The 114,018-nt window shown below is 44.7% G+C and overlaps 1 protein-coding gene across 1 annotated transcript; it reads left to right on the forward strand.

The window, feature by feature from the left end:
• The first annotated feature begins 39,341 nt into the window (after positions 1–39,341).
• On the forward strand, positions 39,342–101,565 carry LOC115462390 (chemokine-like protein TAFA-1). Its single transcript, XM_030192398.1, has 5 exons — positions 39,342–39,393; positions 42,911–43,065; positions 93,071–93,211; positions 96,498–96,622; positions 100,509–101,565. Exons 2-5 carry the CDS (start codon positions 42,921–42,923, stop codon positions 100,524–100,526), a joined length of 429 nt encoding a protein of 142 aa, XP_030048258.1. The 5' UTR covers positions 39,342–39,393; positions 42,911–42,920; the 3' UTR covers positions 100,527–101,565.
• Positions 101,566–114,018: the final 12,453 nt, after the last annotated feature.

Below are 114,018 nucleotides of genomic sequence, written 5' to 3' on the forward strand. Positions count from 1 at the left end.
AATTTTTATTTCCTTATTTCCATCTTCCAAAATTCTAGATGGCAGATATACAGATCAGTAGGACCCAAAGCAGTCCAAAACAAGTAAAATCAGAAACAACATGGACCAATGTGAGAAAGAGGAACCTGAAATTATAGTTATGTAATGCAAGGTTCCACATTAGGAGTCACCGACCGGGAAAAGGGATCTAGGTGTCATCGTGGATGATACGTTGAAACCCTCTGCTCAGTGTGCGGTGGCGCTAAGAAAGCAATAGAATGTTAAGTATTATTAGGAAAGGAATGGAAAACAAAAATGAGGATGTTATAACGCCTTTGCATCGCTCTATGGTGCGACCACACCATGAATATTGTGTTCAATTCTGGTCACCGCATCTCAAAAAAGATATAGTGGAATTAGAAAAGGTACAGAGAAGGGCAACAAAAATGATAAAGGGGATGGGATGACTTCCCCATGAGGAAAGGCTAAAGCAGCAAGGGCTTTTCAGCTTGCAGAAAAGACGGCTGAGAGAGATATAATAGAGGAGTGGAACGGGTAGACGTGAATCGCTTATTTACTCTTTCCAAAAATACTAGGACTAAGGGGCACACAATAAAGCTACAAAGTGGTTAGGGTGGTGGACTTTGGTCCTGAGGAACTGAGTTCAATTCCCCCTTCAGACACAGGCAGCTCCTTGTGACTCTGCACAAGTCACTTAACCCTCCATTGCCCCATATAAGCCACATTGAGCCTGCCATGAGTGGGAAAGCATGGGGTACAAATGTAACAAAAAAATGGACTTGAGGAAAATCCATTACAATAAGCAGCATAAAATGTACTGTTTTGGGATCTTGCCAGGTACTTGTGACCTGGATTTGCCACTGTTGGAAACAGGATGCTGGGCTTGATGGACCTTCGCTCTGTCCCAGTATGGCAATACTTATGTACTTATGCCTAATTGTGCAACCACCCTTAGGTTCACCTTTGGATTTGAAAAGTAATACCATGTACATACTGTATAAGGTCTGGATAAACAAATTAAGACCATAGTAATATAGTAGATGACAGCTGATAAGACCTGTGTGATCCTCCAGTCAAAGATTTAAGCAAATGCCCCAAATATGTAATACTTGGTAGCAATAATGAAATAGTGATGGAATATTCACATAGCAGGCAATCAACAGATTTACTTTCTAGTGAAAATAATTAACTTTTTATGAATGTGACAGCTAATAGTGTGTTTCTTGCATTTAAATCCAAACAGACCAAGGAAGCAGTACATGCAAATCTCTCTCATAAATATTTATTGTGGATATCCTGAAAACCTGACTGGCTGGGGTGCCTCCAGGACCAGGTTTGGGAATCACTGCCCTAAGGAGAGAGTTCCCTTCCCATCTATTCCAGAGCCGCAGTTTGCAATAGGCTTTGTATGTAACTTAGAGCGGCCTAATCAAACGGCGCCGGCGAAATCGATCGCCGACGAACTATTTTGGTGGCGCCGCAACAGCTGGCCAGAACCGTATTATCGAAAAAGATGGCCGGCCAACTTTTGTTTCAATAATACAGTTGGGGCCGGCCAAATGGCACAGATTGCCGGGTTTGAGATGGCCGACTTTGTTTTTCAGCGATAATGGAAACTGGAACCGGCCATCTCAAACCTGGCCAAATCCAAGGCATTTGGCCGTGGGAGGGGCCAGCATTCGTAGTGCACTGGTACTTCTGGATGTTTAGATCTTGCTGATCAGTTATGTTATGACTTACTTGTTCAGGAGTGCTGTATTTTGTGATACTGTTTTGAGAAATGTTCAAGAAAGACTTCATACAAATGAAAAAAGTCCCTGCCGTGCATTTTCCCTTAATAGCCGTCTTTCTCTTGATGGCCGTCTTTCTCTCCAAAAGTGCACTTCTCTTAATGGCCGTCTTTCTCCCTGAACAGGGAAATCAAAAGTTTTTGCACACTGCTTTTTTTTTGCAGTAACAGTGGGATTTGAACCAGCCACTTCTGCATTACAAGACCACTAATGTAACCACTTGGCCACAGCTCTACTTGCTTTTGATTATACCCCTCCAGGTCTCTCTCAGCCACTCACAGACAGCTTAACGCGCTGTGATTGGCTGAGAGAGACCTGAAGGGGTATACCCAAGTAAGTGGAGCTGTGGCCAAGTGGTTACATCATGGCTCTTGTAATGCAGAGATGGCTGGTTCAAATCCCACTCTTATTACTAAAAAAAACTGTGAGCAAAAACTGTTTTGATTTCCCTGTTTGGGGAGAAAGCTGGCCATTAAGAGAAGTGCACTTTCGGAGAGAAAGACGGCCATCAAGGGAAAATGAACGGCAGGGACTTTTTTCATTTGTATGAAGTCTTTCTTGAGCATTTCTCAAAACAGTATCACAAAATACAGCACTCCAGAACAAGTAAGTCATAACATAACTGATCAGCAAGATCCTTTTTTTTTTTACGAGCTGGCCGACTGGCTTCCCCTCCTAGGAAGGAAATGTTTTAAAGTTTTATTTTGGGTGGGAGGGGGTTGGTGACCACTGGAGGAGTATGGGGAGGTCATCCCCGATTCCTTCCGGTGGTCATCTGGTCAGTTTGGGCATCTTTTTGAGACTTGGTCGTGAAAATAAATAGACCAAGTAAAACCGGCCAAATGCTCGTCATCGCCGGTTTTCTTTTTTCCATTATCAGCTGAAGCCGGCCATCTCGTAAGCACGCCCACATCCCGCCTTCACTACCCTGCCGACACGCCCCCTTGAAGTTTAGCCGCCTCCGCGACGGAATGCCGGCGAGTGTATCCAAAAATCGGCTTTCGATTATACTGATTTGGCTGGTTTTAGGAAATGGCCGCCATCTCCCGATTTGTGTCGGAAGATGGCCGGCTATCACTTTCGAAAATAAGCTGGATAGTAACATAGTAAATGACGGCAGATAAAGGACTGAATGGTCCATCCTGTCTGCCCAACAAGATAAACTCATTTTACATGGTATGTGATACTTTATATGTATACCCGAGTTTGATTTGTCCCTGCCTTTCTCAGGGCACAGACCGTAAAAGCACTGTTCCTGTACTCAAAGTTTTGAAGCTAACTTCGAAGCCCCTTAAAATTTATACTCCAGCCCATCCATATCTATGTGTCTGATAAAGGGCATCAAAGCATCTCCTAGACTCCTACATTGAATTCAAATTTAAACATATGCTGTACTTTCCCACACTACTGCCTTTGAATCTGTAAATGCAAGGCCTTTCTATGCCCTCTTGCTTTTATTTTTTTACTATTGTTGCGATTTGGGGGACAAATAATCCTCATTTAACCTATTTGAAATATAATTTCATAAAGCATTTGCTGTGTGAGGCAGGGGCATAGCCAGCCCTCCAATTTTGAGGAAGGGCCAGATGTGGACTGAGGGGGCAACGTATCCCCCACCCCCACGTTAAAAATAATGCCTTTGCTGGTAGGGATATCGAAGCCAGCAATGTAAACACTGCAGTGGGTACTAAAATATCAGTGCACCTACTGGAAAAGTAAACAAACCTAATAACTACAGATTGATCCTACACAGACATTCTATGCTAAAAGAATACCTGATCTGTTTCACACATGCAGAACCTCACCAAGTCTACGTAGACAAAAATTAAATTGAACTCCCAAGAAGCCAGACACTGCACACAATGCAGCAACTAGATAAAGAGAAGCGTTGATTTTTTTGTTCTGTGCAAAATATAAAGAGAGCAGGTGTAAATTTCAAAAAATGGGCATATTCTAATCAAATTTCAAATTAAAGAAACAAAAATAAAACATAACAAAAACAAACAGAAAATAAGGTACTACCTTTTTATTAGATTAACTTAATAGTATAGTAACACTATCCTTTCTTGAGGAAGGAGGTTTTGGCCTCTGAAAGCTAGTCAAAAATGTTTTGAAGTTATTCCAATAAAAAGGTTTCACTATTTTCTATTTTTTAAATTTTTTTATTACCCTCAAGAGTAGATTAACACAGCTACCACACTACTTTATTCTAAATTAAAAATACAATTATTTTTCTCCTTTTGTTGTCTGGCCATTTGGTTTTTCTAATTGTGGTTGGTCCAAGTCCTTGATTTCTGCTTTCCTGTCTTCTCTTAACTCTCTTAATAGGGATTCCTGGCCTTTTGTCATTTTTCAATGTCGTTCAGTCTTCTTCACCTTCTCCACTAAATCCATTTGCAGCATTGATCTTTTCCTTTCAGTTTTCTTCCATTTATTTTTCTGCCTCTCAGTACAGATTTCATTTATTCTTACTATCCAATCTTCAATTTCCCTTTTTTAATACATCTACAACTTTCCATCTCTTTCCCTCACTCAGCTTTCCTATTCCCCTTCCTCTTCCTTTTATTTCACAGTCGTTCACTATCCTCTCCCCCTTCCACTCAGCATCTCCCTTCTTCTCTCTACCCCATTTCCATCCAGTGTCTCTTCTCTCCCCTCCACATCCACCCTCAGCATCTTGTCCCCTTCCATCCTGCATCTGCTTTCTCTTTCTACTCTCTTCCATCCAGAATTTCTTCTCTCTTCCATCCAGCATCCCTATCTCCCTTCCAATTCAAATGGTCTCTCTTCCTTCCATTCAGCATCTCCCCTCTCTATCTTTGCCTCTTCTATCCAAAATATGCCTCCTCTTTCTACCCCTTCTGTTCAGCATTTTTCCTCTCTATCCAGTATCTTGCCTTCTCCACCCCCTTTCCATGCAGCATTTCCCCTCCCTACTCCCCATTCCATCCAGTAGCTTCCTCCTATCGCTCTTTCCACCCTTTCCCTCCAGCATCATTCCTTTTGTCTCCACACTTTCCAACTAGTTCTTCCCCCTCTCCCTCTTGCCTCTTCCAGCCAGTGTCTCTCCTTTTCCAGTTAGCATGTATCCGTTCTTCCCTCTTACATCCAACATCTCCCCTCCCTCCCTCCCCTATCCATGCAGCATCTTCCCCTCTCCAGCCAGTGTTTCCCTCTGTTTCTACCCCCTTCCAGCCAGCATTTACATTCAGTATGTTCTCTCTTTCCACAGTTTCCAGTCAGCGATTCTTCTTTTTTTTTCTTCTTTCCAGTCTCAATCTCTCTCTCTCTATTTTCTAGTAACTTGAAGGTGGCTGTGGCTCCATACCTGGGCAGTGGATGCAGTCTCCAAGGCACAGCTCAGTAAATTGCCCTTTCAAAGATGCCTTCTCTTTGGGAAACATTTGGAGAAGCTGGTGAAGGATCCGGGCAAAGTGATGCCTCAGCAGTTGGCAGAGGACCGCCCGTGGTGTCAGCTCATCTTGGGCCTGGAAAGTCATAGCTTTGAGATGGGGGGGGGGAGATTTTGTCAGCATAGGAGGCTGGGCATTGGCGCCTCTGCCACCAAGAGCATTAAGGGGCAGTCCATTTCCAGGTGTGAGAAGTTCCAAGGACTCTGGGCCTTCCCCTGGGACTGTGTACTTCAGGTGTGTCTTTGTCATTGGGTAGAGAACTAGTTGCTAGCTGTCTCAGCAGCTCACTTAGCAGGCTCAAAGAACACGTAGGCAGTTTTTTCAACCATAACTCCTTGGATTCAAGGGAGTAGGAGCTGGGTCCAGAACGGTTCAGTCTCCTTGTGGACCATTGGGGTTCCCTTGTTGCAATCTGATGGCTTCAAGGTAGAATGCAAAATGTGAGCTGTCTTTCAGCCACAAAAGGGAGGCTGGAATAGATGAGCTGGTACAGTTGGCCTGCAACCCATATATTTATATATGGACTCCCAATCCCCCTTTGGCCTGTGATCAGAGGGCGGCAAGGCATCCCTTGATGGTGATTTCAGTGGCACCGCATTGGCCGTGACACCCATGGTACACAGACCTCCAGCACCTCCTGGAGGGTCCCACTCTTCCTTTGCCAAGGAACTCAGGAACCCTCTGGCTGGATCCCATCTTCATGGAGGATCCAACTCTCTCCTCGCTTATGGCTTGGCAAGTGAGAGAGGCCACGCAAGGGGGAGGCAGAATCCAAGGTCTCCATAGCATACTGGTTTAAATTGGCCATTAAGGTAGCCTACATTGTGATGCACAAGTTTGTTCTAGTGGTGCTGCAAGCTTGCTCAACCCAGGCAACATCTTGGGCGAAAGCTCAGGCCATTCCACCAGGAGATATCTGCCAAGTGGTAACCTGGTCATTGCTACATTCCTTTGTAAAGCATTGTAAGCTAAACATCTGGTCAAACAGGATGCAGCCAGGTAATCATTCAGGGGTCCTTGTCTTTCCCCTACCATTAAGGGACTGCTCGTACATCCCTTTGGTGCAGACTGGTCTAGTGGGACAGTAAGGAAGGTGAAATGAATTCATACCTGTTAATTTCCTTTCCTTGAATACTACTGAATCAGTCTGGGCCCTGCCCTGTTCTGCAGAGGTTTTCCCCATGAAGTAAGTTTTTTTCGTCTGGATCCTATTGTAACCCTGTAGGTTTAGAATAACCCTATTAAAAATAAAAAAAAGTTTTTCGTGTAGTTGTTGTGGGGTAGGGATTGCAAGCAACAGAGAGCTGTTTCAGCGCAGGCATGCATATGTCTGCTGGTTGCCCTTGTAACCAGCGCAAAACATTCTAAAAGCTGCTGTTACTGTACCTGGTGGTTGGGTGGACAGCGCTGTGAAGGAAAGGTGTGTGCCTGTGTGTTGATTGAGAAAAGTACGTTCTAAGTAAAGGCTTGTCTGTGGAAGCAGAGAATTGAGTGATTTAGTTAAAATTTTGAAGCCTGCGGTGTTTTGGCTTCAAGCTGCATGTGTTTGTGCTGTGAGAAATGAGTCAGGTGTGAGGTAATGGGTACATTTGTCATACAGTAGAGACATGTTAACAGTAAAGAAGAGTTTTGTGTGAAGAGCTGAGTTGATTCTCTGAAGGGTTACAGACGGTAAAAGTTTAAGGGCCCTGTTTACTAAGCAGCATTATAGGCGTATTAACATTTTTAACGTGTGTTAACCATGTATGTGCCTACAATATTCCTATAGGCGCTTACATGGTTAGCGCACACGCTAAGTGTAGGCGCACTAAAAACACTAACGCACCTTAGTAAACAGGGTGCTTAGTGCCAGGTGAGTGGATGGATAACTGGGGTTGGTTGGGTAGGCAGGGTCCCTAATTATTCCATTTATTTTTGGGGAAAGACAGATAGGAAAAGTAACTGTATCTTTTTTTTTAAATGTCATTTACACAGGCCTAGTCAGAGTTTAGGATTAATTTAGGTATCAGAAGTTCAGTCCTGTGGCGTCAAAGATTTTTGAAGCCGGCCAACGTATCCTGCTATAAAGAACTGGACTGGGACTAAATAATGAGGTATTTGGGCCAGTAGAGAGAGGAGAAAAATGCGGGGGGGGGGGGGGGGGGGGGAACGACGACACATATTTACCTGTTTGAGATCCTGCATCCAAGATTCTTTATGTTCTGAAAGATAGAAGGGACAACAAAGAGTCAAGCGCTTGATGAGAGCTAAATTAGCCAAATAAATGAAAATGAAGGATATAAAAATATAATTTTTAAACTGTATGTACTTATCTGAAAGTTATGATGAGGTCTAATGGTCTTGAACCCTGTAATAAGAAAAATAGAAATACAATTCCTTTTGACAATTTGAAATGATTCAGCAATTTAAACTTTAATTATATATGAGAGCAATAAATGTTACCTATTTAAGGGCCCTGTTTACTAAGGCATGCTAGCATTTTTAGCATGTGCTAATGCCAGAGATACCCATATATTCCTATGGGTGTCTCTAGTATTAGCATGCACTAAAAATGTTAGCGTGCCTACAGCGTGGCTTAGTAAACAGGGCCCTTAATATTTAATTCCCTGGTGGGTGTCAAATTTGTCCAGTTACCCTTACCCCCTTTGGTCACGACTCTTTAACATCAGTTGCTGTTGAATGATGTAATACCAGAAGCTGCCACCAGGGGGGTGGGGGGGGGGGGTTACACTATACTGCTTGGTAAAGCAATACTAAAGAATTCCAGCAGACACCTGCTCTGCTGGAAAAGTTCAGATTCTCTATCTCCATCTGCTGAGCAGGAATGGACACAGCCATCGGTGTGGATTAGGCTAGTAAAATTCAAGGAAAGGAAACTAACAGGTATGAATAAATTTCACCATTCATTTTATTTAGAGTTCTAAGGGTTTGGTTTACTAAAGCACTTTTTCTCCCCTCATTTTGTGACAATGGTTAGGCCTTAAATCTCTCTCTGATTTGCCTTGTTGACCTGCTCTTAAATTTGCTGCTGTTGAGTTCTTTGCAGGCAGTGAAATACACTGGTTCAATAAAAAGATAAGAATTTCCCAAGAATGTTACTGTATAAGAGCTTTTCAGGCATCATGGTTGATTTCCTAGGTGCCAATATTTCATCTTTGCTCATAAAAAGCAGCTGAATTCAGTTTTATCTTAATATCTTTTAAGTTCTTTGCCATTTCTAATTTTCACAACAGGTTTCTCAAGAATTCCTGAGTGCGCGTTGTTTCCAACAGTAAGTGATATCAAGATGAATTGTTGGTTAGAAATGCCAAGGTGTCGGTGGAAGGCACTAAATTGAGGAAACAATGCTTACTTTGGTTCACAACATCTTTCTCCATCAGCATACTGGGAAGTTCCACTAGAAGAAGGAAGGGACCTATTCCATTGGAACATTGAGAATTCCAGACATAGTTGTTTCCAGCACACACAACCCCCCCCCCACCCCCCTCACTCCCGCACCCACCTACACGTGCACTTACACTCACCAGAGAGCTGCAATGAGGAATACCTCTTTGAGGCAGGAAAGAACCTGACTTTTTCCTGCCTGCTGCCGCTGCTCTGGGCCAATACTACCACTTCTTATAAATGCCCACCGAGACTTCTTGCGGCAGCATCACAAGATTACCACTTGAAGTCTCAGTGGCCATTTTGAAGAGGTGGAGCACCGGCCAGAGAGCAGCGACAGTGGGCAGGAAAGATAGGGTTCTTTCCTGTCCCCAAAGAGGCCACTAGACCATCAGGGAGTGTTAAGGTACACCCCGGGAGGGCTCACTGAGGCTCGGTGAAGCCAGCCAGCCAGATCCTGCACAGCTGGGGAATTCTGTGTGAATTCTGCACTGCCCAAAATATAGAACAGGAAAAGTTCTCTACGATGACGAATCACAGAAGGCAAAAGTAGAGACTAATAGACGATTCACCACTGGAGACGTGAGTCCAACAGTCTTTATTATATCAAAGATAACGACCCGACACAGGCCGTATTTCGACGCTAAAAAAGCGTCTGCATCAGGGGTCAATAAATACACCAAGTAGTGAATGCAAAACGAGGAGTCCTACTTGTATGTGTGTTGTCAACTCACTAAACACATAGCACTAAACAGAAAATGCTGGACACAAACTAATGACTTTTGCTCTGATAGTTTGTGTCCAGCATTTTCTGTTTAGTGCTATGTGTTTAGTGAGTTGACAACACACATACAAGTAGGACTCCTCGTTTTGCATTCACTACTTGGTGTATTTATTGACCCCTGATGCAGACACTTTTTTAGCGTCGAAACACGGCCTGTGTCGGGTCGTTATTTTTGATATAATAAAGACTGTTGGACTCACGTCTCCAATGGTGAATCGTCTATTAGTCTCTACTTTTGCCTTCTGTGAATTCTGCACTGCACACTCACACAGAATTCCAACAGGAGTAATAAATATACAAGATAGAAATGTGCATGCAATGAGTCTCCATCAAAGGCAAATCTATCTCATGCATATTCAGTGTGGTAATCCTGAAAACCCAATTGGCTAGGTGTTCCTCCAGGAGAGGGTTTAGAAGCACTGCTAGGCAATTTCAAAATAAAGTAGCATTTCCCATTTGTGTAAATGGACCATGGGACCCTTTACAACATGCTCATGAAGTAAACCCAAAACACAATGTAAACTAATTGGAAAGGGCCACGGAAGCACTTAATTTAGAATGAGAAGTCCTTTTCATGCAACATGTCTTCAACATTTAGCAAATATAAAAGTGCTATTTCAGCGTTTATCTAGACAAGCTATAATGGCCGGCTTAAAATCATAAGCCAAACATTTAAAAGGAAGCTGAATTGGTATTTAAAAATCATTTGTTTAAAAATCATGTGTTTTTGCTATCTGAATTTAATACTCATTGTCCTTCTTTTCTAGGATGCCCTATGGAACATTGTGATGGGCTAGGACAGATATCCTTGGAATTTTAACCCCCCCCCCCCCCCCCAAAAAAAAAAAAAAAATAAAAACAATCCTGTTGGCCTTTCTCAGATGAGCGCATCCCTTGGGAGGTGTGGACCATCAAGGTCAATGTGGTAACCTTGGCCAGTGAGCAAGAGCAGCAGCTATGCTGGGAAAAGGTGGGGGAGAAACTTGGTGATTAGAACAATGTGGAAGTGATGAATAAGCAAAACTACTGTTTCACAAACCCTCTTGATTTCAATTGTTCTTCCTATTACAAAGCCTTCAATGTAAAAACCTTCTCTTCCAGTGCTGCAACTGTTAGTACAGGTTGAGCCTCTCTTCAGCTTTTTTAACCTGGACAAAAATATCTCTGAAAGCTACTGTTTTTTGCAGTTTTTCTCTCACATTATTGCCTGGAGGAACATGGCAGTTATTTAATGCCATCTCTCTGAACCTGTGTTGCTCAGATTCCAGTCCCGCTGTAGATAACTGGGTTGTTGTTCTCTCTTCAGAGCTGAATAAAACTGAGGTAATTGCCTGGCTCTGGCTAGACTGTTGTGGGCTTTGGCATGGCAGATCTGTGTTGGGAACCCCTGTCCAGCAGAGCCATTTGGGTGTGCTATAAGAGCAGTGTGCTCAGGTCTATGGAGAGAGGGAAGTCTGCTGTAAGTTAACTGGGGCTGAGGGTGTATCTCAGAGAAGATACTCCTCCAGCACAGCCCACTACAAGAAAAAAAGGGAGTAAAGACAAAAACAAGTCAATAAATGATGACCATTATAATTGGGTGCTTTCTCGTGTATTCCATATGTAAAGTAATTTGCACATATGATGATGAATTGTTAGTGTTGCTTAAACAAGAGAACAGCAACTGTATCCAGAGACATCAAGCATTTTGTACTGCTTGTCTCAGGAATAGTGGATTTTTCCCTACGTCCATTTAATAACATTCTATGGCATTTTCCTTCAGGAAGCCATCCAAACCTTTCTTAAACTATCCCAAAGGTTAAGACTTGCCACCAGGGGTGGCCCTCAGGGCCTCTGAGGGGGGGGGGGGCAAGATCCCCCAGGCCTGGCCTCCAAGGGGGGCCCCCGCACCAGCAAGGCTTCCGGAGGCAGGCAGAAGGTTCTGCTCCCTTGATCTGTCTCTCTCCTGATCCTGTGTGTCGGGATTCTGGTGACTGCATTAATACAATAAGCTGGGTCCCAGCACATAGCAGCAGAAGAGTGACAAATCAAGGAAGGAGTAGATGCAGGAAGGTAAAGAGTGGGGGGCAACGGGGGACAACCTGAATGGAGGGGGCAGGGGCAGCCTGAGTGGAGGGATGGAGGCAGGGGTGCCTGTGGTCTGAGTGGGGGGGGGGGGGTGGCAAATGTGGCAGCCCTGTCCCAGGCTTGGCTCTGTCTCTTGGCAGTCCTGGTGGCCCTATAATGAGGCCAACCAAAGCGGCAGGCTCAGGTGGCACTGTACAGGGAGTGGCACTATACAGGGAGCCAGCCAGCCTAACTGCTAGTTAGATATCTCTGCTGCACTTCTCCTGCATCTTATATTTCCTTCTATTCCATGCCCACACCCGTGCCCACGCCCCCCCCCCCCAAGGCCAGCATCTTCCCCATTTGTTCCTTAACTTCCTTTCCCCCCCGAGTCTTTTAATTTGTTCCAAAAGTTGCCAGGTGGCAGCAGCAATTCACACATGCTGCCCTACCACTGGCCCGCCCTCTCTGATGTAACTTCCTGTTTGTGCTGGGGCAGGCTGCAGTAGAGAGAATATGTCGGGCTGGCGCTAGGTCAGCATGTGTGAATCACTACCTCTGCCCAACAATGTTTGGAACAAATTAAAGGTAGAATCGGGGAAAGGGGGTTGAGGAACAAAGGGGAGAGATGTTGCCCTGCTGGGTGGGGAAAGTGAGTGTGAGTGATGGTGGGGTGAAAGGGAGAGAGGTTGGACTCGGGGCAGGGAGTGGGGAAAGGAAGAGATATTAGAGAGGGAAGGAGAGAAAGATGGACTTGAGGGGGGGGGGAGGGAGAGATGTTAGATTTGTGGGAGGGAGTGGGAGAAGGATAGGGAGGGGTGGGACGGAAGAGGGAGAGGGGAGAGATGAACTTGGGGGAGGGCAGAGGGGGTTGGAGAGGGACGGAGAGATGGGTAGAATGGAAAAAGAAAGAGAGAGAAAGAGATGGGGAGGGTAGAGGGGGCCAAAGGGGGAAAGGAAGATATGGATTCAGGGGGAGGATGGAAGGGGCAAAATGGAAAAAGGGAGAAATAGGGAGTGCGAAGGGGGCAAAATAGGGAGAGGGAGAAATGGACTTGGGCAGGGGGCCAAATAGGGAAGAGGAAGAGATAGACTCAGGGCAGGGGGCAAAATGGAGAGGAGAGATGGACTTGGGGCAGAGGTAAAAATGGGGAGAGGGAGAGATGGACAGGGCAGAGGGCAAAATGAGGAGAGGAAAAGATGGATAGGGCATGGGTCAGAGGGAAAGATGGACTCAGGGAGAGCAGAGGAGGGGAAGAAGAGATAAACAGGGAAAGGCAGAGGGGAGATGGACTTGGGGGCAGAAGGGGGGGAAAGAGAGAGAATGTCAGATAGGGGACAGAAGGAAGGGAAAGAGATGTCAGGGTGGAAGGAAGGGAAGGAGAGATGTCAACCCAGGGGGCAGAAGGGAGGGGGGATGTCATCAGGGTGGAAGGGAGAGATGTCAGACTTGGAGAGGGGAGGCAGGTGGGAGGGAGGGAGCAAGATATGATGAACAGACTGCAGGAGCATGCTTGGCCTATTATCTGGCCAGAAACCAGTAGGCAGAGCTTGTCACCCTATCAATTATATTGTTTTGGATGTACCAAGATGGCGGCAGTTACAATGGGGAGAATGAAAACCTCCTTGGGTGCACCGGTTTCAACTTTGTGATGTCATGCTGTCTCCTGTTCATCTAACCTCCTTGGGATGGAGATGCTAGGAATGGTAGATCCATGTGGGAGAGGCCATGGTAGGGTTGTCAAGGAGATGAGTGAAAGGAAGACAGTGAGTACAGAGGATAGAAGTGTGGTAATGGATAACAGTTGAAATTTAATAGGGAATAGGAGGATGGGAAATGTGAGAGATAGGGGATGAGAGAAGGAGATAGAAAGTTGATAAGTTAATGAAAAGTGAAAAGAAATAGAGCAAGAGGGTGAAATGTGAGTAGACAAGCAGAAAAGGAAAAAAATGGAGGAGAGAAGTTAAAAAGAAAGATCAATATGTTAGAGACAGGTGTAATGAGGGAATGTAACAAGACAGGAGGAGAGAGGAGAAATAACAAATGGGCAGTGGCCACTAGAAACAGATTTATCAGAAGACAGAAAAGCAGAAAAGAGAAACTGGAACCAATATGATGGAAAAATAAAAGGCCCAGACAAACAAAGGTAGAAAAAAATGTTTTATTTTGAATTTATTAACTGAAATATGTTAGCTTTGGGAAATGTGCATCAGAGATGTTTATATATTGTGTTCAGTACAAAAGAAAATGTATTTGTTTATGTTTCTCTAGTATCGCAGTATATGCTGAGCTTAACTTCTTGGGGTTCCCAGTTCAATTTTTGTCTTCATATTTCTATCTCTATTTTGGGATCCCTTGTTCTGTATTTGGTGAGGGTCTGTCTGTGTTTTGTGTGTGACTGAGATGTGATATTTGTGTACATATGGTTTCTGTGTTGAGATCTGTAGCAGTCCCACTTGTTCTGTTTTACTGGTACAGATGTTTTGGTGTTTTAGGGTCTAATGTAATATTTGTAGTGCTGCCTATTCATAGGTTGCTCCTGGAGGAATGCTGTGCCACTGCGCAATGCAGAATTTGTGCAGAATTCTGTAATTGCCTTGCAGAATTCTGTACAGGGAACAGAAGGGAACAAAATATTTGTCATGTTTCTGATCCCCCTTCTCCTTGTGGCACACACCCACAGACTGCTCATAAAAATCCTCCTCCCCTTCCAGGTCATTTGGCATAAGAAAGAAACAAGCACCTGCACATCAGACCACGTCCTCCTCCTCCTCTGCTGGCCTGGGCTCAACTGCTATACAGAATCTGGCATGGTTAAAATAAGCAGTGGGCCCAGGCTAGCAGAGGAGGAGGAGGAAGAGAACTGATGTGCAGCAGCTTATTTCTTCCTTGCAGCCACTTATTTCTTCTTTATGCTACATTATCTATGAGGAAAACATGGTAATGCAGAGGCAAGGACAAAAAGAATACAGAGAGAGGTAGGGGTTGGGGCTAAGGGGAGAGAAAGAACTAGGAGGCAGAAAAAGCTGGAGGAAGGGAAGAGAAGGGGTTTGATCTAAATCAGGGTGGGGAGGGTGGAACCTGAAACTAAGCTGGCATGAGAGAGAATTGGGCAGGGTAGAACCTGGAGGGTGATATTACTCGTGAGAGAAGAAGCTGGGGAAGTGGTTAGGCCTTATCATTTGGAGAAATTCTGCACAAAAAATTTACAAAGATGCAGAATTTTAAAATAGTGTGCACAGAATTTCCAACATTTTTGTGTGGAATTTTTCATTTTGCGCCAAATTTCCCCAGGAGTAATAGGAAGAGTTCTCGCTGTTTGAATCATAGCATTAGTGCTACTGTTGTATAACATGTTTGCAAAATGTATGTTGAGTAGATTTTCTTTAGGTTTTGAATTTCACAATGTGCCTGGTAGAGAGATTTATGTTACTACTAGTAAAAAAGGCCCGTTTCTGTTTTAAAGGAAACGGGCGCTAGCAAGGTTTTCCTCGGAGTGTGTATGTTTGAGAGAGAGAGTGTGTGTGAGAGTGACTGTGTGAGAGAGAGTGAATGTGCGAGTGTGTGTGTGTGTGTGAGACAGAGAGAGAGTGAGACTGGGTGCGCGTGTGTGTGTGAGAATGAGAGTTTGTGCCAGGGTCCCCCCTCCCTCCCAGTTCTTGGGTCATCGTCCATCTCCGGGTCTGTCTACCAGTTGCAGGGGGGTCCCCCCTCCCTTCCTTCCTCCCTTTTTCCCAGTTGCAGGGTCCTCCCTTTTTCCCAGTTGCAGGGTCCCCCCTCCCTCCCTCCCAGTTGCAGGGTCTATCTGTCTCCCCCTCCTTTTGTCCTCCACATTTAGAAGGCACTGTCTATCCAGTTGAAACAGCTTTAGACTTGTTTCAGATGGAACAACAATTTAAAAACGACAATGTGAAGCAGCAGCTCCTAGGTTTGCTTGTTTTGAGTGTATACCAATGACGGCTGCATAGGGGAGTAGAAACAGAGATTAACCGATGAGCTTCCTTGCTTACCGTAGACTTGCTTTGCTGACTTTCACTCCCTTCTATTAAACGTCCTGCAACATCTCATAGGTTTGTTTGCTTGGTTTTGAGTGAACGGGGATGACGGCTGCGCTGGAGTCGGTCCCGCTGCTCTCCCCCCTCTTCCAAGTCAGCACTGGTCCCTGACCCCCACCCTGAGCCCTCACCCGCCTCCTCCACATTGGACACTCACCGGAGCCGCTCGTTCAGACTGTCGGAGAGGATGAAGAGGAGGGCGGCGGTGGTTTTTTGAGGGCAGTTAGTGTGCGCGGGTGGTTCGGGAGGTTGGTAGCCAGTCTCGAGTGATTCCTAGGGTCGCTGTTTGCTGCTGGCTCGGTCGCAGTTTGTTGCTGGGCGTTGGGCTGCTGACTTCCTACTCCTTCCCACTGCCTGGGTCGCTGTTTGCTGCTGGCTGGGGTGCGGTTTGTTGCTGGGCTTCGGGCTAGTGACTTCACCCGAAGCGCAGCCAATCAGTGGCACTTCGTTGGATTCGATGATGACGTCAGTGTTATCTACTGCACTTAGCAGACCACCTCCTAGGGACCCACGGTTCCAGGCAGCGTCAGAATGTTGGAGGTGAGAATTATTATATAGGATTGCTCTGATGACATGAGAATCAGAATTATATTGTGACTTCCATAGAGAAATATCCTAGTTTTGATCTGCACTTGTTGAGGGGAGGTTGGACTTTTGTGGATTCAGAGTACGTTTACATTTAACTCATAAGAACTGCTATATTGTGTCAGACCAAAGGTCCCAGAGGATCAAATATGCAGTGTGTCACATGTACAAGCATCACCGATCTAGTGTGCTCTAACTGAAAAAAGGTTGAGAATCATTGTCCTAGAGTCTCTGCAGCATTTAGAAAGCAAAACATGCAGATCCAAGTTTATACCCCGGATGCACCACTTGAAAATCTTAATCATAGTGGTAGTGAATGTCACTCTTTGGGATGAACAACCACTCAAAAGTGGAGGAACACTCAATCCCTACGAGCGTCGTCAAAGAAAGTCCAGAGAGTAAGGTAGGCTGGCTCTTCCAAAGAAAACCAAGGGAGATGCTTGCTCAAAGATGGGGTCTTTATTGAAAATCATAAAACAACTCAAATGACTTGACACAATTCAGTGCTCAAGCGCCTGCCTCAGGAGTCTTATAGTATAGATTGTACAGTGGTGATTCCAAAGTCAAATTCTACCAATACAGATAAAGTTGTCCTTTCAAGCTCGTCTCTTTCTTCTGTCTCTCCGTTTCAGTTTAAATTCAGGTAACGTCTAATAGCTCTAAACAATCTTCTATCCCATGTCTTCTTCAGAGCGGAAGATCGCAAGCTGCCCCTCCCCCTCCACAGCACTGAAATTCAAATAACAGAGAACGCTCACACATATAATACAGGGGTTCTCGACCTAATCCTGGGAACACACACAGCCAGTCAGGCTTTCAGAATATCCACAATGAATATGCATGAGATACATTTGCCTGTGCCGCCTCTGTTGTTTGCAAAACTCTCTCATTCATATTCATTGTGGATATTCAGAAAATCTGACTGGTTGGGTGTGTCCCAAGGTCTGGGTTGAAAACCCCTACTCTGACCTGATGACCTTTTACCATCTGTTGACCCTTCCATATACCCCTTATTTGTTGTTTTGATGGGGAGATTGATGGATTGTCTATGGTATAATTAACTCCAGTTCTGTGGAGTAATGAGTATATTAGGTGGTGCTACAGTCTTTACAGCCCTTTATAGTCTCGATGAAAAAGCCCTTTCTTCATACCTTTGATCAGGCCATTGGATGCCTGGATCTGAGCTGCTAATCATTTCTCTGTGGCTTCTGAAGTTGTGAACAGCAGATTTTCACACAATGCTGCATTTGGAGATGTACTGTTGGGTCATTGGAAGAAAGAAGTGCTGTCCATCTTTTTGAAATGGGGTTTGCGACTACAGATCTACCAATTTTAGGGGGGTTATTAGTTCACAAGACTCCAATTCTGATAGGGGTACCATGCTGCTAGCAACACAGATTTCCTTTTAGGGTCAGGACCTTTGGCAACACAGTGGGTTCAACTCAAAGGAAATGCATAAAAAGATAAGAGATGCATATTGAGGATGGCTGATTACGTGGCCTGAATGCTATGCAGAGGATTGAGACTGCACAATTAGACAACAGAACTGCCCTCTATATATACCGGTAATGCTCTTCTTGTATTTATATGTATGACATCTGTTTTAGTGGTGGGTTGGGGTTTTTTTTTAGCATGACAGAATGTTGAGTATTATTAGAAAAGGGATGGAAAACAAACATGAGGATGTTATAATGCCGTTATATCGCTCCATGGTGTGACTGCACCTGGAGTATTGTGTTCAGTTCTGGTCGCCTCATCTCAAAAAAGATATAAATGAATTGGAGAAGGTGCAGAGAAGGGCGACAAAAATGATAAAAGGGATGGGACGACTACCCTATGAGGAGAGGTTAAGACGGCTAGGACTCTTTAGCCTGGAGAAAAGGCGGCTGAGGGGTGATATGATAGAGGTTTACAAGATAATGAGTGGGGTAGAGCGGACAGATGTGAAGCATTTGTTTACACTTTCTAACAATAATAGAACCAGGGGACACAAGATGAAATTAGAATGTGGTAGGTTTAAAACGAATCGGAGAAAGTTTTTCTTTACTCAGCGCATAGTTAGACTCTGAAACTCATTGCCGGAGAAGGTAGTGATGGCAGCTGGCCTTGCTGCATTTAAAGGGGGTCTGGATAGATTCATGAAGGAAAAGTCCATTGATCTTTATTAAATTTTGGGTTTTTGCCAGGTTCTTGGGGCCTGGATTGGCCACTGTCAGAGACGGACTGCTGGGCTTGATGGACCTTGGGTCTTTTCCCAGCGTGGCGGTGCTTATGTGCTAATTATATTTGAAAGTGATATGAAATAGAACTGTATCAGGTACCAGCATAAAGTTCTTTTTAAAATTAACATGGGCATTAAATATACACTTTTTTTTGGATATTTCATACAGGCTCTCTGTTGTGAAATTAACCTCCAAAGTATGCGTATTAGCAGGGCAGGATTAAAGCAATGCAGTGGCGTTCCTACCCTCGATGACACCCGGGGCGGATCGGCGATGCGCCCCCCCCCCCGGGTGCAGCGCCCCTCCCCCACAAAATGACACCTCCCCCCCCCCCGGCGAAATGACACCCCCCCAGGTGCACGCTGCTGGGGGAGGGGTGCCGCAGCGCGTGCCTGTGGGCTCCGAGTTCACTACGCTAACTTCACTGGTTCACTGCAGCTCCCTCTGCCCTGGAACAGGAAGTAACCTGTTCCGGGGCAGAGGGAGGGAGCTGCAGCAAACCAGCGAAGTTAGCGTAGCAAACTCGGAGCCCACAGGCACGCGCCACAGGACCCCCCAGCGACGTGCACCCGGGGCAGACCGCCCCCACCGTCCCCCCCTTGGTACGCCACTGAAGCAATGTTTCCTGTCAGTCCTGCAGTACTCTTTTGCCAGTCAGGTTTTTAAGATATCCGCAATGAATGTGCAGGAAAGAAATTTGTATATAATGGAGGCAGTGTGCAAACCAATTTCATGCATATTCTTTGTGGATATCCTAAAAAACTGACTGTCAAGGGGGTACTCCAGGACTAACTAGGAAACACTGGCATAGATAAAAGTATAAGCCTAGGATTGAAGTGTTAATAGGTCACCTCTCAGCTATTCTAATTCAATGACTTCTGAGACAGAGTTTTACCCTGGTAAGTCAGATAGAATGGGGGGGGGGGGGGGGGGGGGGAGACCAGAGCCACCACTGCTCGCAGAGGTCTGTCTATCCTCCCCACCCTCTGTGTATTGTCTTCACCTTGGTAGAAAGAGGCAGCAAACAATGCTTCTTACCTGCTGCTTCCTCCTCTGTCAGTTTCCCTTTGCAGTCAGAATCACAATGGAGTTTTAACATTTGTATATATAGTAATGGGGTGCATAACACTTGTTTACTTGGGGACCACCTGTGTGTTAGAAAGATCCCTTAAAACTGCCCTCACTGACTGGGAACAACTCATAGCTCGGATCCATACTGCTCCCAGGATTTCAGGGCTTCCCCAAGAGACTGGCGTTCTCTCTTTAGTCATTTCATTGCTCAGTCTCTTTTCTCCTTTCACTATAGCTGCTCGCACACAGTTCTGTCAACACCAACTTCAGTCTGACACACTTCCTCTACCCGATCCTGGAGGCACACCTCCCTAATCAGGTTTTCAGGATATCCATGTTGAATATGTATGAGATAATTTGCATACAGTGGACTTCCTGAGCTCTTACGCCAAGCCCCCTCCCTACCCATCTTCAAATCCTTGCTCAAAGCCCACCTCTTCAATGTTGCTTTCAGCACCTAACCTTTATACCTTTCAGGAAATCTAGACTGCCCCTATTTGACTGACTGTACATTTGTCCTTTAGATTGTATGCTCCTTTGAGCAGGGACTGTCCTTCTATGTTAAATTGTACAGCGCTGCATAACCCTAGTAGCGCTTTAGAAATGTCAAGTAGTAGTAGTAGTACTGGATGCCTCTTGTATGAAAATGTTTCTCATGCATATTCACTGTGGGTATCTTGACAACCTGACTGGCTGGGTGTGTCTCAAGGACTGGTTTTAGAGCATGTCATCAAAACTGTAAGAGTCCCTGGTTGTAGGACTCAAAATGGGAAGGGAGATCACTATATTCTAAGCCATACAGTATAGCATAGATACATACTACTGAAACATTTTGGATAAGTAAACAGATTTAACAATGTTGTATTGTACAGTTTTGTTTTAGTGTGTTTATTTGTGTCCTTTGAAAGCTCTAAAGCAGGGGTGAGCAACCTCAGTTCTAGAGGGCCACAACCCAGTCAGGTTTTCAAGATTTCCTCAATGAATATGCATGAGATCTATTTACATGCACTGTCTTCATTGTATGCAAATAGGTCTCATACATATTCATTGGGGAAAACCTGACTAGCTTGCAGCTCTCGGTGACTCGGTGACCAAAGTTGTCTACCCCTGCTCTAAAGCTTAAGAATATTTACTTGAAACCAAAGCAGGATTACTTTTTCCAATAGGTCCCTCACATCTTTCAACTTTCTTACTGCTGGGTCACTGGAAGATCATTGGAGCTGAGTTGTATCACCATATTTATGGGCTATGAAAGATGAGTAGCATTTTCTCAGTCACACAAAGACCAACAGTAGCTCACAAGAGCAGCGCCAGGGCTGTCACAAGATGAACCACTGTTTGGGGTGCTGGGCCTAGGAGCAGTGGCGTAGCCACAGGTGGGCTTGGGTGGGCCAAGGCCCACCCATTTATGGCTCAGGCCCACCCAAAAGTAGCACATGTTTAGTGGTAACTGGTGGGAATCCCAAGCTCCGCCAGCTGAATTTTTCCCCCTGATGGTAACAAAAACGCTACTCTCCACGACACCGGCACCTGCGCATGCTCAGTTTTCAGTGCATTCCTGCTGCCAAGGTGGAAAGAAGAGTTTTCCCACCAGCTGAGATTTTTTTTTTTTTTTGGAGGGGGAGAGAACACTTGGTGCCCACCCAATTCTTTCCTATGCCCACCCAAAATCTGTTGTCTGGCTTCGCCCCTGCCTAGGAGGTGCCACTGTGCTTTCTCAAGGGGTAGAGCACTTGAGCATTTACACAACCACTGGAAAGTGGCTGCAGAGGGAGACCCTGGTGGTTAATGAGACCACTTGGCAGGGGTGGGATGGGGTTAGCCTTCCACACATCCAGTCACTCCCACCATTAATTCTGCTTCTGGATTGCCCAGGGTTTTGGTAGTCCTGGCAACAGTCGAAGTTGGCCCTTCATAGAAGTTGGTCCAGGATCCGACAAGAGGGGGACAATGCATTAGTTCTAGTCCTGGTGCAAGAGGTAATGGCGGTGGGGCCGTCAGACAATTGTGATCACGGTGCAATAAAATTTGTCATCACTGGGACAAAGACACTAAAAAATCTATTGCTGTAGCACTTCATTTTCTAAAAGAAGACAATGATAAAATGAGGGATTAGTTAGAAACAACCAAATAGGGGAGCTGAGAGTTACCCCAAAAAGGATACACAAAGTGCAACTCTATAATCTAGGCCAATGGTTCCCAAACCTGGTCCTGGAAGCACCCCAGCCAGCCAGGTTTTCAGGATATCCACAATGAATATGCATGACACTCTATTACCACAACTATAACATCTTACAAAATCTTTATTCCATACTACAAAATCTTTCATTAAAATCTTATAAAACCACGTGATAGTGTTGTTCCCCACACCTGTTAAACATATATCATCAATACACATATCACCATTTACAAGAAAAAACAACTCACACCTTTCCACTCAACGAAGAATCATGATCAAAAGCCCCGCGCTGTTCCAAACAGCGCTCTAAAAATAGCACTGGAACAGCACAGGGCTTTACCGCATCGATGATCAGAGATAATGCATGCAAATTTAAGCAGTGCAATTATCTCTGATCATGGGGTAGAAGTGCGGGCGAATTGTGCCTGAGCATGCACTCAGCACAATCCTTCCGCACTTGTTTGACAGGTCGGGGCTGTCAAAAGCCCAAACCTGTCAAACCCTCATGATCAACAGGGCTGGAGGTCCATGGGACCACCAGGCCATGTCTACCCCTGCCCCGAGCAACGGGGGCTGGAGGTCCAGCGGACCTCTGGTACCCCCAACGATCCCACCCCCCCAGGTTCAGGGAGGGCTGGAGATCCGGTGGGTCTCCAGCCCCCCCAAACCCCCAGAAAATAGTCCAGCAATGTTCTAGTGGCCAAACCCTCTCCCACCCAGCGAGCGACAGTGTGGGGGGGGGGGGCTGGAGGTCCCTTACATGGACTGTAGCCCCGCCCAGCGCATCCCAGGATGCAATGGGCAGGGCTGGGCACCGCCATTTTGTGGCGACGTCAACACAAGGAAGAGGATGGAGGCAGGCTGCGTCCCTCCTCCAACTAAAGGTAGGGGGGCCGGGAGGGGATTGTCCTTTACGCTGGACCACCAGGGACTGGTTGGACAATGCTGGGGGGGAGTTGGGGTGGGCTGGAGGTCCGCCGGACTTCCAGCCCCCCCCCCCCCCCGTTGCTCGCTGGGTGGGAGGGTGGGAGAGGGTTTGGCCACTAGAGCACTGCAGGACCATTTTCTGGGGGTTTTGGAGGGCTGGAGACCCACCAGATCTACAGCCCTCCATGAACCTTGGGGGGGGGATAGTCGAGTGGGACCGGAGGTCCACCGGACCTCCAGCCCCCTGTTGGCAGGTGGCAGGTTTGCTTTGGGGGGGAACGGGGGCCTGCCAGCATGCACCTGCATGCTGGACAGGGCTCACCATTCCTCCCCAATGATCGGCAAACCCTACTGGCGTAGGGTTTGCCGCAGCCAGCAACCCAAATTTTGGCGCGCTGGCTGCTGATCATTGGGGAGGAATACCTAATGTCCTGTTTAGCATGCATTTGCATGCTATTTGCGCAAAGAGCCCTCGAGCGCGTTGTTTCATGCGCTCGAGGGCTCGAATCATGGGACGGTAGCAAACGCCGGTGCTAGTATGGCGCTAACAGCCACTAGCGCCGGCGTTTGCTTTTGATCACCTGGGCCTTAGTACTTATCTTGACAGTCCTGCAACAGATGATTTAAAAACCTGTGTGTTGCTCCGCATTAAACTGACACGATGCAACCATTAAGGGTCCAACAAATACTCCACAATTGATGTGTGCCTCCACTGCATACAAATCTATCTCATGAATATTCATTGTGGGTACCCTCAAAACCTAATTGGCTGGGGTGCCTCCATGACCAGGTTTGGGAACCGCTGATCTAGGTGCCCAAATGTCTAGATATTAGCACTTAGGTGCATATCAGTGTGCATGTACCCATGAAACTGCCAGCAGGGCGGTGCCTAAGAGCTATTCTGCATATACCTGCTTAAGTGTGTGGCATTTATGTGCAAGGACAGGGATCCCGCTTACACACAGAACTTACTGACTACTGTAAAGGCAATGTTTCCCAAGACCGATCCTGGAGTACCCCTTGCCAGTAGATTTTCAGGATATCCACAATGAATATGCATGAACTTGTTTTGCATATACTGCTTCCATTATATGAATATCTCTTCATGCATTCATTGTGGATATCCTGAAAACCTGACTGGCAAGGGGTACTCGAGGACCGGACTTGGGATGTGCATCCCTTCTACAATCAGGCATTTGAACTTAAACCCCCCTTCATACACAAATTTGGAAACAACTTTGGTGGTAATTTTGGGGGGAAAGTTTGAGGAGGTCCTTTGCTCAGGTAAAGAGTTTCACAACTGTAAGATAAGTGTATTTAGGGCAGGATGTGTAAGTTTGCCCCGATAGGGGTTGTTATGGGAAATGGCTGATATGGCTCTTTATCATTTAACAGGGATTGTCGGAGACAATGGCCAGGTGTTATATCGGTACTAAAATCAGTACATTTTGATGTTAAGGGGAAATTTAACAATTTAACAATGCCCATTCTGTTAGAAATAAAACTGTTATTTATGATTTGATTTTGGAAAGAAAATATGATATTTTCTGTATCACTGTATCCTGGCTTTTAAAACAATGTTGCCAGAAAGATTATGGGTGGGAATGGGCCTATATGTCATATAAAAGGGGAGGAGGAGTGAAAATTTTTTATAGGAAAACTTTGGTGTTTAAGTTGGTTCTCAATGAGTCATCTGACTTTGCTGAGATTTTGATTATGGAGAACAAAGATCTTACTCTTTGTCTTTTGTATTGCCCTCCAGGGAAATTACTATCTGATTGCCCCTCTTTTTTAGAACTTATATCATCATTGTCTGAAGATTTTAATAAGGTTTGTATTTTGGGAGATTTTAATATGCCTTTTGATGAATCATTTTATTGCCCCAGCAACCAGAGCCAGTATGGGTTAATATTTTGATTATTTAAACAAGCGGGGGGGGGGGGGGGGGGGGGGGGGGTGACACATCAAGTAGGTCATATGTTGCATTTAGTGTTTTTTTTCTCACTAGTCTCCACTCCAGTGATTCAAGATTTACATTGGTCGGATCATTACCTGATCACTGTTGAATTTTATTTCAGTAGTGGCTCCTATGCTCAGCGTAAAGAGCAATCAGTAGTAATGATTAGACCTAAGTTTGAGCTGGCAGTCCTAAAAAATCTTTGGCATCAGAAATTAGTTTTTACAGATGACGTGGAACAAGTTGATATGATAGATAAATGGACAAACTCATTGATTGAGTCCTATAACGCCCCAGAAAACTGTTTTACTTAAAAAACCTATAGAAGTGAGTTGAGAGAAGTGTGTTGAGGAGTTTGAATAGCTGAACGTGCTTGGAGGAAATCCCAGGAACGTGCTTGGAGGAAATCTCAGGATGTTGAGGAATATGATTTGTATGTATTAAAGCTGGCTGAATATAAAGCATTAAGTTAGGCACGCCCCAGTCCCGCCTTCGCTACACCTCCGACAAGCCCCCAGGAAATTTGGTCGTCCCACCAACGGGAAGCAGTTGGGGACACCCAAAATCGGCTTTCGATTTTGCCGATTTGGGCGAACCTGAGAGAAGGACGCCCATCTCCCAATTTGTGTCGAAAGATGGGCTCCCTTCTCTTTCGAAAATAAGCCTGATGGTGTGTCAATTCTCTTTTCTAAAAATATTCAGGTCACTCTCTTAAATAGTAAGGCTGACACTCAAGGAAGATGGTTAATTGCTCATATAGAAATTTCTTCTCAACCATTATTATGGTTGTGAATGTTTATGCACCTAACTCTGACTCTCCTGAATTTTTCACGTCTCTTTTTCATTCCATTTCTTCTTTTGAAGTGATGCCTATTTGTATTTCTGGTGATTTCAATCTCCCTTTAGATGTTTGGCTAGATAAACACTCTTCAGCACCTAAGATTGAATCTAAAGCTAATTTGACTTTAAGATCATTGGCTTCACAATTCAATCTCATAGACCCCTGGAGAATTGGTCATCCAGATGCCAAGGAATACACTTTTCACTCATTACCAGATAACAGTTTTTCATGTATAGATTATTTTTTACTATCTGCCACTTTATTACCTCAAGCTATGGAAACCTCCATCCATACTAGAGTTATTTCAGATCATTCTCCTATATCCCTCTCTCTTACCTCCATGATCCCTGCCCCACCAAAAGTCCCTGTATGGAGACTCAATACCAAAATTCTCTTTGATGATACAGTTAAATCTCAATTAGAGAATTTCATTACAGAATTTTTTCAATTCAACCCACAATGTTCGATATCTCTCCTTAAATTATGGGAAGCCTTTAAGACAACTCTTAGAGGGGAGCTGATTTCAATATCTGCTTACAAGAGGAAAGAGCAAAGTGCTCTTATCCAAAATATTGAATCTCAGATCAAAGATTGTGAACAAAAACATCTCCTCTCTCCTGATAGCACTGGCGTAGCAAGGGGGGGGGGCGAGAGGGGCGGTCCGCCCCAGGTGTGAACTCAAGGGGGGTGCTTCTTGCCAGCTCCCCCCCCCCGGGTGCACCACGATGACACCCCCTCCAGACCCAGTGCCAACCCTGAACTCCGTCTAAGCTCCCACACCCTACCTTTAAAAAAGCTCAGAAACCGAGGCGAAGCGCGGCACCTCGCGCCTGCAAGTAAAAGAAGTATGGATGGATCGTCTCATCGTCGATCGGGCCTTCCCTCACTCTGTCTGTCCCGCCCTTGCGGAAATAGGAAGTTGCGTCAGCAGAGGGCGGGACAGAGCGAGGGAAGGCCCGATCGACGATGAGACAATCCATCCATACTTCTTTTACTTGCAGGTGCGAGGCGCCTCGCCTCAGTTTCTGAGCTTTTTTAAAGGTAGGGTGCGGGAGCTTAGACGGAGTTCAGGGTAGGCACTGGGTCGGGGAGAGGGATGTCATTGTCCTGCACCCGGGGGGGGGGGGGGTGCAATGGCGAACCGCCCCGGGTGGCAGCCCCCCTTGCTACGCCACTGCCTGATAGTAATCTCTTATACTCTATTTACAAATTAAAATACACTTATAATAAGCTGATAACTGACACGGCATGTCATGACATTTTTCAAACTAAAACTAGATACTATATTGATGGCAATAAAAGTAGTAGATTACTAGCTAATTACCTTAAACGCTAACATACCAAAGTACAAATTCTGTCTATCAGAAACAGTATTAATAATATGGTTACCTCTACCTCTGAAATTTAAAGAGCATTCTCTCACTTTTATCAAACACTATATCAATCAGAATCCCAAAGAGGAACCATGGCCATAGAAGATTTTCTTACTCCCCTTCAACTTCCAAAATGTTCCCTTGAGGATTGTAAACTCCTCTCTAGTCCTATAGATTCTGAAGAACTCTTGCATGCTCTCTGGAAAAGCTTCTGGTCCAGACGGATATCCAGTGGAACTTTACAAATTATTTAAAAAATTTCTCTCCACTATTTTACTAAATGTATTTAACATTTCACCCCAAGATACTGTATCTAATCATTTTTCATAAGCATTGCTAAGTGTTATTCCCAAGCCCAACAAAGATCCTCAATTGGTGCAAAATTATAGACCTATTTCTCTCCCAATTCAGATTAGAAATTGTATGCAAAAAATTTATCTAACAGATTAAAGAAGATAATAGGTAATGTTATATCACCTTCACAAGTTGGCTTCATGACTAACAGATATCACTGATAACACTAGGTTATATTTTCACATCTCGCATCTCACTAAAACTCACCTCCACCCTGTGATGACTTTATCCCTAGATGCTGAGAAAGCTTTCGACAGGGTGGAATGGCCCTACTTATTTTCCATTCTCCAATGGTTTGGTCCCCCTGCAGAATATATCAATAAAATAAAAGTTTTATATACTAATCCTACAGCTAGAATCATTGTAAACAATTCCCTTTCAGATTATATTACTCTCCATCGAGGTACTCATCAAGGCTACCCTTTGTCTCCTTATTTGTTTAATCCAGCCTTAGAACCTCTTTTGATTGCAATCACTTCAACGAATGCCATCACTGGATTCTCATATAAAAACTATCACTATAAATTTTCTGCATATGAAGATGATATTCTCCTCTATATATTACAAATCCATCATCCTCATTGCCAGCTTTATTCTCTCCAATCAACAAGTTTTTTTTACATTTTCAGGATACAAAATCAATCACTCTAAATCTGAAGTATTGCCACTTAATGTTCATATGTCTAATGATCTAATTCGCCAGCATGATTTAGCTTGGTCTCCTAATAAAATTAGATATTTCGGTATTGAGCTCCATACTTCACTTCAAGAAACCATTCAACATAATGGTGATATTATATTGAATCTCCTTAAAAATCTTGTAATAGCTTGGCACACTTTACATATTTCCTGGTGGAGCAGGCTCGAGACCATCAAAATGGTGGTTACTCCTAAGATAAACGTAGCATGATACCAGTTTTATTCCATACTTCCTTTTATAAACAAATTGACAAGCTTTTGTCTTCTTTTTTATGGAAGTCTGAATAGATCAGAATCTCACTCACAAAACTTAAAGCCCCCAAAGACAAATTTGGTGTCATGTTCCTGATTTCCTATTACCGTATTTTTCAGACTATAAGACACACTTTTTTCCCCCCAAATTTGGGAGGAAAATGGGGGGTGCGTCTTATAGTCCGAAGGTAGACTTCTCCCTACTTACGCGATCTTCCCTGGTGGTCTAGTGACGTCGGGGCAGAAAAGAGCCTCCTCTTTCCTGCCCAGCGCGCTGCTCTCCATCCTCCTGTATGCAGCCTGACGGTCTCGGCGAGATTCAAAATGGCTGCCGAGACTTCAATTCTTGGCGGCCATTTTGAATCTCGCCGAGACCGTCAGGCAGCAATGCACACAGGAGGATGGAGAGCAGCGTGCTGGGCAGGAAAGAGGAGGCTCTTTCCTGCCCCGACGTCACTAGACCACCAGGGAAGATCGCGTGAGTAGGGAGAAGTGGTGACAGGGCCGGGGGGAGGGCGGGATTCGGACAAGATGCACCGGAGCACCTAGGTTTTAGAGTTGGGAAAAAGGAAAATTTTTTTTTCCTATTTCCCTCCTCTAAAACCTAGGTGCGTCTTATGGTCCAGTGCGTCTTATAGTCCGAAAAATACGGTATATCATAAGGCCTTCATTACTCAACAAGGTTGTCACTGGTTTTTTTCTGATCCTGATTATTCTCCTTTATGGCTTCTACTGGAGCAAACCTTAGCTCATCCCTTTCCTCTACTTTTACTTACTATTGTCACAACTGTGGTTGTGACTCCACTTTTCAGTCTCACCTTGTCTTCCAGTGGTCAGCTTCAGAGCAGGGGCGTAGCTAGGTGGGGCTACGGGAGCCTGGGGCCCCGCAAATTTTGTCCGGGCCCCCGGTTTTGCTGGCAGGGGTCCCCAACCCCCGCCAGCCGAAGCCTTCTTCAACACCGGTCTCGGTGCAGTCGCGTTCACTTCCCTGCTTGCTGACATCCTCCTGTGCATGCTCCTTTAAGTGAAACTGTGCACAGTTTCATGTAAAGGAGCGTGCACAGGAGGATGTCAGCAAGAAGAAAGAGCAGGGCAGTGAATGCGGCTGCGCCGGAGACCGGTGCTGAAGAAGGCTTTGGCTGGCGGGGGTTGGGGACCCCCGCCAGCAAAGGTATTTGCTTTTGCAGTTGGGGGAGAGTGACGAAGCGGTGAGGAGGTGAGGGAGAGCAGCGAGGGGGTGGGGGGCGAGGCGGCGGGGCGGCAGACTAAAATGTGCCCCCCACCTTGTGCTCTGGCCCCCTCCCACCGCGAGGTCTGGCTATGCCCTTGCTTCAGAGGTGGCTCCAATCTGTTCTTTTCTTTGCATTGTTGCCTCTGCTGCCACTTCATGTGTGTTCCAAGCCTCACTCTGGTGTTCAGTGTGTTTCAAGCCTCTTTCCTGTAGTGCTTTCACTTCCTGTGTGTTCCAAGCCTCACTGTGGTGCTCAGTGTGTTCCAAGTCTCTTGACATTTTGCTTAGAGCCTGAGACCATGACAGTTTGCGAAGGCCATGAGCTCAGCAGAATCATCCATCCAGCAGTGCTGGCAGCAATTTGACAAGTTTTCTAGCCCTGATTTCAGTCTGGATTCTAGTCTTGGCCCTGCTTTTGATTCCTGTCCAGTTCCAGCCAATATCCTGATTCCAGTCCCAGTTCTAGTCAAGCTCCTGATTCCTGTCTGAATCCCAGTTCCAGCCAAGATTAAGATTTCAGTCCGGATCCCGGACTGACCAGATGACCACCGGATGGAATCGGGGATGGCCTCCCCTTACTCCCCCAGTGGTGACTAACCCCCTCCCACCCTAAAAAAAATATTTTTTGCCAGCCTCTATGCCAGCCTCAAATGTCATACCCAGTTCCCTGACAGCAGTATGCAGGTCCCTGGAGTAGTTTTAGTGGGTGCAGTGCACTTCAGGCAGGCGGACCCAGGCCCACCCCCCCTACCTGTTACACTTGTGGTGGTAAATGTGAGCCCTTCAAAACCCACCACAAACCCACTGTACCCACATGTAGGTGCCCCCTTCACCCCTTAGGGCTATGGTAGTGTTGTACAGTTGTGGGAAGTGGGTTTGGGGGGGGAGTTTGGGGGGCTCAGCAACCAAGGTAAGGGAGCTATGCACCTGGGAGCAATTTCTGAAGTCCACTACAGTACCCCCTAGGGTGCCCGGTTGGTGTCCTGGCATGTCAGGGGGACCAGTGCACTATGAATGCTGGCTCCTCCCATGACCAAAGGACTTGGATTTGGACGTTTCTGAGATGGGCGTCCTCGGGTTTCCATTATCGCTGAAAACCGGGGACGACCATCTCTAAAGTCGACCTAAATGTTGAGATTTGGGTGTCCCTGACCATATTATCGAAATGAAAGATGGCCGCCCATCTTGTTTCAATAATATGGGTTTCCCCACCCTTCGCCGGGACATCCTGCGAGGATGTCCTTAGGAAAACTTGGGCTCCCCGTTCAATTATGCCCGTCCATGTAGCCCAGCAGTGGCGTACCAAGGGGGGGGGGGTGGGGGCGGTCTGCCCCGGGTGCACGCTGCTGGGAGGTGCCGCGGCGCACACCTGCTCCTCCGAGTTTGCTAAACTTCGTTCGTTCGCTGCAGCTCCCTCTGCCCCGGAACAGGTTACTTCCTTTTCCAGGGCAGAGGGAGCTGCAGCGAATGAACGAAGTTTAGCGAACTTGGAGGAGCAGGCGTGCGCCGCGGCACCCCCCCCAGTGGCGTGCACCCGGGGGGGGGGGTGTCATTTCACCGGAGGGGGGGAGGTGTCATCTAGCGGGGGACACGCTGCACCCGGGGGGGGGGGCACATCGGCGCTCTGCCCCGGGTGCCATCCAGGCCAGGAATGCCACTGTAGCCCTGCTTTGAGCTCTGATTAGTCCGCCTCATCTTGACCTCTGCCTAGTCTGCCCAGCCTTTAGGCAGAGTTTAAGGCAAGGCAGACTAAGCAGAATTCAAGGCGAGGCAGACTAGGCAGAGCTCAAGGTTGGGCAGACTAGGCAGAGCTCAAGGCTGGGCAGACTAGGCAGAGTTTGTCTGCCCAGCCTTGAGCTCTGCCTAGTCTGCCCAACCTTGAGCTCTGCCTAGTCTGCCTTGCCTAGAGCTCTGCCTAGTTTCTTCTTCCTTCTGCATGAGAGAGCTTTGTGTGCATCAGTTCCAGGTCAGCCTTGAGGTCAGTTTGAGTGTTTTTTAGCTTTACTTAATTCTGTCCCTGTGTTCCCTGACTAGTCCAGTCCTTGTTTGTGTCTTAGGGCAGCCTGTGCGCTCTGTGCACTTCTGGTCTTTTTCTGCCTGTGTGCTTATTGCACATCTAGTCTGCTCCAGTCCTGCTTGTTTAATCCAGTCCTAGTTGGAGGGTTTTGCCTGCTACTGCCGCTCAACAGCAGCCCAAGAGCTCATATTGTTCCTGAGTCCATAACAGTTTGCTTAGAGCCTGAGACCATGACAACTATACATTCTGTGACTTCTTCACAGAAAGAGAATCCTATTCCAATGCATACAAAAGCCTGTCTCCAAATCTTAGATAATATTCTCGAATTTCCTTTCTGTAGGTCAGTACACTCCTCACTTTGGGGAAATCCTGTTTTTCTAATAAATAACAACCCTTTTCTCTGGAAAAATTGGATAGATTGTAATATTTGGTGCTTACAAGATGTTTATAATTGTGATTCCCATACTGTACTTCCTTTTCAGGACCTGCAATCTAAATATCATCTCCCCTCATCTCAGTTTGTCAGATGGATTCAACTATCTATCTCATTGTCTAAGGACATCTACTAAAATAAAATCTTGTACTTGCTTTAGTCCTTCTATTTTCCAGCTTTCCGAAACCTTGTTAAATTCAGGTCACGTTGCATTGTCTATATATAGACTACTTCTGTCTTCTCAATACAAGAACAGCAACACTTCTACAAATTTGGGAAAAGGAATCACATCTTCTCCTCCCTGAAGATTCCCATGATAAATTATGGTCATCTTTAATCAAACCTTTACCTGCTGCAAATTTTCTACAATCAATGTTCTTTTATCCTAAAGCTGTTTGAACTCTGCGTAACCTGCATTCTGCAAATTGTTCTCCCACAAATCTCTGTTGACACTGGCATCAACTACCGGGAACATTAATTCACTTGATTGTTGAATGTTCACAGATTCAGTCTTTCTGGAAAAATATTTTGAGTACCATATGTAAAATATTTAACTCAGATATTCCTCTTTCTTTGTCACTAATTATTTTTAAATCTTGTTCTCCGGAACATCCACTATCTATTCTTCATAGTCAATTGTTTGATATTTTAATTACAATAACTCAACAAATTATTCTAGCCAACTGGAAAAATTCCTCTTTACTTAATGAACATTTTTTGGTGGCAATCTGTTTTGTTATATCACAAATATGAATTAGCTTCGGCTAGTCTTCAAGGTTCAATTATTAAGAAAACTGCAATATGGTCTCCAATCACTGCTTATATGGACTCTCTTTGCAGTACTGTTTGAATATTTAAGATAGCATTTGATATTTTATTTAAAACTTCCAGGCACTCTTTCTTTGTTCTATTATTAGCTTGGTTTTGTGATTCTTTATTACTGTTGTCTTTAATATCTTTGAAACTAATAAAATCTCATGAAACACAAAAACATTCTTTAGTTATACTGATAGATCCTCATCATGTTTGTTAAAAGTGATAATGAATTGTACATCATCTGCGTATATTCTATACGATACATGTAAATCTTGGAAAGCATAATCTAGAGATGCCATAAATATTTAAACAGTACAGCCGAGAGGGCTGAACCTTGCGGTACACACCACAGGTGACTGGAACGCTAGTGGAAACTCTGTCTTGCACTTTAACATGGAACCTTCTTCTCTGTAAGAATGAGAGAAACCAGGATAGGACTTGCCCACCAATGCCAAAATCTGACAACTTGTTAAGTAGGAGTTGATGATCAATAGTGTCAAATGCTGATGCAATATCAAGTGTGATAATGCACAAATTGGTGTTGTGGTCCATTCCAATCCTTAATTCATCCAGCATTGACAGCAGCAAGAATTCTACACTATGGTTCGGTCTAAAGCCATACTGAAAGTCATTTAACAAATGATTTTTTTCTACAAACTCTGGGGGTCCTTTACTGAGGTGTGCCAAAAAGTGGCATGCGCTGGTGTATTGGACGCGTGCAGGTTCATTTTTCAGCACACCTGCAAAAGCCTCTTTTTTTTGGGGGGGCTGAAAATGGACGTGCAGCAAAATGAAAATTGGCACATGTCCATTTTGGGCCTGAGATTTTACTTCCATCCATTCACTTAGTGGTAAGGTCTCACACATTAACTGGGTGGTAATCGTCAGCACGCGTACACTTCCGATTACCACCCGATTAGCACCATGCCTGGGCATGCATAAAAAATTAAATTACCTCCCAGGCCATGTGGTAGCCGAACAGTAGTTCCAAATCAGCACACATTGGGCGTGCGTAGGCGCCTAGCCTGCTTATTTTCGAAGGAGAAGGGCGCCCATCTATCGACACAAATCGGGAGATGGGTGTCCTTCTCCTAAGGTCGCCCAAATTGGCACAATCAAAGCCGATTTTGGGCGTCCTCAACTGGTTTCTGTCATGGGGACGACCAAAGTTTAAGAGGGCGTGTCGGCAGTGTACCGAAGGCGGGATGGGGCGTGGTTAACAGATGGACATCCTCGGCCGATAATGGAAAAAAGAAGGGCATCCCTGACGAGCATTTGGCCGACTTTACTTGGTCCATTTTTTTTCACGACCAAGCATCAAAAAGGTGCCTGAACTGACCAGATGACCACCGGAGGGAATCAGGGATGACCTCCCCTGGCTTCCCCAGTGGTCTCTAACCACCTCCCACCCCGAAGAAAACAACTTCAAAAACTTTTATCTTTTTTTTAGAGTATGTCCTTCACTATGCCTCCTTCCCTGCAATGGCAGTTGATGTCCTTCCCTGTGATGGCAGTTGAGGAAGTCCAAAATGTGGATGTTTCTGTGAGAAGGACATCCATGCCTTTGCTATGACTCCAACACCCTCTTTATTTATTTATTTATTTGGATCACAAGTAGCAGCAGTGGGATTTGAAGCAGCCACCTCTGGATTGCAAGACCAGTGCTCTAACCACTAGGCCACTCCACTCCGCACCCTTGAAATTTGACCATCCCTGTGGGGGGGGGGCAGTATGCAGGTCCCTGGGGGGGAGGTATGTGTGTGTCAGCGGAGGCATAACAAAGGCGTGGATGTCCTTTCAAACATTTTGGACGTCCTCAACTGCCCCCCAGAGGGATGACCAAATTTCAAGGGAATGAAGTGGAAGAGTGGCCTAGTGGTTCAGAGCACTGGTCTTGCAATCTAGAGGTGGCCGGTTCAAATCACACTGCTGCTACTTGTGATCCAAAATCCAAATAAATAAAGAGGGTGTCAAAGGCATGGACATCCTTTTCACAGAAACATCCACATTTTGGACGTTCCTCTCTGGAACTGTAAGGGAAGAGCTTTTTCCATTCAGTTAGTGGGACCAGTGCACTACGAATGCTGGCTCCTCCCATGACCAAATGGCTTGGATTTGGTCATTTCTGAGATGGGCGTCCTTGCTTTCCATTATCGCCGAAAACCGGGGACGACCATCTCTAAGGTCGACCTAAATTTCATGATTTGGGCATCCCTGACCATATTATCGAAACAAAAGATGGACGTCCATCTTGTTTTGATAATACAGGTTGCCCCGTCTCTTTACAGGCCGTCCTTAGAGATGGGCGCCCCCGTTCGATTATCCCCCTCCATGTGGCTTAGTAAAACGGCCCCTCCATTAGTTGGTGCAACACAGATTTCTCAATAATTTTTGCTAAGAACAGCATAACTGAAATTAGTCTATAGTTATTATACTTAAAACATCAAGTGATGATTTTTTTTAGTAATGGTTTAACAGTTGCTTCTTTAAGTGAGTCCACCAGTACACCTTCCTGCAGTGATTTATTCACTAGAAGGATTAATCTACATATTATTGAACAGCAGGGCTAATGGAAAGAAAATTATCAGGTAAGAATTACTTTTTCCTTCCATAGCGTCCTACAGATCAATCCAGAGACTTGTGGGATGTACCCAAGCAGTCCTCAAGTAGGGCAGGACACCCCCAACCCTGCAGAAATCACTGACGAGCCAAACACCGCATCTTGCCGAGTTGCCACATCCACCCGATAATGACGAATGAACGTATGGACCGAAGCCCATGTAGCGGCTCAGCAGGTATGTTCCAGAGAAACCAAACGGGACTCTGCATAGGAGGAAGCCTCAGCTCGCGTAGAATGAGCATGAATTTGCGCAGGGGCTTGCTTGCCCAAAGCCACGAAGGCTGAAGTGATGGCCTCTCGCACCCAACGGGCTATGGTGGCCTTGGAGGCCATATGACCCTTCTTACAGCCTCCCAAAAGGACAAAGAGATGGTCAGAATGACGAAATTCATTTCTCACTTCCAAATACCTAAGAAGAGCCCGTCTCACATTGAGGCAGCGAAGAGCCCGGAATTGCTCGAGGTAATCTTTCCGGTGAAAAGCTGGCAAATGCAGGGACTGCCCCAAGTGGAAACAAGAAACCTCCTTGGGCAAAAAACAAAGGAACTGTCCTAATCGATATCCCTGCCTCCGTAAAACGCAGGAATGGGTCCCTGCAAGAAAGAGCCTGTAACTCTGAAATTCTCCGAGCCGAAGTAATGGCTACTAGGAACATCTCCTTCAAGGTGAGATCCTTAATTGTAATCCCCGATAAGGGTTCAAAAGGAGGACGCTGAAGCACTTTGAGAACTAGATTAAGGTTCCAGGATGGCAGAACTGGCACGTGAGGAGGGCGCAAACGATTTACGCCCCTCAAAAAATGAACCACATTCGGGTGGGAGGCGATTGACGCCCCCTGAAGCCGGCCTCTAAAGCATGCCAGAGCTGCCACCTGCACCTTAAGAGAACTCAACAAGAGTGATTTCTGTACACCCTCCTGAGGAAATGCAAGGATAACCAATACCAAAGCCGAAGCCGCTGACAGTCCCGAACTTGCACACCATGAATCGAAGGTACGCCACACCCTAGCATAAGCTGTCGAGGTGGATCTTTTCTGAGCCTGCAGCATCGTAGCAATAACCGTGTCCGGATACCCTTTCCTTCTCAACTTCGCCCTTTCAAGGGCCAGGCTGTAAGACCAAAGGGGGAGGGATCCTCCATCATGACTGGTCCCTGCAGCAAGAGACCGTTCTGCGCCTGGAGCCGCAGAGGACAATCGAACAGGAGCCTGACCAGATCTGTGTACCAGGGACGTCTGGGCCAATCCAGGGCCACCGGGATCACTTGACCAGGATGACTGGCAATGTGAGTCAGTAACCTGCCCACCATTGGCCACGAGGGAAAGGCATAGAGCAGGCCCTTGGGCCAAGGTTGCAGAAGAGCATCAATGCCTTCCGAGCCCAGCTCTCTTCCCCTGCTGAAGAAACAGGGAACCTTCACATTGAATGCGGTGGCCATTAAGTCTATCACTGGCATCCCCCAACAGGCAGCTATCTGATCGAAGCCTAGAGGGAAGAGTGTCCACTCCCCCGGCTCCAATTGGTGGCGACTGAGAAAGTCCGCTTGCACATTCTGGGACCCTACTATATGAGCCGCCGTCAAGAGAGAGAGAGGAGTCTCTGCCCAACTGCAGATCAGAGCCGCCTCGTGCGCCAGTGGTGCACTCCTGGTGCCCCCCTGACGGTTCATGTAGGTGACCACCATCGCATTGTCCGAGAGAACTCGAACTGGGCACCCGCGGAGAAGAGATAGAAACTCCCGAAGGGCCAGACGAATTGCCCGCATCTCCAAGCGTTTGATAGACCAAGACGCCTCCGTTGAGGTCCAAATGCCCTGGGCCATCTGTTGGAGGCAATTCACCCCCCCAGCTAGATAGCGACGTATCCATGGTCATGATTTTCCATTCTGGGGTTGCCAGAGGAATGCCCGACACCAGATTCTTCTGAATGAACCACCAGTGCATGATTGTGTACAGGCGGGCCGAACATGGCACCCACACCTCGTAATCCTCCAAAAGCGAAGACCAATGGCTCAGAAGGTGCCACTGCAGGGGGCGCATGTGAGCTCTGGCCCACTTTACGGCATCCAAGGTGGAGGCCATGGAACCCAGAGCTCACAATTGACCCTGTAACTGCCGTGCTCGAGCTGAAGGAAGAGAAACAAACTCTGTTCGTGTATTGAAGCACACTCCCAAGTATTCCAGCGTCTGGGAGGCCAAAAGACTGCACTTTGGAAAGTTGAACACCCAACCAAGTGATTGAAGCAACCCGACCACTCTGTTGGTTGCCCGCCGACTCTCCTCGAAAGAGGCTCGTACAAGCCAGTCATCTAGATAAGGATGGACCTGAATCCCTTCCTTCCTGAGATAGGCCGCCACTACGATGAGAACCTTGGAAAAGGTCCGAGGCGCTGTGGCTAGGCCAAAGGGCATCACTTTGAATTGAAAATGACAACCGAGCACTGCAAAGCGAAGAATACACCTGTGGGGAGGCCAAATTGGAATGTGTAAATAGACCTCTTTGAGATTGAGAGACGTCAAAAACTCCTCTGGCTGTACCGCTGCAATCACCGAGTGGAGGGTTTCCATGCAGAAATGCCGAACCCTTAAAGACCTGTTGACGCACTTGAGATCTAGGACGGGTCGCCAAGAACCGCCCTTTTTTGCCACCACGAAATAAATGGAGTATCGACCGCACCCTCTTTCTGCTGGGGGTACAGTCTGGACAGCACCCAATCATTGTAAGTTGAGGAGGGTGTGACAAACCACCTGCATCTTGGCGGGAGATTTGCAAGGAGATTCCAGAAAAAAGTCTAATATCGGACGAGCCAATTCTAACTTATAGTAACATAGTAAATGACGGCAGATAAATTGTAGCCGTCTCTGATAACCTCCAAGACCCATTCGTCAGATGTTACCCTGGTCCACTCCACAAGGAATAGGGACAACCTGCCCCCAATAACCGGCTGGAGATGTACCAGGGCCCCATCATTGGGCGGATCTGGCTGCAGGCTGGGTTCTGTTACCGGAAAGGAAGGCCCGCCTGTCACCTCAAAAGGGCTGAGGCCTCTGAGAAGACCTTGCTCTCTGAAAAGAGGCCCAGTGACCTGGACGGTAATGCCGTGTATCCATAAACTTAGGTCTAGGTCCCGCCAGTCGTACAAACTTGGACCTGTCCTCTGGGAGGCGCTGGCCCTTAGAGTCACTGAGATCCTTTACAATATAAAAGCTGGGGTTGTTTTACCACCCAGGAGCATTAGACCATCAAGCTGCAGCCCGATACTCCTGGGCTGCATTGCACAGGGGGTCAGCTCTGGCCAAAATATCAGTGAAAACCAAATGCTCTTTAAGGGCAACCCCCCCAAAGTGACCACTCAGTCAATCTAGCACCCCCTAGTGGCTTAGGCAGAAGTGCCTCCTCCCACCCATGCAACCCATCCCAAGAAGACAATAATCCCTCTAACCCCTCCACCCCCAAAGGCCTCTTGGGCCTACCTTAATGGAATTGGTGGTGGTTAGTGGTGTGGGCAGGAATGATGCCCACTCAATCCTGCCCTCACTGGTGCCCAAATCCAAAATGGTGCCAGCGACCCCTAGGAGTAGTCTTGTGGTACTTCCTCTAGGGGTCATGTTTCCATAGAAGGCCTGTGAGAGAGGAACTGTGAGAGGAAGTAAAACAAAGCAGAGGAGAAGGATTAAAAAAACAAATACAATTTTCTTTTCAAAATTTTTTTAACAAATTAAAGGAATTTAGAAAAACCTGTTATACAGTGGCTAACATGAACACTGTGAAGTATCAAAGAGAGGGAGAATGAATGGTACACAATGAGAAATCGAGGGAGGTGGAATGAGGAAAAAGGAAAATAGGGGAAGAAGGAGGGGGAATAGAAAATAAAGGCAGAGAGAAAGAAAACAGGAAGACAGGCGAAAGAAATATAAACATAAGGGAGAAAGACAGTGACAAAAGACAGAGTGAGAAATAGAGAGAATGGAAACAGAGGAAAAGGCTGAGACCTAAGCATAGAAAGAGAATGAGAGACTGAGAGAGAAAGATAGAATGGATAGAGGGCTGAAGAATGTGTAAGGGAGACAAAAACACATACAAAGACATAAGAGGGAAAGAAGGGACCTAAAGACAGAAACAGGCATAAAGAAAGAGCAGGGACTTATGAGAAATACATAGTGAGAGAAACATGATAGAAAGGCATAAGGAGAGAGACAGTGAGGCAGATGGAGAGGAAGAACCCTAGAGTAAGATACACTGTCACAGAGGAGGCGGGCGGGTGGAGAACAGGCACTTCCTGGCACATCCTACAGAGCTGCGAGAAGCAAGAGACCTGAGGAGAAAAGGCAATACATTCCTGCAGTAGGTTATAACCTGGGACACTTACTCCTGTTGTCACAGACATATACTCCCTTTTCTCTCTCCCCCCACCTTCCTTCTTTATCTCTGTCCCGTCCTCTCTCACACTGTCTCCCTTCCAAAGACAGAGAGAGTCAGGAGACAGGTGGGTCTCTCCAGGGAGAAACAGGTGACGGGTCCCTGTGTATTTCTAAGCCAGGCAGGACCCTTCAGGAACTTTAAGCTGCTGCTTCCATAGCTTCTCTCTGCCTTCCATTGGATTTCCTTCCCCTGGTTTTTAATCACTCTTCATAAATGCCCTGGCTGCATTTCTGTCTCTCCTGCCTTCTGCTCTGATCTAGGGAGCTGTGAAGAACTTTCTGCCTTCTGAGGAAAAACGGTGAGTACATAATATTCACTTACAGAAACTTGGTCTGTCTCTGTTGAATATATGCCATTGATTGTGTTAACAGTAGGAAAACAGATTTTAAAAAAAGGGCATAGTGATTTGGCAGAGAATTCTGATGCTAACAAGTGCAACATTCTATTTTGGGCTGACAATATTGTATTTGCCTTATGATCTTTGCTTAAGGATGGATGATGTCACAGCCAGTATTGCCTACCAGATCAAGTACAGACCTCATTAGAGGGTCTTTTATGAAAATCTCTGCTCATGTGATCTCGATATCAATGTGAGGCACTCTTTGACATGAAGATTGCATAACTCTCTCTTATGTGTGAATGCATGTATGTATTAATAGAATCTTGTCCTTTGGAATCTTTAACTTTTTGGTGATTAATTACAGTTAATAAATTACAATGTGTATTTTTGCAAAAGATTAACCGAAGTGGGTCTGCTACAGAGCTACCAAATAGTTTCTGCAAAACCCCCTCACATAAACAGAAAAGAAAGGTATGAATTGGTGGAGCCCACTTTATGAGGGAAGCTTGTACTGTCTTTGCCTGTAATATACCTCAAATTTACTGCTGATGCTAGTCGTGCTTGCATTGTGCCAGAGAGCTTCTTCTTTCTGGAGTTAATAAGATATAACTTGATAGGCAACTTATCTGGGTGTACTTGGCAGTTCTTTTTGATCAAGCCTGTTCCCCCCTCCCCAAAATTTGTCTGTCTCTGCTACGTTTTCTTGGTCTCGGACTGTATTTAGTGGTATTTGAGGATCTTCTCTCTCTCCACATGATTCACCGTGTAATCGCTTGGGACTGCGTTTGCATGTGTCTGAAGGAAACTTGCACTCCTGTCGCCTGTACCCCTAGCTGTTTTGTGGTGGAGTAGTGAGTGAAAAAGAGCAGGTGCTTCTCTCATTGTTCCCACTACACACGTTAGTGTATGAAGGCTAATCCAATACTTTGAAATATCTTGTTCCGTTTCTGTAATGTATTTTAAAATAATATCCAACTGCCCCTGAGTTAAACTATTCTCCCCCCCCCCCCCCACCCCCTCTCCCAGGTGTCAGTGCCTAGGGCGCTGACACATCCGATTAACATATCCAGCACTTGCCACTCTCCCACTTACTTAAAAAAAAAACATAAGATTTTGTCACACCTCCTGCTTTTTATAAACAGCTCCTGAGACTTCCAGACAAGATAGGTGTGAAGAGGGAGCATCACAAGAGAATATTAACCCTTTGGGAATTATTGGTAGCACGGATTTCTACCTTCCAAATAAATTCAGAGCTACACTGGTAGAAACACTTTATTCCAGATTTTTTTTTCTGGCAATCTGATTTTTCTGGTAACAACAAATTTTAAAGATGTTCTAATAAATTGCTTCCAACCAGAGATTCTGAATCTCACCCCAAACCTCGGGACACACCTAGCTAGTCAGGTTTGCAGGAAATCCACAATGAATATTCATGAGATAGATTTGCATAGAATGCAGGTAGGGCATGCAGATTTCTTTCATGCATATTCATTGTGGATATCCTGAAAACCTGACTGGCTAGGTGTGTCCCGAGGACTGGGTTGAGAGTCCTTGCTTCCAATCACAGTCGCAGACGTGAGTTACAGCGCTGTGTACGTCTAGTAGCGCTTTAGAAATGATTAGTAGTAGAGTTGCAACCCATCCTCAGTTCCAGACTTCTGTAATGGTCACAGGCTCTTCAGGTTCATAGACTACTCTTAACATGAGAGAACATCTTTATTATTTTTATTGGTATAGTGCAGGGGTAGGCAACTCCGGTCCTCGAGAGCCGCAGGCAGGTCAGGTTTTCAGGATATCTACAATGAATATGCAGGAGATAGATTTGCATACACTGCCTCCATGGTATGCAAATCTATCTCCTGCATATTCATTGTGGATATCCTGAAAACCTGACTGGCTAGGTGTGTCCCGAGGACTGGGTTGAGAGTCCTTGCTTCCAATCACAGTCGCAGACGTGAGTTACAGCACTGTGTACGTCTAGTAGCGCTTTAGAAATGATTAGTAGTAGAGTTGCAACCCATCCTCAGTTCCAGACTTCTGTAATGGTCACAGGCTCTTCAGGTTCATAGACTACTCTTAACATGAGAGAACATCTTTATTATTTTTATTGGTATAGTGCAGGGGTAGGCAACTCCGGTCCTCGAGAGCCGCAGGCAGGTCAGATTTTCAGGATATCCACAATGAATATGCAGGAGATAGATTTGCATACACTGCCTCCATGGTATGCAAATCTATCTCCTGCATATTCATTGTGGATATCCTGAAAACCTGACTGGCTAGGTGTGTCCCGAGGACTGGGTTGAGAGTCCTTGCTTCCAATCACAGTCGCAGACGTGAGTTACAGCGCTGTGTACGTCTAGTAGCGCTTTAGAAATGATTAGTAGTAGAGTTGCAACCCATCCTCAGTTCCAGACTTCTGTAATGGTCACAGGCCCTTCAGGTTCATAGACTACTCTTAACATGAGAGAACATCTTTATTATTTTTATTGGTATAGTGCAGGGGTAGGCAACTCCGGTCCTCGAGAGCCGCAGGCAGGTCAGGTTTTCAGGATATCCACAATGAATATGCAGGAGATAGATTTGCATACACTGCCTCCATGGTATGCAAATCTATCTCCTGCATATTCATTGTGGATATCCTGAAAACCTGACCTGCCTGCGGCTCTCGAGGACCGGAGTTGCCTATCCCTGGTATAGTGCTACCAGTTGGATGCAGCAAGTTACAGACTTCTCTAGAACTCAGCAACCTCCTAAAGCGGTGGTTCTCAATCCAGTTCTTAGGATACAAGTACCCAGCCAGGTTTTCAGGATATCCACAATGAATATGTATGAGATAAATTTCCATGCACTGCCTCCATTCTATGCAAATCTCTCATGCATATTCATTGTGGGTATCATGAAAACCTGACTAGCTAGGTGTGTCCTGAGGACTGGGTTGAGAACCCCTGTCCTCAAGTAATTGCTCCCTTCAATCACACAGAAAGTCACCCCCCCCCCCTAGCTTCCCTAAAAGCCAGGAGTCTCACCACATCCATCCTAAAAATCACTTTTTATAGCTGATTTTCTCTTTTATTCTCTGCTTCCTTTACATTCCTACAGCTCCCGTGCCATGAGGCTGCAGCTGGGGTTCTGCCTGACCGGGTGGGCCTTCCTTCTCCTGATGTCGAATGTCCATGGGCAGCACCTGCACCTTAGCCCCCAGTGGCACCATCACTACCATTTCCAATCCCAGGGCGAGCAGCTGCCAGTCATTAGTAAGTGTCCGGAAGTTTCTGCTGGCTATCATATTATGGAGGTCGCTTTTGAAGGGTTAAGTGGCATTCACACGTGTGAAAACCTGTATAAATGGACATACATATGTACATATCAATCTTAGAAAAGTCATCACTTGCACGTGTATATCCACAACACATACATATTTCAAGGGCTTGTGGTGTGGACGTGGTGTGGACATACTGTGGGCAGACATTTTAAATATGCATGTGCTTTCCATTTTAGAAGGGAATACATGTGAATTTTCAAAAATATTCTGCTTGGCATTTACCCTTCTGACAAATCATGCGAAAGTGTGAGGAAGCTGCTCGTTAGGGCATGGGGTTTTGAGGTGGTAGTTGTGTCTGTCCCTCTGGCCTTAAAATCCACCTAGAAGGCTAAAAATTCAAAGGTCTGTAGTTTTCCAAAATCCTTCACTTCCATGCGCCTTGGCCGGAACGTACACATATAGGTTGTAAAACCACATAAAGAAACTTTTTCTGCAGGTGTAAGTGCAGGGGGGGGGGTAGCTGACGTCCATTTGGGGGGGGGATCTTCCTCTTCCCCTCCTCCTCCTCTTTGCCTCTCCATCTTCTGCTCCATAATTATCCCCATCCTCTCTTCCCCCTCCTCTTCCATCTCCATCTATTTGATCCTCTATCCCTCTGCCCCTCCTGCCTGATACTCTGTCTCCATTTATTTCCTCAGCAATCCCTTCTGAGGGAACACACATTTCCTCTTTGCTTTTCATGCCCCACCGGCATGTTAAAATTTATACCTTTCCTGGCAGGGATGCCCAAGCGCCGCCAGCCAAAGAGATCTGCTGCCTTCCACCATGAGGGTGGGATGGGGGTTGGGCAGCAGATCTCTTCAGCTGGCAGGGCTTGAGCATCCCCACCAGCCATTCAGTGGGTGCTGTAGTTTTGGAGGGGGGGCCTATGCCTCAAGGCCCTCCTGCAGCTATGTCACTGGTAAATTAGCCATTTCTGCTGTACATTTTGGTAAATACATATGTACTCAACTCCTGCATGTCCTTAATATGTAGTTTGCAAAAGGTCCTGCATTCATTTAATGTTAAATACCACAGCTTAGATGTTCCTTTTCTGGAGTAAATGTCCTATGCAAAATGAGGATTGATGTGTTTCTGGTCACTTGGTTTCCCAATTCGTTCGCCATTCTAACGACGAGGTCCAGAAAGAGTGCAAGAGTTCTTTAGAACATAATGGATACAGTTTAGGGGCTGATGAGTGAGGATTTCCATGAGCATTAACATCTTATCTAGAATGAGAGAAGTTTTATTTTAGAAGGTTCTTTAGAATACTGGAGATAAAGGCCAAAAGTTTCAGAAAGTTCATTATAACAGGTAGGATAAGTTCTGGCAACTGAAAAAAACATTTTTTTTTAAGGACAGGGAGAGGTGTTGTGGAAAGTTCATAAGACTGGAGAGCGGAATTTCATAAAGTTCATTCTTTGGAAAAGGCAGAAGAAGCTTCGAGAGCCAGACAGTTTTGTAGATCCAGCGGTTGAGAGCTTCAAAAGCTGGAAAGTTCTTTAGAACAGGAAGTCTAGTTGCTGATTCTGTACTAGTCTATATGTCACATCTAATTCTTCGTCCTAGGCACCAACATTTCAAAATGATTGGGGGAGTCAAACACAATATGGTTTAACTGGACACAGTGAAGAAGCTTGTTCAATATTGGGAGTGCTCAGCACCCACAGAGCTGGCTCCTATGTTCTTCGCCCCTTATACTGGGAATCAGAATTGGTGTCGGTAAAAGGATGGTATAATAGGCTGCATGCTTCCCACATTGTGCAGACATCCTCAGTCCTTTGGCAGAGCCTCTGGGCTCCTTGGAACAGGCCTGCCTGCCTGCTGCCCACGAGCAGAAGGGAAACTGCAGAACTCCCACCAGAAATATGTTCCACAGTGAGAGAGAGAGAGAGAGAGAGAGTCTGAATGAGAGAGCGAGAGAGAGTGAGAGAAAGAGAGAGAGAGAGAGAAACTGGTGCGCAGGAAGGATGAATAACCAGCAATGATGAAGAAAACAGCCCAACACCAGCAGGCAAGAGGTGTCTCAGAAATACTACCATGTTTATAAAGGGCAGATGTTAATAGTCCACCGAGGGAGGGCTGTGATACGTGGGCAGAAATATGATTCTTTTAAAGAGAGAGCATCACAGTATTTTAATACTGACACACACATGTGTATGAACAATGTACCTGAGTCCTACCCCATAGCACCCCCTACAATTCCAAGACAAAGATTCCACATAGAGCGCTGTCAATGCACCTTAGTCTTGACCCTCAGCACCTCCTGCTATTCAACGGCCGAAACCCTACAAACAGCTGTCAATGCACCTCAATCCTGACCCTCAGCTTCCCCTGCAAGTCCAAGACAGGCTCCATATATAGCTCTGTCAATGCACCTAAATCCTGCCCACAGCACCCCTTGCTATTCCAGTACTGATACTCCATACAAAACTCTCTCATTACACCTCAGTCCTAACTCACAGCACCCCAGCAATTCAAAGAGTGAGATCCCACATACAGTTTTGTCAATGCACCTCAATTGTGCACCACAGCCGCCCCTCCCCCTGCTGCTCCAGGACACCTCATTTACACAACTCTGCCAGTGCACCTTATGTGCACCTTATTTGTGCCCTGAAAATGTATATTTTATATAACAAAGATGATTACATAGTTGTAACTATTGTGGAGGAGTAGCCTAGTGGTTAGTACAGCAGACTTTGATCCGGGGTGAGGGGAACTGGGTTTGATTCCCACTGCAGCTCCTTGTGACTCTGGGCAAATCACTTAACCCTCCATTGCCCCAGGTACAAATAAGTACCATGTAAACCACTTTGAATATAGTTGCAAAAACCACAGAAAGGTGGTATATCAAGTCTAATTTCCCTTTCCTTTAACAGGTTATTGACAGAGCTTATACAGATAAAACAATTACTTACATTACACTTAGAAAATAGCCATTTCCCTGTGCGCAGTAATGCTAGGATGGTTTTGAAGTGTCTCAGGGCCACCGCCCCCCCCCCCTACCGCTGCAACCACAAATACCTTGGTGGCGGGGATCCCAAAGCCCCGCCAGCAGAAGAAGTCTCCTCGAGCGAGCGCTGCTCTTCACTCTGCCTCAGTTGCCTGCCCTATTACTCTCACCCGAATGTCCTCACCTGAGCAACTACATAATGCCGACACATACACAAGATCACAATGTATTCTTCTACCTTGTATTTACGCACTCGATTGTAAAGCCATGTGCTAATATGTATGCAAGATCACAATGCATTCTTCCACCATGTATGTACGCACTTGATTGCAAAACCATGTGCATATTTGTAGTCCGGAAATGGCAATCGCCATTACGGCAAATGTAAGCCACTTTGAGCCTGCAAATAGGTGGGAAAAAGTGGGATACAAATGCTGCAAATAAATAAATAAAATGTATTTGTTTAGGACTTTCCCCCTGTTTTTTTCATTATGGGAACAACATACTTAGGAATGCACTCTTGTGGGAAATGTTTTAGGTTTGTTTATTTATTTATATTCTAATTTAAACCAATGCAGATCACATAATAAAATGTAGTGGACACACAAACACAGCACATTGTCAACCTAACAAAAGTTCTTGCTCTGCACAATTACAGACTACTCAAATCCCAAAGCCCCATCCAGCATCACTACTGTCATCTCAACTGTTCCGCTGCATCAATATCACACCCTCCAAACTGGCACTGGTTCCTCATGTCTCCTGTCATACAAACTCTTTCATAAATAGGGGACTCTTCAAAAACTTTTTAAAGGATTCACGGCTCAATATTGTCCTAATCTGTATAGGTAGTTTATTCCACTCACGAGGGCCCATACAGAAAATTTACTTTCTTAGTTTACTTTTCTAAAACTGGAAATCACGAAGCAAAGGAACTGACGAATAAAAGGCTTCCTGTGACCTGAAAGCTATAACTGGCTTGTAAACCTGAAGAACTCATCTTTCATTGCTTTATGAATCAGTAGTAAGATTTTGATGATACTCTTCATTCCACCAGAAGCCAATGCAACTGCTGGAGCAACAGAAAGGTATGGGAAGCTCCGCCAATCAACCTGGCAGCTGCTTTCTGGATGACCTGTAATGCTTTCACTTTCACAGCAGACGCTGAGCCCCCAACGTATAATGAGTTATCAAAAGTCCAGACTAGTTAAAACCATAGCCTGTATCACAGTTCTAAAATCCTCCACCGGGACAGAGTTCAACAGGTGCAACTTTAAAAAAAAGATGTTTCAACCACCGTACAGATCTTTAAGAGAAAGATCAGAATCTAACAGAATTCACAAACTTTTCACCTGTTGAACAATTGAAATTTCCTGTCCAAGTAGGTGATTTTCTCAGGAATATTGTATACCTCAGACACCACCATTATTTCTGTTTTGGTAGTGTTCAAAACCAATTTGTTATCACTCGACCATGATGCCACAACACCAAAATTAGATCTCAAACGCTCAATTGCAGAGTCTAAAGTTGTAGCAAAAGGAAAGAAAAATTGAACATCATCGGCATATATTTTATACTGGATGTCCAATAATTTCAACCTCCAACACAGTGGTACCAGGTAAAGATTAAATAGTATTGCAGACAAGCGAAGAGCTTTGAGGAAGTCCAGACATTATGGGCCATATTCGGTAAATGGTGCTGAAGAATAGGGTGTCAGAAAAAATCAGCCTTCAATGCTATTTTCTAAAGGGTGCTCCAGGATGAGTACTCTGTATAGAACAGCAGGGGTGTAGCCAGACAACAGATTTTGGGTGGGTCTAGGCAAGAAGTGGGTGGGCACCAAGTGTTCTCCCCCCCCCCCCCCCCAAACCACCACCACCAAAAAAAAAAAATCTCAGCTGGCAGGAAAACACTTCTTTCCACCTTGGCAGTCTGCAGCAGGCATGCGCTGAAAACTGAGTATCATGGAGCGTAGCATTTTCGTTACGATCAGAGGGAAGTCTTCAGCTGGCCAAGCTTGGGATCCCCACCAACTGCTACACGTGTGCTACTGTTGGGTGGGCCTGAGCCCTAAATGGGTGGGTCCTGGCCCATCCAGGCCCACCTGTGGCTACGCCACTGGAACAGCACCTAGTGCGGATTCCTGTGTCCAACTTTGGGCACGAGGACTTACGCCAGCTTAGGGGCAGCACAAGGCAATCTGCTGCCAAAGGCAGGGATGAGATGCCACCCCTACCTGATCTGACATCTCCCCCTTTCCCTCCTCAACTCTCTTCCCCGCGTTTACCTTATTCTATTCTTTTCCAGTAGGTGGCAGTGATTCCCATTGGCTGCCTTCTGCAAGCCTGCCGGCACCAGAGGCCTCTTCACTCTACTGCGCCCTGCCTCTGAGGAAACAGGAATTTATGTCAAGAGGTGGGCTGCAGTAGGGAGAACAGGCCGGTGCTGGCGGCAGGGCAGTCTATGGGAATCAGGAACAAAGACCAGGTCCAGCATATGATGCACAATGGGTGGAAGTGGAGAGTAGTTGTTTAAAACACAAAGCCGCCAAAGCATTAAGTAAACCATCATCCCGCACCACATTAGGCAAGTTAAAGGCAAGTTAAAATCCTCCAAATACAGTCTAGATAGATCATTCGAGAGAATAGTAATAATATCTATTATCCTGAAGCAGCCCTGGGGACAATAAGTTAACACATAGAGCCAGTCCAGAGTTATCCAGTACAAGAAAATCATATAATTCATTTGACCTACTGTTAACTTGCAAAAATTCAAACCAGGATGAAATATCAGTAATAGCTCCACCCCCACACCGGGACTCTCTACAAGTTCAGTCCCAAGAATAACCAGATGGACAACATTGATTTGCAAACACCAGATCATATGCATGCAACCATGATTCTGTTATACATAGTTCATCCAAGTTCTTCTGATGAATAAGATCAAAAATTAAAATAGTCTTGTTCTTCACTGAGCATGCATTTAACAGAGCCATGGACAAGGATGTCTGTTTTAAAGCTTACGGAGTTTCGTGATGTTTTTTTTCTGAAAAAGTACAAGTGCTTGCAGATTCTTTGAGGAACGTTGATGTGGAGTATGTGTTCATAGTGCAGTGCCTTCCTCTCTCAATCCCAATCCACACAGAACTCATCATGTCCTCTTCTGCTCCCCAGAGACTCATACCCATCCCTTTCTCTCCCTATCCCACTCCCTGTGGCGATCAGAACTGTATACAGTCCTCAAGACACAAACACACTGGATAAATAGGGAGGCATTATAGTATTTTCTATTTTATCTTTCATTCCTTTCTATTTAATTTCAAAGAAAAAAAAAACCCTGTCTCATTTCTAACATTGTATTTACTTTTTTGACTGCCACTGTACACTGAACTAAGGATTTCAACATATTATCCTCAGTGATTCCAAGATGCTTAGCCTTGAGGGTGAGTTCTAACGTTGAACCCAGCATTGTATAATCATCACTTCCTCCCACCCTCCCATATACCTCATCACTCCCTAACTCTTTCCAACAGAATCAGTCATTCCTCCTCTGCCTTGGGTCAGCTCTGGATCTGACAACAGCAGTTACAGCAAGTAGTGGGCATGGGGACTGAGCCAGCACATGCTCCCAGGCCTCTCCTGGCCTTCAAATGCACAATGGCCCAGTCCCTACCCTCACTGTTTACTGCTGCTGCCAAGCCTCGTCTTCGGGGAGAGGGTAATCAGGGATGTGCATTTGTTTTTAAACAAAAGAGAAAAAAACCCCAAAATGGAGTAGTTTGGTTTCAAAATGAAGCAAAATTCATTTCTTGTATTTTTTTTCAATTTTTAAAACTCTCTTTATTAAATACCATCAAATGAAAAAGCAAACAAAATGTTCTGTTTTTAGCACACACTATTTGCAATGGTCCATGTTAAAACCAAAATCAAATAAAATTTAAAAAGATGAAATTAAAACCCCCCAAAATCACAACAACAAACTTGATGTGCTTTCCCTAGGAGCAATGTTTCACCTGTTGGTTCTAATAATTCATGTGACTATTTTGCTGAGAGTGGTGGCTTCAGCAGCTAAAGGCTGAGGCTAATTTTAGGGTGACTCTAGCCCTCGCAAGACACCCTTCCCAGTGCTAGCTGGGAACGTCAGCCTCCTTCCTTCCTAACTGAATTCCCAAAGCTCTGATTCCTTCACTGCAGACCTCTGCCTCCCTAGGGAGAGGAAATATGGGCTTCCATCTGCCACCCAGCAGCCACTGATGTATTCCAATTCACACAGGCATTCAGTGCCAGAGAATCTATCTGAGGATTAGCACTTGCCAGTTTATATGTTTTCATATTAAGTGCACAGATTATGCTATAGATAAATAGCAGCTCTCTTGCTCCTTGCAGTCTGCCCATTTGATTCTATCTGCTGTGCTATCACATATTTTCCTTCTTTCGTCTCCCTCTTTCCTGCACATCATCTGTATAGGTCAATATGTTTGGTCAATCACTGGGTCCTACGTGAGCCAGCCAGACTCCTGATGCCGTTTTGTTTTATATGAATAACCCACCCAGACAGCTCACACACACCTCCAGCTCAGCTCCCCCTTTCCACCTAGGGTCCTGGGTGGGCCCAGGCCCACCCAGGCAGCCGGCAGCTCTCCGGTCCTCCTCCTCCAGTCCTATCTGGCCTGCCGCAATTGTGCTTACATATTTTTTTTAGTGCGGGCGGGTCGGTTGTGTCCTGAATTGACCCGGAAGTTGTAGGCCATAGTGCTGCAGCTGCACGCCAGTGCCACTACCGTCGCTCACTGCCTCCATCCGGTGTGTGGACTACTCTGTTCCTGCTTTGCCATGCTCGCTTCCCCCCCCCCCCCCCCCACCGTGACAGTGCCACAGTGCAGAAATCTGCCAGCTGCTGTCAGTGTCCTGCGGTTCCCGCTGCAGCTGGAAAGATCAGCCTTTCCTCCCCAGGCCTCAGCACTCCTCCGTGGCCCCACAACAGAGCAACAGAATTGGGAAAAAATTGAGTGCAAAGAAAATGATGAACGAGAGTTTGTAATTCACTCACTTGCCTGGCTGAGGTAATAGCAACGACAAAGAAAACTTTCCAGGTGAGGTGTTGTAAAGATGTTTGAACTAAAGGTTTAAGTGGGCCTTTAGTTTGTCGTATCAAAACTATATTGAGGTCCCATGGGGGAGGTGGTAGTGAAAGAGGAGGTCTAGCAGCCTCTTCATAAATATGGAAATTAAAGGATGGTGATAGTTCTGTAATTGATGAGGGTTATGCCTTTGTTACTGGAATTGGTGTTAAGGCTTGCAACATAGGCTCTGAGAAGCCTCTTTGCAGGATTTAGTGTTACTTCACAAAGTACCTGGTAGTGAAGGGATTTTGTTGTTGCTATTATTGAGGTGCTACCAGAATTTGAATACATTGTTCCTATGGAAAGCTGTGAGAGGAAACATTCACGTTATGTTATGTATGCTACAGATTCCACAGTAGGTAGAAAAAAATCTTAACTTTGACAGTGATTTTTCTTATTTTTTTAATTAGTTAGAAATCTGGGGCTTTGTTTCATGCAATTTTAGATGTGTTGAAGAGCAAAGGTTAACAGTTCTGAAAAATGTAAGTGTATTAACTGGTGTAAATTAATTGTTTTTGAAATAAAAGTAAATTCTGTTAAGAGTACTTTATATTTCCCTCATGTCCGTTTTTTTAAAACAAAACTAAAATAAATTATGTTTGGGCTCTTTATTTATTGTGCCACAGACTGCAGTGTTCAGTGTTTCGCCTATATGAACATTATGGTTGAGAGCAACTGATCTAGATTGTGGGGGTGGGGGTGCTAAGTTTTAGTAAAAGGGCCACTTTATTAGGCTTCTGCTACCTACCTCTCTACCTATATTCACAGTGCCCACACATATTAGCTCTGGGCCCACCCAAAATGTCAGGTCTGGCTACGCCACCGGTTCTCTTATACACTCCTTTGATCTTGACTGAGGGAGGTGGTGTACAGCGCTGCGTATGCCTTGTAGCGCTATAGAAATGTTAAATAGTAGTAGTAGTAGTAGAGATGGAATAGGGTATCCATCCACACCATGTCCCCTTTAGTCCTTGACCCTTTTCTTTCCAGATTTCTTTGCTCACATAGAGGGGCATAATCAAACAGCGCTGGACAAATAGATGGCCGGCCAACTATGTGGCTGGTGCCGTAAAGGGGCGGAGCCAACCATATTATCGAAAAAGATGGCCGGCCATATTTTCTTTTGCTAATACGGTTGGTGCTGGCTAAATCTCAACATTTAGGTCAAATGTTGAGATCGCCGGGTTTAGAGATGGCCAGCTTCAGTTTTCAGCCATATTGGAAACCGGGCCCAGCCATATCAAACCCGATGAAAAGCAAGCCCTTTGGTCGTGGGAGGAGCCAGCATTTGTAGTGCACTGGTCCCCCTGACATGCCAGGACACCAACTGGGCACCCTAGGTGGCACTGCAGTGGACTTCAAAAATTGCTCCCAGGTGCATACCTCCCTTACCTTGGGTGCTGAGCCCCCCCAAATCCCCCTCAAAACCCACTCCCCACAACTCTACACCACTACCATAGCCCTTAGGGATGAAGTGGGGCACCTACATGTGGGTACAGTGGGTTTTGGAGGGTTTTGGAGGGCTCAACATTTACCACCACAAGTGTAACAGGTGGGGGGGGGGGATGGGCTTGGGACCACCTGCCTGAAGTGCACTGCACCCACTAAAACTGCTCCAGGGACCTGCATACTGCTGTGATGGAGCTGGGTATGACATTTGAGGTTGGCATACAGGCTGGCAAAAAAATGTTTTATTTTAATTTTTTTTGAGTGAGAGGGGGTTGGTGACCACTGGGGGAGTAAGGGGAAGTGATCTCCAATTCTCTCCGGTGGTCATCTGGTCAATTGGGGCACTTTTTTTAGACTTGGTCCTAAAAATAAATGGACCAAGTGCAGCCGGCGAAATGCTCGTCAGAGCCGGCCATCTTTTTTCCATTATCAGGGGAAGCCAGCCATCTTGTAACCATGACACTGCCCCGCCCCTGCCCCACCCCCGCCCTGCCTTCTGTACCCTGCCTTGAAGTTTGCCCGGCTCCGCGACGGAAAGCAGTTGATGCCAGCCAAAATTGGCTTTTGATAATACCGATTTGGCTGGGTTCGGGAGATCACCGACCATCTCCCGATTTGTGTTGGAAGATGGCCGGCAAACTCTTTCGAAAATAAGCTGGATAGTATCTTAGACTTAGAAGCAGTTTACAAGTTGACTAAAATAAAAAAATAACAATAAGAAGAAAAGGAACTATAAAATCGGATAGGAAAGAAAAAACACTCAAACTGACAATTGGAAAGGGTCAGGGAAGGGGAAGGTAATTAGGCATGGGAGTTGGGAAGGGAAAGAGCAGGTCTCCTGATGGATGGTACACCATACCCGGACTAGGCCGCATCAAAAGCGGTATGAAAAAGCCATGTTTTAAAAGCTGCTTTCAATCTGGGTAGCGACAGCTCAACACATATAGTTAGGGGCAAAGAGTTCCAAAGGGATGGTGCGGCAAAAAAGAAAGTGTGGCGTCTAGTTGATTCCAGGGACGCTGGCTTTGGGCCAGGCTCTACTAAATGGTGGCCATTGAAGGAGCAGAGTAGACGGGCTGGTGAGTATGGAATTATAGGAGATGAAATGTAAAGTGGTAGGCCTATTCTAAATGACTTAAAGGTCAGCAGGAGCAGCTTAAAGATTGTACACTGCTCAACTGGAAGCCAACAGCATCTCTGGAGAAAGGGAATGACATGATCATAACGATGGGTGTGATAAAGAAGTTTCTTACAGCCTATAATCCACTTACATGATTTCCATTGTCCTCTGTCCCATCCCGGAACAGAGTCCGTTCACTCCTGCAATGCAAGTCCTTCCAGAAATAAGGCACTCCTGCTCTCACTTCCCCCACCTGAGACAGCTATCCTCAAGCACTCCTACTCTGTTCCCAAGTCACCTTCTGCCTTGTGCAGAGGCTTCCAAACACCACACTTGGAAACTTCTCCTGCTTCGGTACCCAGGACTTCCCCGTTGGTGCTACGAGTCTTGGTGGGGGTGGGCTACCAAAGACCAGAATCTTCTCCAAACAACCTCTTTTATTATTTTTCATGCCCTGCCTCCCTAGAGCTGGGTTTCACTTTGATTTCCCCACCATGCTGTCAATAGCAGCTCTGTCTCCTTAGTGACCACCCTGAAATCCTCCCACCCTTTAAGCAAGGGCATGTTTGGGGGGGGGGGGGGAGGGTAATAGGGGACAGCCGTGTTTGAGCCCAGATGCAAGGCTAACCAGGTTATCAACCCCGTTGGGCTGCTTAGTCTCCTTACCACACCTTGGTTTGCAGGCACTCCACACATAGTCATACCTCTACTGAAGGCTTTCATTTGACTGAAAGTGAGCCCCTCATTTTGTTCTGTTTATCCAAGTCCTGAGATCTCCCACATACAGACCAGGCTCTTGGTAATGCTTTAACCCCTTTATTGAAGGTTTGAACCCTAAAGATCACTTTCTCGACACCACCCCCAGCCTAGCCCTAGCTAAGAACTTATCATCTCTGTTTAGAACTGTTCTTTGCCTCTCATTAGTCTTATCCTTCAGGAGTGCAAGGAAATACCAGCTCCCAAAGCACCTCATTAAGCACATCGGTCAGAAACTCTTGTAGGATATCTCCCAAAAATGTATAAAATTCAGTGGTCAGCTGATAAGAACCAGGGACATTTCAAGTAGCCACTGCATCAGAGACACAGAATGAGCTGGAGTTTGGGGGGGGGGGGGGTGTAAGGAAACTGCATGGGGTAGAAGAGAAACATTTTCCTATGGATTGTTTGAACCTTTATTAAATAATTCAAGCTGGTGCTCAGTCAGTATCTTATTATAAGAGCATAAGACATGCCAGGCTTGGCCAACCAGAGATCCATTGAACCCAGCATCTTGTCTCTGCCAGTGGCCAGCTGCTTGGAAGAGGAAGATCCAAATGAGGAAATCTGTTCCCTGTTGTTCATTCATAAATTAAGAAGAGACAAACCACATGTCGGCCTGGCTAATAGTTCCTCCAGAAACTTCTCCAGACTTAGTTGCTTTAAACTCAGTTATACCATTAACTTACTCCCGCATTCTGGCAACAAACTCCAAAGTTTAACAGTACATTGACTGAAAAAAATTACTTTGATAAATTTATTTTAAATCCACTGCTATTTAGTTTTACTGAGTATCTCATAGTGATAGCATTATTTGAAAAAGGTAAATAGCAGTTCCCTATTACCTTGTCCCACACTGATCATGTGATTTTATTCACTTGCCAAATCCAAGCAACATGTACAGATTCCATTGGTAGGTCCCTGTCCCTGAAAACTGACCTGAGATTTGCTGACGGTCACAGAAAACCTCAATGGCAGAAGCAGGGATCAAACATTGTTTTCTCTGCTTTTCAATCTGCTACTCTTTCTACAAGGCTATTCCTCTGCTCATGAATTTATAACCCTGTATCACAGTGGTGGGCAACCTGCAGCCCACAGGCTGAACACAGCCTGCCATTGAATTTTATGCAGCCCTTGAGACCATGAGAAGTATACACAGAAAACATCATTAACTAGAGCTTTGGCAATTTTAAATACTCTTTATTTGTCCTGTTTGTCTGTCCTAATTAGATTGTAAGCTCTGCCGAGCAGGGACTGTCTTTTCATATTCAAGTGTACAACACTACGTAAGTCTAGTAGCGCTATAGAAATGATAAGTAGTAGCAGTGCATTCTTTCTAGCAAAAAAGGTGCCGGTACTGAAATGCTGAGGAACCCACCCCCACAATAGCCAGGCCCCCTGCAACCAGTCACAGAATCTATGACAAGGCAGAATTGGTGTGTAGAGCCTGAGCTCTTTCATTAAAACTTGTGGACCATGGGTCAATTTTAGCAGGCAATGGAAAAGGTGCTGGTACTCAGTACCCCCAAGTACCCCCTCAAAAAAAGCCCTGAGTAGTAGTAGTAGTAGTAGCATTTCACAAATACTTTTAGAGTAGCCACTCTAGCAGTTTGTTTCCATCATTTTTAGTTAAATTTATACTTATTTATTACAAAATGTCTACGGAACTCTGTCCATATCTGGTTCTGACATTACTTAATGTTGCAGCCCTCTAGGGATAGTACTGATATTCATGTGGCCCTCCCCTGCACTGTCATATCCCCTTACAAGTATTTTTCCCCCAAACGAAAGCCCTAATCTTCATAAGGGAGCTACTCCTTCCCCTTTACTGTGCTGATGCTGAGTGTCTCTTCCTTTTCTAGTTCTGCAGTCTTTTTGAGATGGCATAAACAGAACTGCACACAGTACTCAAGGTGTGATTTCACTGTAGATCTATATTGTCTACATTTTATTCCGTATTTATCTGTAAATAATTCACAGTATTCTACTTGCTATTTCAGTGAGCTGAGGATTTCAGTGCACTGCCGGTTCCAAGACTTCTTTTCTTTGGTGATAACTGTAATCTCAGTTAACTCTGCGATTAATACATTAATTTTTAATCTTGACTAAAAAAAACTGATCACATTGCAGGCTCTCTTGTCTCTTCCAAACATCTCTTCTGCTCTTTACCACTCCCAACCTCTGCCCTTGGCATGATCCGGCATCTTCCTCCCACCCTCAGTTAAACATCACCTTCCCTCCCACTGGTCTACCTTAAAGGTAGTATTCTGTTGATCCCCAGCTGAGGTACCGTTGCACATTTGCTGCCTATGACCTGCTCTGAAGCTTTTCCTCTGACCCATTTTGCCCATGCAGAAACAGGAAGTGATATCATAGGAGGTGGGAGGAGCCAGAAGGAAAACTTTAGAGCAGGCTGCTTCTGGAGACCAAAAGAAGACCACCTTTAAGGTAAACTGGTGGGGGGGGGGGGGGGGGGGGGGGGAGAATTGAGAGGGGAGCAGTGAGCTGCAGACCCATAAGCAGAATTGGAGCAACCACTGGTGGAAGCTGAGACTGAGACAGTGAGCTCCAGCAGCCTTGAGAAGAGCTTTGGTGCTGCTCACCACCAAGTTTGTGTCACTGCTCATGGAGGTAGAGGTAAGGGATGGAGGGTTGGTGCTGGACAATGGGAGCCTCTCTCTCTCTCTTCGAGAGATAATGGACCATAGGAAAAAAAGAGATAATGGACCTGGGGAAGAGAAAGGGAGAGGGATAGGGGATAGGACTTGATATACTGCCTTTCTGTGGTTACAATCAAAGCAGTTTGCTTATTATATACAGGTTCTTATTTTGTACCTGGACCATTGGAGGGTTAAGTGACTTGCCCAGAGTCACAAGGAGTGGCAATGGAAAATAATTAAATAAATAAGTAAAATACATATAATTGTGCAATTAACAGAAATGTAGCCCTATGTAACATAAAACCTAGCATTGTGTACGTGTGAAGGGCATGGGCGACTCTATAACAAGTCACAGTTACGAGACTACTGTGCTCTTTAATGTGCAGAATACCGACATTTAGGCATCTAAGTGTATACTTACTCTAAGTCAGGGGTAGGCAACTCCGGTCCTCGAGAGCCGCAGTCAGGTCAGGTTTTCAGGATATCCACAATGAATATGCAGGAGATAGATTTGCAAGTACTGCCTCCATGGTATGCAAATCTATCTCCTGCATATTCATTGTGGATATCCTGAAAACCTGACCTGCCTGCGGCTCTCAAGGACCAGAGATGCCTACCCCTGCTCTAAGTGGTCTTCTACAAATAGGCACTCAAATGACATAGTGTGTATTTGTAGGGGGGGGTAGGCCATAAGTGGGGTAGACATTTAGGGGGCAAACATAAGAATATTGTAAGTTGCCTGTGCACCGGCTACAACAGGTGCCCCCATGTACACTGGGTCTGTAGAAGGTGTAAATGGGGGAGGGGAGTCACCTAAATGTATACTGGTATTCAGTAAGGACAATTGGGCACCCAGGGCAGGAGTCTATACAGAATAGGTTCTCACACCATGTCACCAGGGCATCTAAGTAGAGGTGCCCTGTTGTAGAATTTCTCTCACAGAGGGTAATTCTATTAGTGTTTCTATATTTAGGCATTAAGATGCCAATTTGGAGCTTGGTCTATAAAGGAAAGTAGGTGCCTGTTTTCCTTTATATATATCAAATCCAGAACCCTAAGCCCTCTACTAGCATAACAGGTTAGATACATGCATATAATTGAGGCACAGTCATTTACTGCAGCTGGTATAAATGCTGGTGGGTACGCCATAATTCACATGCAGAAGTGTTCTGCCCACCTATGCTCCATCTGGACTTCACTGTGTGTGTGTGCCCACCATCAAACTACACACCATCACATTTAGCATCTTTGTATAGACAAGTACACACTCATGCGTATATGTTCTAGTATTCCAGTCATGTATGAGCGACCTTGGTTCCTAAATTTTGAAAAGCATTTTCTGTGTGTAAAGCGTGTTTGACAGGTAGAAACTAGCTATTATAAAATTGTGGGGAATATATGGACATAAAAAGTAGGTGAACAGAAACTCTGCTGCCCGTCTCATCTTCCGCCAGGGTCGCTTTACTCATACTACCCCTCTCCTCAAGACCCTTCACTGGCTCCCTATCCGTTTTCGCATCCTGTTCAAACTTCTTCTACTAACCTATAAATGTATTCACTCTGCTGCTCCCCAGTATCTCTCCACACTCGTCCTTCCCTACACCCCTTCCCGTGCACTCCGCTCCATGGATAAATCCTTCTTATCTGTTCCCTTCTCCACTACTGCCAACTCCAGACTTCGCGCCTTCTGTCTCGCTGCACCCTACGCCTGGAATAAACTTCCTGAGCCCCTACGTCTTGCCCCATCCTTGGCCACCTTTAAATCTAGACTGCTTTTGACTCGTAACCACTTGTAACCACTCGCCTCCACCTACCCTCCTCTCTTCCTTCCCGTTCACATTAATTGATTTGATTTGCTTACTTTATTTATTTTTTGTCTATTAGATTGTAAGCTCTTTGAGCAGGGACTGTCTTTCTTCTATGTTTGTGGAGCGCTGCGTATGCCTTGTAGCGCTATAGAAATGCTAAATAGTAGTAGTAGTAGTAGTAGCAGGTATGCATTGCAGGGGGTGTAGTTTAGACGGAGCAAGAGCAGAGTTGCAATGTACAAGTATATTTTACATAACCCTGGCCCTCGGGACAAAGTTGGTCTGAGCCTTACCTCAAGGCCCTGTTGAGCATGATAGGGGCTGAGTCCATAATTCCATTTATAGTTCAGGTATAGGGCAGGACCGGCGTGGCATTCACCCTTGCAGCGGTATCTGTCAATATAAGTGATCCACTCCACACCAGCAAGTTATGAAAGGCTGATGAAGGCTCTGTATAAGGTCAGATCACAAAGAGTTTGAACCTTTGCTCATTTTACTTTTGTTAAAACTGTTACTACCATGTTTCCCCGAAAATAAGACAGTGTCTTATATTAATTTTTGCTCCCAAAGATGCACTAGGTCTTATTTTCAGGGGATGTCTTATTCGGGAGTAGTTGGGGGACTATGGCGGTCGGGAACAGTATTGAAGTGGGGGGCGGTATCCTGCAGGAGTAGGCCCTGGTTCGCCTATCTGCCCACAGTGACTGCAGGACTCGAGCGAAGCAGAGCGGCCCTGGCCAGGCTGGGAATGGAGGAGGGGTATGCACTAGGGAAGGTAATGGAATGTGGGGCCGGGCTGCTCTGGCTGGGGGTCTCGGGAGGTTGTGAGAGGGCTTAGGGCGCAGGATCATCCCTACCGTATTACAAACGTTAAAAAAAATTCTACGGTAGCTCCGTTCCCTGTTGGTGGCGCTTTATGAGCTCCTCCTGTACATTCGCAACACTTTCCATCCTTCTAGTCTGACTTAGCCCTTGGGCGATGGAGCAGCGCCGAAAGGGCTCGGTTACTCATTTTCTTTTCTTTTATTATTTCTGCAAGGGGGATGTTTCTTTTCTTTCCGGGCTCACTTAGTTGATCTTCACAAAAGCGTGAAGGAGGATGGTAGGAGTCCGCTGGACGATAGATTTTCCACCTCAGTCTTGTTTCTTGCATTTCTTTAATGTTATTTCGTCTTTGTCTTGCAGCGAAAAAAATTAAGGTTTTTGTGTCCATGTCCCATCAGGGCCAAACAAAAACGTTGCTAGGTCTTACTTTCGGGGGAGGCCTTATATTTAGCAATTCAGCAAAACCTCTACTAGGTCTTATTTTCAGGGGATGTCTTATTTTTGGGGAAACAGGGTATAATGTTATGTTGTTTATGTCAAGTTACACTTGTGCACTGCCTTGGGTGAATCTTTTCATAAAGGTGGTTTAAAAATCTTAGTATAATAAATAAATACATCTGCATATTATTAGCACTTCATTCAGATATTTGGAATTGTTCCCATTTGTCTGCACGTTATTAAAATCCACTTGAGCTACCTCAGCTTTTTCCACATCCTCAGGATATGCTAATTTGCCTGCTTTTACAGAATCCTTTGAAGATGCTTCATGCCAATTGCACTCGGAGGAAACTGTTGATGTTCCCCCATGCTCTAGTTTCAAAGCTGCTCTATCTCCTTTTTCAATTATTAGGACGAGCAGCCAAGTTTTACTCCAGCTAAAGTGAAAACCACTCCATTGGAATAGACTTCTCCTTCCCAAAATGATCCCCAGTTCCTAACAAATCTAAAGCCCTCTTGCCTGCCCCATCATCTCATCCAGTGCATTGAGATTCTGTACCTCAGCCTGCCTCTGGGGTAAATGTTATTCTGTAACCAACAAACAGGATGTACGTATGTCTGGGGCCGGAACAACACTATATTGGGCCCTAGGCAAACATACATTTTTAGTCCCTCCTACCATGGAGTCTCATTTACTTCTTTTCTCACCTCCTCCTCTCCTCTGAAGTCATTCACTTTTTTCTGCTCCCGGATTTTCATTTATGGCCTTCCCCCCACATTTCACCTCTCCAGAAGTATTAGGGAAAAGTACAGAGCTTAGATTTGGGAGCTGCAGCAACAAAGGGTTTACCGTAAGGTAGAGAGTAGTATGGACCTATGCTAGTATCTACTGCGCTAAAAAGCAACTGCTGCAAAAAAAAATCCCACATTAGATGCCTAACCTAAGAGTGGGTCAGATCTGGGTGTGACATGGGTGGGTCAAGGTATGGCCAGCTGTAACGTCTAATGCATGGGTCATTACCAGTATTGTTGAAAGTACTAAGTAAAAGTTCTTAAGTAAAAATAAATGTATATTTTAATAGTTAAGTAAAAGTAGAAAAGTACAGTGTCCTGGGGTGGTCGAAGCTGGACAGCTTGGGCCAAGGGTGGAAGTCTGGAAAGCTCCTGGAGTGCCAGCAAGTCCAGCACAATTGAGCCCCGAGGTATTCAATCATATTCCAGTGTCTGGTTCAGCAACGGCATCAAATACAGATGGTGGTGCTGGAGTCTCTCAACACGATACTATGATGTTTTCTTCTTCTGGAATTTCTCTGGAGCCTCTACGTTTGTTGGATAGACCTCCAGTGGCAACTTTAGATGCAATTTAGTCAGCTATAGAAAACCTTCATAAGTTATGCTTAACCCTCCATTGCCCCTGGTACAAAAATAAGTACCTGAATATATGTAAACCACTTTGAATGTAGTTGCAAAAACCTCAGAAAGGCGGTATATCAAGTCCCCTTTCCCTTTCCCTATGCTGATCCTTTATAACTGTATCACGGAGAGAGTGGTGGATACTTGGAATGCCCTCTTGCAGGAGGTGGTGGAGATGAAAACAGTAATGGAATTCAAAAATGCGTGGGATAAACATAAAGGAATCCTGTTCAGAAGGAATGGCTCCTCAGAAGCTTAGCAGAGATTGGGTGGCAGCACCGGTGTTGGGAGGCGGGGCTAGTGGTTGGGAGGTGGGTTTAGTACTGGGCAGACTTCTACGGTCTGTGCCCTGAAAATGGTAGATTCAAATCAAGGTCAGGTATACATATAAAGTAGCACATATGAGTTTAGTTTGTTGGGCAGACTGGATGGACCGTACAGGTCTTTTTCTGCCGTCACCTACTATGTTACTATGTTACATTAAGGGGGTCTTTTACTAAAGATTGGCTCAAATTATCTGCAGCAGGGCCCATTTTATTCCTAGGGGATAAATCTTTAGTAAAGACCCCATAAAAAATGTACTTAAGTAAAAGTAAAAAAAAGTTATTACCTAATATAATACTTTTTGAGTAAAAAGTAAAAGCACCGCAACTGCAATGAATGCAACTATTATTCATGTTTTTATCCCAACAGCTTTATTACTCTACAATTCAATCCACTTTGCTTAAAACTACATTTTGAAAATGACTGTCACTCATGTGAGTATGCTTGTGAGTCATTAATCCAGCATAGGTTCAACAACTGCACTAGAGAAAGTGGATTGTTCAGTCTGATAAAAAGTTTCTTCAAATCGGGCCAGGTTGCAGGTTGTCTTCTGACTGGCTCTTCAGGTTATGATCAATTGAATCTTTGAAACAGAGCTAGGTAGTGCACATCCCAAGGCCAGGGTGAGCCAACCCAAAGGTCACCTTGGAGGGAGGTCACACCACAGGGGGTCTGGACTTGTGAAGCAAGAGGAGCACTGATTTGGGGATATTATTCTTTAAGATAGGCATGGACAGGAGTCTGTAAAAAGTGTAAATAGTCCTGCTGAAAAACCTCTGTACATAAGTGTAACCAGGAAAAAAAAAACCATTTATTTTAAAATGTTACCTGGTCCTTGACACTAGAGAAGATTTTGAGGAGGCTCAAGAGGCTGGGGGGAGATGACCAATGTTGGGAGTGTGTCTGTCGCAGGAGACTCGTGGAGTTCTGGTCACCCTGAAGTTGGAGGAAGTTGGTTGGGGTCAGTAAGAGAGGCCCAGGATGTGTTTGTGGCTGTCACATCCTTCGCTCCCTCAGGCTGCTCCTCTGCGGGAAGCAAGGGCCGGGAGGGAAGTTCTGCAGCCAGAAAGGACTTACCCGACGGTTCCCCGGATGGCCGGCTATCTCGAGTACAGTCGAGGCTGAGCCGGTATTCCTTGCGGCGATGGCCGGCCATTTTAGAACTGCGGCCAAAAGCCAGGACCCGTCCCGGCGATAGCCGCCCTGTCCGCAGCCGGGTCCGTAGGCCGGCGATCGCGGCTTCCAGGCTCTCAGTCGCCGGCTATGGAGTCCGCGCTTGCACTAGCAGGGAAGATGGCGCTGAGACGCGATGGCCGGCGTCTTCTCCATTTTCGGGCACGGGAACCCGAAGCTCCGCCGGAGAGGCTGGACGGAACCAATCAGAGGGATCTATTCAGTAGCCGGGTTCCGATTGGCCGGCCATGTCGGCTGGGGCTGGGCGGCTGAATGCTGACAGTATTTAAGGAGCGAGGCTGAAACAGAACATTGCTTCAGGTTCTGTTTCCCGAGGCCAGTCTTCTTGTGCTCCTGTTCCTTGTGCGTTCTCTTGTTTTCCTGGTTTGACCTTTGGACTGTTACTGGACTACCCTGATTGCTGCCTGCCCTGACTTGTTGCCTGTTTTTGGACGACTGTGTTAGCTGCCTACCTAGACCTGCTGCCTGTTCCTGGATTTCTCTGACTTTCCTCCTGCTCCCTCTGCTCCCAGTTCCAGTGCTGGGTCAGCCCGTCAACCCCGCGGTTCCGGAAGTCCCGTTGGCCGCCTGCAGCTGGGGGCTCAACCCTCGGTGAACGGTGGTCGCCACGGGTGAAGACTTGGGGTTGCACGGCTGTCCTCTGAGGTCCTTCAGGGCCTTATGGGACCTAAGGGCTCACTTTCTTTCCAAGACAAGACAGTGGCCTGAGGGGAGCTGGGAGCGCTGTGTGCGCATGTGCGGTGTTGGATGAGCGGTGACATCAATAGTGATATCACACGTGCCTACACGTTTTGGAAAATACCTGAATGGCTCCATAAATGTTTTGAAGCTCTGGCAATACTGTGCCACCACAGATTTAATTAAAATAAAGGCTGGAAATGTTTGTTCTGACCCTTGAAGGGTTTTTGAAATGTTAAGTTGTGAACCCGACACATTTGCATGTGCAAATCACACAGGTGTGATGCATTTTTTATTTAATTTGCCCCAGAGGCTGTAGAGAAAGCAAGGGGGGCTGCCAGAAATCCCATAAGTGACCCCTAGTAGCACAATAATTTGCTCATGCGCAGTGAGGTCACTAGAGACCTGGACTGATAGCTACCATTAAAAATAGTTATTTAAACATTGTGAAAAGCACTTACAAAGTTATAAATTAAAGAATTCAGGTGTTCCAAGCTAGTTGATATGTGCTATGGTTTTATTTGTGTCCTGTTTGTATGTAAATCACTGCGTTTTTAAAGTGTACCATCTTGGATTTTGGGGTTTTATAAAAAAAATGCAGATTTTTACGTTATTCAGGTTACAACAGTTTTATGTTGTTGTTTTTTTTTTTAGTAAAAACAAGGGTTTAAAGGATCATTTTTAACATAAAATAGAGCAATGGAATGTTAATGAGTGTCTGTATGCTTGAAAGGAGAGCTCTGGTTGGCTGCACTGCTCAACTAGGGAACCTTGCAAGAAACAATTGTTGGGAGAGCAATGGACAACCTTGAAGAGAGCAGAGGTGCTGCTGAGGTTGTGTGGAAAACTGGTGTGTGAAAAGAAATGTAGGGTGCGAGAGTGAGTGGTCCAATAATAGATTTAGGAATGTTCTGATGTGTATGCGAAAGGGATATATTAGTGTTTTAAAGTACTTTAAAGAGAAATGTTGAACTCTGAGAAATGAATGAATCAGTCAGTCAGATTTGATGAGTTCTGGAAAAGTATCCTAAATAGTGAGATGTGGAGAAGATGCTTATTTAATATGTTCTTATTCAAAGTAAGAAATCTTAGAAGAGTTTTAAAGCCAGCTGTTTGATATCATGCTCTGTATGTAGGATGTAAAGAACAGACCATTAAAAAACTCCAAACAGCCCAGAACACCGCAGCCCGTCTCATTTTTGGAAAACCCAAATACGAAAGCGCAAAACACCTAAGAGAGAAACTACACTGGGTCCCGCTCAAGGAACGAATTGAGTTCAAGATCTGCACGACCGCATACAAAATCATTCACGCAGAGGCCCCAATCTACATGCTGAACCTAATAGACTTACCACCCAGAAATGCCAGAAGATCAGCCCGTAAGTTCCTCAACTTGAACTTCCCCAGCTGTAAAGGAACTAAATACAAACAGGCATACGCTACTACCTTTGCGTACAAAAGCACACAGCTATGGAACGCACTATCCAAGACCCTGAAAACCACCAACAACTTAACCAACTTTCGCAAATCTTTGAAGACATTTCCCTTCAACAAAGCCTACAAAAATAATCCTTGATGAATCAAACTACAAATCTTTGAAGACATTTCTCTTCATCATAGCCTACAAAAACAATCCTTGATGAATCATACTACTCCGTACATCACCCAAACGCTCTAAAACACTTCGACACGACCTTACCCATTACCTTCTAATTAATTCCTCTTTTACTTCCAATTTATTACCGCCTGTATCTAATACTATGTAATGATCATACCAAATTAACACCCTGTAAGCTACATTGAGCCTGCAAAAAGGTGGGATAATGTGGGGTACAAATGCAATAAATAAATAAATAAACCTGACGGCACTCCAGAACAAATTTTTAAAGTGATAGTTATTCATATTTTAGAAGATGTGAAAGTTCTGGCTGATAACTATTTCATTCTAAACCTTTATTGAAGAAATTAAGGGCTCTGTTTACTAAGGTGCGCTAGCATTTCAAGCATGCGCTAAAAGCACTAGCACGCCTACAGCACTGTTTAGTAAATAGGGCCTTAAAAGTCCTAAGGTTCCTTAGGTGAAGAAGAAAGGGCAAAAAAATAATTCTCTGATCTTTATATACAGATAATTATTTCCCTTAAGGGATTATTTATATTCATTCTTCCATATTTTATCTGGAGTTTGTATGTGTTTTGTGTGTGTGAGTGAACACATTGAAGAAGAACAAGAAGCCTGAACTGAAGAAACTAACACTCTCCTTGTAGTTAAAGTTAGGAAAAGTGTTAATTATGATAATAAGGACTCATAGACAGAATTTTAATTTATTAGAAAGACTTTTAAAGGCATCCTGTTTCAGGTAGGCACGTATTAGAGATCACTCACTTTTAGGGGGAAAGACTTTTCCCTTTTATTTTTATTTAAAGTCAGCTCACAGGAAGAAGATCAAGGCAAAGTCAATCAAGACAGATGAAAAACTGAACACAAGAGAATTTGAACCAGATAAGTAAAAAAGATAACACAGATATTTGAGACTCTAGGGACTTGGATAAGGAAAGAAATTCACTAACAAAAATACAGAGAAGCCTGCTATACTTACCTCTTGAGTATTTGCGACCTGTAAAAAAAACCATATCATTTTTTTTAAACCCTTGAATTTATATTTTTGAAATATTTTAAAAAGAATTGAGGGTGTCTTTTACAAAGGTGCGCTAGCATTTTTAACTGTCCTAAATGCTACAGACTTTCATAGGAATAATATGTTATTTTCAAAGCACTTAGCCTTCCAAAGTTCCATAGGTTTCTGTGGAACTTTGGAAGGCTAAGTGCTTTGAAAATGAGCAGAATGGGCATCTCTAACGTTTAGTACATGCTTATTTTTAGTGTGCCTTTGTAAAAGGGGCCTTAAGAAACTTACCTTTGAGAAGATAATTAAGAAAAAAAGTGGTTTAAAGCGGTGAATTAGTTTCACTGTAGTTTTAAGCAATTTAAAATACTATTGCATATCTCATATTTACCTAAAAGCTGATTGTTAGCTGAAAAGAAAAACTAGAATTGTAATCATCTGGATCCAATAGGCAGGGTTTTAAACACTTTTAAATTATTTATTGTGCATTTATAGGGTTTTAATCTATTTTTAATTAGATGTTTAAATTACAAGTGCAATTAAATTTGCTGTTTTGCAGTTTAACAGAGCATTTGCACATCTTCACTTAAGTGAAATTTTGTGACATCTATTCTCTTAATATCTTATCACTCATTCTTAATATATACATTTTATTTCTATCTAGTGTCATCTTATTGGATGGAATAATTTCTTTTATAGCACCTTCCTCCTGAGATTTGAGCACAGGCCATAGGAGCAAACTTTTCAAAATGATTGGGGTGCTGAAAAAATGTTTTTAACAGGTGGTGCATTCCCCCTCCCCCTTCCTCTTCCCTCTCCATTCATATCCAGCAATTCTCCTCTCTCCCCTGCCCTCTCCTCCATTCATATCCAACAATTCTCATCTCTCCCCTACCCTCCCCTCTCATCCATGTCCAGCGAATTCTCCTCTCTCCCTTGCCCTCCCCTCCCTCCATCCATATCCAACAAGTCTCATCTCTCCCCCAGTGGCGTACCAAGGGGGGGGCAGTGGGGCGGTCCACCCCAGGTGCACGCCGCTGGGGGGGTGCCACGGCGTGCGCCTGTCACCTGAGTTCGCTGACTTCGCAAACTTCGCTGCAGCTCCCTCTGCCCCGGAACAGGTTACTTCCTGTTCCGGCCAGGGCAGAGGGAGCTGCAGCGAAGTTTGCGAAGTCAGCAAACTCAGCTGACAGGCGCGCGCCGCGGCACCCCCCCCAGCGGTGTGCACCCGGGGGGGGGTGTCATTTCACCGGGGGGGGGGGGGGGGGCGCGCTGCACCCAGGGGGGGCGAATCGGTGCTCCGCCCCGGGTGTCATGCCGGCTAGGATCGCCACTGCTCTCCCCTGCCCTCTCTTCCATGTCCAGCGATTTCTCCTCTCTCCCCTCCCCTCCATGTCCAGTAACTCACCCCAAACACCACCTGCCCCTTTTCAGCCCCCCTCTCCTCCAAGTTCCAGGCCCCCCCCCCTCCTTCAAGTTCCAGGCCCCTCCCTCTCCTCCAAGTTCCAGGCCCCCCTCTCCTTGTGCCAGGCCCCCCTGTCCTCCGTGTGCCAGTCCCAACCCCAGCCCGACTCTTCTCCCACAATGGTCCTCCGTCCTCGCCTTCCTGCCGCCCAGAATTTAAAACTCATCTTACCTCGGTCCCGGCAGCAGTGAAAGGCAAACAGGCTCGGCTTCAGCCTTCCCTTTTCTCTCAGCGAGCCTGCTCGCCTTTCACTGCTGCCGGGACCGAGGTAAGATGAGTTTTAAATTCTGGGCAGCAGGAAGGCGAGGACGGAGGACTGTTGAGGGAGAAGAGGGCGGGCAGGTTGGGTGGGTTAAAATATTGGAGGTGCTCGAGCACCCACAGAGTCAGCGCCTATGGCACAGGCTGAGGTAACTTGGCTACTCCACGACTACAAAACAAGTGAAAGAGTAGGACTGGGTTCACCTCTCAGCTGAGGAAGGTCACTTAAATCCAAGGAAGGAGACTACAGGAGTTCCCCTGGGGAATACCAAGAGGATTGTGGTTTTAAAAAGATTTGCATTCAAGGTTGGAGAGTTGATGTGGGTTGATGTTCCTGGTTTTTCAGAGTTGAAGAATAAACTGTTTGAGTTTGCATGAGCTGCTGACTCCAGAGTGTTTTTTGGACTTGAGAGAATACAGAAGTCTCCCAAGCCTGTCTAATCTAACAACCAGTCTAATCTAACAACAGTTTGCATTTGGACTTGCTTTTTGGGTTCCTGGGGGAGAAGAGGGTAATCCCACCTGCTAACATTTCTTTCCCCAGGTGGAGGCACCGAGTGCCAAGCAAGTAAGGGTCTGCCTTCAGGAGGCTCCAAACAGATTGGATCACGAACCCAGAAGCACTCAGATAAAGGAGCGTTACATAAAATTCTGGAGGCACTTCTGGGATCCAGAAGAGTTTTTGAGAAAAAAAAACGTTTGTTATAAACAGTGGAAAGGACTGGCATTGAAAGAGCGAACTAGATTTTGTGGATTACAAATATTGTGCCCTGTGGATTACAAATACCAATACTGCAAGGATTACAAAATTTAGTACCCAAGAATACTGAGGAGACTGTTGGTACAGAGCCCAATAAAAACTGAAAGTTTCCCGCCCTGTAAAAGCCCACGCTAATGGATATAATGAAGCATGCCAAAACTGTGAGTACCTGGATAAAGGGCGGGAAGGATCTGCTGAATCATCATGGCAGGGGTTCCCGCGCTTGTCAAGGAGGAGGAGGATAGTGTGCTTCTGTGAAAGCACGCTGCAGAGACACTGGGGAATGATCTGTTATTGGAGGGCTGGGAACAGGTGCGTGGGTTGAACGTGCTATACTGCCCTATAAAAAAAGAGGAGAATCTGCCTAGCGATGTGGGAGTTTAGAAAACAAAGCAACAAAGTTGAGAGATGAGGGAGAAAGATGGCATACTGGTTGTGCGTGGTGATGGAGCTGGTAGTGGAGGGGGGTATACCAGTGGGGAGGATCGTGTGCACTGACTGCCTTTCAAGAGTGAAGTGGCACCTGTAATTTTATACTACCCTGCATGCGGAACAGAGTTCTACGATAAGGATGGCAGAAGGACTTCCTCAGGAAGTGGTAGCCCGGCTCCAGGACTTGGGAAGGAGGAGGAGGCCCTGATGCAGGACCAGAGTAAAATGTAGTGTTGGATTCAGAGTTGACCAGCAAGCAGACCAGGAATCCGAAAGTGCCTTGGGGAAAGACCCCGAGGAGGGAGTAGTGATCGCGATTGAGGTGGATTCTACGGAGGGTGCAATGGCTTGGACCTGGGCCGAGGAACTGACCATAACTCTGGGGAAAAGTGGAGACCCAAAGGCCATGGGCCCATGTAAAAAGACTTGTGGGAATGAGGGAGAGGAAGAGATTAGTAGTAGCCTTCCTTTGTCATCATCCTCCAAGTCAGAGGATAGCCCTGAACCCCAGTTGAGTGTGTTCCGGGACCGAGGGCAGCGTTGATGACCATCGGAGACAGAGGTGGTTTTGCCCCAGGAGGGAGCTATCGTGATGGGGGGGGGGGGGGGGGGGGAGTCGCTCTGGTACCCGCGCTACTGCGGGTAAAGGTAGAAGTGGTCGCCAAGACTGAGCAATTTCTGCAGCCCCAGAGAGCTAGCCTTATGTGGACAGTGCCTAAAGACCTCGAGACGGATTGCCCACACCTGCCACTATGCTAGATTATGTGTGTCTGGCCACAGGAGAACTGAACCTAGAGATACCAGCCCATCTAGCATTGGAGTGGGTCATGACCCAGACCCTCTGGATCTGGAAAAATGTTATAGACGCCCAGGGAAGGGCGGGGCTGCCACCGGAGTCTCTGAAAGGATGTTAGCTGGAGGACCCTCCCTGTGCCTGCTGAGTTAATCAACAGTGTGTGGATTGAGACAGGGAGAGCAGCAGGAATGTGGTTGCCTAAAATGAGTAGACTAGACAGATATTTAAAGAAACTAGTGTGGGACTTATGGGGGTTGGCATACCCTTATATTCCCTTGACCGTCATGTGCCTTCTAGATTCTCAACGGGAAGCATGAGCCAAGGATGAAATCTATCGCAGGATGAAACCTGACCCTACATACCCAAAGGAGGTCCTCAAGTCCAGTACTCCAGTAGAGTGAACTGAAGGTTTTGTTTGGCAACAAAATGAGATGGAATGGTGGATCACTTCCCTGAACAGCATGTCTGCTGTTTCATGTACTGCTGGCAGTGGCGATCAGGTGGACAATTGTAGAAAACCAGTCTCCTACTACTAGGACTGTGGATTTCCCTTAAGACAACAGTAGTGAAGTCTAAGGCAATCCACTCCCAGGCTTAGACTGTTCTTCAGAGCTTTCCCATGAGACCTTATTTTGTGCACAAACTTCACAGGACTTTACATGCACAACTCTTTTTTACTACTTTGGGGGGGGGTTTGGGGCTCTGTTTCTAGTTCCGCTGCATTGTGATTTCCTATGCCCTGCCCACTAATGAACATCAGCACCTACAGAGGCAGATGCCAAAGACATTGGCCTCCAGATTTTATAGATATGTGCACGTTCAGAAAAACTTAGTATGGAACTTTGCACACACATGTTACAAAATAAGGGCATTTACATGTACAAATAAATTAATTGGCTTTAATAGTTGCAGGTTATCGCTATTAATTGCCACTAATTTGCACCAATATGGCATTTGGGCAGGTGAATGCCTTTAGTCGTTATTCTGTAGAGTCCGTGCACTAATTGGCAAGGTGGGAGGAGCATGAGTGGCCAGAGCATGCCTGTGATTAGCGCTGAGACTTTAGAGAATACTAACATTTGTGCACCTAACTAGCACCAATTAGGCATGCCCATTTATGCCTGCCCTAGAGCAGGAGTAAGTGGGAGCACCCAAGGGGCTCTTTTACTAAGCTGTGGTAAAAAAAAAAAAAGGGCCCTGAACTAGTGGCAGGGGCCATTTCTTCTGTGTGCTGAGGCCCGTTTTACTGCAGCCAGTTAAAAAGGCCGAAAAAAGAAATGGCCATGTGGTAAGATTTCACATATCGCATGGCCATGCGGGGGGGGGGGGGGGGGGGGGGGGGGGGGGGGGGGAGGGGAGGAGCACTTCTTCCACCCATTGAGGTGGCAGTAAGGGCTCCTGCGCTAACTCAGCAGTAACCAGGTAACATGCGACGTTGGCCAACAACCGCCAGGTCAGCACCTGCGGAAATATTTTATTAATATTTCCGCTAACATTTGAAATGCTGCATGCTGGGGGGTGGAATTACTGCCAGCACCCTGCGTTGGGCTGACGGTAGCTCCACACTGGCATCCAGTAAGCTCGCGGTGGGCTTTCTGCCGCTTATGAAAAGGGCCCCAAAGTTAGGTGCAGTAATGCACACTTATGCTAGTATTCTGTAACGGCGATTATGTGCTTAATTGCCCTTATAGAATTTGCATAGCACTTTGGCGCCTGGAAAATCAGCACTGAAAAACCACCCACTTTGCACGATTCTATAAACTATGCGTAAAGTTAGGCACGCTTTATAGAATATGTGCACGTGCCGTTTTTGTGCCTAAAATTTAGATGCACCCATTTAGGCCACCTAGATCGGGGGTATTCCATAACAATGAGCATAGTTTTTTTTTTTTTTTGGAACACCCACAACCCGCTCATTCCATGCCCATGGCTACGCCCCTTTTCAGCTTATACGCCTATAAGGTTGTGCGCATAAATTCTAATTAAAGCCAATTAGTGCCACTAATTGGTTAAGTACCAATTATCATCGCTGATTGACTTGTTAATCAATTAAGTTGTACACACAACTTAATTTGACCGCATGGCCAAATTAGTGCACACAACTTAAGGCGGCATGTATAGAATTTGAGGGTTTCTGTCATGGTGCCTAACTGTAGGCATCCTTTTGAGAATTTACCCCTAGAATGTAGTGCCGTTGGGCATATTTATTTATTTAACAGGCTTTTTTTTATTTAAATAGTGCTCTTCAGAAATAGCATCAGAGTGCTTTACCAGAAATAAGATATGGATAAATGGGAGACACAATGGTGGGGGAAGGGAGAATTGCACATCAGTTTTTTTTCCAGAAAACGAATATAAAATGGAGGGAAGGAGAGAAAAAGCTGGGCAGTGTCCTGCGGTCTCATTCCAGACGCCCATTTTCATACACTGTATGATAAAAAAATATTCTTAGAAACTAATCAAAAGTCTTATGGAACAGCTGTGTTTTAGTGACTGCTTTGAATTTCTTCTCTGAGCTTTCTGGTCAGTGGGCAGAGAGCTCCAAAGGATGGGGGCCACACGATTAAAGGGAGTGGTCATTGAGCTATCAAGTCTGATTCTAGTATTTATTTATTTAGATTTTGCTCACACCTTTTTTAGTAGTAGCTCAATGTGAGTTATATTCAGGTGCACTGGATATTTCTCTGTCCGAGGAGGGCTCACAATCTAAATCTGTACTTGAGGCAATGGAGGGTTAAGTGACTTGCCCAAGATCACAAGGAGCAGCAGTGGGATTTGAACTGGCCAACTCTGGATTTCAAGAGTGCTCTAACCACTAGGCCACTCCTCCACTGGAACACCAGTAAGGAGGGAGTTGCAGAAATCTAAGCAGATAATAACAAGTGCATGAAGCAAAATCTTCAGAGTGCATGGGTCAGGGAACTGCCTGATGAGAACAAGTTCTCCTAAAAGCAACAAAGGACCTTTGAATTGTCCACAAGAAACAGCACATCTAGAATTTGGTATAGCTGCTAGCCCTGACTGTAAGTCTGTAAGAAGTACGACTGTAGCATTAGATCTTGCTATAGAGATGAGGCCACAGATTTATGAATCTGTCAGTCTGATTTTTCACTATTCTGTTATTACTTTACAACTTATATATAAACCTAATCCCTTGTTCACATTTTTTTTATTTTTGACCTGGCAGCTTCTTCCTACTCCTCTGCAGTTTCAGCTCAGTCACAGTTGTAGCTCGGATTTGGCAGGATCTGGTGTCGGAAACCTTCACTGGGATTTTCCCTTAGTTTATATCCTGTGAGGGTCCTTTGCTGGAGATTATACACTGGGGCTTCTCCCATAATCGTGGGCCCTAAATATAACCACTGATTGAGGGTGATCATATCTGCTGATCTTAAGGTGACCAAACAGGTAGAAAAAGTAATGGCAAAAGCCAGAAGGATGCTTGAGTGCAGAGGGAGAGGAATGGCCAGCAGGAAAAAGGAGGTGATGATGTCTCTCTATAAGTCTCTGGTGAGACCTCATTTACATGGGGATGATCAAAAGCAAACGCCGGCGCTAGAGGCTGTTAGCGACATACTAGCACCGGCGTTTGCTACCACCCAATCATCAGAGTCTACAAGCGCATGAAACAACGCGCTCGAGGGCTCTGAATGCAACTAGCATGCAAATGCATGCAAAACAGGGCTAAACATATTCATCCCCAATGATCAGTGACCAGCGCACCAAAGACTGGGTCGCTGGCCATGGCAAACCCTACGCCAGCTCTGAGCTGGCGTTAGGGTTTGCAGATCATTGGGGAGGAATAGTGAGCCCTGTCCAGCATGCATTTGCCCTGAACCTGGGGGGGGGGGGGGAGGGGATCGTCAGGGGGACCAGAGGTCCGCCGGACCTCCAGCCCCCGTTGCTCGGGGCAGGGGTAGTTGGGGCCTGGTGGTCCCATTGACCTCTAGCCCCTGTGTTTGACAGGTTTGGGCTTTTGACAGCCCAGACCTGTCAAACACATGTGGGAGGATTGTGCTGAGCGCATGCTCAGGCACAATTCTCCCGCACTTCTACCCCATGAGTCGGTCCAGAGGGTGGCTACTAAAATGGTCAGTGGGAGATATGATAGTGACATTTAATTACCTCCATGGCATAACAGCACAGCAGGTGAGCCCATTTCAATTAAAATGAACCTTTTGAACAAGGGGAATGGGAAGAAGGTGAAACAAGATAGACTCAGGAGTAATATACATCTTTATAGAAAGGGTGGTGAATGTGAGGAATGACCTCTTAGTAGAGATGGTAGAGACAGGGAGGGTATCTGAATTAAAGAAAGCATGGGATAAGCACAGAGAGTCTCTGAGGAGAGGAAAGGATAGCACAGATCAGTAGTGGGAATGGATTGGCACACTGGATTGGCAGTATGATCGGCCATCATTTTTTTTTTGTTACATTTGTACCCTGCACTTTCCCACTCATGGCAGGCTCAATGCGGCTTACATGGGGCAATGGAGGGTGAAGTGACTTGCCCAGAGTCACAAGGAGCTGCCTGTGCCTGAAGTGGGAATTGAACTCAGTTCCTCAGGACCAAAGTCCACCACCCTAACCACTAGGCCACTCCTCCACTCTGCCATCATTTTCTATGTTACCGTGTTTATAGGTGAAGATTCTAAGATTAATTAAGCAACCAGAAGGCAGACTAAGTTTGTCTGGATATCATGAGTGTAAGTGAGGACTCAGGGTTTGGATAGAATTGTGAGTGAAGACTCAGGGACTAGGTAGAGTGGGGGATAGTTGGGACTAAAACATTGACCAAGGATTAGGAGGACAATGGGAACCTGGTGATCAGGTGAAGGGTATGAACTATGAGGAGGGGAGATGGTTTGAAGCACCTGGAGGGTTTGCAGAGGGGTTGGGAGTCAGTTGGAATAGACAGAGAGCTATGGAGTGGGTAACAGACAAAGGAAGGGGACATGTCTTTGAAGATGATGAGAGCAGATATAAATGGGGCAATAAAAGGAAGAATGAAAACCCGAATAGGTTGTAAGACATAGGAGTTGGCAAGGGGATGAGAGACAGGAATGAAATGGGGCTGATTTGAGGATAAGAGATAGAAGAAGGTAGATGAGGGTAGGGAGGGTGTAAGTACAGAGAAGAAATGGGGGACTAGAAAGTGGGTCAGACAGGGGAAATAGAAAGCTGGGAAAGGAATAAGACAGATGTGGGGAATGGGAGGACTAGAGAAGTTAAAAGTAGGAAGTGGATAACTGTTACATAGCTGAAAGGTGAAAACAGCCAGAATGACAATCGGGCTCATTTCGAAAGAGAAGGACATCTATCTTTCGACACAAATCGTAAGATCGACGTCCTCATAGAAACATCCAAATCGGTATAATCGAAAGCCGATTTTGGACGTCCCCAACTGCACTCCATCGCAGGGATGGCCAAAGTTCAAGGGAGCATGTCGGAGGCGTAGTGAAGGTGGGACTTGGGCGTGCCTAACACTTGGACGTCCTTGACAATCGAAAAAAGAAGGAGCCCTTCAAAACCCACGACAAACCCACTGTACCCACATCTAGGTGCCCCCCTTAAGGGCTATGGTAGTGGTGTACAGTTGTAGGTAGTGGGTTTGGGGGGGGGTTGGGGGGCTCAGCACACAAGGTAAGGGAGCTCTGTACCTGGGAGCAATTTATGAAATCCACTGCAGTGCCCCCTAGGGTGCCCGGTTGGTGTCCTGGCATGTCAAGGGGACCAGTGCACTACAAATGCTGGCTTCTCCCACAACCAAATGGCTTGCATTTGGTCATTTCTGAGATGGACGTCCTTGGTTTTGATTATCGTTGAAAATCAGAAACATCCATGTCTAGGAACGACCAAATCTAGGGACAACCAAATTTAAGGATTTGGACGTCCCTGGCGGTATTTTCGAAACGAAAGATGGACGTCCATCTTGTTTCGAAAATACAGGTTTCCCTGCCCCTGGATCGGGATGTTTTGCAAGGACGTCCAAATCAAAACTTGGACGTCCTTTTCAAAAATGCCCCTCCACAGGTCAGGAGGAATGACATCTATCTATAGGTAGATATAAAACTGATGAGAGAAATTAATAAAAAAGATGAAGCAAAAGGATCAATATTATTTATATTTTGCTCACACTTTTTCACTAGTAGCTTGAGGTGAGTTACATTTAGGTATATTGGGTAGTTCCCTGATGGGCTCACATTCTAATTTTGTACCTGAGATAATGGAGGGTTAAGTGACTACTAGCCCAAGATCACAAGGAGCAGCAGTGGGATTTGAACTGGGCACCTTTGTATGGCAACACTGGTAGTCTAACCAGTAGGCTACTCCTCCACTCCATATTAGAAAGAAATGTAGAGAAGGAAGGGAAGGAGAAAGGAGAGTACAGAAAAAGAAAAATAGAAATGGTCCTTTAGAAGAACTTAGCAAGAGGAAGTGGTAAAGAGAGACCAAGATCGACTCAACTGATAAAATTAAATGGAAAGACAACAAAGATACAAAATAATTGTATTGTTAGTATAAGGGCAAGTCTCAGTATATGCCCAAATACTGTAAGGGGGAGCATTCACTTAAAATATTTATTGATTTGGGACCAAGGCCTGGACCAATAGAAGCCAGGAGGCCATAGATTGTTTCACCACATATGCTGTACACTCTTTTCAGTCAATAAGGCAGGCTATTGCAGGATTGGTGTTCTGAACTAACAAATTTACTTTAGAATCTATTAATGCAATTTATAGGTACAACAGTAACAGCAGAGGCAGCAATATTGGCAAAGATTTCATACAAAATGTGGATCTTGTCCGTTTTGTGATATGATGATAGAAGGCGACAATTTTAGCAATCCATCAGACAACAAAGTATATAAACGAAGATATTTGACCACATGCAGGACTGATCATGTGATATATTTTTTGAAATGTCCATGCAATAAAATATACGTTGGCAAGACAGACAGGAGTTTAAAAACAAGATTGAGTGAACACAAGTCATGCATTAACTCTTTAAAATTAGGAGCTCCTTTAGTCTCCCACTGTAAAGAGTTCAAACACAATTTTGGACATCTTCAATGTTCAGTGATAGACCATGTGACAGAACATATTAGAGGCGGAGATCGCAGCAGACAGCTATTACAAGCTGAACAACGATGGATCTATAGATTAAACACTCTGGAACCCCGAGGGTTAAATATGAATGTACATTGGGGAGCTTTTTTTATAATTCATCAACTTTTTTCATTTCATAGTTCCGTGAATGGCGGTAATCACGGAAATATATATATATTTTGTAAAGGACAAAAAGGCCCCTTTAAATTGACTAATTAAATCTATTCGGTTGAGCAGTGACGCTTCAGTCCGTGATTGGACTGAGTCAGCAGTGCAGCATATGACGTTCTAATGCTCGATTGGGTAAAACTCTCTTTTAATCGCCCAACTAAGTCAGGTGAGGACGCCAATAAATTTCTTCACAGAAGACACGATCTTCCTTAGAGAAAAACTAATTCAGATTTGGAACAAAGATTTTGAACAAAGGTATGATGACATGATTTGCCTGTGAGGTATTAGTTTACAGTATTTGAATTTGAATTTTTCCCGCTTTTGACTTAATTATTTTGGCGCAATATTTTTAGGTGCAAGGAGGTTCCCTGACGAAGATACTCGAAACGGGACCGTAGGAACCATTGCATTTTCATTATGTAACCGGACTAAGCGCCTTTTCAAAAGAAACATTTTGGCAAGATAAGTGATGATTTTACTTTTTTGATCAAGCAAACAATAAAAAATTCTATATAAGTAAAAAATTGAGGGTTTTTCAAGTCTATGATGACTTTTTCTACAGGCTATAAAATGAACACTTAGGTGTATACAATATAGCTGTAGCGGTTGAGACTTTTCCCTCATAGTCAAACAACTCTGCTTTATACACATAAAATTCCAACAGCGTTTACAAAATCTTTTTATCTCCCTCGCCACTTTTTTTCTTCTTTCTATCTTCCTCTTATTCTCTCTCTTGACTTTGCCCCCACCAAGAGTGTAAGGGATAGTATAATTAGCTTCATGGAAGAAAAAGCACAAATCCTGCAGAACCTTAGAAATTGCAAAAAGGGTAAACTGTTTTTTTAGGGACTGAGGATGGCAACTTTTATATTGTAGGGCTGTGGAGGTGCCCACTCTTCCTCTTTCCACATAGTGTGCACTATTACTGGCCAACAACACAAAATGTGTTTTTTCTGCTTGTTTTCATTTGGTAACGAAATGCAACAGCATAGGTTATGTCATTAACATTTCCTGTATCATTGTCATTGCAAACAATATCTCATCCTTAAAATTAAACATAACCAAGTGACAAGTATGGAGGTCAGAAGACATGGGGTGAGGCCTGAAGGTGCAGCATAGCTGGCTGGGATGGAGGTACCTTGAATTCAAGAGGTGAGCTTTTAGAGATAAAGATTCCCGCTAGTTTGTTATGGAGCCTCAGATCAGTCTTTTTATTTATTTATTTGTTTATGTATTTATTTATTTTTACTTTTTATTAAATAATACATTGCTTAAAGAACACAGATCATAACAATCTCTAGAAAAATCCAATTACTTATTATACCATATCATGGAAAACTGAGGTACAGAATGAGACCATGGAACACTTACTTAACATAAAGAGCACTTTATCCCCGCCCCTCCAACTAAAAACCATCAATTACTTAGAAACCAAAGAAAAATTACTAGTACTCTATTTATTCATTAAAAAAGTCTCCAATTGAGAATGATCACTATACACAAAATTGTTCCCTTGATGGGAAAAGAAACACTTCCAAGGGAAATGCAAGAAAAAAGTTGCACTGACTTCCAAAATTGCAGAAATTGCTTGCTTCCTTCTCATTTGCAAAGCTCGAACCACATCTGGAAATATACTTACAGTTTCTCTACAAAAGTGTATGTCTTCTTTGAAGAATAAGCCTTAAGAACTGCAATCTTATCCAATTCAGTTGCAAAACTTACCACCAGAGTTGACCTATCAGTTATACTATCCTGAGATGATTCAAGAAATTCTGTCAAATTTGAATTGTTGAATTATCCCCTTGCTGAGTTGTTTTTAAGCTCTGTGACCTCATATTTCAGACTTTATATGGCACTGCCCCTGATTATATGTTGTCCCTTGTCACTTTGCCTTCTCACAGTGCAACCTATGGGGCAAGAGATTACCTGCAACTTTATTTTCCTACCTGTAAGAAAGTAGTCTATAAATCCATTTATTCTGCTACTTTTTCTTACTAAAGTACTAAGTGGTGGAATTCCTTGCCAAAATACAATAGATCCCAACATGATTACTTAGTTTTTCGCAAGTTTTTAAAATCTTTCCTTTTTAAAAAATTTCTGTTAACTGATGCTGATGCCTAGTATTTTTTGTCCCTCTTTCCCCCATTGCATACATATGTACGATTCTTTATTGATATGTGCAGGATTATGGTTTTTATTTCATATTTTGTACTGTCTTCTTGTAGCTTGTTAGCCACATTGAAGTCAAACTTGTGCAGGAAAATGGGTATAAACGTCTCAAATAAATAAATAACTCCTTCCTGGTCACTAAGGGAAGGATTCTATAAAGGGTGCTCAACGATGAGATTGGGCATAGTGGTTAGAGCACTGGTCTTCCAATCCAGAGGCTGGTTCAAATCCCACTGCTGCTCCTTGTGATCTTGGGCAAGTCACTTAACCCTCCATTGCCTCAGGTACAAACTTAGATTGTGAGCCCTCCTTGGACAGAGAAATATCCAGAGTACCTGAATGTAACTCACCTTGAGCTACTACTGAAAAAGGTGTGAGCAAAATCTAAATAAATTTATGTGCTATTCTGTAAAAGGTGCATGTCCTTATAGATTAGCACTTAGCATCAATTCCCACACCCAACTCTGCTGAAACCTGGTGTAAATCCCAGCACCCAAGTTAGGCACAGAGACTCATTATTCTATAACACTGTGCTTAGCATTTTGGAATACCCCTAACCCGCTCATGGCCCTCCCATGGCCACACCCCCTTTTGGGTTGGTCGCTATGGGATTTAGGCCCCCAGTGTTATAGTGCTCAGCCAGATATGTACGCAAATCCTAATTGGTGCCAATTAACATCAATAATTAGTTGTTAGAATCCAGTTATTGATGGTTAACAGGTTGCATGTGCATCTCGGAAGCACGCTCAAATCTGGGCACCATATATAGAATCTAGGGGTAACTAATGAAGAAATATAATACAATTTTGAAACAATAATATCATCAGACATGCACAATACATCTTTAAGATCATTTTTAAACAAAATTAAAGGAGAAAGCAAATCGTTCCTGGGAAAATTCAGCATTCTAAGGTTTCATGCCTTAATTGCATTTTACAAGGACTCTAGTTGCCTATGGAGCCCTAAATTATCATCAACTCTTGTAGTCCCCAGAGATTGTAAAACTAAAACTTGAGAACATATTACAAATCCCCTCCACCTTCTGAAGTCTTGAATCCACTTCACGTAACTTCTTCACTACATCCTGAGAGAACTTCACAACTTCACAGTTCATTCTAACTAACAACGCATTGTTCATGGATAATAAACTCCAAATATCGTTAAGTGAAACCTCAGCAGATATTGCTTGCAAAGAAGTGGAGTTGGATACATCTGAAGCAAACATAATCAGTTTAGATAATGAAACTGTTTCCTAATCTTCCAACCTAGGAGCTATAGAAACTCCCTGGAGGGATGAACCACTGGGGAAAAGCCCCACCTGTACATTCTATCCGATATTCTCATTAAAATAGTGCTTACTGGCAATGGGGAAACAATTCTCTCAATAGGGCTTAAAGAAGCCCCTACAATGGAAGCAGACTGAGAAGACAAACTAGATTGGGGGAGAACATTCAGGCACCAGAGGTCACATGGATCCCTTGGCAGAAACCATTGGCGTGGACGCAGATTTGACTTTGATCTTCCTCTTCACCATCATAAATGTAATAATCTAAAATATTCAAGGCAGAGAACAGGGCCTGTGGCTGCTTGCTGCTTTGGCCAGGGGTCCTAGGAGCAGAAGGGAGATGTGGGCTGCCCCACACATTGTCTGTGAGGGAGGACGGAATAGGCTTCTTGAAGAACCAGCGTTCCTCACAGGCTGCGGCATTACCTGGGACAGCCCATATTTCCCTTCTGCCCCAAGCACCCCAGCTGCAGCAGTGAGCAGCCTCTGCCCAACGAGTATTGGAGGTCAGTGAGGAGGAGTAGAGAGAGAACTTTTAGACGCCATCATCTGGGCATCCAAAAGTCCAGTGGCCAAATGTCTGGCACCCTAACAGCGGTACCCAAATGGCAGACCAAAATGGCGGCCTGTATACTGCTGGATCACTTCTTAACTTATCATACCAGGTACAGTAGCACAGTAAAGTAAAGTATGTATATTGCTGGGTCTATATGGCTGGAGCTTTAGGCTTGAAGGGCTTTCCCCTCATACTTAGGGTCAGAGGCTAGGGAGGCAAAGAACCAAAGACAGCTATCCACATGTAAGACAGGTTTTTATACTCAAGGCAGTTGCCTATCAACTGTTCCCTTCCTCTAATATATTGTACTACTATGTACTCTCTCTTTCTAGAAGAGGTTAGAAGGTCCAGGGGTCATGTATTGCTGTGCCTGGCAACTACTGATGTCAGACAAGAATTATATTGCTTCTGGTAAAGGCTCTGAGAATCTTTGCAGGCACCCACACTGCAAGATTCCAACTTCTCTACATGTATTTTCTAGAAAAGACCTATTATATTGTTTTTGAAGAAACAGGTTTTGTTTTTCAATGATGGAAACTTTATACGTATGTCTATATTAAATGTAAATATCTCACTGTTTATAAATAAACTAGAATTATCCAGTTATTGTAGTACTGAGGCCTTCACACATAGCTTTTCCAGGTCACCTCATTTTGAGTATCTTTGCTTTTGGTTTCTTGGTTCCAGTACAGAAGTTTCTCTTCCTGTTCTCATGCAATAAGGTTTGTGTAATTCAGTTATTCGGCATGTTAGCAGGCCAGAAAATCAAGCAAACAAAATGCAATAATGTATGTTTTCATTTTGGTGGTGTGTTTTCTTTCCATTACTCCTTTGGAAAAGAGTATTTGGAGTGGAGGAGAGGCCTATGAGTGATTAGAGATGCAGGCTGAGAACCAGGGTTTAAAGCCCACTGTGGCTCCTTGTGACCTTGGACAAGGTCCTCCATTGCCTCAAATACAACCTTAGATTGTAGCCTTACAGGAAAACACCTACAGTACATTCAATGTAACTCACCTCCAGCTACAACTGAAAAAAGGAGTGAGCTAAATCCAAAATCCCTTTCCTTCCTTTGAATTTGTTTGTTATGGTTCTAAAATTTAACAGTGATGAAAGTTTCCCTTTCCTTACTGCCTGGCATCAGCAGGGTAAACTTGCCTCACACAAGGATCTGAATTAGAGTAGAGGTGTTTAGGATTTGCCATGGGTGCCATATTTTTTATGGTGCTTCCAGTGCTACTTTGCAGAGGAAGGGGAGATTGGAATAGTTACATTTCCACATGTTGTTTACCCTGGGAGCAAATATCATTCTGGCACTGTCTCACACAAAAGGTACAGCAGGGGTAGCAGAATACAAGCTTCCACACACACATGCACGTTTTTTTGAATGAGTGTGTATGGTTCTCTGAATGAGTGCATTCTTTCCTGTTTTAATGGAGTTATTTTAAATTTTTGTTATTTGTGAATTTTGTAAACTGCCTTGGCCTTTTACTATAAGAGGCAGTATATCAGGTTTTAATAATCATAAATATATATCCTGTTTGCTCACTTCGCCAGTGAGAGGAGACGCCCTTGGTATGGTGCTGAGTGCAAGCTTCTCTCATGCACACACATTGTCTCACTACAGCAGCAGGGGAAGCTAAGACATGCACACACATACACCTCACAGCACAGATGCAACATGGGCAGCAGCACACTTCCCTAACGTAAATGGTTCATTGCTTTAGGATCTCCCTGGCCTCTTTCCTGAGGAGCCGTGCATTCTGCTGAAGTGCCTGGCTTTGTTTCACTAACGTCTGTGCTTGTTCTGTATGAGGAACAGACAGGAGGGTGCTAGGACAATTCTGTGCCAACAGAGGAAGCAGAACCAGATGGGATCTGAGTTCCATCCTGTTCCATGCTTTCAGAAAATACGTTTGCAAACCTTTGAAAGTACTCCATGTGCCTGTAACTTTCAACACCTTTCTAGTTTTTTAATTTTGCAATCATTGTGGTGTCCTCTTATAAGAATACAAGAGGTCTGACTGAAGATCCTTCTAGTCCAGTGTCTTCTCCACTGTTCCTTCTAAGCTGCGTGGCCGCACACCTTCTGCTAAGAGGCTGCAGAGCCATACTGGCCCACCACGCAGCCAGTGTACCAAGATCTGCTCCATCTGCTGCTGCTGCTTTCCCAAACCAGCAGCGGAAGTGGCAAAGCAAAATACAAACACACGAGACCGCACTGTACATACCCTCTGACGCCTGTCCCGCCTCCCTCCGACGTCACTTCTTGTTCTGGGGCACAGCCAACTGTCGTAAGTATGTACAGTGTGGCCCTGTGATGTTTGTTTTTTGTTTTGCTGCCACTGCTGCTGGTTTGAGGAAGGAAGTGGGGAGGACAGAGGGGCACATGCTGGATGGAAGCAGGAGGAGAGAGAGGACAAATGCTGGAAGGAAGAGGAGAGGACAGAGGGGCACATGCTATATTGAAGTAGAGATAAGAGAGGGCAAATGCTGGAAGGAAGTGGGGAGGAGAGAGGGAAAATGCTGGATGGAAGTGGGGAGGAGAGAGGGCAAATGGTGGAAGGAAGTGGGAAGGTCAGAGGGGCACATGCTGGAAGGAAGTGGGGAGGACAGAGAGACAATGGATGGAAGTGGGGAGGAGAGAAAGGACAGAAGGGCATATGCTGAATGGAAGTGGGGAGGAGAGAGGACAAATGCTGGAAGGAAGTAGACAAGACAGAAGGGCACATGGATGGAAGTGGTGAGGACAGAGGGGCAGATGATGGATGGAAGTGGGGAGGAGAGAGAGAGCAAATGCTAGATGGAACTGGAGAAAGAGGGGGCAGATGCTAGATGGAAGAGACGGGGGAAGACGCTGGATAGAAGAGGTAAGAGAAGGGGGAAGATGCTGGATGGATGGACGGAAGGAAGAAAAGGGGCTGACGCTGCATGGAAGGAGGGATAGAAGGGGGCAGATGCCGGATGGGAGCAGAGAAAGAGGGCAGATGCTCGGTGGGAGAGCGGGGGCAAATGCTGAATGGAACAGGGAAACTGAAAGATGTGAGCAAATCCAAATTAATAAATGAATAATAAAATTAATAATAATAAAGAAAAAAGACAGATGTTGGATGGAAGAGGGAAAAGAGAGAGAGAAGATGCTGGATTGAGGGAAAAGAGAGAGAAGATGCTGGATTGGGGGGAAGGGTCGAGTTTTTGAGAGACTGGGGAATAAGAGAAAGTTAAATAGGAGACCGAGGGTGAATGAAAGAGGTGATAATCTGTAGATAGACACAGTAAAAAGAGGGAAATCGAGGATTGGATAGTAATAAAGAATTAAATCTGGAAAGATGCGATAAATAAATTGAAGAAAGCTGAAAGGAAAAGGATAGAAAACTGACAAATGGATAGGAAATCTGGCAAGACAAGGAAAGCAGAAACCAGAGACTAGGCCGACCACAATTGAAAAAAGTAAATGGCCAGACAACAAAGGTAGAAAAAAAAAATTATTTTTAGTTTAAGATAAAGTAGTGTAATAGCTGTGTTAATAAACATTAATAAATAAAAATAGAAAATGGAAATAAGGTGTGTATAGCCACTCTCTTGCCTCTAAAGAGGAGCTAAACAACTTCAGAAAAGACTGAAAGAAAGCTCTTCTGGCAAAGGAAAAACACTCCAGAGTTTAATTTTTCTCTTTTATAATATTGCTAAACTTTATTAGAGTAAATAAATGATTACAAATAAAATTTATTTTATCCCAGTGTTACAGAAAATTGAATTCTTATTTATATCAGTCTAAATTTCAGTATAAGGAAAATAAAATCTCTCTCTGGTCTTTCTGTGTATTTCCGTGGAAGCTTAACAAATCTGACTGCCACAAGATGTGCTTGTCAGATTTCTGAAGCTTAATTTTGTCCAATCACTTAATGCTTATATTTTCTCTCTTACTTATCTGGTATTCTTCAGCTCTAACCTCTAAGGTCACCTTCACATAATTCTGCTTCTTTGGTATTTTTTTCCCCAATTATCCATTATTTACCCTTTGTAACCTCCCTCCCTCGAATACTTATCACTCATACTTGTCCTTCACTGAGAGTGTCTCTGTATTATGTTTAGAGCCTGTTTGAAGCAAACAGACACTTGTTAAAGTTTATGGCCCATTACTAGGGCTAAGCAAGCCTGTCTATTGTCCCTGTAAAGGTCAAGAAAACACAGGCTAGCTATGTGCCCTACTAGATCATAAATAAGGGAATACGTTACATATACAAAACTGGCTGATCTCTGCAAAACCAGACAGATCTATACTAGTGTTATCTTTTTGTTGGATTAATTATAATACCTTTTTGACTAACTTTCAGAGACCAAACCCTCCTTCCTCAGGTCAGAACAGGATACCATAGCAGTATACTGTCCTGACCTAAGGAAGGAGGTTTGGCCTCTAAAAGCTAATTGAAAATATATTTAGTCCAATCCAATATTGTTTGGTATCATATTTTCCATTTTTTTAAATTTACATTTGTTAATTTGTAATGGAGTGGTTGGAATATGTCAGTTTTTGAAATTTAAGTCTGCTATCTGCACAGTACAGGAGGACTCGCATTGCTTTCTCTGTCTCTGGTATTGCATTGGATGAAGAGTTTGGTTTCTTGGAGGTTCCATTTCATTTTTATTTCTATTTTTATTTTGTGGTTACTTATTCTATACTGGGTGAAATTCTATCTGTGTTCTGCATATGTGAAAGAGACATAGTTTTTTGTTAACATTGCCTGTGCAGGATCAATCTGTTCTGATCTGGTTTGTTTAGTTTTTCAATAGGTTTATTGATGTTCTGGTGCTCACAGCAGTGTTTGCGGTGCTGTCTTTTCCTAGGTAGGTGCTTGTTGTGTGATTTGTGGAAGTTACTGCTATTATGGTGTGGTAGAATTGCTCTGTAGGTCCTGAGTGATATTTGTAATGTTTTCTATTACTTCACACTATGCCTGGTATTGGATTTTAGATTTGGATTTAGATCACGCTTTTCTCAGTAATAGCTCAAGGTAAGTTACATTCAAGTACAGTAGGTATTTCCATGTCCTCTGGAGGGCTTACAATTTAAGTTTTGTATCTGAGGCAATGAAGGGTTAAGTGTCTTGTCTAAGATCTCAAGGAACATCAGTGGAATTTGAACCCTTGGTTTCCATGGTTCTCAGCCTGCTGCCCTAACCATGTTTGGTAACTCATGAGCAAACTAAAGGCTAGCAGAGTTGAAGCCTGATGGCCATTTAGCAACCTACCAAAAACATTGATAGGTAAATTATTTTATGGTTGCCAGTAATCTCAGACAGTACTGCTGAACATCAGGGCCGCCGAGAGAGGGGGGGGGGGGGCAAACTTCCCCGGGCCTGGGCCTCCAAGGGGGGCCCAGCACCAGGGTCTCTGTCTTTCTCTCTCTTTCCTGTTCCTGACGTGACCTGGGTGATCACATCCCACAACAGGAGCAGAAGAGAGAAATCTCCAGCGCTGGGCCTCCCTTGGAGGCTGGGGAGGACCCATAGGAGAAGACACAACAGGACCTCTGGTTTGGCTGGCGGGGGTTCCCTCCAGGCCCCCCAGCAGAAGAGATCTTTCTCCAGCGCTGCTCTTCACTCTGCTGCATTGCCTGCCAAGCGGCTGCTTTTCCCCTCAGGCCGTGTATGCTCAGTTTTGAAACCAAGCATGTGTGACGTGAGAGAAAAAGCAGCAGCAGGGGCAGGCAATGCGGCAGAGGAAAGAGCAGCGCTGGAGGAAGATCTCTTCCACTGGCAGGGCTTCAGGATCTGCACCAGCCAAGGTATTTGCAGTTCCGGCAGGTGGGCGGGGGCGACGATCCTGGGAGGGTAGCGGCAGTGGCCCTACCCTGGGCCCAGCGCCGGCAGCCCTGCCCCGGGCCTGGCTCAGTCTCTTGGCGGCCCTGCTGGACATCTCTGTTCACATGGTCAGCAGGAAGACGCTGGACTGGGGAGCTAGGACTAACTTGAGAGCCAAGTGTTAAAGTACCTGCACACATTTCCAGAATACTAAATACTGTTCAATATGTTACATTATTTTGATTTTTTTTTGGTACATAATTACCTGGATTGCAATCAGTGTGTATAATACCATCAGTAACAGAAGTACTGTGGGAAGCAGCTGGTAGACAGTGATGGGATTCTTCTCTGCTGTGTTCCATAGAGCCCCTACTGTCCCCCATTTGTTTTTTTGTAAGAGTGGTTCTCATACAGAGGGAGCAGTGTTCCCTTTTAAGCTGCGCTAACCATCCAGTATCTGAGTTAAATTCAGAGTAGCTAGATACCAGAAGCTTAGCCAGGTTGAGGGCTCGGGGGGACCGGACAGCGGACTGCCAACAGCGCCGGCGCATATTTTAAACGCAACAAATCATGTGAAAAATAGACGCCATTGGAAATCCATTTGGGGAAGCGACCGCTCCCTTGGCGACCCACCTAGCTAAACCTCTACTATAAACTATAGGTGAATAAGTAGGGAAAGCATGCAGAGTCTGGCTCATGGAATTCTTTCCAGCTTCCATGCAAATGTTTATGTATGTGTGTTTATGTGTGCATGTATCTGTAAGAAGTACTCACATGTTAAGGTGACGGAAATGTTTTGCTCATATCAACTCAGTCCTTTGCTTACGAAGAAACATTTTTGCTCACACCAACTCAGTCCTTAGAGGGAACATTGGTCCTCTCTTGGGAACAATGGGCCCAATATTCAGACCAGCTAACTCCTGCAGTTGGTGCTGAGCTCGGATATTCAATGCTGGACCATTTCTGGTGACTGGCATTGAATATCAGGTTATTTTTGGCCGGTTCAAAATTTACTGGCCAAGTCGATATTCAGCATTGGCTGTTAAGTTTGAACAGGCCAAAGATAGGCCTGGTATTCACATAGCCAAATATGGCTACCAAACTTGTGCTGAAAATTGGTGGATAAACGGTTATATTGCACAATATAACTGGTTATCCGCTAACCACAAATTTTCAGCAGGTCATGGCCGGCCATGTCCCGCCGAAAATTCACGGATAGCCAGTTATGGTGCATTTAACCGGCCAGGTGCCGAAACTGGCCGGTTAAATGCTTTTGAATATCAGGGGGAATGTCTCCAAGTGGGTTGATTTTGCATATATCGTGACAGTAATGAACCTCACTCCTAAGCCAGGATGTGTGGAGTACGATCTGAGTCTCCAAATTTGCTGCTAATGCGTTCCATGGTACTTGCATCATGAGTATAGACAATTTATCCAGGTGTACTTGGACACTGCTTTTAATCAGGCCTCTGTGGTACACGATACAATGGGAAATCTTTCTGCCACATTTTCTTGGTCTCTGGCTGCATTTCTTGAGACTTATGGAATCTTCTCTCTCTCCACACGACGCACAGAGTAGTCATTTGGTATTGATATTGTTCTATCATTAATGTTGTTCTGGTGTTTTTCTGTTTTACCACTGTGTCCAGTTTTCTTGCATTGACATTGATTGGAATGGGATTGACCAAAGTGGTCGCAACCTCACCACCCTCCACAGCTCTGAGGGTCGCAATCCCCAGTGCTCTTTTGCTTCAGAGATGTTGTAATGTTCTCAAAGTTTCCAGTGGATGAAGTGTTCTACTTTCTTGTACCGTTTCCAGCTCATCCTCTCTTGTGTGGTAAGGCAGTGTGTAAGAAAAAGGGCATGTGTAGAGCTGTCCTACTTTCCAGCTGTCACGGTTTAGGAATGCAATGTGGAAAACTGAATATATCTCACTGAAAACTCAGATGCAAAGGCTGAGTAATTGGATTGAAAAAAAAAAAAAAAAGAACCACAGAGACCTTCTGGAATTAAGCATCTGCATATCACATAAGTCAAATCAGAGCAGGGAGAGGAGCTGCTTTATTCCTCATTCTTGCACTTTCTTAGTATTTCAAAGAGCAAACAATTTAAAGATCTTTCTCGCGGCTGCTTCCTACGAGAAGCCATTTTTGGCAGGTGGTGTCGGTGCCTCCTACGTGGGCCTGGAAGTACACAGCTACTCTGTCTTTTTCAAAAGGAACGAGTTTTTCATTTTTTTTTCTTTTTTGCAGGGGAGGGGTGTGAAGAACTTCCTGCTGATCATGGGGGAGTGATGCGGGGCGAGGGAGCTTTAAGAAGGAAGGGGGAGAAGGAGGGAACTGGAAGAATATCAGATAGAACAGAGAGGGAGAGAGAAGGAGGTAGAAAGTATTTTTGGCGAGGCAGCAACCTGAGAGAAAGGGAGGGACCGAGAGAGTTAAAAATATAATGGAAAAGACAGAAAGGATGAGGGACTGAGAGCATGAGAATAGAGACAGACAGGTGCTGGTATCCACCAATTTGCCTTTGCCCTTGATAGTCCAGTGACACTACAGAGGCTCCTGAGCGCTCTCTTCAGCTACCCTGGATGCAGTGACATTCTGTGAGTGCAGATGTTGGTTGGGGGTGGTAACAGCTTGCCTTCACAGCTTTGCACCATGAGATTATCACTCCAGAGCAGAGCTGTGTTTACAGATGGGGGTAGTCAGTAAGTGGGCTGCAGGGAGGGGGTGCTAGGTGCGATGCCATGATGTGAATCACATTAGCAGGTTTTACATACAGCCTAGCTACCTTACCCCATCCAAATAGTGCACACTTTGGGGCCAATGATCAAAACTCTGTCCCTATTCTTGAATAGTGCCATAAAAATAGCGCCGGAACAGCGCCCTAATGCTCAAAGATAATGAGATGCAGATATAGGCGCGCTTATAGCTTTGAGCATTAGGGAGTTTGGTGGGAGGATTGCGCTTGGCGCATGCGCAGAAGAGTTCAGCTGTAAGCTCAGCTCCTGTGCGCATGCGCCTGGTAAAATCCGAAAATGAAGAACACATTGGCATCTGTTTTCTGCAGCCTAAATGTAAGCGTTTAAAAAAAATTTTCTGCTTATATTTAGATGCAAGAAAGAAACCAATGTGTGCTTTTTTTTTTTTTTTTTAAAGCATGGCTGCTTTAAATTTAGACTCAGGACAAGATTGTCAATGTATGCTTCACGTTTGGGTCTGCTGTTTCTCACAACCAGTGCTCAAGGGCTTGCATGAGCTTCCTTCTGCTTCCAAAAGCAAATGAAACCGGTAGATTTTGCAGAAAAAAATCATAAGAGAAGCATGGGAAATCCTCTCTTCCAACACCTGCTTGGACCTGAGGTTATTTTTTACAGCTGTAAGGCACCTTTGTTTTGGGTTACTCTTTTCTGATCATTGGGGAGGAATACAGAATGTGAATGTGACTTGATATACCACCTTTCTATTGTTTTTACAACTACATTCAAAGTGGTTTACATAGTATATACAGGTATTTATTTGTACCTGAGGCAATAAAGGGTTAAGTGACTTGCCCAGAGTCACAAGGAGCTGCAGTGGGAATTAAACCCAGTTCCCCATGACCAAAGTCCACTGCACTAACCACTGGGCTACTGCTCCACTCTCATTTAATGAGCTTACCTATATTTGCATGCCATCTGCGCTAAGGCTTTGTGCTCTCGTTTGCTGCACTAGCCCCTGTGATCATTCTGCACTGGTAAATGCGGGCACTAGTACGGCGCTAACAGCCATTAGCACCCGCGTTTACTTTTGATCATCATCAGCACCTTTCTGTCTAGACCTTGTGTATTATCCCCTCAGTGATGTTTTTGGATGCTGCATGTGTGTATGTCTTTGTAACTCTAAGCTCACATCTGTGTCACTTCATTACATATGATTTTTTTTTCATTCAGGGGCTGGCGCAGATGGAAGTGTGCAAGTTAGCACGATGCCTGCACACAGCTATTTGGGTGTATGATGGAGAAAAGAGTTTTGCTAATTCATCAGGATTTAATTAGCATTTTTCTTTTTTTTCTGCAATTCCCTTGGACCCTCCACTCCTGACACCAAAGATGGCCCACCTCTACCCCCAAGATGCCTCTCCCCCCCCACCACCGACACCACCCAAAAAAATTCCTGGTGGTCTACCAACCTCCTTACCTCCCAATTCCCCCTCCCCAACACCCTCCAAAAATTCCCTGGTAGTGTAGTGGACCCTGACCCCCCCCCCCCCCATGACTCCCTCCCAATGATGCACAGTCACTCCTGCTTTTGTGTCACCATCTTCCAAAATGGCATTGCCTGACCCCAACATGGTGCATCCTGAGATGCACCACATGGGGCCAGTCTGCTAAATAAGGACATTTTTGCTTTATTTGTTAGACTCCACCCAGATTACCAAATAAGAGAAAAGTTCCCTTACTTTGCAGACTGACCCCGCGCAATATGTCCCAGGATGCACCACGCAGGGTCAGGCACCACCATTTTGGAACATGGCAACACAGAGGCAAGGTCAAACAGGCATCATTCCTACCTGTAATTAACCTGTAATTAAAGGTATAAGGGGACTTAGGGCACAGGGGGGTTACAGGGTCAGGGTCCACTAGGTATGGAATTATTTTGGAAGTATTGGGGGGTAATCTCTGCTATCAGAAGGGGTGGGGAATCCACTAGACCAGTGGGGGATTTTTTTAATGGTTTCTGGGGGGAGTGGGGGCATCTCTGGAGGATGGGGACTCGAGCTATTGATGGGTCCTCTCTGGGGTCAGGGGTGAGGAATCAGGAGATTAGAGGGAATCCACTAGATTCTTTTTGTGTGTGGGGGTGGGGTGGGGGGAGTGGGGGTGGGGTGGGGGGAGTGGTGGTGGTGAAGGCAGCAGGCTGTTTTTAAACGTTTCACTTCCTGTCATTGTGTGAGCCAGTCACCATCATGTGCTGACAGGAAGGAAGACATTTTGCTCTTCAACGCAGCAAACAGCTGCATACTACTGTGACAGTGTGAGCTGTTATTTCTGACAGCGCATTCTTAAATGCAGCCGTAATTTGTCTGCTAATTGCATTGAGCAAAAATAGTGCTTTCTTGTGTTAGACGTTGTGCACTAAGCCATCTGCACATGGTTCCAATGGAAGTTTTCTGCATCAGCCCCTCAGTTCCTGAAAAATGACAATGGATGAGGTAGAAGTGGCCTAGTGGTTAGGGTGGTGGACTTTGGTCCTGGGGAACTGAGGAACTGAGTTCAATTCCCAGCACAGGCAGCTCCTTGTGACTCTGGGCAAGTCACTTAACCCTCCATTGCCCCATGTAAGCTGCATTGAGCCTGCCATGAGTGGGCAAGCGCAGGGTACAAATGTAACAAAAATAAAGAATATGTTCTGTGCTAGCAGTATTGGTTTCTTCCAGTGATGAATGTCCACTAAACTCTTCAGATTATTGCTGTTTGTGTCTCTTCTGTGTGACTCCTAGCTCTAATCTGTCTCAGTTTACATGTCACTGTAGCGTGGCAGCAGAATGGGAAACAGTCTGTGTTCTTCAGCAAATAATTATCAGCAGCCAATTATCCTACATCATTAGCACAATGTATTATGAAAAGAATGACACATCTATAGTTTTTAATCCTTCATTCTGCAGTTTCTGAGTGTATAACAATTAGCCTTCCACCCAGGGAACTGAGAAAATGTATGCATCCTGATGCAAAGACCTAGATCAAAAGTCTCAGCTAGCAGGAGTTTCATCACTCCATTTCCCAATGCTTCATCTTGTTCCACTGCAGGTGGCGGGACCTGCGAGGTTATCGCGGCTCATCGTTGCTGCAATCGGAACCGGATCGAGGAGCGATCACAGACAGTAAAGTGCTCATGCCTGCCAGGGAAGGTGGCTGGAACCACAAAGGCCAAACCATCATGTGTGGATGGTACATTATCCATGAAGGTCCTTCAGTGAATGCATGGATGTTCAGTTGAATAAATAGTGGACGAGATGACTGGTTAGTTCATTGATTAGTGAGCTGGATGAATGGTTTGTTGGTGGTTGTTGAATTAGGTTGGGTTGTGGATTGGTTTGGTTTGTTGTTAGTCAAATAGTTGGACTGGATTTGATTACGCAAGGGCCAGTGCGAGGGTATTAGGCACTTGAAGCAAACTCTCAGCCTCACACCCTCTTAGCTATCTTTCAGGCGCCTGCGTGTTCCCCTCCTCTTGAGTTCTGGATACATTCAACTCAACAGTTGTGATCCCCTCAGAACAATCCTATAAAAATACATAATTGGATATCATGCTTTTAAATATTTTACTTTGGTTTAACTTTTTTATCGATACTTGTGTAAAGGCAATGTATGCAACAATATCTCTCTATACAAAAGGCAACCCCAACGTTCTAATGAAGCCTCCACGGAAGTTGAGGCGCCCGAGATATCCGGTGTGCCCCTGAGTGTCTGCACCACCCTCGCGTCAAAACGTGATGACGTTGAGGGCAGAGCAATGACACTCGAGGGCCGAAACGGAAACGGCACAGGCACGGAGGCGCAGCAAAAAAAAAAAACCCTCCCCACACAGAGCGAACCACGAACAACGTCCGACAGTCACACGGAGGCAGGCAAGCAGCTAGGAGGGACGGAGGGAGAGGGCCCCTACCATTATAGAACCTTGCTAGCGCCCATTTCATTGCGCTGAGAAACGGGCCTTTTTTCCTAGTGTTTTTATAAAATAAGCTCTCACAAATTCTGATACACAAATTTATGCCTTCTCCAAAAGTAGAGAGGTGTGGTAGCCATGTTAGTCCACTCTTAAAGGTTATCAATAGAAATCAAACAAAATAAAACATAGAAAAGAAAATAAGATGATACCTTTTTTATTGGACATAATACATTTCTTGATTAGCTTTCGAAGGTTGCCCTTCGTCTATGTTTTATTTTGTTTGCCTTCTCCAAAGAAAGTGCAAATGTGTGCAACAACTACGCGTTTGCACATGTTTTATAAAATACATGTGTGCATCACAATTCTGTCACAGCTGTATCCAAAATATCCATCCAGGAATGCCTATGGGCAGATTATTTATAGACCCTACGATTCTGCTGCCTTAAGCACCCCCAGAGACCTCTAATGGCATTACCAGAGTAATGGAGTTTGACTTTTACATGACTCCTGGTAAAAGCTGGTCCCGGCCCTGAACTCCCTACACATTATTAACATTTACTTAAAGTAACCCGCCCAATGTTCATTGGTAAAACCTTGCAGTATGCCTGGGTTTTTACACATGCATACCCCATGCACTTTTCTAAGAGCCATTTTCCATATGTAAAACATACCTTACAGAAAAAACAGTTGGGGAAAGCATGCAGAGAATGGCTGATTAAAATCTTTTCAACCCTTCTTCCTGTGCATGTGTTTTGTCTGCGTGTGTATGTACTGGGGCAACTTCAAGGGGGGGGGGGAGTTTTTCAGAGTAGAGGCAATTGGTGGGGTGATGGGACAGTTGCAAGGGGTAGTTTTAAGGGATGGGGCATATGATAGGTTGCTAGATCAGTTGCAGGAGGTAGTTAGCAGGGTGATGGGACTGTTGCAGAGGATAGATTTGGGGGTTATAGCAGGATACTGGTGGTGAGGCAATTATGGTGGGGAATGTTTTGGGATTGTGGCAGTTTGTGAGGTGGTAGGGCACTTTAGAGGTATAGTTTTTAGGGTTTGGGGTAGTGGGACACTTGTGATGGACAGTTTATGGGGGTGGGACAGTTTACAGGGTGGTGGGACAAATGCAAGAGATAGTTTCAGGTGTTGGAGGAGTTGGGGTAGTATATGAGGGTCAGCAGAGTTTGCAGGGTAGGGCAGTTGCAAGGAGTTAGTTTTAAGGTTGTGTGGGTAGTTGAGGGGGAGGGTGAGCCAGTTGTGGGGGTAGTTTGGGAGGCCGGGAGAGTACAGAATGGAGATAGGTATTTTGAAAGAAGGAAATCCCTAATTGCAATGTTCCACTGTATATAAGTTCTGTGCTACAGAATTTGGAACTTCTCCACACAAAAAATTCATTGGGCCATTTTTTTAGGAGGCTTATTTCTCTGGAACCTCTGTCTTATTTGGCCTATTTTTTAATTACTGAAAAAGGTGTGAGCAAAATCCAAATAAATAAATCAGAACCAGTTAACCAGGTGAAAGAGCCTCTTGCCTGGCTAACTTGCAGTGAGCGGGTCCCGAGGGAACATCCAGCAGTACTTTCCCAGATAGATGGGATATTCAATGGCACTAACAGCTAAAGCCGAAACTGGCTATTGTGTGGGCGGTCCAGGGGCTGGGTGGAGCCATCACTTTTGTCCGGATATTCAACACCAGGTCTGTAGGCAATGTCTGGGTACCAGCATTAAACATCTGGATATGTTCAGATGGCCAGCACTTTACTGGATAAGTGCCGATATTCAGCCTTTATCTGGTTAAGTTAACCGCCAAATAGGACCACAAACAACAGTCCTATCTTTGGCCAGTTTAACTCAACTGGTTAAGGGCTGAATATTGACATTTATTCCAAACAGACTGGTTTGGTGTGTCTCAAGGGCTGGGTTGAGATTGCTTGCAGGGATTACTTGAATAGTCAAAAAGTACATTGGTTTGGTTGGCAGTTAGATAGTTGATTAACTTGGGTGATTCTGTAGCTGGATATCGGACTGCTCAAATTGTTAGTGGAATGGTTCTGAGCATTGACTGAATGGTTGGGTTGGTTAAATAGTATATTGTTTTGGATGAGTATATGAATGGTTGTTAGTTTGGATGATTGTCTTAGTTGGCAGGCTGCATGGTTATCTGGGAAAATAGTTCCAGAATAGATTGATTGGATAATGTACTGATACGGAGAATGGGTTGTGTAATTTGTTGGTTGAATATTAGTGATTGGTGGTTAATGGATTTTTTTAGTTATTTAATTGAATGATGGAATGCTTGAAAATTGAACAGGTTGAATGGACTGATTGAATAGTCTGACCAATAAATTTGCTTTGCTGTTTAGCTGCCTGGCCAGTTTCATTAATATTTCATATTAGAAACAGGAAACTGTTTAGTGTATCTTAACTCCATAGCCCTTGCTCTCAATATAAATGGAATAGAATGTAGAAACAGCCCTGTAGATTAACAGGTAGATATTATTGTAGTTATAACCCCGTCTAATTAAAAACAAAACACAGTTGTGTGTAACTCGTCTTCCTGTTTTGTGTTTTTCAGCTTCTATAGTAACTGGGAAGTGGTGGTGTGAAATGGAGCCGTGTCTGGATGGAGAGGAGTGTAAGACATTACCGGATAACTCTGGCTGGATGTGTGCACAGGGGAACAGAGTGAAAACAACAAAGGTAAAGAAGGGCACAATCGGTCCTGCTTGTTTGTACTGAAGATGTATGTCTTTCTTTCTGCTTTTTTTGTTTAAATTTTATTTATAAGAATTTGAAAATACAATTCCAAGAAAAAAAACTTTCTTAATACAGAAAAAGATTAGTAGAAACACTATTTATTTTTTTTATTAATGTTTAAATACAAAACCTTTGCAAATTTCCAACATTGGAATAACATCAAATAAAGATCATTCCCCCCCTCCCCTCCCCCCGGCTCGACAGTTACTTGACAACAACCTTTGGGCCCTCATGCAGTCAGCATCTCGATCAAACAAATAATCTCAGAACATATCCCCCTGATTCAGGTTATATTAAAAAAAAAAAGGGACCCAAACCTCTTCACAGTTTCTCAGATGCTCTGTCTGGATTGCCATCACTTTGCTTGGAAAATAAATTTTCCACAGCCCTTCGTGGAGGGTTAGTGCATCCGGGACATGCAGGGGTGTCCACCATTTTGCAAGCTTGCACCTAGCAGCCACTATTCAACAGGTCAGTAAGGCAGACTTCTTCCTATCAGGCAGTGGCGTTCCTGGGGGGGGGGGGGGGCCGCGCGCGCCTGTCCTCCATTCATTCCATGCTTCTTCTCTGCCCTGGAACAGGTTACTTCCTGTTCCGGGGCAGAGAAGAAGCATGGAACAAACGAAGGACAGGCGCGCGCGGCACCCCCCCAGCGGCGTGCACCCGGGGGGGTTCTTTCGCGGGGGGGTGTCGCGCTGCACCCGGGGGGCGGGGCGCATTGGCGATCCGCCCCGGGTGTCAGCCCCCCTAGGAACGCCACTGCTATCAGGAGCTGTAGCATGAAAACTCTCTCCCAGCAAATTAGCAAAGGCTGCCCAAAAAGCCCTCACTTCTACCACATGTGCAGTTATATACCTTCCCCCCCCCACCCACATTGCTTCCAGGGACTCTGAGATCTTGTAAACTCTTTAAACCCATTTTCTACAATATTTGCAGATATTAACACATGAGCACATTTTCATTTGCTGCTGAGTTTCATTGCAGCAGCCAGTGCTTATTAGTTTAGTTGGATGTACAGATATTTCAGGCACACAGATACCAGGTCATCAGCAAATGCAGAGATGAAGTTTTGTATCTTCTCAGGCAGATCGGACTACTCATAGCCCTCTGCTCTTTATCTGCTCTTTTTCCTTAAGATATCTGTCTCTCCCATTTCTCATCTTCTTCTTAGATTCCTCTTTTGGGCTCATTTTCAAAAGAGAAAAATGCCCCAAAAGTTGCACAAGTCTGCATTTGGACGTTTTTCTCACAAACACGTCCAAACTGGTATTTTCAAAACCAATTTTTAGACGTTTTTCTATGAAGTCCGTCAGAAGTGCGTTCAAATCACAAGGGGCATGTCAGGGCGGGATTCAGGTGTTCCTAACACCCGGACGTTTTTCAGTCATAATGGAAATGAACAAAAACCGTCCAAGACTAACACTAAGACGTTTTGAGCTAGACCTGTTTTTATAACAAATAAGGCACAAAAAGGTGCCCTAAATGACCACTGGAGGGAATCAGGGGTGACTTCCCTTTACTCCCCCAGTGGTCACTAACTCCCTCCCACCCCCAAAAAATGTGATTAAAAACATTACTTGCCAACCTTAGATGTTATACTCAGGTCCATTAGAACAGCATGCAGGTCCCTGGAATAGTCCAGTGGTGGGTGCAGTGCACTGCAGACAGGTGGACCCAGGCCCATACCTCTCCCTACCTGTTACACTTGTGGAGGAAACTGTGAGCCCTTCAAAACTCACCAGAAATCCACTGTACCCACATATAGGTGCCCCTTCACCTGTATGGGCTATGGTAGTGGTGTAAAGTTGGGGGTGGTGGGTTTTGGGTGGCTCAGCAGACAAGATAAGGGAAAATAGTGAAATGTGTACCTGGGTGCATTTTATGATGTCCACTGCAGTGCCCCCTAGGGTGCCCAGTTGCTTTCCTGGGATGTCTGGGGGACCAGTCTACTAAAAATGCTGGCTCCTCCTACATCCCAATAGCTTGATTTTGGGCATTTTGCACTTAGAAGTTTTTTGTTTGAAAATGGTCCAAAAAACAAAACGTCCAAATCATGAAATCTTGTTCAAAACAATATTTTCAAAAACAAGACAGACGTTTTTCTTTTTTGAAAATGACCTTCTTTCCTATTCAGAATTTGAACGTTTTTTGCAAAACGTCCAAAGTCGGACTTAGACGTCATATCGAAAATGCCCCTCCACCTTACTGACCATGTTCCCAGGTTGCTCCCCCCTCTCCTCTGATCTCTTTGGAGTTACTTCCAATTTTGAGGGACACAGTATTGTGGACAGAGTAATGGCAGTCAAGCATGTCAGGGACACAGTAAGCTATTTCCCGTGGTAGATGCTTCCTTTGTAATCAATCATAAGAAAGGGAGGAGAAGCAGCCAGAAAGAATGAGAGAGAGTGCTGTGTCATCACACTGCTGGCCTGCCACCATTGCTGCTGATCTGATTGCCAGGGAAGAGGAGGCTTGATCTATTACTACTACTACTACTTATCATTTCTATAGTGCTACTAGACGTTTGCAGCGCTGTACACGTGAACATGAAGAGACAGTCCCTGCTCGACAGAGCTTACAATCTAATTAGGATAGACATACAGGACAAATAAAAGATAAGGGAATTACTAAGGTGGGGATGATAAAATAAGGGTACTGAACAAGTGAGTAAGGGTTAGGAGTTAAAAGCATCATCAAAACAGTGGGCTTTTAGCCTAGATTTGAAGACGGCCAGAGATGGAGCTTGATGTACCGGCTCAGGAAGTCTATTCCAGGCATATGTTGCAGCAAGATAAAAGGACAGAGTCTGGAGTTAGCGGTGGAGGAGAAGGGCGCCAACCCAACCCAGTTAAGAATGTCTACCTTCTATACTCACCCACCTAACTCTTTTCTTTTCCCTACTTATCTTGATACATCACTAACTGTATCTGATATCCTGGAATGACAATGTCATTACAAGACTCTGTAAGCCACATTGAGCCTACAAATAGGTGGGAACATGTGGGATACAAATGCAATAAATAAATAAGAGAGATTTACCCAGTGAACGGAGTTCCCAGGGAGGAGTGTAGAGAGAGATGAGAGTGGAGAGGTATTAAGGAGCTGCAGAGTGAATGCACTTATAAGTCAATAAGAGGAGTTTAAACCAGGGGCGTATCTGGAATCTGGCGGTAGGGGGGGCCAGAGCCAGAGGGAGGGGCACATTTTAGCCCCCCCTGCCATTGCCGGACACCCCTCTCCCTTCCCGCTGCCAACCCTCCCTCCCGCTTTGCACAACAGCAGCAACACGTCGGCCACGCGGAGGACGAAGATAGAAGAAAGTTAAAGAAGATCTCAGGTCGGCTGGCGGGGGTTGGAGTCCCACGCCAGCTGAAGAAATATTTTTAAAGGTAGGACTCGGAGGAGGAAGCGGATCGCGGCTGGCGGGGGTTGGGGGTCCCCCGCCAGCAAAAGTAAGCGACGGAGGGGAGGGTTGACGGCGGTAGGGGGGCCAGGGCGAAATCTGCGGGGGCCCAGGCCCCTGTGGCCCCACGCAGATACGCCCCTGGTTTGAACTGTATGCAGAAACGGATAGGGAGCCTGGTAATATTTGGTATGTTTGTTTTTTTACCAAAGGGATGTGCCAGATGGCCACCCTAGCTGTCCTTAAGAAATACTTGGTCCTTTTCTGATCTCATTTTTATTGATACCATTGAACACCCAACCACCTCTTGCAAAATCCAGTCATTTTAAATACTATAAGCATTAATCACATTCATAATAAAACAGAAAAATCAAAAACAGAACTCTATTATCAATGTTTATGTTTCCCTATTTCTCTCCTCTGTAGATTCACCCCCGATACTGAGGGCAACACAGGACACATCCATCTGCCCTCCTGAACTCTCAACTGAAAATGTCACCCTTTGAACATGGATGAGACAATATTATCTCCCATTTCTAGAGCTCAGCTTGCCCTGACCCCATTTCACCAGGAGGCTGCGGGAAGGCGTGCTCACACTAGATGCCTTATTGTTTTGAGAGCAGTGGCAATATTACGACGCAAAATTTTGAAGCCATGCAGTATTGTCTTTCACTGTCAACAATCTCTGCAAAAATCCAGGGGGCCCTGCCTTGTGATTTGTCAGAGAACTAGAGATTTATTTTGCAGCAGCAAGACTCTAGCTGTTTGCTTTGGAAGGGCTAAGTAGCCATCTTGACAATGGCTGCTGTAATGTCGGTGTGGTTGAAAGCTCTTTAGCAGGATTGACTCTTACATGTACATACTTATGGTGGGAGTAGGAGACATAAGGAGGTAATCTGCTATATTCCAGAGGAGGCCACATCCTACCTGGATTCATTACAGTGGTGGACAAGGGCATGGAGAAGCAGCCCAGTGATTATAGCAGCAGATGAAGAACCAGGGAAGGCAGGGTTCAAATGTTGCTTTGCCCATTGCTGCTCTTTGAGCAAGTCCCTCCACTCTCCTTTACCTCAGGTGCAACCTAGATTGTAAGTCCACTTGGACAGGAAAATAACACATGTACCTGATTCTAACTTGGATTGAGCCTCCATTTGAGAAAAAGCAAGTAATTAAATCTAAAATCCAAATGCATAATTCAATATTACCTGGAAACTAGTATTTATTAACAAAAATAAGTTCTTCTTTTGGAACCAAATGGCAGAATGGTGGGATCTGGAATGCTTGAGCCATCAACCTACTGTCACACGTGGAGTTACTACTATAGAGCAAGTAAGCTGGTTATTATGGCAACTACAAGATGGATGAACTAGGATTGGCTCAAATCATTACCTGACTTGTGTACTCAGTTTTCTCCTGCCTGAATCAGGAATGTCTTCAGCCTCTAGCTATGGGCCTAGCTTTGACTTTCATCCAAATAATTCTTAGCAGGACCTGTCTTTATCAAATGTATTCTATGGCCGAAACTGTCAAGGCTCAAAGTCAAATAGTTATACAGGTGACATCTCTTATGTCAAAACATGGCTCAGAGAACTTCTGTCAGTATCTGTCAGTATATATGGTTCATAAGGTATTTCATTTTAGTAATGTAGGGGCTTTGTTGTGCCAGAGTCCCTCATGTATTGACAAGGGGTACATGAAAGAGTCCCACACTGGCTCTGGGCCATCAGGGAGAAGCAGACTCACACCTGGTTTAACGCTGCTGCAAATTCCATAGGCGCTCAGGTGATATGCAGTCAGTTATTAAAAGTACTACATAGTGACAGCTTAGAAATGGCATTAAGGAGGCCATGTCAATTCCCTGTCTACAGTTTGTTGAATACAAATGGTGGCAATGTCTGAAAAGGTTGGCACTAGCTAGACATTGTTATTCAACTCGAGGCTTAGGGGGGTCTTTTACAAAGATGTACTAGAATTTTTAACGCAAGCTAAATGCTAAGATGCCCATTATATTCCTTTGGGTGTCTTAGCGTTTAGCATGCGCTAAAAATGCTAGCACGCCTTTGTAAAATGGGCCCTTAGTGACTTGACCAGTAATTCTCAATCCAGGCCTCAGGACACACTCAGTCAGATTGTCAGGATATCCATATTGAATAAGCATGAAAGAAATATGCACACACTATCCCATCGTAGATACATTTTCTCATGCATCGTCATTGTGAGTGTCCTGAAAACCTGGCTGGCTACGAAGGAGAGTGTGTTACTGTTCCTGAAGTGACCCCACAATTTGAATACCTTTTTTTGGATGGCAAGTTGTAAGGCTACAAGTCTTAGCTCCACTGCTGGGAAAATGTGGAGTATGTGCAGATTCTGGTATTGAGATTCTATCTAATCCTGTACAAAATTCATTCTTCACTCTCCCATAGAAGACTATGCGGAATGATTTCATTTAATTTGTGTCATTTATATCCTGGTGATCACCACATTCTTAAGTGAGCAAGAATACACATTAACAATAATATGACATAACAAGTCACATATGTGTATAAAATATTCTTGTCTGTTGACCAATATTGGACAGAAGAGTGGCCTAATTGTTAGAGTTGTGAGCTGAGAACCAGACTGCCCAGGTTCAAATCACACAGTAGCTCCTTGTAGCCTTGGACAAGACACTTAACCTCTGAATGCCTTGGGTTGGAGCTGACAACCCACCTCGATCATGGCCTGCCATGACACTATCACACCTGAGGCAGCCCCTGCAAGTCATATGCAGCTAGGTGTTTGTGTGTAAGGGGGAAAAATACCATACCATTGGTCACTGAGACCTAGGATTCTAAATCAATGGTTCTCAAACCTGTCCTGGAGGATCACCAGCCAATTGGGTTCTCAGGATATCTCCAATGAATATGCATGAGGAAGATTTGCATAAAATGGAGGTGTCAGGCACACAAATCTGTCTCATACATACTCATAATGCAAGATATTCAATAACCATTTATAATGCAAAATTTCACTCTTTATTAACTGTCTTTTATAAATCTAACTATGTTCTTCCCTTCAAATTACTACTACTTATCATTTCTAAAGAGCTACTAGACGTACGCAGCGCTGTACGCTGTTGTAAAAAAATTGACAAACTCATACCACAAACATCCACTCTCATTCATACATATCACAATTATAGAAAAATAGTAACATAACAGGACTTTTCTCTAAGTATACATCATTACTTTTCTGTTCCACGATATTATGAACACTTTAACAGTACAGATCTTACAATCTCTATATTATAATCCTTCAATTCTCATTCCCAACCCTGGCTGTCACAGGTATTGGCTATGAGAATTGAAGGATTATAATATAGAGATTGTAAGATCTGTACTGTTAAAGTGTTCATAATATCGTGGAACAGAAAAGTAAAGATGTATACTTAGAGAAAAGTCCTGTTATGTTACTATTTTTCTACAATTGTGATATGTATGAATGAGAGTGGATGTTTGTGGTATGAGTTTGTCAATTTTTTACAACAATGTGAAGGGAAGAACATAGTTAGATGTATAAAAGACAGTTAATAAAGAGTGGATTTTTGCATTATAAACGGTTGTTGAATATCTTGCATGTTATACTAGGTACAACCATTTGAGTGTGAACCTCATTTAGAATTGTGGTTATACATATTCATTAGAGATATCCTGGAAACCTGACTGGTTGGTGGTCCCCCAAGACAGGTTTGAGAACCACTATTCTAAATGATGCTATAATTACAATGGTAAATTTACCAGGCTACTCAAACTAGCGGGGGAGGGGCGTGGGGGACTATGTGCAGAAATATCACTTTGGCTTGAACTCTCAGCTTGACAACCCAAAATATTTCTATCTAGAGACACCATTACTGGGAAGAAAGGGTGCTGCTGGACCAGAAGGGGGGAGTATGGGTAATACTGGACCATAAGGGCATCCACAACAGTTTGTCCAAGGCCCCAGAGGTGGTTAAAGCAGTCCTGGTCATCATAATAAAACTAATTGCAAAGAAAAGGTAATAAAATATAGTCAATAAACTACTTTAATAATTCATTAACTAACAAATCAGTTAAAATGATTAGATCCAAGAAAGATCTCAAGTGGGCAATCGAATTTGAAAGCTTCCAATCAAATAATTATTTAGCCCCTAGAAAAACTGTAAAAAGAAAAAACCTTGTACTGAAACTGAGCAACAGGGTTCAAATTTTGGCAAAAGAATATCTCCATTGAGGGACCCTATTTAAAATTGATTCATCAAAAATATACAGCAAATTGTAAAAATCTTCACATCCTAGTACATTTTTTTCCACAATCTGCTACATAAGAAGTAGAATTCAAGATGCATTAAAATAGTTTATTCATTGATCTATGCAACATACTCTATACTTTCAATGTGAAAAAACAGTTATAAAACTGTTCAACAAATGGGGAAAGTTTGCAGACCATAGCTCCTGGAATTCTTTCCAACTCCTCCGTATATGCATGCCCTGTCTGCGTCTCTGACTTAGAAGGGGGTGGCTTACTCAGTGGTGTAGAAGTAGTAGGGAATGGTGGAGGGCTGGAGAAGGTAGGGGGTGAGGGTAGAAGGGGTGGATCAGGGGTGTAGGCAGACCCGCCATTTTGGGTGGGCCCAGAGTTAACCTGGGTGTGCCCTTCCCACACCCACCCCTGTACATACATTCAATACACTGTTTTTTTTGTAAATACCCAACATCTGCCCGTTTCTCTCTGAACCCCCTCCCCCAGTCCTACCTCACAGAGCCGATGCCTGTCGCAATTCTTATAGACAATCTGCGCCAGCCCTGCAGGCTTCGCTCTACCAAATTCCTGCCAAAGAAACAAGAAGTGACATAATTGAGGGCAGGATATGATAGAAGCCTGCAGGGCCGGTGCAGGATCCTATAGGAATTAACACCGGCAGTAGCTCTCAGGTAGACCAGGAGTGGTGGGGGGAGGGAGTTCCAGAGAGAGAGACGGGCAGATGCCAGGTCACGAGTGGAGAAAAGAGAGAGAGATAAGTAGTGAGGTGCTGCCACTGAAGAGTTTTGGGGGTCTCATGGGCTACTGACTGGGTGGGCCACCCAGGCCCACTCTTAAGCTACGCCACTGGGGTGGATAAGTAGTGTGGGGGATAGGTAGTTGGGCACAGTCTGAGGCTGGTGGTGAAATTGAAAGGGATAGTTTTGGGGGAGTTGGAGAGAACAAAACAAAGCAGTTTGAAAATGGGAATTCTCTAACTGCTGTTTCACTACATATAAAAGTTTCTATGCTGCAGAATCTGGAACTGTTTCTCCCACAGATATGCAATGAATCATTTCTTTATTGGTGATGATAACAGGGGGCAATTTCTCTGGAACCCACAGTCTGCTCCGGTTCATTTTCACACTTAAGTGTGTTTTCAACGTTTTTTCCTCATGCCAAATTTCAGCCCATTCAGAATTCTTTTGCAAAACCTTTAGAAGGTAACATCCCTGGTGCAATAATAGGCCATGGTGGACTTGTTCATGGGCCAGCTACAACAGGAGATAAATCACAGAAACTAAGAAACAGGTTAGAGGACTAAAGGAACTGAGTTCGATTCCCACTTCAGGCACAGGCAGCTCCTTGTGACTCTGGGCAAGTCACTTAACCCTCCATTGCCCCATGTAAGCCACATTGAGCCTGCCATGAGTGGGAAAGCGCGGGGTACAAATGTAACAAAACAAAAAAAAAAGATAAAAAGGATCCCACCTTGACTGGATACAGGTGGGTTCTAACTTACTATGAACCCTCTTAAGGTATTTTTGAAAAAATAATTCAGGTTTGCTATAATAAAGGCTATGAAGACCTCTACAACCAAGATTTTTTTAAATGTCTTTTTAGCATTTCTATAATTGTTCTTTCATGTTTAAGGGGGAGATCAGGGAGAGGGAGTGGCAGGAATCACATGTCAAGATGAGTAAATTTAAAACAGAGAAACGTTTTCTTCATTCAACGTCTAATTAAACTCTGGAACTCGTTGCCAGAGAATGTGGTAAAGATGGTTAGCTTAGCAGAGTTTAAAAAAAGGTTTGGATGGCTTCCTAAAGGAAACGTCTATAGACCATTATTAAATTGGACATGGGGGAAAATCCACTATTTCTGGGATAAGCAGTATAAAATGTTTTGTACTCTTTTGGGATTTTGCCAGGTATTTGTGACCTGGATTGGCCACTGTTGGAAACAGGATGCTTGGCTTGATGGACCTTTGGTCTGTCCCAGTATGGCAATACTTATGTACTTATGCAGTACACTCAGACGTCTATGTAGGAGGCATTCTGCTTTAGTGGTTTTCTTTGCTGTGCTGCTTTTCAACTATTTTATAGGGAAATTGGCCAAACAGCAGCTTTATCCTAGTGAAAGACTTGTGGTGGTCCAGGGGCCTATATACACTAATTTGGTGGCATCCTAACAGTGTATAGATGCTGCAATTGGAAAGAAGAAATGGTGTAATCCCTGCTGGACCTGAATACTACCAAAAAGCGGACATATTCAGGTACCAAAGAAGCCCAGAAAGAGTACAGAGTCATTTCCAGATGCATCAGAGGTGTGTAGAAGGTACACTTCAGCATGTATTAGGAGAGTGCGAGTGGTATCAAGCAGTTTGATGTTTACTCTGTTGTTGACTTGGGCTCCTTTTTGTTGGCTGCCTTGTCATCAGTGGAGCTGATAAGAAATGTCAGGAGGTCCAACAGAAGTGTCCACTGAACTAGAGAGCTGCGTGGGAACAGGAATAGTGGGAATCCCATGGTTACCACAGGAAGTCCTCCCCCCCCAGGTCCACGGGACTCCCCTCCAGGTCTGTGGGGATGGACACAGTTCTTGTGAGGTTCCTGTGGGTATACACCAGGTCAACGTACCTTTAATCCTTCCAGGTTCCAGGACTCCTTGTGTCACGACCGCCTCCTCTGATCAGCACAGCTGCACACGCACAGGCCAGCCCCATCAGGTCACCTGATCTACAGGCGCATGCATGTAGCAGTTGGCAATTGGCGGCAACCTCCCAGTCCCGCCTTCTGGCCCAGCACCATCTTTTTTCCTCTTCCACGTGCACAAGAGAGAAGCTAGAGCTGCACAGCATGCACTGATCAGCGAGGAGGAGATGCCCAGTAGACAGCTGCACGAGAAAATGTTCTCCGAGTCCTCCTGACTCCAAAGTCACAGAGAGTTTGTAGGTAGGTAGAAGGTACTGAAGTTTGTAGTACAGAATGCAGAGAAGGCAGGCGGAGGGGATTGGGGGGCATAGCTGTGTTCTGTGCTACAGCAAGCCTTTGCAATGAAGACTGTTTTAGAGGTGGGGGGTGGGGATCGGGGATCCAGGGCAGAACAAAAGCTGCTCCACTATCAACAACCCCCTTCTTCAACCAGCTGCTGTTGTAAATACTGTAATTAAGTACAATAGTGTAATGTATGGTTCCTCTGCTCTGTTTCACTACAATTAGACTAACTGTGTACAGGACAGAATTACTATAAATTAAAGACATTGCACTGCTTTAACAGGTTTATTCAATAACTGAAAATAATTTGCCAGATTGGATTTTTCAGGTCTTTTAATTGAGTGAAAGCAGCCAAAAAGTGACTAAATCTGTTAAAGAATGGGGGATGGGTGAGGATGAAGGAGATTCCAGCGGGGCTGGGCAGGGATGAAGGAGATTCCAGTGGGGATGGGTGACATTTCTGTCCGCATGCAACTTTCTACACTGAACACATTTGGAAGGCAGTAGCCAAGAGGAATAAAAGGCTATATAAATTCTATTGCCCAGACTTCTAACGTTTCTAAAGGGACAGCAACCAAGCTGGAAAAGCATACTAGAAGATTGGGCCGCTTGGAACAGCAGCTAGGCAATTTGGGGTACCATGTTAAGGATATCTTAGCCCGCCACAGACTACTCAATTTTCCCAACAATTGTTGAAAATACACCCAAGAGACATATTGAATCTAACAAATTCTAGAGATGCCTACAGTTTCTTCAATACATTAATTAGCTGCCTCCAGGGCTACATGAGGAGGGTGGAATGGTCAGGAAGTGGACACTGGTTTTGGCTGGTAGCTTGGACATCTCTGCCTTCCAAGCAAGACCTCAATATGATATACCCACCAGAGCCACTTTGATATGAGTCTTTGTGCTCTGAAATTGACAACAAATTGCTTTTCAGAAAATTCTTTAACAACAAAGATATTTCTTGTTATGGGTAGATAGTTCCTGTTCCTGGACATTGACAGGACCACTCACTTGAAAAAGAAAATATTCCTCCAGTTTAAAACAATGGATGAAAATTGCAGCTAGAACTCTTTTTTTGCAGGTTGCTCTGCTTTTGGCCACAGGGGTAGCAGGTTCACTTTTTTTTAATCCATTTAGTTGGAGATTTTCCTTCAAGATTAAGATATAGTTGAAGAAATGTCTCCTTTTCTTTAACCTACAAGAGTGTGGGAGGTTTGGGCAGCTTTGTTAGTATGAATTTATGGTATAGTTTAGTGTGGCATAAGCTTTTCCTTTCAGTATTTTTGTCTCATGTTTCTTCAGTTCCTCTGTTGCTGTGGACTTTCCCCCCCCCCCCCCCCCCCCCCCCCAGTTTCTATTTGAGGTTATGTAGTATTTCTGCTATGCTTGATAACTATATTTAAAATCTTAACAATAAAAAGTGTAGTATCTATTGTGTACATTGTGAAACAAACTCCTACGTTAATACATTTTGAATTAAATAGTTTTAGACAGAAGAATACAAAAGAATATACAAAGGTGTGAAGGTTTCTACACAGCACTGTATGAGCAAAGAATTGTGGTTACTGTTGGGACTGCAATTCAATTAAAATTTTAATCACATGATTAAAAAGGGATGTTATTCCCCCCCCCCCCCCCCCCCAGCTACTTGTGACTCTAGGCAAGTCACTTAATCCTCCATTGCCCAGAGGCACAAGGAGCTGCAGTGGGGAAATCCTCCCATATAAATAAAGGCTAAAGAGGTTAGGGTTCTTCAGCTGGGAAAAGAGATGGATGAGAGAAAATATGATTGAAGTTTATAAATTCTGAGTGGTATAGAACCGGTAGAAATGAATCCATTTTTCACTCTTTCAAAAAGTACAAAGACTGGGGACACTCAATGAAATTACATGGAAATACTTTTAAAACAAATAGGAGGAAATTTTTTTTCACTCAAAGAATAATTAAGCTCTGGGACTCGCTTCCAGAGGATATGGTAACAGTGGTTAGCGTATCTGGGTTGGTTTGGACACGTTCCTGGAGGAAACGTCCATAGTCTGTTACTGAGATGGACATAGAGGAAGCCACTGCTTATCCTGGGATTGCTACTATTTGGGTTTCTGCCAGGTTTTTGTGACCTGGATTGGCCACTGTTGGAAGCAGGACACTGTGCTAGATGGACCATTGGTCTGACCCAGTATGGCTTTTCTTAGGTTCTTATGTAATACAATCCCCGTATTAATGTTTTTTCATGGATCTGATGCAGGGAGGATAAAATTCTCAAAAATTTGTTACAAATGTAATATGTCAGTTAAAATAAAGGTATCACCTACAACTTGTTTGTTAAGGAGAAATTAGGTCTTACCTGTTAATTTTCTCTCTTTTAGTCTCACCAGACCAGTTCAGAATCTGTGAAAGCAGACACAGGAGGAAAATAAAAATAAGTCCTGTGTGCTGCTTCACTCCATTAGGGCACTGTGCAGCCTTAGATGCTCAGTATTTCAAATGACAAAGTCTGAAAGTTAAACTGTTAGAGAAAACTGAACATTAAACCAGAAGACAGTTTTACTATTCATCAAAGAGCGAAAAGAGCAACATTAAAGTATAGTAAAGTAGTTTAATATCTGGAAACATATTAGGGAGGGTCTGTAGACTGTTCTGGTGGGAGTAAAGGAAAGAAAGTTAGGAGAAATTAGGTCTTGCCTGCTTTCTTAGCATCTTCACCAGCCAGTCCTGAACCTGTGGTATGTATTAAAGCAGTTACCACAATGGACAGGACTCCAAAATCTCTGCCTGAATAATTTTGGTCCTAAATGCTTTATACAGCCATCTCCTATCTGAAGCCCAATTTTCACGAAAGTAAAAAAAGAATGACTATATTACTGGGCTTTACCTGTGCACTGAAGTATCACACTCAACTTCATCTGCAAGCTCAAAATGCTTCTGGCAAAAAGCTTTGAAAGTCTAGGTCGCTTCCTTTTGAAATTAAATATATATATCTCAGCTACCGTGCAATGATAGTTTTAGAAGCTGGTTCAACTTACCTGAATCCTGCATACAGAAAAATCAGTCTGCCCAACCTTGGAAACTGGTTGGTCAATTCAATGTACAGCTAAAGTGCACAATAGATACGGAGAATAAGATTTGATCTGCCTGAAAGGAGGACACCACCTTTAAAAGAAAGAACAGAATTGCTTAACCCAGAGAAAGAAATCTTTGCATGTTAAAATTTGTAGCTCAAAAATTATCTTAGAAGAAGAGATAGAAAACAAAAATAACTAATGGTGATATTCTTCCAAGATGATCCTTAAAGGGGTTTCAGCACCTAAAGCAGCAGAATCAAACTGCACTCAAGCAGAAATAAACAGGATGACATATAGCATCCCAGCTTAAAGAAGGCTCACTACATGTGGGAAAAATCCTTGAGAGAACAGAGTCAACAGAGGGAGACCTGCCTCCTCTGTATACCACTTGTCAAGATTCACCAAACTCTGTACGTTTGAGGAAGGCATGCTCCTCAAAAACTTACAGCGCTCAAAGCGTGACCACTTCAGATCCAAGCCACAACAGAAAAAAATTGAGATTTCTTGCAGCAGAATCCCTTCAACTGGGAAATTCAAGGATATTGAAATATTTTAGACAGATGAAGTACATTAATCAAAATTTTCATGGTTAGTCCAGTGCCTTATAACTGTGATAGAGAAGTGACCCTCTGGAGCAGTGGTTTTCAACCCAGTCATCAGGGACTACTTGGCCAGTTGGGTTTTCAGGAGATCCACAATGAATATACATGAGAGATTTGCATACCAAAAAGGCGGTGTGTGCAAATCTCTCATGCATACTCATTGTGGATGTCCTGAAAACCCAGCTGGTCAGGTTGTTCCCGAGGACTGGGTTGAAACCCACTGTCCTGGAGTAATCAACCAAATATTGGAGGCGACTGAAATACGTGACACAGTTTTCCATGAGGCCAGGGATACAGAAACAGTTCCAGACCTCCAGTATGTTTATTTTTCATAAGCGAAAATGCACGGAACCTTGTTGTTGGCCCTTGTTGCCACAGGGTTTAGAATGGACGGTCTCAAACAATTCTTATGAGTGTGAAGGTCGCAAGAGACAGGTGCTATTCTCCCAGATCAAGAAGGTGTGTGAAATTCTGCTTGAGTATTTTGTATTCTAGCAATCAGTGCTGTTGACTTAAGCCACTGCAATAAGCTCTTGGGAAGAAAACGTCATCAGAGGTCTTCTGAGAAGAGGAAGGTGAAAGGCCTGTAAAAGTAGTCAAACTGCAGAGAGCTCCAAAGAACTGAAAGATCAGGATACTATGGAATGAGACCTAACACCTTGTACTCCTTGATTCTGATAGAGAGAGTGTTCCAGTCAACAAACTGAAGCTTCAAGGCTGAGATCTCAAAAAAGCTGAACAAAAGCCACCCCCATATACTGCTGAACTAGGAACTCCTAAGGTAAACTACACTCATAGCTCTAGGATTATAGCAGCCAGTGACAGAACAGAGAACTCTCTAGGCCATGAGAGTAAAATTATGAATGCTGTCATTCATTCCAATACTTGCATCTAGACCCGTGATCGAGGCTCCATGTGTTGCAGAAGCAACTGGATGTAGAATTAAACTGGAATACTCCCTAAACACAAAGGAAAAAAAAACCTTGATGATTCTTTCACTTAAGAAGTGTGGACCTCATGAGGTAAGTAGCCTGCCCGAGGAGAGACTAGAGGCCAACTGAAATATGGGTTCGGGTTTCCACCGAAAATGCCTGTGCAATTTCGGCAGAAACCTGAAACTGTAGCCCTACCCCCCCCCCCCCCACCACTGCTGCTGTAAGCTAGCCTCCCCGAACCCACCCTAACAGAAAAAAAATCCTCTCCCCCCCCCCCCCCCCCCCCCACCGAGGTAAGCCTTCCCCAGGCCTACCTTGTAAAGGCCCTAGTGATGTAGTGGTATCTTTGGGGCGGGAGCTTCATGACTTGCTTTTGCCCCCTTCCTCAGTGCTGAAAAAATGGCACCCGAGACTGCCACAGGAGGTTGTGGCTTCCATTTTGGAATTGGGAACAGCCTGAGCAGCAGCTCCTGCTCAGACCATTCCCAATTGCAAAACAGGGGCCACAACCTCCTGCAGCAGTCTCTTGAGGCAACCGTAACTGCCATTTTTTTCAGCACATGGGACAGGAGTAACTCGGGATGCTCCCGCCATGAAGACACCACTAGGGCCTTACAGAGTAAAGCACGAGGACCTACCATGGGGGGGAGGGAAAGGAGGACGGTGTGGTAGGTGGTCTGGGAGGAGGGAGCGTGCTTTCTGTTGGGGGTGGGGGAGGCTGGCCTGCAGCAGTTGGACAGGGGGCAGGGCCACAGTTTCAGTTATGGTTCTGGCCAAAATTGAGCTGTGAATTCAATTAGCCTCTAGGAGAGGCTGACAACACAGTCAAGAGATTAGAAGAAGTGTAGCACTTGGACTGCTATCTCTTTGGCATCTTAAACAACACTGGCTAAAAGCAACCAGATGTCCCAAATTGGATGCCCTCTGAATCCTTCTCAGCAAATAAAAAACTCTTGGCGAACACTTTGGGAGCAGTTGCCCAAAATCAAAGGAAATGCACCGGTCAACAGAAAAGAAATGTGGCAGTTTAAAAGAAACAAGCAGAAAAGCCTCTCAAGTTGCACAGCTGCTATTACTATTCAAAGTTTTGCTTTTGATGGAAGTCTAAGATAACTGCTTGGAGAAGAAACTGCAGTTCTCTTGAGGGTGGGTGATGGGTGGGGATGGGGAAGTTAACATTGTTTACCATTTTGATGCCTGTTTGTATTATTTTTTCTTTATTATGCACATTTTGCTATATGCCATTTGTCAATAAAAAATTATTGAATCTTGAAAAGAATGGCTAAAAATATCACAGAGGCCTACCTAAAATCATAGAGGCCATATGGCAAATCCCAATGCTCAGAATCCACCAATTCCTCAGCTACAAGAATACTGTGCCTAGGCCCTACTGGATACAGCACACACAAGTATTACAACTTTAGTGCTGCACTTTGCCATTTAAGGTTAGGAGTGAGATAAAAAGTCTGCTTCCAGAAGGAAGCCAGATAGGAATACTATTATTCACTGGGACTTTCTCCTGGAATGGTGGTCTCTATGAAAATTGTTGGAATTTAGTCACCCCCTCAGGCAGATTAGCTGTTCCCCACTTGCTCAGATACCAGTGCAGGACTGCTTACAGAGAAACTCACTGCGCTTAAATCTGAGCCTGAATAGCTTGATAAAAATGGAAGATCTCACAGGCTCTCATGGTGGGTTCCTTTACCAAGGCAGGGCCCAGGGAGAAAAAAAAAAATCACCATTCTCAAGGACCCCAAAGCATAAGAATTAACCAACGGAAGATCTACTCTGCATAACGGTGAAGCTAGTGAAGAGCCAGTCCTTATGGACAGTGGGTGCACACACTCCTCCAACAAGGTCTCAAGGTGTTAGAGACCTTGCAAACTGAAAATCTTGACCAAGAAATATCCAGTGAAGCTCAGGACCCCCTTTTGCTATGACACCAGGTAATTTACAGTTGGGAAAGGTTTCACTATTACTCTTTGAGCTCCATCAGTGCACTAAAACAAAAAGGACTTGAAGAATTCCCCCCAAACTGAGGAGAATGAAATCCATGCTCCCCGATATTCCTGTCAGAC

This window comes from Microcaecilia unicolor, chromosome 2 (genome assembly GCF_901765095.1).
Source record: "Microcaecilia unicolor chromosome 2, aMicUni1.1, whole genome shotgun sequence".
NCBI classification, from domain to species: domain Eukaryota; kingdom Metazoa; phylum Chordata; class Amphibia; order Gymnophiona; family Siphonopidae; genus Microcaecilia; species Microcaecilia unicolor.

Excerpts from the sequence above, each read along its gene's own strand:
- LOC115462390 (XM_030192398.1), top strand. The coding sequence starts at position 42,921 with ATGAGGCTGCAGCTGGGGTTCTGCCTGACCGGGTGGGCCTTCCTTCTC. Across the intron at positions 43,066-93,070 it reads CGAGCAGCTGCCAGTCATTA|GTGGCGGGACCTGCGAGGTT; the intron begins GTAAGTGTCCGG and ends GTTCCACTGCAG. Across the intron at positions 93,212-96,497 it reads CAAACCATCATGTGTGGATG|CTTCTATAGTAACTGGGAAG; the intron begins GTACATTATCCA and ends TGTGTTTTTCAG.